The following is a 117,707-nucleotide window of genomic DNA, read 5'->3' on the forward strand; positions in this document are numbered from 1 at the left end:
AAACTAGAAACCTGTAAATTCAATTTCCAAGTATTCACAGCGTTCTCGATCGCTAGATGTTCTAAAGCCAAATTGCACCTTATCGAAACTAGAAACCTGTAAATTCAATTTCCAAGTATTCACAGCGTTCTCGATCGCTAGATGTTCTAAAGCCAAATTCCACCTTATCGAAATTAGAAACCTGTAAATTCAATTTCCAAGTATTCACAGCGTTCTCGATCGCTAGATTTTACTCCCGAATCTCCGTAGAGTAGACGTCTTACGGTGACGAACGTTGTTCTCGTGGCGAAAGGATTCGGACGGTCTCTCGAAGTGGCGCCAGGGAAAGGCTCGAAGGTGCTCGAGCTTCTTCAGGCCTGGAAGCGTCGTCCGGAGGTTTTCGATGGGGGCAAGAGGTAAAAGAAGAAGTTCCAGGGCAGAGGCACTGGCGCCGCATGCGGCAGCCTCAAAGGGATCCTCCGCACGCCCATCTGTCTCCGCCCCGCCCCTATTCCCGCGCACCATATACATCATGTACGACCACGATGTACCCAACTGACCAGCGGGACTCGGTTCGACATCGTGTCAGGCCACGTCACACATCACCACCATCCACTGTCCCCCAGAAGCGACCAACCACGTGCTGCCCCTTGCGATCGGGGGTACACGGGACCGTGACTTCGCCCGACCCTGCACCGAGGACCCCGATACCATCTGAACCTGGGTGTAAATGGGGTGCGTGGACTCTGTCCCGTGTAAACTAATGTGGTGACACTCGGTGGCTCAACAATGGTGGGTCGTGAGTTTTCATGGCTGGTTTTCTGCTGGTTTTGTAAATAGACACCGGGGCTAGGGGTAGTTTCATTAGACTGGCAGCATTTCAATTATTGTTATACACGCGTCTGCGGGATTAGGAAATTATAGTGATGTTAGAGCAGGTTAGTGCTTTTAGTTTTGTTTTCCTACAGTTCCAAATGATAATGTACAACAGTGGGGCTCCGATTTTGAATTTTTTTCATTTAAGACTTGGAATTGAAGTGTACAGTTTTGAGTCGATAAGATGGTTTGTAATGATCGAGAGGATCGAAGTTGAACTCGAAGAATCCAGGAAGAATGTAGTACCTATAGGTGTCGATAGGACTGTTTCCCCGGGAACGCTTGTCGACGTAATTAATCGACTTTTAAGTGGCCCATTAAGAGCGCACCACCTGCCGGCAGGAATCTAGCGGCCACGTGACAACGATTTTCGCACGATCATCGTACGACGATCAATCGGGTTCGGTCTCGCGCCGCTGTCGCCGGATACCGATATACCGGGCTTTACAGCTTACTTAGCAGCGTGGGGCAACGGTGTTTAGGCTCTTGACTAATGAACCTGCGGGGTTCGGCAGATTACCTGACTTTCATTTGAACTCCCGTGGAAAGGGTCAACCCGCAGAACTTGAGGATGATGGATGTCGTCGCTTCGACATCGCCTGACAGATGCATCTGCGAGAATGCTTGCGATGAAATGCAGAAATATTAAAACATATGAACAGCATACAGGCTGAATACTTATATAAAATATGGTAATGTTAATGTAATGCAGCAGATGTCAGTAACAACGTGTTCAACATTTCAGGATTATTCTTCTAGAGGATTATCCGCGTTAATGAGATCAGTGTTTACCTCCGTCGTATATATACACAGCCGTTTAAAGAAAGTCTCTTCCTTCCGTCCAGCGGGCTGATTGATTGGACAGTAACTAATGAGCCCCTGCTAATTGCTCGTGGTAATATTCGCCAGCAAAAACGAGCCAAAGCACACATAGCTGACCCGTGACTTCCCTAAGATCACAGGACTCCCCGCGCCGCTTCCTGGCCACGACCTTTCGCCCGACCTTCTTCATGCTTACCGCTAATTATTTCGGCTACCCTCTCATCGGCTCTGTGTCTGTCCCTTCTAACTGATTCTCCTTTGTTGTCGGGGGATTATCGTTCGATACGATTTATATCTCTCCACGAAGTTGTCACGGATTATTCCGAGTTTGCACTCGCCGCCCTTAATCCCGTGCTCTAAGATTGATCGGATTCAATCGGCTCGGTTGGAAATTTCTGTCGGTGTCCCGGCACATTGAAAATCAACTCGTGGTAATACAGTTGTTGGTGGATCGACGAGATCGGGCTCGACTTTCATTAGATCACCTATAAGTGCCGGGGCCCCCGGGGTTCCTCGCCGGAATATAAACGCCGACGAAATTGGACTCGCCCATCGACTCCTAGAAATCCCTTCTGGCACCAGACTAGACCGCGCAAGGGGCCAATTATGGTACTGAGCTGGGGGATACACTGATTCTGGTTAGGGTCCAACGGATCATCCACCCAACCCCCGAATTCCTCGCGGGGAATCATCACGTTTCTCTGTGAACTTACTTTTCCTCGCGTTTCTTCGATAAGAGCTATCAGACTATAAAGCAAAGGCAACACTCTCCTCGACACAAAATTAATCCACGCGAACACTAATGCCTCTCCTTTCTCTTTTAATTCATTCCGACAGCTACTTTCCTTTCCACCTGTTCGCTTTCTTCTTTCGTATCGATTCAGCCAAGTTATCCACATTTTTGACTCGCACCGCATTTAAATGAATACCAGTCTCTCCGGCACAATTAGCTTGGCCCTGCGAGTACCCATTATTTCACCCCGCCGCGACAGTGCCAATTACAAACGATCACCAAACGCCATTCACAACTCCCTTCGCCTAAAACTCGAACCGAATTCCACTGTCCAATCCAACAAAAGCCCCACCCGTGAGATAAGAATCATCGAGGCCAACCACATACCCTAAACCCTAGCGAACGGGTAGCACACGAAATCAGGCCGGAGAACGCCGAGAAATCGCGCGCGGTTTCTCGAGAAGCGGCGATGGCGTGACGGCCGAAGGCCGGGCCGGGCAGATGCATGGCAACGAGTTGACATCGAGCGCTGCGGGCTAGCGTGGCTAGCCGGCGAGCGAGCCAGCGAGCGAGCGAGCGAGCAGCGTTGTTGCTCCGCGTGGAACACGCACATATGCGAGTGTGCGCACCCCGGTGTGCGGTTCTCTGGAAAAAGGGAACGGCGAGGATGAAGAGGGACACAGAGAGAAAGAGAAAGAGAGAGAGAGAGAGAGAGAGAGAGAGAGAGAGGGAGAGAGGGAGAGGCTGAAACTAGAGGTTCGGTCGTGCGCGAGCGCGTGCACGCACGGCTTAGAGGCACGCACACGACCTGATTGTTGTTGCCCCCGTTGTATTGTTGTCCGTACAACCTGCATACGCGCGTGTGTTCGCGCGCTCGCGCGAAGAGTGTACCCTCCTCCACCACGACACATGGAATAGTAATGAAGGACAGAGAGATACGAGGCGGGTCTTCCTCGCGACGTAGGGAGCCGGCTCCGACGGACGGACGGACGGACGGACGGACGGTTCGGAGCGTCGTCACGCAAGAACGCGGCCAGCTGACGTTCTCTCTCGATATGCTATCCCTTCGCGTTCCTCTTCTTCTCCTCTACGCGGGCTTGACCGTCCCTCCTCGCTCCTAACCATCCCACCGACGCCCGCGGCCGAGCACGCTCGCTCGCTCTTTTCCGCCCTGCCATTGTCTTCCCGCTTTTGTGCGTGCCCAACGAACAACCCTCCGCCAGCCACCGGATCGCGTTATGCGCGTAGCGTTCGTCGCTTGGCAGTTTCGGATGCTGGGATTTCGGAGTGATCGTCGATTTTGTTGCTTCGCTGTTCGAATACACATTTCTGATCTTTTGGATGGAATGTGGGTACTTTGGAAAAACCAACGTTGATTCTAAGTAGAATCTTATGGTGGCTAGTAGTGTTGACAGTGTTAGAGCAAGTTGGAGCTAGGTGGTTCACTGAGTCCAGAGTTTCTGGTCCAACACCCTGCGAGCCGCCCCCGCGCGAGGCAGGTTTACGCCGGTTCGAAGAAAAGCAATTTTTCCAGGCTAATTTTGGATCGCCACTTCCTTTGCGGAAGACCCATTAGATTGAGAAAGGTGGTCTCCACTGTCACTCATCTACGTCGGGTCTCCCGTAAGATCGCCTCTGTAATTATACAGGACCGTTTCCTACTCTGTCTCCTACCCTTCCATTCTGGTACCTCTCGTCCTTTTTCACCCCTCCCCGCCTTCTTGTGGCCCGCTGCTCCCGTCGTATATATATATACACACATATATATATATATAGTTTTTTTTCCTCCTCCTTCTCTGGTCCGAATACGTGGAAAAGGAAAAGAGACTCGCTCTTAAGGTGGTCGCCCGTACGGTGAATGGAACGGCTGAAACAAAAGGATGCCGCGTTTCATCGGCTACGTCAAAAGTGACGATACCTGGGGTGGGGGGTGTGGGCGAAAGGACTCCACCGCGAAGGGTGTGGCGCTGCCTCTGCCGCCCGTGAGCGTCCCTTCAATGAGAGGTTACCGGTGCCGGCGGATGTTGCTCCTTTTCCTGATCGAGCTTCGCCTAATCCGGGGAAATGCCTCGAATCCTAGACAATTATCGATTTCAACCTGTCCCGATGATCTTTCGGATATTAACTTTTATAGAGGCAGAGTTGGATGAAAGCGAAAATCATTTGATTCGGGTATAAATGTCATTGTGGGGTTATAATATCGTTTAGAAGTTTGGGACGTGGGCTACTGTAAAGTAGAGCAACGTATATTTCACGGTAATATTGAATTGTGTTACATAATATTTATATTGTGATATTATTTCTTGTTTCTTGAATCCTGCAACTTTGGCTTAGATCATTGCTCTCAGATTTTAGTACTATATTCTTTATATTCTCGTATTCATGTATATTTTGGTCTTTCAACGTAAGGCAAGTGATCTAATGTTTATATTCGGGTGTCTTTAGGCATAGAAGTTTGAAATTGTATTTTTTACAAGAGAAATATTTACATTTTGTTGCGGAATATTAACTTTTGTAAACGAAGTCGAAGAAACTGAAATCGAGACATCTGATTTTTACATTAAAATTTCACTTGTAGCCTCGATAGAATGAATTTTGTACTATATTGTACGAAATTCTTTATTGCAATTGATTCTGTATAATTGCGCCTGCAGGTTGTAGTCTAATAATTATATTCCTTTCGACAGTTGGTTTTTTTAGGTACAGTAAGCTACCCTCGCGGTTTATCAACATAGACTTTATTGGTAATCAATTCCACCTGAATGTTTTAGTTCAGCCATGAGAAGCGACTATTGTAGAATAAACTGGAAACTATAAACGACCTCGAGTTATTATTTTATTAAAACTACTGAAAGAAGATTCCTCTGTACACCGAATTTGTTTTCATCCGAATTAATTATTCCCGCGTTCGTGTAAAATACATTTTTCATTATCTCCCGTGTACCAACACAGTGTATCCGTTAAATATTAATCCTGAAATCAAATATTAACCCGTTGGCGTGACGAAGACTTCAAAGTCGATCTAATAATCATGAGCCTACTGTTAATTTCTTCGCGGTTCAGGCGTAGCGTCAGCTTTGCCTGATCAATATTCAACGTCTGCGTCAGATTAGTTTCCTTCCTGTTTCACTGAACCCATTAACGATTCAATATTAAATAATTCAATACCTATATCTTACAAGAACACTCTTGCGCATGATAACAAAATAAAGCAATAATATATGCCAGATGTTTAACATCATAAATATTAATTCCTCCGTCGATGCACAAACTTCAACTCTCATTTTCGCAAGCACGGTCGCCCCTCATCCCCAAGAATTTCCCGCTCCGACCATTTTCCCTCCCCCTCCGCCGTTTACTCGGTCCTTCCTCTTCCTCCGTCGCGTTCGCAGAGATCTCTTTGTTCTGCCAACAGGCCGTCCTCTCCCGTTCCCAGCAGCCGCCCGCTATCCACCGCGACGGTGTTATAACACGCACTGGCAATTCCTGGGAATCGTTCCCGTCCATTTTATCGAAAGCCGATCAACGGCAGCGCGCGACACCGTTCTCTTCATTAAAAACCTGCCACCGATAAGAAGTATGTAATCGCGAACCGGTGCAGCCGCCCACCGGTCCATCTCGTTTTTCTCTCAGAGATTCACGCGGCGGCGTCGAATTAAACCCAAACTGTAATTCTAATTAGACCGGATGTTCCTGCGATCTGGAACACACCTGATCTATAATTTCATGCCCGCATACCGTTCGCGCGCCAGCATGTACCGGACAATCTCCGCGACGAGGTAAAGACGAAAAAATAAAAAGGGGCGAATGCAAAGAGGTATGTACGCATTGCCATTCGATCGCGCTTCACGGCCTGATCGATTTCACGAAGAATGTCGACGCGATTAATCTCGATACCTCCGGTATATCTGATGGCACGATCGCTGTCCTCCCACTTCAGGTTTACCGGCGTGATCGTCCATTGATCGATTCTCGATCCGCCAGCTGCGGTTCTGTAAAAACACCTCGATCCTCGAGGATACTTTAATTTATTAATTCATTAAAGGAATTTATCACGGTTCCTCGCGTTCCATTTGTTCTTGCAACGCTACCGTATTTAGTTATTATAGAGATAAGGTAATCGAAACGATGCGTGTACGTGTCCGAGGGTTTATTTGCAATAGCCGCGAAGTATCGAAAGTTTTTAATAGTCGCGCGTCGTAAATTCGAAGTCTAGCAATTTGCGCATTCATATGTAAATTTCGATCGTACGTTAGTTTGACGATAACTCTGAATCACTTCTCGTGGCCGAGCCATTCGAGAGTGTCGAATTGCTCCATTAATTTTGTTGAATGCATTATTATTAATATTATCGTTCCGTTCGCTCCACTCCGTGTCTTAGAGCGGAGGGTGGGTGGGACACGGTCCTAAATATAGGAAACGATTTCGGACGCCCGGGTAATACCTCCGCGTGGAACACGGTCAAACACATTGTTTGCGGGCAACGCCCACCCATACTGGCCCCGGCTTTTACTGCCTGGCAGTAAAGAACGAAAATTATGATCGGAGCTTGTCACTGCTCCGGGCGTCGAGGAGCTCTCTAAGATCAGCCTATCCCCTAAAGTCGCTCGTTTCCCCGCAATTCCGCGTCCACGGTCCCGAGACGTGCCATTAGTAATGTAAATGGAACCCGCGGAAAACGTTTCTAGTGAAAAGTCAATGTTTATACCTTGGTACACGGCCGGTTGGCTAACTTCAGCCCAACTGGACAATCGATCTGCAGTCCGTGGAAATTGGAGCACAGTCGGAGGATTTGCGAACTTGCCTACGAATTTTTTTATCTACTCACAACTTAACCGAGTAACTGGAATATTGTTAACACATTGCGCACCGGTAACGAGAGATCTCGTTTTTATATGAAGACACTTAGCTATGCAACTTCGCTAAATACCGCAGCATCGAAAGAAATATAAAATTTAATTCGAATTGATTATCTGTTTAGAATATATTACATTACAATATGACATCTGAGTTTTTCTATGTATATATAAGTTGACAGTGAAAATTGCCATCACAATTCAGTTTTCTGAAAATTAGCCGGTACGCGATTTGTTAATAACAGTTAGCAGTGAAACATTTTGATCATTCTATTGTTTAACATAAGAGAAGTATAATTTTTGGTTGAGGACGAAGATGAATTCTTCAATATTTTAAAGTAACTAATTATCTTTCGAGGTGAATATTAATCATTCTTCGAGGTAGAAAATATAAGAGGCATAATGGATTGGAAATATTATTAGTTGGAATATAGCTAGTAATAGTTAGAAGTGAAACATTTTGATCATTCTGTTATTTAACATAAGAGAAGTACAATTTTTTGGTTGGGGACGGAGATGAATTCTTCAATATTTTAAAGTAACTAATTATCTTTCGAGGTGAATATTAATCATTCTTCGAGGTGGAAAATATGACAGAGGCATAATGGATTAAAAGAGAAGTTTTCGGTGCAGAATTCGAGTAGAAGAGGTTACAGAAACTACGAAATCTAGACTGGAGAGAAAGTCCCCGTGGCGCGAGATGCGAGCGCAATTACACCCGGGCGATAAAAGTGTTACTTCGCGGTGTAATTTAGAAATATTTTTACGCCCGTTTCATTCGGCTAGGAAACGAGAACCGAGGAACGGAATTGCTACTTCGGCCGAGCAATTCGCCCGCGAGTTTCCACGTCGCTCCTGTTTATACTCTACTTTCCACCGGAGGGAACTACCGGTAAAGTTTTCCCCTTTCGATGAGAGGAATGTAAAATCGTGCTGTAAAAAGCCAGGCCCGTTGGGCGATCGTCGCGAGGAAGCGCAGAATATTTTCTACCCTTCAACCCTTCGACCCAGGAACGGGAAAGTATTATCGACAGAAATTATTCTGTCGTCACCGGACACAGGAAACTGAAGCGAACACAATACGACCGTTGACAATCCGTCGCGCCGGCAATAATTCTCAGGACGTTCATTTTCGCATTTCCTAAAGTTGTTATGAGTCAATAACTGTCACCTCGGGTAAGTAGAAAATGAGATTAACCATTCAAGCGCTATCACGCCTTTCAGATTCAATTACACCGTCGAACGTCGAAACCTTCGTTCAATATCCATTAAAACACCTTCACCTTTATCATTTTAATCGGCATCGTACGTATTCATTAATCTGCATCAATCGAACGCACAATCTCTCCACGGATATTAAATTTAATAACCTCTATCAAATATTAAATACCCTTGTTATTACACCGGAGGCATTAATACAAAATCAATAACATAGAATGTCGTTCGTGTTTCCACGGCAGCGCCACGATTAAAACGAACAAAGTTAATCATATCGCCACATTGACAAGTCCCACCAACGGTCGAACGATCAACGTACAATTAACCGGAGAGCGTTTAACCCATTTCTCATTCATTCCGAGATCACCGGTTGACCAGGTAAGCAACGAATTTCCCCATAGGTTCGCCAGCCCGAGTTACCGAAAACCCCAGGCTAGCCGGCGCGATCTCTTCATTCCCCATTCAACGTTGCCTCTCGCTATCCCCGTGAAAAACAAGGTAAAAGGCGTGCTGATGAGGTCTCCAATTATCCGTCGATTCTTACGAGCGGCAGACGAATGCCGCGCAGGGGCGGGGGATGAACCGGGGGAGGGGGATGGATCTTTTTAAAGTAGAAAGTTCCGTGGTGCGCGGGAGGACCTATCGGCTTTAGGAAAGTTCTCTGCGGTGGCTGTCGGTCGTAGGCAGCGGCAGAGAGCAGCAACGTCGACGCGGGTTCCTCTCGTCGCCTAATTGAATGGCATTTTATTTAGCACAGTTCCCCGCACTCTGGATAGCCGCCATTTACCTCAATTACGTAATTCACCGTACACAACCGACCGCGGCAGCTACCCACCATGGGCATTGCATGGTGATGGCCATACCGATGCCGATGGTGGCGGGTAGTCGGCGGCGGCGGCGGCGGCGGTGGCGGCTGCGGCGGTGCTGGTGGTGGTGGCGGCGGTGATGGTGGTGGTCAACTGATGACACGTGTTTGCGCTACCGCCGCCGTGCAATTAGCCCCCCAATGTAATTTCGCGCTGTAAGAGCGTGCCACGCTCTTTTGGCCTAGTGCCGTACCTGAGGGCGCTCCCGTACCCCCGTATTATCAAGAGGGAAGTGATTTTCTCCCGCGGAGACGTAGAAAAATTCGATTTTAAGTACCGCACCGGCGGCGATACGCCGGTTTATTTTTGCATCCGGTTTTATCCATCGGCGGATACCATTCCACTTTGCGGCACCGGACTGGTTGTCCTCGAGACTTTGACCCACTGATAAAAATCGGCCGCGAGCGCCATCGACGATGCCCGATCTGTCGAGAAATGGACACCTTCGTTTAGATCGGGGCCAGGTGTTTTTTCGTTCGTCCTTTCTATCGGAAAAATGGGAAAGTGGTTTGTGTTTGTGGATTTTTATGGCTCTCGTTACGATCCAGTTCGGAGTTTCGTGGGATTAATCATTCAGAGTGAAAGGAGACTAACGTTGTCGACGTAGGAAGTTTGCTTCGTACGATTTGAATGAAAAAGTGACGAGTTTAGAGTCTACTGAATGTTATTCGCGTAAGGAACACTTGAAGTTGAATGTCGAGTGGAAAATGTAATGACGATTTAACGCTCGAACGAATGGTAAAGGAAGTAAGAGGATCGAAGCCGGGTTTCGATCGATTGGAGCAAAGTTAGCGGTGCAGAAGTGGACGTTGTTTATATGGAAACTAATTCCCCGTACGCTTCTATTGTCCGGCGTCGTGCAATTAATCTCACGTGGCCAGGCGACGGTATCGGGGATAAATATTCGCGTAATTGAAGTATCGAGTAGGTGTGCGCCGGCGGAACGTGATGCAATGTTAATGAACGGGGTATTATCTCGGTAACTAGTATCATTGGAGACGATACCCGTGGCCGAGCCGGTAATCGTGCTCGCCGACTGATTAGGCGTAATTATCATTCGGCCGAAGAAATGTCCTCGCGTTGGCCGGTCTCTGTCGCCAACCGTTCTGCTCCCGATTCTCTCCGTGATCCTCGCTCCCGCGTCTTTCTCTATCGCCCTCTATCTCTGCCTCGGAGGCAATCCGGGGCCTCGTTAATTAAAATCATCGTTTGTCAATTACTCGGTTGGGTAAATTTATGATCCGCCGGCTGGCTGAGCAAGGGTAAACAATGAATCCATGGAGCGGAGCGATGAAAAAATTGCCGTGGAAGACAAATAAAAAGGAAGAAGAAGTAGAGAAGAAGCAGAAGAAGAAGAAGAAAAAAAAGAGGTAACGTCAATTCTGGGAAGACGATTAGGAGCGATCAGATAAAGCGCGGTGGTAGCGGCGTCGGCGGCGGCCAGGAGCATGTCGTTTCTCAATCGTTCCGGCGACTTTCGACTTAATTAGACGTTTCTGTCGCTCTGATTTTGTCAGCTCTAATCTCGCCGCGTAAAGAGTGCCAATAATGCTCATCCGAGCTGCTGTCAAACGGTAGGTGGCACCGCGCGACGACAATGTTCGCCAGCTCGTTAAATACTTGACGACGACAAATATACCGGCCTGTTCGCGGTGTTTCTGTGATAATTTGATTTCAAGGCTGCAATATCGTGGCATTTTCCGCTGTGAAAATTTGTTCTTCGCCGTGGTATCACTGAATCTTCGTGTTTATAGATATAACGAGCGAATTATAAGATTATGGAAGCGATTCCTGCGTATCCTTGAAATTACCAAATCATTTTTATCGAATTAATTGAACACTTTCAAAGAACGGTGACTCACGGGGAATCAGCTAAGGTTAGAATATTTGCCGAACGAGATCTGATTCTTTTCCATAGCTTCGCCTGTCCACCGTGCCACACGCACAGATAGGATCAGCGAAAAGAGCTGTCGCGTTACGAAATTTCCTCGTCCCGCACATATTATTCCTTTTTTCGCCCTCGCCATGCTACCGGCTTCTATGGCCTCTCCAAGCGAAATTGGCCCGATAAAAAATTCTATTACCTATAATGCGACCTCCCGCGAGATTAGCATCTTTCAAAGAAAATTTGGGTCACAGCTCGCGTTACACCTATTCCCGGTATGCAATTTTCGATGTGCCTTTGAAACGGGCACTGGGTAGATTGAAGAGATCAGTGGGAAAGTTTGCGGGATCAAAGGCGTTTTATGGAATTTTTATGTGCTAGACTGTATTTCACGTATTTCTCGGAAAGAAGATTTCCATTAATAATGAAGAAAACAGGAGGATAAAGCTTTCTTACGTACTTCAAAGACTCGAGACGTATCGTTCGGGTTTTTTTGGAAGGCATTAAAATGTAGTTGAATACTTTCGTCACACCGTGTTTATAGTCTTGCGTGCCTTCAATATTCAGGTTTCATATTTTTTTTCGATTAATTTATGTGGTAATTATTTTAAGTGAGTCTATTGAATATTTTCTGCCAGGAAGAGTTATTCGAAGATTTATTCAAGGCTTCCATGAAAAATCATGTGAAATCCCTTTGGCGAAAAATTCCCTTCCGAAGAATGAATCCGGGGGGCATAGCCGCGACGTTGCGTGTATTTATACATGAGAACGGAAAAACGTGTCGTACGAGCTGCTCCACCTCCGTCTGCCAGCGGTCCACTCCTTTCGCGGTGGGTTAATGGGCGGAGCCAAGGACGTCGTCTGTTGTCAAACTGTCACGGCAACGTCCGAGTGTCTTTTATTAGTATGCACGTTCTTAATTCCTTATTTGTATGCAAGTGCATCGAATAAGTGGTGTTTTCTTTGAATCGTGGCCTACCAGAATAAAATCATAGCAAACCGCGGATACTTGCATTTCGGAGCTACCTCGCGCATTCCAGTACGATCTCTGTACAATTTCTGGTTTTCAACAAACGAAACCATATTTTCCAAACCAAAAAATCCTGCGAGGAGCTACTACCACCTTCAATTTCGAATCGAAGCCTGTCAAATTCTACCATTTCATATCGGATCGAAGAAAAAATGAATTCGATACGGACCAGAGCATCAACGATAAATTTCCCATGGAAAATGCACATGCAGAAAATCGCTGAAACCATCGCGACTCGTTCCGAAATCAAATGAAACCGTCGAAACGACTTCCCACAGCGGAATCCACTCGCGTTCCAGATGTCACCGAGTCCTCAACCCTCAATTCCCGTGGAATCGGCGGTCGATAGAGGAGAGCGGGCAGTTACGACGGTGGGCGAAACTGCGCTCCATGCATACAAGCAACCCGGAGCGTGGTCTCCGAGTATCTTCCCGAGCCTTATACCCCCGACGGAGTCTGTCGGGAGTAGTGGCGGCTAGGTGCGCGCACGACGAACGAAAAGGGACCGGCGGACAGGTAGAAGAGAACACCTCCGCGTACGACGTTTTGCCCCGAGGGCGTCGGGCTCTGGAAGGCGTGGCCAATTACGAGCCCCACCCACGCGGCCACCATAATGGCCTCCGCGTAGCCAACGGTTTCGCTTGACGTCATGGTCGCGTGGTGGGAGAGCGGCGGCAGGGCCAATCGGTTGGCGCGGTAACGGGCGCTCGGGGCGTGGCCGTGAGTGGCGCCACCGCGGCGACTTTCGGAAACCGTGCACCGGGCTCCGGGGAGAGGCTCCGGCTTCATTATGTATCATTATACCGGTCCGCGCCGCGCGGTGTGCACTGCAGTTACTGGGCCAGGCGCGCGTGTGTGCTTTTCTCTCTTCTTCGTCCGTGATCGTCGTCGTCGTCTCGTCCTTCCTCCTCTTCTTCTCCTCCTCCTTCTTCTTCTTCTTCTTCTCCTTCTTCTTCTTCTTCTTCTGCTTCTTCTTCTTCTTCTTCTTCTTCTTCTGCTGCTACTACAACAACTACAACAACTACTATACTACTACTACTACCTCTTCTCGTTCTTCTTCTTCCACCCTACGCTGAGCTGTATCGGCGTGCATCGTCGCGGCCGTTTTCGTCGGCAGCACGTCGCGCGACACGATGCCACACGGCGAATAATCATCCGCCGTGTTACCCGCGTGGAAAACGCATTTGCTGGCTGGCCGAGCGAGCGAGCGTGTATGTGTGCGCGCGCGCGCACGCCCCGGTGTCATCATCACGGCGACGTACAATTAAATCACGGCCGGAGCGGTTCGCGCGAGTGTACTACCTACCCGTCAAACGGAGAGCAGTGGGGTCGACAGATTACCGGTTCCCGTCGGAGAAGCTGGACCGACAACACCCGTGGTCGCATCCGGGACCCGCCGTTGAACCGCCGATGCGGTTTCCGGTTCACCGTGTCCGGGATTTATTTTCGGTCAGTGCCGCGCTCCTAATCGTTAGTGCCTGCCGGGATCGTCGTCGGTCAGACACGCGCGCGCGCTACGCGGTGCGCTCAACGGGCACGACGGACACGTTTTCCCGGGACCCAGTAGAGTGAACAACACGGAACCGTCGCGCGAGTGAAACGATCCAGTATGTGGTTGGACACTTCGCGGCCCGACGCGGAACGCTTCGCTGCGATCGGATCGATCGCGAGCTGACGCGCGCGACGCGGACGGCGACCAGGCGTCTGAATCTACTTTGTGCCTGACTCTCCGAGTGCTCCGTGGATCGAGGGATCCCGTCTGTGGTGAAGTGGTTACATAGTGACGATACTCTGACAGCCAAACTCGAACGAACTTCGTGGAATAGTGAAGCTACGCAAAGGTGGCCGTTTGCTCAGTGACAATCTCCAGTTTCTCCGTTTACACCGCCGTGTAACAGTGAAGTATACGGAACCCCGCTTAACCGGTGACAGTGGACAGAACGAACGCGAACTATCATCCGTGCGATCGATGCGTCTATCAGCCACCTAACCGATATCATCGTCCAACAGAGTCGACGTTCATTGGTGAAGCTTAGCAAGTCTTAGGCACCAAGATTCGTGCGCCGTACTGTGTTCGCGCGTCGGCGGCGGCGACGACGTCGTCGGCGAGTTTGTCCGCGAGAACCGTGGGCTGTGGCGGCGGCATCGACGTCGCGACTAAGGTGGAGCGTCCGGGCAGCACGACGACGCTCAACTTCACGGACCTGGGGAGCCCATTCGGGGCGGGCGACCCCTGTCCGTCTAGCACCCCGACCCCGAATAGCATGTCGGGAGGCGGCGGGCCATCCGGCGGCGGTGGTGGCGGCGGTGGCGGCGGAGCGACCGCGGCTGGTGCTGGCTCCGACATGGAGCAGCATCTTCATCACACCGGGCTCGGCTCGGTGACCCCTGGCCCGCCGGGCGGCAACGGCGGCGACAGCACCGCGTCCAGCACACCCGTCTCACAGAGCGGCAAATCCGCTTTCATCGAGCTGCAACACAACAATCTTTACAATCCGGCCAGCCTGCGTGGCGGCTACCCCGGCGGGCACAACGTGCCCGGTGCCCATCAGTTCTCGCACCAGGTCGGCGCGCTCGGACATCAAACCTCCGGCCCCGGCAGCGGGAACCAGCAACACGCTGACGCGGGATTCCCCAGTCCTAGGTCCGCGCTAGCCGGATATCCGTTCGCGCCCATGCACCAGCACAACGCCTACGGATATCACCTGGGATCGTACGCGCCCCAATGCCCCTCGCCGCCCAAGGACGGTGAGTACCCCAACTGTATGTATTCGCAGACATTTTTTATTACTACTACTTAGTGGATAGAGATTGGCTGCCGCGTTCACTGCTACGGACTGATCTGTGGACAGACGGTGGAACAGAATCGTGTGTCGGATCATTGGGAATCGTCTCTGTTTAACTTTGCTACGGAAGACGTCGGAAACGCTAGAGTCTGTGGCAGTTAACGCGTCGAGCCTGAGTTCGCTCGTGGAATCACCTGATCGGAGGCAGCTTTTCTTTGGGGAGTCAGTTTCGGAGTGTGTCGAGAGGATCGATGTTTGACGGTTCTCGAGGGGTATGGAGTACGGTTTGTGCTCTGGAGATTCATGCGCGAATGGATGCTGTGTTCGGGTGATTTCACGGGACACGGAGCCGTTCGAGAGCACACGGGATAGACCGCCGGATCGCGATGGGTTTCGTTCCGGGTACTTAGACGTGTCTTTTCGGAGGATGCTGGAGGGGTCTGCGGCTATTCAACGTGTGCTCTTCGGGTATAAGTTAGAGATAAGTGTGTAGAACGAGGATGCCATCGTGCCAGATGATAGGCAGGATGGAGTAGAGTGGGTTTATCGTGGATGCTTCGGAAACGGTGAAAACTAGAAGCTGCATAGTTGATGAAAATTGTCGAACAAAACCCACCACGCGTACAGCGCTAAACTTAAACCGAATGTCGAGAAATGTCAACTACACCGAAACGAGTAGCTAAACATCGTGCAGTGTACACAGAGCCAAGGTGGATCGGTTTCCAATTCGTTAGGATGTCCCGTCGGGAGCGATTGGTCACAGCGAGGCGCCAAATCGCGGTCGTAAACCAGTATGCTGATTCCGGCGCGGCGAGAAGTGTAGCGCTCTGACGAAAAAAGGAACGAAAACGGAAGAAGGGAATCTAGAGTAGCAGGTAGCGGTCGGTCGTCGGCCCGCCGCCGCGCGCGTCGTGCGGGCACAATAACGCCGGCCACCGGAATAAGATATACGACTAGGAAAGAGAATCCTCTTGGGACCCGAAAAAGTCCCGCAAAGCAGCCTAACGAACGAAACAAAAAGGCCCGCTGGGCTGAATGGGAATAGTCGCGGGACACCGTGCGGCGGAGAGCGGCGCTCCTGGATATTTCAGACCGCCGCTGCGGAATACGCAACTGTTCTTTCCTCCCGCCGGGGCCTCCTCCTCTTTTTCTGCCGCTCTGTCGCCCATCTGGAATCGCATTAGCGCGGACTCGATCGCGATTTTTCTGCGGTGCGTGAAATCGCCAGTCAGCTAATTGCGTTTCTCGTTAACCGGACACTTCTGTTTTGCGCTGGCCGCTTCCTGGTCGGCAATGAAGATCATCGAAGTTCCGTGGGAGGATCGCGGCCGTTCGATTAGAATATCGCTTGATTCCTGATTACAATTCTCATTCTTCTTACTCGTTTTTGCCACATTTCGAGAATGGCCGGTGTGTCTTTCGTTGCTCTTCTTGCCATGTTTCCTGGCCAACGGGTGACTTCGTTAATAAGAAATGGGGAATTTGTTGTCTGCTCGCTTGTCGTACTAGGTTGAACGTTATAGTCCGTTGTCGCGCGAGAGGAAGAAAGAAGTTTGAAAGAAAGCTGCTAAGATAATTGACAGCCAGCTGGATTTGTATTGGTTTTTGTCGGCTAAGCTGTGTTGGATATAGATCTCTTTTTTCTGTTCTTCGAAGGTGATTAAAGGAATGTGATTTTTTAGGGCGGATGAATCGGTTTGTTTTTAATTTGTTTTCCATTCTTCGGAGCAGATTTCTTGCGTCAGATTTTCAGAGGGTGATTTTGATTATTAAGTGGAAAGCGATTGGAAAAGTTCGATAATTTTATCGCGGAGGCACGGATGATAGATCTGGGTAGACTCCGACCGCCATTTTGCATAGCACGATACGTCAATTCGTCTTCGCTCGTTTCAAGCCGTGCCTACACGTGGCTTGTGATGAAAAAATTACCGAGTTTACGGGCTAAACGAATTACTACGCATCTGCGCCTAAGTTTTAGCTCCGCATTAACTTGTTAAGTGAAGAATATGAGTCAGCTCGTCCTTTGCCAACGTCGGCGTTCCTTCTAGCTCACTTCTCGACTTTGATTGTGTTATAATATTGTAACGCCGATGTAAATTGCATATTCAGCGCAGCGTAAGATACTTTAATTCCCATCTGTTCGCCTCTAAGATGCATTTATTTACTACAAAATCGTTCTCCATTGTTCCCTAAAACGAACAGCACATAAATAAACGTATTAATAATAATCGTGTGAATCCAGTGGATAAAAATATTCCTCGAACAGGAAGGAACCGATTGATTCTAAACGCGAAAGAGAAGAAAATAATTCTACAATGAAACTCTCGACTGCACGCGCAGAATTAGCGAGTCCATTTGACTGCAAACTTTCCAAACCAAAATACAAAGTGAGGTCCAACCGTGCAATTACGCGGCTCGCGAAAATTTCTAATAACAGTGGATACACAACTGCCCCGTCGACGGCCGAAGGAAGAAATTAAAGCGACGCGCGGGGCGACGCATTGAACTTAAAACGTAGCGTTGCGTCGGGGAATGCCGGGGAAGAAATTCAGCGCGGAAGGGTTGAAACAGTAATTGGAAGAGTTCCATCGTACCGGCGATTACGTCCATCGTCAAGCTTTTTGTCCCCCGCGCGACTAACGAATTCAAAACTGTCGACGGAAGAATCCTCGCGGGAAACCTTCGGAGAACATAATAAGATTCGTCCTTGGTTCAGCCGGCGACAGTCCGGAACCCTTCACCAACCCCTAGCCGCGCACGTAAATTAATAATAACCGGTGTTCTTCTCCCTTTCCACCTGCTCCCCGTGTCCGGCGGCGTTCCTTACATTATGAAAAGCACGATGACGCTGCGAGCCACCCCCTCGCGCGTTTGAAACCGCAAGCGCATCGGTTATAGGTAATCTCGAGGCTTGTCGAAAATTGCTAGGAAGCGAATAATTCCCGGATGAGCCGGGAACGAAGAGAAATAGGAGAAAAGAAAAGGGTTCATCCCCTAGATACTCTCCGAATGGTTTCCTGTCGCCGCGAATCATCGAACGGTCGCTCGCCGCTCGCCGCTCGCCGCTCGCCGCGCGCGTGTGTGCCCGGCAATTTCCATCTATTTTATTTTCTGTTTAATTTTTCATTTCGCTCTTCTTATTCCACCCGTCCGCTGTTTCCAGCGGGGCACGCTGCTCGATGCGGATTGTTCGAAAAGTTACGAATACGCGCGAGCATCGGGGGTATAATACGAGTGATTGTGCCTAGCACGCGCGCCCGCTACGTGGAAGGGTTGCGATCATAATGATCGTGCTTTTTTCTTCCTCCCCGGTGCGTTCGAGGAAAGAGGCCGCGCGCGCTGGCAGATTATAGGTCATTTTCTCTCGTTAGGATAACAATTTCTTCGTGCTCGGTTTTCATAAACCATTAGACGGGCTCCGCGACGCGCAAGAACGTCCCCGCGGGAACCGGATTAGTTAGAAAATTTCGCTCGAGGGGATCCCGGGTGAAACGGCGACATTGTGTCGTAACAACCGAACCGATTCTGTCTTCTGCCCGTGCGAAATGCGATTAAGTCCGTCAATCGCCGGGTGATGCGACGCGCTGTCGACGCTCGTTCGTGATTCGCCGCGTTTTTAGGTCAAGCGGACTTTGTCGCGCGATTTCGTGATGTTTTGGACGGGGGAACTTTATTTCTCGAGTGTTCATTGATTAATGGGAACGTTGGCATCGTGCGAAGGTGTTGCATACGAGTAATACGAATTTTGATGTAGCTCATTGAAATTAGGCAATTTTCGAACGAGAAAACCAGTGATCCTAGAACGTTACAGGGGATAATGCGAGATTATCAATTTTAACCGGTACACGACTACGTTTTAATTATTGCTTTCTTCGTACGCGTGTCCGACAGAGAAAATATTTATTTGTTCAATCTTCACGGGTTCAGGAATATTGGATAGGATCTACTGATGCACACTTTGAAGTCGGCGTCGATACAACTGTGTTTAAACGCGCGAGAACACACGGAAGTGATAGCGGACACGAGATTCGTCGGAACTAATTCAAGTTTATCTCGCCTCGATCGTGGTACCGTCAATAATTAATTCTTACACGGAGACTGGTTTGTTCGCGCGACACGTCGCGAGAGGCCGACAAACGCGAGACACGTCCACGGCTGTCCCGTGCATAACGTTCGCCGTTCCTCGGTGACGGCGTACACACTGATCGCCGCGATTGGATTAATTAAATAATAAATATCGTTTTGGAATCACGATCGGGCTAATTACCAAGGAGCACGCTATTGTTTGTGCATCCTCCGCGCGGGCATCGGCACCCGACGCCCGTTCGTTCGTGACTTTGCAGGTCTCGCGACGCGCATGAAGGACGATCTTCTCGAAACGGCACAATTTAAGGCTACTTACTTTACGAAGTTCGCCAAGAAACGTCCAAAACGTAATCAAGGGAAGAAACTTCAACCTACGATTATCCCGTTGAGAAATTAATTCAAATGTCCATTAAGTTTCGCAAGAAGCATCAACTGGAATACCGATATCTTCAACGAATAGCCATTTAAAATCTGCAGCTGCAATCGAATTACAGTTATCCGCAACAAAGATGGCCAATGTTAATAATGAGCACCAGATGCTATCTCCTCATTGAATTATCAGAAGATTGAAACAGAGTATCAGAGTAGATTGCAAGAGTATCAAGGAGGACGCGCCGGATCTCTCGTCGGACGTGCAGCGATGTTGCAACGGTGCACCAGTCGCATGAAGTATCCGCTATCAACTCCCAATCTCCATCGTTCGGACAAATGAACCAGCCATTAACATCGCCGAGCCGAATCCTCGTTACCCCGGTCGACGGTCCAGCCTTCCGCGGGGACTCATCCGGCAAAGCTCGGACCAGAATCCAATTAGCGGGGCTACCTTGTACTTCTACCGAGTTCTACATTAGTCACCGACCTGCCAGCTAACCAGCGGCCAAATTAATCCGGAACGGCTCAAAGACAATGCCGGTCCTCCGGGCAGCCCGGCCGGGGTGATGGATTAGGTATTAAACGGTTGTTTTCACAAGGATTAGGAACACCGACCTGGGACCGCCGGGGAACCTCGACGGGAGGCTGGACCGAGGGATGATGGCGGCGACGATGATGGACTCCTTCAGCCGGCTACGAGGATTTACACGGAAGTCGTGTTTTCTCCGGCGCAGATACATCCGCAGATACCGTGCTCCGCTGCCACTCAACCGGATCCTGGGAATTCGTCCGTCCCCCGGCTGACAATGAGAAAAGTAGGGTTCGAACAGCCGTCACGCGAACTGCGCTGCGTTACGATTGCTACCGATCATCGGCGATAAACCGTTCGGCTAGTTGTTCGTTTTTATTTTGAGATCACGCTTCATTGGGACGTGTTGCAGGGGTTGCATCGTCGAAGTTTGATACGTTGACTTTCAACATTGAGATTGATTCTCGGCAATAATCGCGAATCGAATGTAATTTAGACGATCGTTGAATCCCATGCGTGAAGGTTCGACGATTCTCAAGTGACATTCGAGGTTCTCGAAGGCGAAGTATATCTGCGACAGAAAATAATGAGTCTTCTAAAAAGCAAACCTCTCGTCCTTCATTCGGACGTAGTCGGGGAACAAAGAGTTTCCTTTCGATCAAAGGACTATTAATTGCGAAGTTGCACATCATGGCGCGCGAGTTCCAGCGTCCGGAGATGTGGGTCGTGAAATTGCTACCTCTAGGCCCGATTATTCCCTGGAAGCAATTGAATCGATCCGGAACACGCGCGACCGGGAGGACAGACCGCGCTGCAGAAAAAGGAGCCGGGAACGCACCGTCTTTCGCAAATGACCCGTGTGAATTACAGTAAAGTAGTAGTTTCACGCGGCGGAGCAGTTTTCAGCGGCCGCTTTGCATACTGTTGCTGCGCTAACGACTATAACCTTTCGCGGCGCTCGGCCGCCTCTAGAAAAATGTATCGTGAAACGCGCGGCGTCGGCTTCCAACGGTGATTTTTTCCCCTCTCGGTCAGGTTTTATGCACCACTGTCGCCCGCCGTCGTTGCATCAGAGGCCATGATTAGCCGGCTCGAGTCTTCGTGATCGATGCGAGTCGTAAATACATTGTGATCCGTGATAAGACGGCAATTCGCGTCGATCCTACGCGACATGATTCGCCGTAGTCCGCTTCTGATTCGCTGTTTTGTAACTATGTTTCATAATTCGCGGTCTCCGATGCCTATACGCGAGTTCCCTCTTGCGATCACCTTCCCGCGATCAACGAGAAGCGCCCGACTCGCGTCCCGTTCTCGTATGCGACTCGTTCAAAGCGCAATTTCCTCTTTATGCAATACTCGGAATTATAGAGGAGCCCATCCACCATGCTTTTTCGAACTGCGCCCAATGGTATTACGGTTTTCGAACGACGATAAACAAACAGCGACGCGCTTGGACGTTTATCACGTCCGGCTGACAGGAAACATGGTCGCGCGACAAAACGCAGGAACAATGTCTGCCTAATCGCCGAAGCTAATGTATTCGATGATACCGTTCCCTGCGAACAGCTGAAATCGTTGCATTCAATGTAAACGTACCTATCGCGCGTAGAACGGACTAGTTTGCTGCCCCAGTCCCATAGAAATTCTCAATATTTCACTATTCCCGTGAAATCTTCTACATCTTTTCATTCTCGACACTTTACTCCTTTCTTCGCATCTCTGTTCGAAGTATCTTCAACTTCGGTCCTCTCGAAATTCGAGAAAACTCCTGCTATTCCACATTCGGACGGATGTCTTCTCTATTCCAACACCCTCGCGCGAAATATTCGCTATCAGCTTTCGACGAATCTTAAACGACATCGTCTCGGAAGCATGCAATTCGAATTTCCACGTCTTAAATGAAAATTCTCCGTGCGCGATCGATCTTTGGAACTCGTTGACCCACGGGTCACAGCCGTCCACGCCCCCGGGGCACTGGTGACACGAGTAGCAATAAATCATGAGAATCATACCGTGTATGCGCGTATGCATGTCCGGTCAGCTCACCATAAATTACGTTAATTAATAGTCACGCTTATTATCACACAGGGAAAGGTACCGCGGTGGCGGAGGCAGTCCGGTGTTACGTTACGCGGATAATTCTGAGTTTCGTCGTCGACATCTCACTCGTCTCGTGCCTCGGTCGGCCCTCCCCCGCGGCCCGGTTTGTCGCGGCTGCCAACCCCCATGTCGATTTATGGTGGATTTTCTCGCGTTTCCTTGAAAATAACAACTCGGCCGACCGACGGATAAAATGACAAGGCAGCCTGTTTGGATTTCTAAATGACTGTGTTACGTTCAAGGATTCACACCGCGGCGCATTACGCTACATTGTAATTAGGGTATAAACATAATGGCGCGATCGTAACCGACGATAGCGTCGCCGGCTGGCACGATGGCATCCATTTAGTCGGCTAAGTAATTATTTTAACATTAATTTATAACAATTCCTTCTTCTTTTTGTACGTTGTTAATTAATTACACCGTGGTTAACGCTTCGATATTGTTCGCCCCGATGGCTATCGCGAGGCTGCAGGCGGATTAACGGTCGTTTAGCGTCGGACGTTGCTACCGAAACTTTTCTTACCGTAATTTCATACTTTATCGTCTGTAGAATTCACCGGTCTCGTCGGTTTCTGCACTTTCCACGGAGTTCTCCTTTATCGTTCCGTTCCACTGCGAAGACGGCCAGGTTTCAGTTGAATTTCTCTTTAGTTCGTACGCCACCGGTGACGAGGACTCTGAAAGTTGATGTTAGGGTGGTGCATGTTCGCAGACCTCTCGCCGTTGGGCGACAAGAGCGGCAGCCTCGTCGACGAGCTCGGCGGCGGCGGCGGCGGCTCCTTGAGGAACGGCAAAGGCAAGAAGATGAGGAAACCGCGGACGATCTACAGCAGCCTGCAGTTGCAACAGCTCAACAGGCGGTTCCAGAGGACGCAGTACCTCGCGCTACCAGAGAGAGCGGAGCTAGCGGCGAGCCTTGGACTGACGCAGACGCAGGTAAGTTCTTTTTTATCCGCGCGACCGGGAATATTTTACTTCTTACGGTACGTCCATCGACGGATCGGACAGACGTGATCCAGCAAATCTGACGTACGGATACATTTGACACTATATTTTCATCTGGACACAATGCAACACACCGTGAACATCTTCGAGAACCATCAACGGAGAGCTGTCCGTCCGCGGATCACTTAAGAGCGACGCGGTTTACATAGATATTCTTCGCAGAGTTAATTCTCAATTAAAATGCAGTAAAAATCTCAACACTGTAGCATTCCAAAGAAAGCGCGAGTGGTACGCTCAACGTCTACCTTGAAAATGTACGTGATACAATCATCTGTACTGAAGCGACTTTATTGGACTTCAGAATCCTTCGTAGTTCCCTTGTATAACTGACAAATAGACGATTATCACCCTCTGTAGTAAATTTCATTCGCTCTTACTATAGCATAAGTTTAACCTGACTCCCTTACAAATACACGATACAGCTGTTCAGATTTTCAAGAGCAAAATTAAAGATTATAAAATGGTCTCCTAGGTGCGACCAAGATTGACCGTTTCCACTAGAAATATTCCTAAGTTGTTCGTCGAAAGTTCACAATGTCTCGCCCTCACCCCTTGGCGACCGCGAGTGATATCCTGTTGCGCGTTCTAGCCCGGCGTAACAGGAGCCTCGACGGACAGCATCTGTCAGTATTATCGGCACAAATGACTTTACTAAATCACCGATCCGCCACGCCCTGGACATCGGGGATAGGGTTGCGGCAGTGTCCAGTGCGCCACGATAGGGAGAAACGCGGCTAACGAGACGATCATAAATATTCCCCGGTATCGGAGGTTTTTCAGCTTTCCGCGTGGACAGCGGGAGACTTTCCGCTAATTATCCGGAGCTGGTTTCCAATTAACGATTTATTAGGACGAGCGCTCGGTCGCGCGCGCGCGCGAGCGAACGAGCGCGGACGGGGAACCGTGGTCAAAAGCTAATTGGGGCTGGCCTTCTCAGGGCCATGAATTTCTCGCGGATAGTCCCACGGTTTCCAATTAACGATTTATTAGACTGTAATCGTGGCTGGAAGCTAATTGGGACGAGCCTCTCGCGGGTCGTCCCGTGTGTTGCCGATTTATCGGGAGACCTGGGAGCCGAATTACCAATTAGAATAATTCCCTCGACTATTCGCGCTCGCGAATATGTTTGCTTAACGCATCTGAACGCTCGTTTGTTCGTGGATTCGTGAAACCAATGGATTTCACTGCGAACGAATCTTTATAGGATCGAATGATTTTCTAAATCGAATTAGTGTGATAATAATATATTCGCAATTATCGAGGAAATTGACAAATTTCGAAATTGTACTTCAATTGTGTACTGTAGGGAATCACCGAAGTCTCTCGAGATTATTAAATATTACTTGAACAAGATCAGTCTTTGTAGCGATAGGAAGACCCACGAATTGAATCCACGAAGATAACGCGCGGATTTATCAGTGGTAACCCAGATACCCGTTTGAAAGCGGACATCAGGAGACATAATACGTCGTTATTTTGCAAACAACCTGACGCGCTGCCGCGATTACTCATCAGGCTGCGTCGCGCTCGATTCCCTCCATTAGGGGAGAGAGGGGGCCAACTCCCGCGGTGCTCAGGCTAATGAAATTATCCGGTCCGGGACCCCCTGCGACGACATCAACGAGCTACGACAGCCAGTTATCCCGTGATTACGCGATACGCAGTTGCGTATCACGGCGCGCGTACCTATGAGAAAACCTTTAGCCTTTTGACGTGTTCGGGATAGGGGTCGCGCGCGACTAAATCAATCTTCTGCATTCTTTCGTTCGTTCTTCCTCGCCGTTTCGCTACGTTTTTATCGGCGGATGAATCAGAGTTAATGGCGGAACACTTGACAGTCCCCCTCGATTTTATTACTTTGTCACTACACAGCGGGGAAAGATAATTAACAATTACGAGGCATTCTTCTGCATTCGAGATGCATTTCCAACGGTATCGAAAAACCAACAGAGAAATTCTTTTCGCTGGAAACTCATCGAACCAAAGGAAACTCTACGCGGTTACTACTTTATTATTCCCATGAAATCGAGAGAACCAGAAACATAGACTCCGAAATAGATTCTCAAATCCGACGTCTATCCCCCGTGATAGCTATCAGGGGGTAGTTCCTGTAGGAAGTCGAGAAATCAACTTCCCAAGCTGGTTTTTGCGGTTCGCCGGGATCTGGTAGCACGACTGGTCGCGGCAGTAAAGCTCGCGGCCAGCGTCGCGTCTCAGCAGGGTGCAGCGTGCATAATCTGTAATCGGCCAATCAAGGCGTCCGAGCAAGCGCCTGTGCCTGCACTGTTGGCCCAGCTACCGTCGCATCGGGTTTCTTGTCATCGCCAGGCAACATGGCGCCCCGAGCCTTCACTCTCTTCCATCTTCCCTCGGTCTCCTCCTTCTCCTCTTCTTCCCGTTCCTCCGTCATCTCTCCTCTCTCTCGCCCTCTGCCTCTCGCGCGATGCAGTTTCCCTCCCTCCTCGTTCAACTTCGCCGGTGAAAACGGCGAAGAAGATGGAAGCGAAGCGGAAAGAAAGGGACAAGCTCGCTCGCGCGCGATGAGAAGCTAGAAAGAGCGAGCGAAACGCTCGGGGAATAGAAGCCAGAAAGAGGGAGAAAGCGCAGAAGGGAACGGTAGAGAGGTAGAGGATCGAGGGAAGTGAGGCCACGCATCTCTTTTTCTTCAGGGCTTCAATTTGAGGACGTGGTAGCTTATAGCGTTCGTGCCGCCGCTGTACGCGAACAAGGGAACAGAGAGAGAGAGAGACAGAGAAAGAGAGAGAGAGAGAGAGAGAGAGTGAGAGAGAAAGCCGAGCGACGGGAGGTAGGACGGCCAGGGAGGATCGGGGGGAGGCAAGAAAGACAGGGCGTACTTGTACACGCGAGCCCCGCACACCGTTCCGGCACTCGCACGTACACGTATAGGGGATAGTCGACGTAGACGCGGGCCCCGGCATAGGTGTACCAGCTACACCGGGCTCTCCGTCTGCGTTCCTGCCACGTAGGTACCTTGGGCGTGGTGGTTCCTTTTTCTTCGTCTTCGCCCGACCGATCTCTCCTCATTGGCCCCGGGAATGCCAACGCGTCGAAACGAGATTCGAAAGTCGCGCAGGAGGGAAGCTGCACACGCGAAGTGAATCCGAAATCCGAGACCCGCGAACTCGCGAGCCTGAACCACGCGGATACCAACGGGGGTAACAGGCGAGGGATCCGGGTGGATGCCTGCGAGTTCCCCAATATTTAGGTACCTCCACGATTTTCCACGTGATACGTCGGTGAACGGGATTTTGCGACTAGGTTGTTCATATCGATCTTGAGTTTGAACCGTGGCATTTTGAATTTATGAATTTGGCGGAAGGAGAGTTTGATATTTCGAAATTTGCGATGGAGAACTTTGAGCTTTTGAATTTTGAGGTTTAGCGGAGGGAGAATTGAATTTTGGAAGTAGGAAAGCATGGAAGTTTGAGAAATTGTAGAAGAAATATCTGGTAGCGACTTTATAGGTATCCAAAGATATTAAGAATCAGTCGATTCGATTCTATCCCGAGACGTGGGTCCCGGAAATTTCAGGAACCGGCACACCCCTAGATCCCAGGCTTGTCGGAAGAAAGCCCGAGACTGGATCCCGGTTTATTTATTATTGAAACAGCAGCGGGAAGAAAGCACCGCCAACCTGTCCCCCGCTGGTTGAACGATCGAACCGGGAACCCCACCCCGTCCCTCTCCACTTGTGCACCATCGATCAGTTCTCGCTCGTACGGCCCGGGAATAAGATAATACTGTCACTCAAAGGGCAACGTGTAACGCGATCGATCCGACCGAGCGACGCCTTTCTCTCTCCCTCCCTCTCTCTCTCTCTCTCTCTCTCTCTCTCTCTTCTCTCTCTCCGTTTCTCCGGAACCTATCGTTTCATCCGCATTCTGCGATGCCCGCGAATCGACTCGAAGAATTTCAAGCCGGGCCCTGTCCCGAGTTTTGCGGGTTCCGCCGATCGATCGGGCAACCCCCTTCGCGACGCGTCCGCGTGCCTGGTTCGAGGGTTGCTCTATTGTTCCTTGCCGCTCGCGGTTCGTTTAACTTCGAACGAAGTGCACTTTTGATGCCATTGTGCGTCGCACGACTCCGATTCTCGTGCTCGGGACTCCATGGAATGCGGATGGCTTTTACTCCTCGCCAGTTTTCCGCTCACGGTTTAGTGGCACTCGAAGGATTAATTGTTTGGCAATTTATTTAGCGAGGTAAATAGCCGATTAACTTGAATAAGATTAAGGGAACGTTTTCGTTTACGATCGAGTCTTTGATTGGCTCCTTTGAAACTGAAAACGGTTGGAGCGCGTTGCACGGAGGATCCAGAGCCGCGAGCTCGATCCAAGATGGCGTAGCTACCCGAGAAACGTGATCCCAGCTAGTTTGCCTTTTTCTTTGACGCTGACGCCGATTCCGAGAATCACCAGTTAGCTCGGTTTCCTCCCCGGACTGCGAAATAACGCGTTCTAAGCGGTTCCCCGTCGCGATTTTCGTTTTTCACCGTTCCCGGTAAGGTCTTCCACGTTCACGCGTGAGAGTACCACGGCGTACAGCAGCGCGTGCACGGCCCGTTTTAACACGCACTCATGCATGGATGATAGTTATCTGCGCGTTAATCTGAGGCCGGCGTTTTCGCGATGACGACGCTCAGCTTTTCCGTGGATCGGGACACGATCCATCGCGTGCCTCATCGGCGAGACCTTGATCGCGATTCCTGCGTGATACCAGCTACTTATTAGTCGCGTTCCGCAGCACCGGCGAAGATGTTTCGATAAAAACGTAGAAAAGTATTTCCCGAAGACAATGCTTTTTTCTCGTCCCTCCTTCCGCCGCGCCGGGTCGTGCCCCGCCGTTACTCGCCGTGGGTTTTGACGTCAACGGAGACCTCGATGGAACGTCAAGGCTCCGACATCGAGACCTCGAAAGTTTGACCTTTCATCCTGGCTGAAAGCTGGCAAAACTCTGTTTGACTTACGTGTTATCGCTTTATCATCCACCGAAATAACTACATCATTGTAGCCGATAGTAGTGGTCTCTACGTACACTTTAATAATCGTAGTATTAACAGTATTATAATTCATTAAATTACTACAATTGATCGAGAGTACTCTAACACTCGGCTAAGCAATAAGGAGCATTCCTCGAAGCATACATTTAAACGCTAACCTCTCCGATTGTAACTTGTAATTGAAATCCATTAATTTTTCACGCGCACGGAGAACCTGCGCTGAATTCTTGCACATTAAACCGTGACGCGACATGTAACCAGTGGAAAAGAGTTGGCAAAAAATGTTCTCGCTCGGACACACTGTTTCCCGTTTCCCCGGCAACGCTACGTAACACCGGATCACTTGCGAAACTGCGTGATGGCAGACGTCGAACAACCATGCGTACCTGGTCCCCACCCCCCGCCCCTGTATCTGCACCTTTCCCTCGCCTTCCGCTCATTTATCCGCGTCCATTTATCTGCCTATCACTAGCGTCTCTCGGCGCGCATGCCGCCGCTGCTACCTCGGAGTCCTGCACCGGATAGCCGAGCGGTTTCTCACTGTAGCAACAATGACTCCTTTAATTAATGATTCGTTGTACCCACCCGGCCGGGAATGTATCATCCTTCCAGCCGATTGTTTATTCGCGAGCGTTATTTCGCGTTTCCCGAAGCGGGAAAGGTACACAGGCGTTCGCGAGGGTGTGAATTTCTGGTTCGACCGACGCTTTGTCCGCGCGGACACCACCCTGTTGATCTTATCGGATCGGAGCCGGAGTCTAGTGGTGGTAGTTTTGTAGGTTAGATGCATTAGATACTGGGCCCGGTCATGGAACAATGGCTCGAATATAATTGATGATTCCGGCGGACCGTGTATGAATCATTTGGTGAACGCTGCTCGTGGTTGGGCTAGGCGAGCGACGCGTGAAAGTGGTGTGCCTAGGGAATGTCATTCGCATTGTTCCGACTGCTAGCTTTGTCTCTCCGTACTGGCGACTCGATCATGGCGACGAGCACTTAACGAATTGCTTGCCAACAGCGAGTCGTTTCTGCTTTGTTCGAACGCGATTTCGGCGGTGCTTCGATCGTTCAGCGTTTCCTCGGTAAACTCGGGCAACCGCGGAATTCCCGAAGGAAAAGTTGTAAGATAATTACCGAAACTAACAGGACATCAACTACAAATCGACAGAAAATGCTGAGTCCTCTCTCAGCACCGCGCTTCATTCTTCATAGGCCACATGCTCTCCATATTCAATTCTATCCTTATTGCTCCAAGATCGTAATTCTCAAGTGAATCAATCATCACAATCTTGTCAAAGTCCTTTCCACAATGAAAATCACGTAACTAAGTCTATTCCACTGCACCAGATTGATAAAGCACCGATCGTTAGCAGTCCTGGCAACAGGATCTCGAGCACAGAGTCCACAGGGACGTTCCATCATCCAGAAAGCGTCCAAATGACGTTCGATAATCCCAGTCTAGACGTTTCGCATCAAAGCAGTATCGAAGTGTACTCGATACGGAACATCGTTCCGCGATACCGCCCGAGTAGACCGATTAGCTGAGTTCTTTTCCCGGTTCTCTCCACCCTGCGCCTCCCTTTGATCGTGCTGGTTTTGCTGTTCGTTAGCCGGCAGGTCCCGAGCCAACTAACCGGCGTCGAGGTAGCTTATCACTGTGTTATCTCATCAGCGCGTCGCGTGGTTCTTGCGTGTCAAGATAGGGATGTGTCCAACCGGCGAGCAGTTCGAGTCTTGTCTCCCCGCGGATCCCAGAACGATTCGTGTAATACTCTCAGCGCGTTTATCGATACGGGCAATAAAACTAATAGAAGTTCGAGCGACTCGTCTACTATCGGCTCATATCTGTCCACCGGATACAAATGGGAAAGTTTCGAGGCACGCGAGCCACGCCACGGCTTATTATTCCGTGGACGTTCGTGCGCGCCCACGCGGCCGCGTCCTTGCGTATTTTCGTACGCGATCGCGATCCTCGTAAATCCTGCACGATATTATTTAATTCAATTTTTCTGTGACGGAATTCTGCCTCGTTAGAACTGTCTAAAATGGGACAGGAGGGTTATTTTTAGGTTGCGTTAGGTCGATCACTGGCTAATCTTGTGTTGTTCTTAGTAGGGGGTGAATAACGTTTCAGAGGCTGAGTGTCTTTCGAATTACTAGAAATATTAGAACACGGTCGAATTTTGATTGTCCGAGAAACTGTGAGCATTGAAAAGTTTCTGAAATTGTATTTGCGAATACTTCGCGATCTTCATAAGCAAGATCGTATCGAAACGTCTGAGCGAGGATCAAGTTCAATTGAAACTTCACCGTAACAAGTTTACTGGGTTATCTTGAATCACTTAGCAGCATCGCGGAGAGCCTCCGCATCTCGTTAGGAGGCTTTAATGCAGGACATCCGATGACGCGAAGATAAAACTTTCCCTCAGATTCGACGAGAGTTGTCGTGCACGATGCAACGCGCCGGAGGATTGATGTTTCCGTTGTCTAATGGCCTGCGTTGTCGCTATAATCATACGTCTTCGGGTTCAATGTGTACTTTCCTTCACCTAGATACAGCGTCGCCTGTACTCGATCAACGTTCGACATGAATATTTTGTTAGAACACACGAGTCTATATTTTCAGCGAACCGTTTCTTCGCCAGCCTTGACATGGTAACACCTGGACGCCGAAATAGTATCGTTTCCATTCGAAATGCATTCGTCGCATTAACGAAAATACAGGATTCGCGAAACTCATCGATTAAACCGGACACTGGCGAGCGTCCCCTGATAATTTATAGAGCTCGACGGAAATTATTTCGACTCGTTTCGCGTGCAGCCTCGATCCACGGGTCTCGCCGCGTATTATCAGTCACTTTCGTTCGACGTCCTCGTTAATATTTGACGCGTTCGCTTCGCCATTTTTTTGCGATCACCGCGGAAACCTATTTAGCTGTTCGCCGATAAAAACGTGAATCCAGTAATACTAGTTTTTCACCGCGCTACGAAACTTGCATCGAGTACAGTGTTTCGCCTGCCATTTCACGCGTGTCATACACGCTCGACGTAATTATGTCGCGTACGCCGCCTAGGCCGCCGGGTTCCCCGGCGATGAAAAATACTCGGGCAATTAATAGTGTGCAATGAATCGAAGAATGAAACCTCCTGGAAAACACCGTCGATTCCTATTTCGCGGTGGACTCGCGGTATCCTTGAAATAATTGGTCAGTTTTTACCCCGTCACCCGCTGTTTTACAGAACCATCGGACTTTTATCAATCATTCTCCTTGTCCGACTCTGTGTACGGACCGCCGTCGGCGGTTTTTTCGTATCAGCCGAGAGCAAATTGCATACAATTATTTAAATCAGTCCCCGATAGGGATCGCGTCCGACTCGAAGGAGTATTCGATCGTCGATGTTATGGATTTCGCGGTTACACCTGCCTTCTCGTGGATCTAGGCGCTCGTTGCTTTGTAATTGAACGCGATACGGTATACGATCTGTATCCCCTAATAGACTGGAGGACACGTAATTATCGATTTCGTCCTCTGTACCGAAAACAGTTGCACTCGAACCCTTTACCATCCGAGAATCTCTCCCTTCATCGTTCCAAAAGCACCAACGCAATTAAACTCAAAGTAAAATTGAATCTTCAAACCGTCCGCGCGTAAAACGACAGACTGAAAACTGAAATTGCACCTTGAAACTTCCCCGAGCATCGGCGCAGATGAAGGTATCCTCGTTAAAAGAAAAGAAAGGTAGCAAAGGCATCATATTTACTCGAATCCTCTCGAAAAAGCGGAACGTCATAATAGACTCGGAATTATTTCTGTCCCCCGTAATGCGGCGGCGGGATACAATTATTCCAATTTCATCGGGACACGTACGAATCAGACCGAGGCGTGTCTCACCTCTCGTTACACCGTTTCCGAGAACAGATCCTCGGGGTTGTTCGGCAGCCTCGTGAATATCGTGCAAAAAGGAGCCTCCGCTGGACGCGGATCGACTCGGAGAAATCATGGAGTACACGCCACGTGAGAACCAATAAAAAAAAGCCCCCTCGCGCGCCCTTGTCCCCTCCCCCCCCCCCCCCTCTCTTTTACGTCCACCTCCTCGTCCTCCCGACGCTGGTTCCCCACCCACCCCGTCCATAAATGTTCCACAGTGGCCCGACGTGGCGCCCCCTTATCCCAGCCCGACACGGTGGCGGTGTTTTCGCGTCGTTCTGCCGCGAGGAATCGCGGGCTGCGGCCGCGGTGTGCGTTTCTGCAAACATCGAACTCGTCTGCTGGTAATTATTGGTATTTGAGGCACTGTGGGAGGTCCCGCGAGGCACGCCACGGCTCTTTCGATGCACGTACATGCACGAGCCGCTGCGTGAAAATAATTATCGGCCTTCTCCGCTTCTTCAAGAGCCCGGCGAACGCGGAGCCGAGCGAAAGAGAGACCGAGGCGCGAGGGGGATGGCCGGACGGTGGGGGTAGACATCCTTCGATAAAGGAGAGACAAGCTGCTCGCACCTCTTTCTTTCTCTCTCTCTCTCTCTCTTTCTCTTTTTCTCTGGCTCACACTCTTCCCCCCGGTACACTTTTTTTCCTCCATTTTCCTTTCTCCCGTTTGGAAAACCGAGCGCGTCCCGTTCTTTTTTCTCCCCGCGAGCGCGCGTCGCGCTTTGAATGCATTGTAAGACGTTTTTTGCAATTAGAGAATTCACGTCGGAGCTTTTTCCAGGTGTGTCGGTTAATTTACAGGCGACGGAGGATTAAGGTCGGCGAAAAAGTTAGTTAGACTGGGAATTAATTCGTTTTTAGAGCGAACGATAATGCGCGTTTCCGTTTAATTGACGGGGGCTGAACTGATCGATAGGCTTCTTCGGGAAATTAGCGGACGTAACGCGGTATCCGTGATTTTCTTGCGAGCGGAACACCGATGTTCGCTCGTTTACGTTTGAACGCGTCGATCGGCGATCGACGGCCAATTACGATAATAATGACGATAGTTTATGATCCCGTGTGTCGAGATAAGGCGCGGGGATCGCTCGCGAAGAAAGTAGCTGCCGCGAGTTGCAACTCAGAGACGAATTTCCCGGAAATGAGAGAAACATCCAGGAAAAAGGAGAAGGCAGGAGAGCAGACTTTTGAAATGCTCTAGATCACAGCTGATGATTAATTGCCAGGAAAAAGACTCTGTCTTCGGAGAAGAGAAAGGTATAGATGCTTCTTCTGCGCTTCCACGTCGATCTCTCCGATCTACAACTCGCTACAAGGTCCAAATTACGGATAAACACCGATTAATATCCCGCGCAATCAGCCAAATGAATTAGGTTCAAGGAAGTTGGCCCACTATCGCGTCCACCGACAATTAGACCGTAGACTTTTATTGAAATTCAAGTTCGTAGAAACGACCGTTTACCGAGAGACTCTCCTTTGCGAAGAACTGCTGTCGACGCAATAGAATCTTGGGAACTTTGCAAAACATTCTAGAAGCAACTACTCGACAAGAAACTTAGTTCCCTCGCGAAGGACTCCAGCGACCGTAATAGAATCTCGGGAACGTTAGAAAATACCCGGGCACTGTTTACCTCGTTTACTCGTACACGCTGACCGGTGCAAAGTCGGCGATTTATTTCCGGAGAGCTCGAAGGCGAAACGAGATCGAATCACGCGAAAATCGGCGCGGAACCGGGAACAACCGATTCCGCCGGGTTCAAAGTAAGAATCCGGCCGCGGCGGGCGCAGCAAACGGAGTCCCTCGGGTAGAGAACCACGGCGGAGTCGAGAAGAATTCGCGCAAAACAGGCTCGAGGGGTTTCGACCGGCAGAAGCGCGCCCTCTCCGTTCCTCCCTCGTGCGAGGAATCCCTGCGCCGAGCCGGGAACGAAAGCCTCTCCTCCCGTTCCCCGCCTTCTTCGAAGATCTTTCAGGAAGATCACCGGCGGCGCAATGCGTTTCGTTTGTGGCGCGCGCGCGGGCGCTCGCTCGCGCTTGCACCTGACCAACTTTATGGCAACGGGCACGGTATCGCAAGCCGAGGATGATCCGCGTTTGCCATATAGTTCGGACAGCCGCGGAGAGGAAGACGGAGTGAAAGGCAGAAAGAAAGAGGGCTAAAGAAGGGACTGCTGGTAAGTTGGAGCACACACAGCGTACGCGATGCCAACGGCAGCGATGGTGTTGGTGGACGCTCGAGAAAGCAAAGGATAGCTACACCGCGTGGTAGGAATGGGTCAGCTATAGCGAGGTTAGGCTACATACACGCGCTCAGCCGTACACACACATACACACACACACACATACATTATTTCAATGTTGGCAGTAATGCCTGTTATTAAGCGATGATAATGATTGGTATTATCGCGGGTTGGGAGCAGGACTGGTAGCAGCGGATATAAATCATCCTTACTTCCTTCTTGCTGGCAGTGGCCTGGGCTCCGCGAGAGCTCACCTCCATGCCAAGAAGCTGTAAATAACCCGGCGAGTTGCAGCGGCGTTGCTTGCCGCCAGGAGGTAAAGGAAAGGCTTCCTCCGTCGAGTGCGGCGTGTGTTGGTGAATCGGTCTTAGATAGGTCGTAGTTAGACCAGCGCTCTCTTCCTACCGTGCTACCCTGCTTCGGACTTTCCCTGGCCTAGGCGCCGTGCCAGGAGACTTCCGCTCGATTCCCGGCCGTATTACGCATCTCGTTAGCACTACGGCCGGCGTTAGCCACACGCAATCCGCCAACGCCGCGCGGCGGCTCCTATCGTCGCGACGATCCTGGTCAACCGGCTCGATTCTCGATCCTCGAGCCGGCTACCATCCACGGGGATGAATCACGATTCCCACGGTTGCGCGGTCTAGGTGCTTGGTACAGGTAACTTACGGTTCCTCTTTCCTTTCCCTCTCGCCGAACCTCTTCTCTCGTTCCTCCGGCTCGCTCCTCCGCCGCAGTTCCTCGTCTTCTCTCGCTCCGCTAGGCCATAAATCATCGTTCGGCGCCGACGATCGAATTCAACGATACCCACGTCCTCCCTCGGTTCCTAGAACGACGCGCAACGTCCCGGCGTTCCGCTTCGGAGTTTCATCAACCGCTAGGCCCCGCTCGCGCGCGTGTCTACGGTTTGCTCGTTCCCGGCGAAGCGTCGACCTACGCGTGTGCGTGAAGAGATACCGGGACTCCGGCTCGTCTAGCCTCGGTTTCGGCTGCATCGCGCGAGCCCGACGGAGTCCCGTGCACGTACCTAACGGTAAGAGGTCGAAGGGGTGCAGGGGGCCAGCAGCGTCCAGTCACGCCCACGCGTATCTCGATCTAATAAATCCAACATTTCGCCGGTAAATCCGAGCCCTATCCCGTTGGCAGTCGCGCAACGGCGGGAGGAAGCCTGGATCCGAGGAATTCGGGGAACAGGGAACACCCAGGATCGCGTCCTCGGAAAACGAGGCGCCCTTCGTGAACTTTCGCGAAACTAGACGATCACGGATCTTTCGTCTCGACCCGGTGAATCGAAAGATTCCCGGGATTTATTCGCGTCGCTCGAACATTCCTGCTTCCGGGGAGATTCAGACGCTGAAGCTATACGCCGCGTCTCGCTCCACGGACAACTGCATAACGATTTTCCGGACGTAAATTCGAATCGCGCTCGTAAACCGAGAGAGAGAGAGAGAGAGGAATTACGACAATAGATTGTTTAATTAGATTAAACAAAGCTCAGGTGTGAAGGGGTCGATACTTGCAGCGGAGGGTAAGGATTCATTCGGGACGCTAAGGATTCATCAGAAGAGTTAAGTGGCGTGAAGAGGTGTCAGCTCGAAGATAAGTTCCTCTCTGGGTCTTAATTGAAGAACAAGGCAGGCTTGAAGTTGAATATTTATGCTCGCATGTTTTACGTTTCCAGGGTCAGCGCGTTGGAATTGAAATAAAAGCGCAGATATCGCCTATTGTGCGAGTATCGCGGCCAGAGATCACCCGCTAATTCCATATTGCTACTCGCGCTCGCTAATTTTCTAAGTGTATTGAAAAGAGCCTACAACTGGACCTCGCTTCAACCCCCAATAACGACTTTTCAATTCCCGGGACACGGGTATCATTTGAACGGGGAAACCCGAGTTTCGCCTACGGAGTTCAGTAGGTTGCCATTTCCTAAATGGCCGTTCATTTGCCGCGGTTCCACGCACGAACCGAAGAGACATCGCCGGAAGAAAGCGCGAGAGGGGCCGGATCTCGTGACGCGAAAACTATAATTTAACCGAGATTTCTTTCTCCCCGAAGCTCCGCGACCTACGCTGCCCGAACCTCGGCCGCGTCTCGGCTACCTCCTCGGACTCTCCCGCCGAACGGATTCCGCGAAACCGGACGGCACCGCGGCGAGCAACGGAGGTGGGGAACTCTCGCGAGGACTCGCGCGTTTTGCGAGCCGGTAACGAGGCGTCCCAGTTCGAAAACTCTCGCGATTCGCACGCGAGCCTGCCGGTTCGGAGATATCAGCGTTCCGCCGGTTCTCGGAAAAGCGTAAAATGGTAAGAAACGACCTGGAGGGAATCTCGACCACGGCGGGGGAGGGGAGCACCGATCCGGTGGGAATATCCTGGTGAAGCGCCGACGCTCGAATTATGAAGAAACTCCGTCTCCCGGGGGTAACCGGCGATAACCTCTGTCTTCTTGCGCATGCATTGTTGAGAATGTGACCATTATCGAAGCCTTGTAATTGCTGTCTTTAGTATCCTTGAAAGTCTCCTACTTAAGAATTCCAACAGAGACGGGGGAGACCGTTTAATGGGTATCGGAAGTTTGTAACCTGTGCGCCTTGGGGTTCAACAATTTTCTACGGAAAACCTAATGATTCGAGGATGATTCGACCTCATTTACAAAGTCAGACCAAAGAATGTGAAAGGAACACCGAGAAAGCTGTCGCTCGGCAACCCTCTAACGGCGTTCTATCGTATCGCAGCTTCTTCCCTGGACTTTCAACGAAGTAGAACGCTTCGTAATCTACAAACAGACTGCAAAAAACAACGATATTAATCAGCAACCGAAAATAATCACTCGGTCTCGCATTCCAGTCCGAAGAACGCCTAACAGTGAAAGGGAAAGAACAGTATAGCGACTCCGGTGGTGCCCGAAAGTGACAACGGAGTCGCGTAGAGGCTCGTCCCCGGGGTTACCGAACTCCGGGTGAGCCCGGGCAAAAACCCGGGAATTTGCAAAAATGAACAATTATAGGAATCCAGAGTAGTCGTCCTGGGTGCTCCTTCCCGTCCTCCGGCGTCCCTCTCTCTTCCCGTAGCGCCCCGCTCCCTCGTTTGGGCCCCGGTCCCGCGGCAACCACCGCCGGCGAGTGGAGGGAGGACGTATGCGCGGGTCGTTTGAAGTGGCACCGTCCCCGCGCTTTTGCTTTCTCGGTTTCTTACCGCGAGTCGCCCTCTTCGTCTTCTTCTTCTTCTTCTTCTCCTCTTATTCCCGTCTCTCTGCCTCGCGCTCACCGGCGACAGCCTTACACAGCTCCCCGGTCAGCCCTTTCGGTATTCGTTTGTTTCATGGCGGCTCCCTTCGTGTCTCCCGTCCTTCTTCCTTCTCTCCCTGTGCCGTTCCCTTGCCTCTCGGATCGACTCGGTTGATCCCCGGGGCATCTCTCCCGGTTCCACGCAGCCCTTCCACGCCGCTATTGCTTCGGGACCCTATGTACCGCATAGTTGCGGCATTGCTCCGGGCCCCGGGCCTCGTTTTACAACCTTGTCCCGGCTTCGTGGGGAGGTGCGGACCTCCGTAGGTGCTCACCTACTTCACGACAATAGGGAGACGGCGAAAGGCATCCCTCTTCGATCGGTCTAGCCGGCGATGGGCCAATCCTCCGCGAGGACCGTTCGTTGTCGAGGATTCCTCGAGAGAGGCAGTTTTGATTACTCGAGACGAATCACGCTGTACGTAGCGATACCACTTGTAATACATAGGCACGATCGACGGGTTGTAGAAGGCTTGCTGATCCAACGGAACTTGTGCAAACAAAGTACGCCGGATACTTACTTATTCTTCGACTGTTGGGCTTCTACTTGATTATTTGTTGTGTTACGCGCACGGGAAGTTTCGAATTGCGGAAAGTTCAAGGCGATGTTGCTATTGTCAGCGAACCGGTGGCAGTAGTAGGTAGAACTAGCTAGAACTTGTCGACGAATCGGACATTTCGTGGACCAAGGAATTATTCTCAATTCTTAGATACCCTGTTACGATCAATTACAGGGATCATCGTTTCAATTCAAGCATGACTGGTCGTATCAAAATACCTGTCCACTCTGTCAGGATCGTTTCAAGCCGATAACCCTCGATCTCCGAGGCAGGGTGGACATGCGTCGTCGTCGGCGCGCTTCACCGCGCTTCCTCCGAAAAACAGAATGCGACGCGCCGGCTAATAGCGCACGCGACCCTTAATGAAGGCGTCCGGTTTTAATGGGGTGGATTTTTTTCGCGAGAAGTAATCGGAATCGCAGCTGCCCCGTCGAATTGGTCTTGCGAGAGCGGGCAGGTGCGGGTATTGCGTAATCCCGGGTTACGTGACGTTTTATTCCTCGCTGTGAGAATTTCCGTGAGGCGAGGCACGACCTTGATTGACAAGCTATATCGATACAATTTATCAGCCTAGGCACGCCGTTTTCTTTCGTCGCCGCGCCGCTGAAGAAATAAATTAAGTCGAAATACCGGAGGAACCCGCGGCGCAGACCTCGAACGAGTGTCCGGCGCGCGTGTCTCGCCGGGCAATTTATTCGGTTTCCATTCGGCGTGTACGTCGCCGATTCCCGATAGACGGTCCCCGGGTCTCTCCGTTCCGGAAGAGATGACGTTAATTGAACGAAAAAGAAAAAAAAAGCGGAGCAAAGGAAATGGGTCTCGGTACTCGCGGGCGCGCAGGGGAGAAGAAAAGGGAACACGAAGGGAAAGACCTGCATCTGCGGAACGAGCGATCGGATCGCGTCGCGCGGACGTCTTCATTCCCTTTTTCTCCTCGGTTTTTCTGCTGTTCCTGGGGAGAGAGACCGGCAACGCGCAAGTTGTTAAGCTCACTGGCTGTACGGTGCATTTCATTACGGTCACGCAGTTTAACTCGCGGTTGCGTCTCTTCTTATTTTATTTAATCGTAAGGGGTCGTCGCCTTTTGTGGATCTGCTGGCAAGGTTTTAAGGGTGAAACGTTGCTTCGAACTGTGCGTCGATTGCTATGGATAAGCGTCGAAAGGACTGAGAGATAATCCATGCGTGTATGCTTGTGACACGTCGAATACGATAATGAGTTCGAAACAATAGGGGTCGGTTCGAGTCGAAGTAGCTGTAAACGATCGGTTCATTGATTAGAGGATTACACGCGTTTGAATAATCTTATGTAGCAATAATGTAGGTGACGAGATGAAGATATACACTGTCGGATACCTGGTTAGCTAATAACAGACGAATAATTAATGAGTAGCTTAGGGGTAATACTTATGGAAATATTTGAACCAGAGGATCTCTGGGAAACGAATGATTACCAGAGATTTTTTTGGGCAAATCAAAGGGTTCACGTGCACGTAAGGCAAAGAAGGGGACGTGGATCGAACGATCGATGCCGATTGAGTCGTTCCCCGGGGTGCAGCCGATGCCGCTCCGTTCCTTTTTATTCTTCCGCAGCTTTGTGTGCAGAAACGGATTGACGAACGATGTGTCAGCGGTGACAACTGGCGCATGCGCAGCCTGAATACAAAATGAAGCGGTCGTTCGGTTGCCCGTTCGGCTACCACAGCGGCCGACCGAGCCCCACGTGTGCCTTTGCTCGGCTCGATCCGCGATCTGTTCGATTTTTACAATGTAGCGAATGAATAATCGATGCCCGGCCGGGGTGACGCTTGAATGCGCCGCCCGATGCATTTGTCATCTCCTTCGGAATCTAAACGTCCCCCGAGCTACGGCTACTGAATCCTCAACTAATTCCCCGGGAAAAAAGGTATCGATCCGATTACGATTATTAACACCGTCGCATTAAAACGTTCATTAACGACAAAAAAAAAAGCTATCGAGGCAATCCATTAATCCGGCGACACATAAAGTCTTCGTAGAATGTTGCCATTTTATGGGCATTTTATTCATGAGCCGCGTGATTGAATACAATGAACGGAAATTTCTATTTGTTTTCAATTTTATGACCGAGTGATCTTTAACGAACCTAACTGCGTCGATCGAGCAGCTTAACGACGATAAATTCCTCCATTTCCTATCGAGAAACCGAGTTACTACCTCCGAGGACTTAAACATTCAGAAAGATCAACGCTTCGGAACCCAAGACCTTCTCTCCGAGAAAAACTTCTTCCCCCCAGGAGTTCGCGCGTTTCAGGCTCTTAATCAAACCTAGCAATTCCAACAACACGGAACATCGTACAAAACATCTCCGAGAAAATTCCCGCCGCGTCTTCTTCTGCTTCGAAGGATACCCGACGAACGCGATGTCACTCGGAGTCGTCTGTAATTACCCCTTGTCCGGGGCTATCTTCGAAAGTAATATTCCCCGGGACGTGGGGTTATTATAGCTGGAAAGTCCAGAAAAAAAGAGTGATTTTAATGCGCCGTCAGGAATCGTGGATCGGCCCGATGGTATCGCGAGCAGCTGCCGTTCGCCGTTCCCGGAGGACTGCGGCGGAACGGCCGCGTGGCCGAACCGCGCCGCCGCGGTTTTTTCTTGCGATACCCCGGCCGACGCTTCTCCTAGCCCTCATTTGCTGTTTCATGAAAGACGTAACGCCGTTGATGCTCGCCTCTCTACTATCTCTCTAAGTAAGAAGGTAGAGGTCGGAGTGGATCGCCTTGGAGCCGGGAGAAGCGCCCCGCCCACCGTCTCGTCTTCGCTCCGAGGGCCCTTTCGCGTTTCGTGCTCTTCCTCCAAAACCGTAGGGACCCCGGCGCACACCGAGGCTCGCGTTAAGCCGGCCTCACACGCGGAAAAAAATCAGCCCGCCGGATCTACTCGCGCCAGGGCCTGATGAAGATGTTTCGACATTGAGGAATTCACCGAGAAAATTAATCTCTATTAATCTTCTCCTGGAAAGCGGCCTCTGGGAGACTACTTGGAAGTAGGCCGCTGTTAGGACTCTCGAGCCTGTAATATTTCGCGCGGCAGGAAGTTATGTAACGCACGAGGATCCTTCGGAACGTTCCTGTTCGAGGCACCGTGTTTTTTGCGAGTATTCGGGTATTGGCTTTCGAGTACCTGGGAATAGGTTTTATCGAATATTCCGCGTGCGGTGTATTTGTTATCCGAAGGTTTATCAGATGTCGAGGATAATGGATTAGTTTCTGACGGAACACGCTTGGGATTCTTATAATTTCTAATATAAGTTTCTAACGTAAGGCACGTGTTGGCTGAGTTAATACGTTTGTTCGGAATTATCGGTAGTCGGAAAATTTCATCGCTAACTCTGTAAATTTATAATAGACCGAAACGTATCGCGTGTAAGTCAGGCTTAAGGGTTCACAGGCTTACACCCCCGTGTATCATACGACTCGCGTTCGGGAGAGCGTAAAGCACACCACGATCCGTTGCGCGATCCATTCAAAGCGGAATCCCGGCGGAGCCTATCAGATGCCCTTTGTCGATCGATCCTCTTTGTAAATCGGCCCGCTATCGTGTTACCCCTCGAGAGGCGCGCACAACCGGGGCCCACGACGCTCGAACACGTAGGTCTAATTTATACTTACGCGAGTCTCGGCGGTCTAAATATAGCGCATTACCGTTCGCCGTCGTTTCCTTCGCTTCATCTAATTCAATCATCGAGAGCCGCCTTGGCTACAAAGTTGCAAGTCGACCGAGGATACACAGGATTTATATCGGGGCGCACGCGAATTCAATTAGACCACGGCGAATGCCGCGCGCGATCGAAACGGCCGTGTCGTTAATAATAATAAGCGGCAACAAAGTCACCGCGGGACGAAAGAAAGAAACGTGAGTTATCACAACGCACCGTTTACAACCGCCGAGATCGCTGGATCGGTTTCACGGATCGTTAATTTAGTCGTTGCAACACTGGTCACTGGTAATGGTCGCGTGCGAAAAAACGGTTAACCGGCAGCGTTTAATTCCGAATAATTTTCCGGTGTCGTTCCCTTGGTCTAAAAACGACGAAAATCAAGACGGAGAAAGCAGTTCTGAAACGCTTCCATTGTGTCCGGTCCCCGTATACTTCAGATAGAGAGCAGAACCAGTGCTCCTGTCCCGCGTGTCGATCTTCATTGGATAGCGCGAGGAAAATCGAGCCGTTGATAGCAGGATAATAGCGTTCTCAACGTCACGGGAACAATCACTTGAACTTCATCGAACGACGGACGCTATAGTCGGGCCACTTCCGTGACAGAAACGTCGAAAAAAAGCTACTTCGTCGGGCTCGCTACGTGTCTTTTGCCGGTGGCTATACCGTCCGCCGCCGTGGAACACACGACGATGTCAACGATGGAGGATGACGTCGACGGTTCTAGTCCCGATTACGTGGGTCAATCAAGAGTTTGCCGGTCGCGACGAGTGTACAGCGGCGCGAACCTATCCGGCAGTTTAAATCGCAAACTTTTCCTCGGCCGGACGGCCGGCCGTTCGCTCGGCTGATCGATAACGGACGCGGCCGCCGATTAGAACTTTTCTTTCATTTACAAACCCTTCGTCCGCTCGCCACGGCGCGGCGCGGCGCGGGGCGGCCGTTGCGAAACGAGGGCCCAGATTCTTTGTTATTATTAACTCATACCCGTACTAGGTCGATACACCCACCCGCTGCAGAATTAAACGGCCTCGCCGATACCGGCAGCGAACTTACACGCGAGTGACATCAATCCCGCGGCCTGCGCCGTCGAACATTCCTGAGGGGTCGCCGCTGTACCGGGGAACTCGGTTTTCAACCCTTAATCGGGGAGGTGGAATCGCTACGCGAGTATCTTTAAACGATTGTAGCTTCCGGAATACTCGCTTTTTAATATTAGTGTCCATAGGCTCTCCGCTCTCTGGGGGAAGCGGAGACGAAGCTTAGAGTATCATCTTCTCTGGTTTTTATGGTGCTTAGCGTGTCTACCGATTTTAATCGCGTTTATAGTTCTACTTAGTGAAACGGCGGAAAGTAGTGCTCGCTAAACGAAGGGTGAGCTATCGTCGATCGTTAGCGTGTATAGAGTAGCGGTGATTATTATTAGCAAATCGGTCCGTGCGTCTTGCCGTCGAGTAAAAATCAAAATTTCAACGGCCGCAAGAAAGAGTTGACGTACTTCTGGAACTACTTCATCAATGAAAGGTTAAGCCCGACGTAGCGTAGGTATTCTTGTCCCTTATAGGAAATTGATTCGCGGCGACATTTCGCTAGCACCAGCGCGTAAAAAGCCTTTTCGCAGTTCGCAACGAGTTACGCTTCGGTCTCCCTTCGGCTGACGCTGCACTTCGCCTATCGATTTCTTTTTAACTCTACACCTCTACGGTACCAATCAGCGAAGAACGGCATAACATTTATAAAGGGTTAGTGTATCATCGTCGGAATTAAGTCTGTCGGAATGCAGTCGAAGGATTCGCATGGGGACGTATCGATCCGCTGCTGTCTATAAGATGAGTAAACAGTTCGCTTCGGGTTCCGTTTCGCGATAGGCAGAGTTCGGGATCGGAGAAATTTCGGGTTGCCGATTTTTCTGGAAGCTGTGCGCCACGGCTGTTAAGCTGGCATGGCGAGTGCTCGGCGCAACAGCTAAACTCGAGGCTAGGAGGCAGCAGAGAGAGCCAGAGAAACATTCACAAAGGCAGGATGCCGCTGCAGCACGGTATGCCGACCACGAACCTACGAACCCCGGCGACCTAGCTTTCATATCTGGCCTCACCTGCATAATTCACATCGAGTCCTTACGGATATACGTTAAGAAGCTAGATATTAAAGGGAACTAATCATTTCTGGCCCACGAACAATGGAGCGCTTCTACCTACGTGCGAGTTACAACCTAACGTGCGCTATTCATAATAAATATTTCGATTTTTACGGAATCGCGGAACAAACAGTTTATTTAAACACAGTTCCCAGGTGTGAAATGACTATGAACAGATCCTACAGGAGGCTCAATACAAGGTGGTCCTTGGATGATAGATTTCACTCCTACTAAACTATTCATTCCTCAAATTACACTGGAACGAGCGACGATCTTCTAAATAACTTCCACGTGCAATTTCCCGAGCGTACAACCCAAATGCAAACATTGTCTAATAGAATCGTAAATAAGTTTACGATAATCAGCCTATACCGTCCATGGATGTTGCACAAGCATCCGAACGATTACAAGAACTAGCCCGGATCGAAAGATCAAAGTGCCCGTAGTCCATAGTCCCCGTGCTACATCGAAATAGGCTGTTTCATCGGGGATATATTCCTTCATCCTCTAAACATAGGAAACACAAAGAGACCATCAATCTCTCACGGTATAGCTGAAAGTTAGGCGAGCGTTCCCGTTCGAACGAGCAAAAGTTCCGATCAAACTACGAAGAAGTCGCCAAGAAGATTGAGTCCGAAGACTCGGCCGTGTCCATAAGTGCGCCTACTTACCGCCTAACATCGGGGATACGTGTTCTAGGTGCGCGCTGACAAAACCGTGGCCATCGGCTCGTGAGAAACGGCCTATCACCGGTCTCACGAAACGCCGGCCGTTTCTTTCTTCCGTTTGATAAAGAAGAATTTGCTCTTCTTGACCGTGGTTCGCCGCCGCCGTTATCCCCCAAGGCAATTTCGCTGTTTTGTCAAGGCGGACACGACAGGTTGTACGCGGGGCCCCTCGAGGAATCCTTCCTTCCTCTCGCAGCGGCTTCTCCCTTCTCTCTTCCCTCTCTCTCTCTCTCTCTCTCTCTCTTTCTCGCTCTATCTTTCTCTCTTTCTCTGTCTGTTGTCTTCCACCGTTCTCTTGGTTGCCACTCTTCACCTCTATCTTTTCTATCGTTCTCTCTTCGAGTCACGGGATTAGCCTAGCGGAACCGTAGAAACATACGGCGGCTGTGGGAAATAATGACAGGGGCCCCGCGTCGGTGGCCGTGCTCGCTCATTCGGCCGTTCGTCGACGCTCGACAGCACCGACAAGCAGATCCGGAAGCGGCCACGAAAATTTTTCATCACGGAATCAACCTTCCCGCTCCGGCGTGCACGTTCGATCGCCGAAAACCGACTTCCTGCTAAGGGACGCCGAAGGATAGAACTCGCCGGAGGATCAGGCGACCTGAACCGTGAAGGGGTCCCGAAAAACGGCCACGCGGTTTCTGGGAAACGGGGGCTAATGGGACCGGAAGGGGCGCCACGCCACTTTCGGCAGAGTTATGGGTTCCCCGAACGTTGCAGAAGCTCACCGTCAACGTGTTTTTGTGCCGGAAAGCAAATAAGCTAATTAGATATTTGTTGTAGAAAGTTGGGATTCGTTTTGGCTATTTCGGAGGACGAGAGGGGTTGCGCGTTTCGACTTTATCTTGGAGAATTCGTGTCTGATCCCATTCGCTGCCAGATTTACACGTTTCCGATGATCCCAATCTCGGTATCGACCGTAACCGAAGCTATACTTTGCGAAGTAGATCTATTCCTGCGAAGTGGAATTTCGGAAGGGACGTCTCGAAGAGGTTCGGAGCGCCGCAGTTGCAAGGTGCAGCGAAAGGAAAGTCAAATAAAGGGAAGACTCGCCGAAAAGGGGGTGGTTCCGCCCTTCTAGCGTTCGCCGATTCGCGTTCAGCGGTATTAGATTACCGGGCCGCCATAAATATTCATAGGTGGCTCGGATCCAAGGTGTAGGTGAGCCACGGCAGAAGGTGAAGTTAGAATATCTTCCGTGGCGAGGGAGACGGGGAACGCGGAGGAAAAAGAGAGAATTCGGATGGATGAATAAGATAAGCGTATAAGGACGAACGCGCGATGGCTGGGGAGGTGGTCGGCGGGGCAGGAGGAGAGGACGCGAAGACGAAGAGAGGAGAACAATGAGAGAAAGGGAGAACGCGGCAGACGGCGGAGGCGGGGAGGAAATGAGAGACAAAAAGAGAGAACGAGCGAGCAATATTAACGGGAAGTTTAATCGTCGGCTGGTCCGGGCTGTCAGCTCGGACGCACGCCGGGTCAGTCGGGCCCCTGAGGTCAATTAGTGCTGTTCAACACTCTCCTCTCGTTCTGACCCCCAAAAACAAAAGCAACTTCGTTGCGGCTCGTTTGGTTCGGCCGTCTTATTAAAAAATGTCTCGGGTTTCGAGTACTTGTTCGCCATTTAAAAACCTTCTGCCACAAGTGAACGGCGTTTCGACAGTGTCTGCTTTCTGCTGGGACAATTCGATCGATGGTCTATGATAGAAAATGTAAATACTCTTTAGTGTCCTGCTGGTGTCAGATTAAATGATTTGTTAGCTTTTCACGATCTTAACCTCTGACACCTCTAAGAATCTTTTTCAACGATTATTCCCTTAAATCAAACTATTGGTTCAATAAGCCCTCTGAACTGAATTTCACCGTTACTCGTTCGCTTTCTTTCGTTCGGATAAAAATGCCGGAACGCGGCTGGGACTGGGAAAAATATAGTCAGGCACCCGGTGAGCTTTTCTTTTTCAATTACTAGCCGATCTCGCTAAACGATCCTCCAGCGGATTGAAAGCTGAAAGGCAAAGGCAATCTTGATGCAGCCTGATGGAAAACCGAACGCGAGACGCGCGGCAATTACGTCCGAGGCTGAACTATCGCGTTAATTGCGTTCACGCCTCACGAGCATCTTTTCCCTGGGTTTCTTGTTCCTTCGATACGGCACACCCTCGCGGGTTGGACCCAGATCGCGACAGGCTGCTGCTTTGCGCGTCCTTTTCCACAGGCTATTAAATTGGCCTATGAACATTCGCGGAGCGTTCGAAACGAATGAAAAGAACCGGTGGAAAAGCTTTCAGAGAAGCTACAGGACGAACGAAAGATGCCAGTTACGTCTACCTGATTAAGGAAAAGAAAGAAACGAGGAGCGAGAGAGACAGCCCATTAGCCGAGAGTCAATGAGTTCAGCTAGCGTCGAGAGAGATGGATTTTTTTCTCCAGATACCTTTCTCGGTCTTCCGGTTACAAACGAGGGATCACCGGGAGGTTCGAGTCGATCGTGTTGCTCGCGGTGGATCGACTGCCAAACCGGGGGAATAATGGGAAATCTCGCGGGTGAAAAAGGAAAGGTGGGAGTGGTGGCTAACCCAATTACACCTGGAAAGTGGCCTCGGCCTGGCTTGTTTCGTCTGCTCGAGGCTCAGAGCGTTTGGACCTCGTTCCTAGCTTCTGGAACATGAAAATGTAATATAACATTTCTCCGATTGTTCCTTGGTCCAGCAGAGTGTCGATTTTCAATAATTCTTAAGCTCCTCCGGCAGCATCTAGCAGATCTAGCCTACTTCTAATATTCGAAGCAATCGACACTAAAATCTAGAATACTTAAACATCTTAGTTCCAATAGCCCCGAGCAGTTCTAAACTTCAACTTCCAGCTCTATGCAGCAATCATCCCATTGAGAATATTCAAATAACAGACGGTGAATTTCAATGACGGTTGCCTCTACGCGAAGATTAGCAGCCAAGGGACACGGCGAAAGGATAGTTGGGCGGTCCTCGCGTCACCCAAACGCGCTGGCCAGGAAACGCGCCTCTCCCCTTGGCCTCCATGGCAAATCGATGGATCGCGGCGCATCTTTCCGCGGCAAGAAAAGCCTCTCCCGCGCGAAACGTACGCGTAACTGGCACTCGCTGGCTGGTGTTGCATGCGTGTGCACGTAACCACTGCAACCGCACACATGTTGCGGCACCTTCGTGGCCTTCGGGCGTCATTCACTCGCCGCCGCGCGGCCCATGCCGCCGGTTGCCATCCACTTTCATTATACGTATGCGAGACCGCGCGCGGGCGCACGCCTTTAATTACATTTTTGCTACGCAACTGGCCAGAAAGATAGACGGGGAGAAACGGGTAAAGGGCACAAGAAACACCGGGGATCTCGGGAATCGTCGGAACGAGAGGGTTCAGCGGAAGGGTAATCGCGTTACCATGAGAAAAATCGGTTGAATCGGGTTCATTTATCATCGGCGGCGTGGACAGGACGATTCAGAGATCTTTCCCGAGCGAGTAACGATCGGACGCGAAATTTAAGATTAAGCGAGCGCGCAACGGTGAACGGTTTAAACCGGCGCGATCGCCGCGTATCGAGGATCGAAGAAGAGATCCGAGTAGCAGAAGGCCGGTTATCTACGAGCAACGTGATGCAAACAGATTTCCCGGGACACTCATACAGTACTTAACGCATTCCCCGTCATTAATAATCGTTCGCATGGAGATCCGTTGTGTTAAACGGTCGTTAAGCCCGGCTAGAAGCCTTTAAAGAAACCGTCGAATTAATTCATGTAATTTACAATCCTAGCGTGCCACTGGCACGCAACTCTACTCCCTGCGACGACGCTCGGAAGAGTTATAATCATTAAGGATTTCGCATTTTTGCCACCGTTACGCTCTTGCGTACTGCTATCCTCCGTATATCGTCGCATTACGCCGTCGAACCGCCGGAGATCCTGTAACGCGATTACCGGCCGTATCGGAAGCGAGCTCTGCCAGAAATCGCGGGAGTTTACGATACCGGTGTAATCGTTGATTGAGGAAATTACGTATGCTCAACGCGGAGAAATGCGCGCTCGAAAACCATGCAATTACCGTCGCGTTTGTCTCTGGACAGCTGGGATTCCGAGTCGATACGTCGGGAAGAATCGATCCTAATTCTATATCTGTCGTCAACACTGTGTATCGATTTATCGGTTAATTCGATGTTACGTACTTCCAGGAATGCCAAAGCGTGAAAAAAAGTGGCTGAAAACATCGTATATCAAACGAGTTTAGCACTTGGAATGAAAATATCTTCGACGCAACACGACAAGTGGCAAGAAACCGCGCGATCCGTTTCCTTTGGAAGTTTTCCGGATAGCGGGACGCGCGGAAACGGTCGTGGGCAACTATCGAACTCTAATCAACCGGTTAAAGAATCACAACCAGCCTCCATAAATAATTAATAAACCCGCCGGTCCGGGTTCCGCGTCCCGTCGCCGCGTGTCGCGATCGCTTTTCCCCGCGCGGCGTGTGTGTGCCCACACGTAACTCGATTTTACGGGGATTCAAGGCCAAGCCCGGTGCACCAAGGTGCTGCTCCCATCACTGTGGGTACCCAGAGAGATCTCGGGTCGAACCGCGAGCGATTGTAGCTGGTGCTCCATTGATTGCTGTTTACATGCGGCCGTAAACAAGCCATTATGTAATCCCCCGTGAGTACACTCTCATACATAATTTACAAGCGCGCCACTGTCCTCGCTCTCTCCATCGTTCTCCGCAGCGTTTCGAGGATGAGCACAATGTGGCGTGCGCCGTTCGCCTCGACGATCGTTTGTCTTACCCCCTCGCGGACGACGGCATCGACGGTTTTACGGGTTCCGCGGGTGTCGCCCTGCGATCCTCTCGATCGCGTGACTCGGCATTTTTCTGTTTTCAGCGGTTATTCGCGGCACGGGAAAGCTGGCATCCGCTTCATGCTTTCTACGATTCCGCTGGCTCATTATAACTACGCGTAGTACTGCCGAACGGTCGCCTCGGCAAATTACACTCTCCCCGGTCGCCGGTTGAAAAACTGGTCCTCGGAACGATCATACGATAAACGTCTAATGTCATGGATTTGTAAGTGCGATAATGATCCGATCGTTGATCTTTGGTTCGCGCGGTGCTCGCCGGTAAGATCGATCGTAAGAGTTTCGGGGAATGGATGACGCTAATTTCGCGGAGCGAAGTAGACACCTATAATCATTTTAGCTACCGTCAGGTGAACGAGGCCACGGCCGTTGATTAACGGGATTAAGCGGCGGTTAATTAATCAAATGTCTTCATTACGCGGAACTGGTTTCACGAAAACCATGAACTTAGAGTAGCGGCCGCTGAAAGAGCCTAATCCCGGGGAAGCTATGCGGATAGGGGATGCGTCCGGCGTATGATAGGATGATGCCGCTCACGGCGAGAGAAATATGGTTCGCGGCCGTGGAGGCACGCGGTTGCGAGCGGCACCGTTTGACCGGCGATCTGTTTCAGTGAAAAGTAGCGGAGGGGCCTGACTCGCGCGGTCCCGAGGTGCTGCCCACCTGACGTCACACACCTGTCTTCTCTCTTTCTCCGTTTCTCGCCGGCCGCTTGGTCCTGAGAACTTAGCCAGCTCTCGGGACCCATTACAAGGCAGCCGTAGGTTTTCTCCCGTCGCCTTGGCGATTTCATGCCGCGAGATTCGCGCCTCGTACGGGTCGCGGCGCCTCCTTTCGTCCCACTTTTTACCCCTTTCGTCGATCAATCAGAGTCACCGGGCGAACTTTCGAACTACGTGCCGGTTTTTTTCTGTCGGACGCGAGGTTGGCGATGCGCCGTCCACGATTTGTTGATCATTTTCCAACGAAGAATTCTTATTAAACGGCGATTCTTGAAGCTGCCGATGAACGAACAGTGTCTCGTAGCCGATCGAAAGTTAGACGATAGACGATCGAAAAGAGGATGTCATCGTAACTCGTTACACAAGTCAGCGAATTGTAAAATTAGAACATTACGAGGAATATTAGAAATCGAAAATATAGATTCTCTTAATAGGCGTACGAAGACGGGTGGTGATTAGTTCTTAACCAATACCAACAGCCTCTTCGAAACGTCAACTCATTAGCCGCCTGCTACACAATGGTCTGTAATTACTATTCCACATGACTTCTCCCAACATCGATGTATCTCCGCTGTGTAACAAGTCCTCCGGTTCCTTCCTCTTCATTCTTTCGAGCCTACCGACTGCAGCCTTGAGACGTCACCCGAGCCAGGATTCTCTGACGAGTAACCTCCAAAATTAGAAACTCTCTTATCTCCGTGAAACCTTCGCATTAGAACGACGTCTTCGCTGTACAGAACCTTCGTTCGTCAAACTTTTACTACACGCCTGAAAGACCGTAGGGTTAAAAACGCTCCGCGTCGAAGGAGAGCCCTCCTCGCCAGGAATTTTCTCCAAGTTCACCGTTCCGCGAAGTCCGCGTTCCCGGAGCGTTCGGCCAGCGAAAAAAGCCAAACGTCTGCGGCGTTTCCACGTCCCTTCCCCGAGGCCGTTCCGAGCGGCGCGTGATGACGACATCGGCATTTCGAGCAAACGACAGAAACGAAGGCAACAATAACGTGGAACGAGAGGTGGCGTGGGTTACGTAAGTCCTTCGTCGCTGCGGATGCGACGCGTCAGGGGCTCCCTCGAGCGTGGCAGTCCATCTTGCCTCCGCGCTCCGAGCTGCCATCGAGACACCGAGTTTCCACCTTGACGATGACAGAAAACGCGACCGCTAGAATTTTCCTCTTACCTCGAAAAAGATCCGTCTCCTTCGCCGATCTTCGTCTTCGCGAGTTCACCGGCGACCCGAATCGCTTCGGCTTCACCCTTAAAGCGATTCGCTGTTCTTTTTCCCCTGTTCCCCGGCGTCGGGCAAGGGGGAGGAGGGCGCCCACGGTCGCGAAGTCTTTCCAGTTACGTGAAAAATGCGGCTTTACGATGCTGCCATGGTATTCGAGCGATCCATCGGCCGCTCGCCGCGGCCGTAGTCATTACGCGCACCTATAGAACTCCTCGCTCTTCCCTTCTCTCTTTCTCTCGGTTCGCCTCTCCTTCGCTACAGCCTCTTCGCTGTTACTCCACCGTTCGTTCTCTTGATCCATGGATCCGGAGGCGAGCGCACACGCGCATCGGCATCTGGCCGCACAATCGTCGCACCGTTTCCACGTTCTACGACGTTCGTTCGGCGTTCCTTCGATGGTCGGAGGTAACCCGTCGACGCGACGCTCGGGAATATAGTCATTTACGCTGACGCACGAAACCGCAGTGTTCTCGCGATCCTATCGATCGGGGGAATTGAAAGATCGGCAGACAATGGGCCGAGCAGCGCCAAGTTTTTGGTTCGACTCGGTCCATCTTTGTTCCCTTCGTTCGTGGGATAATTGGATGAGAACCTTGCGTGCGCGTCTGGCATAGAATATTAATTGAACATATTTGATAACGATAGTGTTCGGTGCTTAAACACCAGAGGAAGCTTTGAAGCATTTTCTGCACTCGAAGTATCTAGTTTGATTCTTCGTACCGAGTACCGTAATACTTAAATAAAAATTGATTACCAGCGCAACAGTGAAACACAACGGAATATTCCACTGTGTCACGAATCGTTGTGCCAGAGATATGCGGAAAATGGCAATCGATAATGCGTCAGCCCAGAATTCAAAGCGCGGGACAATGGAGGGCCGATGGAGGATTTCTGGTTGAAAAGTCTCCCCTCCGGCGTGGCGGTTTTTCGAGTGACCCCGCGGCCCAAATAGAATTGCGAGGCTGGTTACTTTATAAATGGCCGGAACTGGCGTTTTATAGGCGAAATATTTTATCGCGGTGAACGGTGCTCGGCGCAATTCCAAGCAATTATGCCGGGCGGCGCTTCCATTTGATCACGGCGCGTATTAAACGCACCGCGCGTAAACGGGAGCCGCTGCGACAAAAGGGGGAGAAAAGGGGCGAAAGGGAAGAGAAACGGGTAATAGCGATCACCGGCTTGGAGGGAGACGGAGAACGCTCTCGCGGAACCACCTGTAGCTGCTCCGGCTACTCTGGTACCCTTTCACGGTTGTTCCCCAGGAAACGCGACGTCGTTTATAATAAATGTGCCGTTTCGCGCGGTGCAACATTCTACGACGTTCGCGGATGGACGAGGTGAAAACAACCGATCGGAATTGCTTGCTAATGGAGAAATATAAATGTCGATCGGCAGGTGGACCGATCATTGATTCATTGCCTCCTTATCGAAACTAAGATTCATCGTCTGCCACCTGTGCAACGTTCCTCGATCATTTTTCGTCGCGATAAATAACCGTTGTTAAAAATATAAATTCGTAAAGCCATGTGCGTTGGACTGTAAAGTATTCGGTTATCGATTCTATGAAACAAAATTCCTTATCGATCGGTTAATGGAACGTTCAAAACACAATGGAGTAAATTTAGTAAAGAGAATGGAACAGTGCTGAAAAACAGTGCAATGCAAAGTTTGATGGAAGAATGAGAGTATAATAAGGTTGTTCAACGCACTTGTTAACTCCCCAGGCAAATGTTTCGAGGAGGGTGAAATTAATTATCTTCCGAGGTAATAATAATCGTTCTTATCCTCTCGGTACAAGACACTTTCCATCTCGAACTGTCGTCCGGGTATGATCGAAATGATAATGCTCGAACATTAACCGAACGAGGGCTGGGCAATTTAAACAGGTGCGATGAGCAAGCGTTGCCATTAGCATACACCCTGGAACATAGAAAATTCAACCACGCGGTTACCCGTATGGCCATTTAAAGAGAGCAGAAATTCCCTTGAAAATAGTTCATGACAAATTATCGCATCTTATTCCTCGATTAAAATATTCCGTAACCAAACATTCTGTTCACATTCCTGAGCCTCGAGTCGTGGATCAATGCATCGTAAAGATAAAATCGCGATCGACAGCCTAAAGGAGAAGATCGCGTCGTTTTTCAGCGGAGCGCAAGAAGCTCGTATCATAATAATTGTGATTGAGGAACGCGCAGCAATGCGGCAGCATTGTGTGCGGTATGAATTCCGCGGCGGCGCGACGCCGGGAACGCTCAGAATTCATCGTATGATAGAAAGCAAGAAGAAAAACGCGCGCTGAGCCCGTTTCAGGGGAAGATATAGAATACTAGGCGATCGGCGCTGGGGCGACACGTGACGCACAGCGTCAATGACTCGTCGCCGGTAGTTTCTGGCTGCGGCGGCGGCGAAAAATAATTCCACTGGCAGCGTTAATGCCGTCGTGAATTTTTCATTTCGTCGCGGCTCGCCTACATGAATGTGTTTTTCCACCGCAAAAAGAATCCGCGGCAAAAAGCTGGCTGGCGAGCGTATCGCCGCCGGCGTGATTCGCCGCGGGAAAAAAACGTGGACGCGTAACGATCATCTGCAACGACGTTGCACTGGTAGATCCTCTCATCGTTCGACGTCTCTACATGCTGGCGCTTAAGATTATAATTGTTGAATTTCTAAACTCGAAAGTTCGACAACTCGAAGATTCGTTCTCCATTCGCTGTAACTGACTTTGCTTTTGTATATAGGGAGAAGTTTTACGATCGCGAATTCAAACAAGAAATCATGAGTGAGCCGATTCGGTCCCCCTGCGACTCTTACTGATAAAATCCATCTGTCTACTGGAATTCCTGCTCGAATGGGACATAAAGAAAGGGGTCGTTCCCTCGGACAATGACGACGAAAAACCAACCACCAGTTCTTCGCGTTAATAAACGAATCGTAAGATTTCTGCGAAACGATGGGTACGCGAGGATCGTGTCGTTTCTTCTCCGTGTGTTCGCAGTGTGACGGCTCGTTGCGTATTTCTGTCTCTGTGTGCGCGGATACGCGCGCCGCGAGCTCCTCCGAGAAGGGATTACGTAAGAGGATCCCCACTTCTGCGATATCTATCCTTCTGTCCTCTGTCTCGTCTTTTCCATAGAGCCGAGTGTTCCTCCATCGCGAAGCGTGATGACGATGCCCACGACGATACGCAGTTGATTGCGTAACGAACGCGAAACGGCAGCGCCACGGTGCATCCGACGACCCTTCGCGACCGGAAGTCCTCCGAGTCCAGGACGAGCCTTTCTCATACGAGAAATGAATCCACTCGCATCGATATCTTGTCCGTTCAATCGGTGTGCTTCGAAAAGATGGAAAGAAAATATCTGTTCTCGATTAATCTTCTCGACGAATGATCACGCGAGTGTCAGAGGAAAATTGGAGTAGGAAAATGCGTTTAAATAATTATACAGGTATTCTTGTTTGCTTTATATAATAGCCCGCTATAAAGAGCAACTTCTAAGGAAACGGTGGTCGCTCCATTCAACGAATGCTCCGATAATTGCATGCATGAATCATCATCCCGCGGCGTTCTTTCAGCCGATGGGTACAATTGTTTCCATCGTGCTGGAGACCAGTCCTTCCGCGCGTCGTCGCAATCTATTTATCCGCCGGCGGCGTCCCGGGATTTTCATTTAAACCCGTCCGATCCCATAAAAATCGGCGAACGGTATGAAACTCGCAACCAAATTCCATTCGCCGAGACCGAGAGATTTACAATGCGGACGAGATCGGGGTGATTCTCGATTAGCGGGGCGAGTCTTTACGAGCAACACGCGATTCTATTACGGTATCGAAAGAAGAAGAGAAAGAAACGCCGTTCGGCCGGGTATATTAGGTCGCGTTATACGCTAGACAAAAAAGGTCTCCACGAGATCGGTGGAAAAGAAAAAGGAGGACGAAAAAGCGCGCCGAAGAGAGAAAAGGGTGATAGGTGTAGGGGAAGGAACCGGTGCCCCGGCAGCATCCGAGGAGGAAACGGCGATCGATTAATCGTCGCGATAGCCAACGGTTTAATTAGCCGGTGAACGCGATTTATGCCGGCCTGTCGCGGCCAGATACGAAATTTCCGTTTTATCCGAGCGACCGCGCCGAGCCTAGAAACGATCCTTCTCCTAGGTTCCCCTTCCACGAAATCATCCAGGAAGAGGATGTTGCCTCGTCCCTGCTCTCTATCGTAATCCCCTACCCCTCCCTCGCATTCCTTCGATTTGCATAATTTCGTTTATCTGGCACCGTTCCTACGACCAACTAGCCGGCTCCCCTCTCTCTCTCTCTCACTCGCTTCGCCTTTCATTAAAAGAGAAATCGGTTCACGGATAGCGACGTTATAATCGACTTTCCACTCGAATCCGCGCGATTATTATTGAAACCCCCCCTCCCGACGATAACTAACAACACGGAGCCTGTGTTTATCGTTCCGCGTTAATTGCATGCGACTCTAATCAGCGTGAAATTAAACGTGCATCGCCGCTAGGAATAGAGGGGGACGTGCCGGAAACGGCTACTGTTTAGCACACTTTTGGCCCCGACGTAGGCGAATGACTTTTTCTCGTTGTTTCCTATCATTCTCTCTCGTACTTGTGCAACGCACCGATGATACGGCAGAATGATGCAAAGTTACGAGAACGATAAAAAGTCGTCCAAGCCTTAACACCTTTGCACTCGGCAATAGTTTCCATATTTCCTTGTAACAGCTTCATTATTGTACGTGCATTTTAATCAATCGAATTTGATTGCACTTCTTTGAATGTATTTTAAAATGTATGTTTACGTTCGCAACGTTCCACGCTGTGATATCTATGGAAACGATCGGTCGAAATGCAGTCGTAACGCGTCGATTGAACCTGTCGCCGGTTTCTTGAAATCGATCGATAGATCGGTAGGAAGAGGAAGAGTATTCAGCGGATCGACTGACAGGACCGCGTGATCGACGATCTAATCGTGTCCCCGGCGACATGTGCACGGATTTGTCGCCTGGCGCATTAAATCAAGCTCTAATTAACATCATGACCGGTATAAAATAATTCAATTCGTTTCGCAGACGTGGCGTATGAATAATTGAACGTTGCAACTGAGTTGCACCGGATCGGCGAGCGCAAAAAAGAAGGACGATCACGGACAACCGGAGAAAAAAGACGGAATGCTGGTCATTAATTATAATACAGTGATTAATCGGGATCGGCGACGATTGCGCCATACGAGCGGCGCGTGTATCGCTTTGGTTCGCCGCGGATGCGTTCTCTCGCATTCATTTCCAGATACGCGGAATCGCCTCCGTGCATCGCGTTCCCTTGACTGTACACGCGCACACGCTCACGCACGCGCATTTCATTCTGCCGGTCGCCGCTGATAAACGTCCGATCGAGCAGGTTACTCTTCCGCGACTTTTACCCGCTCGAAAAGTTCTTGCACGTGTTTGCGCACGTCAACCCGACCTTTCGTCGCGCGCTCGACGGGTCTCGTCGAGTGTCCTCGGCGATGCAATTTTCGTAAGAATTTCCACTCGCCGTCAATTTTCTTGTTGGTGCTCGGCGGAAATTTCTAATCCAATTGAGAGTCGGTTAGGAAACGCTTTCGAGAAGCCCTTTTTGCGTCTTCACTCGGACGATCGCCGGCGCTGTTCGGGTCCGGCTTCGGTGACATTAACGAGGGTGGGCCGTATTTTTACCGGCGCAGTCGTTAAACTGGCCAGAGTACCAGAATGTCATAGGTTAATTAAATGTTAATACCGCCGTTCAAACCCACGGGTATTTACACGGTTATTGATCGATGCACGCTACTCTCGCGGATTTTATTAGGTTTAGAAAGAAACGTGTGAATATTCATGGTTGTTTTTACTTTAATTATGTGTCGAATGCACGCATGGAACCGACGCGCGGCGCATTTATCGCGAACGCGATTCGCAGGAGGTAAAACGAAAAATAATTCCCCGGTTAATGAAACCTTGAGTAACCGGTCGTTATTCGTGTCGTCCGCGTTAACAATATTACACATTTTACGTAAATAAATTCAAATGCGAATCATTACGGTGCAATCTCAATTCCTCGTGGCTAATTTTTATCACACATTTTATCGCTTATTATCGCGGAACACATACGAGCCGTCCCATCCATACGATTTCCATAAAACTAAACGGCGACGTCACCGGCAGGGCCGTACCGCGATACGCATTCAACCAAATCCACCCCCACCTGTTCCCCGATCAAAACGCACTCGTTAAAACGTCCCAAGAAAATCCGCGCCAATAAAATCCCATACACCCATAAAAGCAAGATTGCGCAAGAGTGGCCAGTATCGATCCCCCCCAAAAATCTCAATCTATAAATTCAGGGAACCCGATTGAACCGCGAACACCAAGGAATCCGCGCCAATAAAATCTGCACTTATGTAACGGTTAGCGCAAAGATTACACAATTGATGGAAAAAAATTCGAGTAAGGTATTTCCTTATAACTCACTCCACTCAGAAGAACGCGAAAAACAGAGTTTTTTCCTAAACCGCCTCAGTCCGCGTCGATGTACGCGCGAGCGTGTGTGTAAGGTACGAAACGCGGGTACCACGGCTATGCCGGACGTCGAAAAAATCGGGCATTACGCGCGTGGAAGGCGAGCAGAGATCCGAGATAAGGGTGGCAAGAGGTGAAACGCATAAATAACGACGCCGGGGCAACCGCGATATCGATCGTTTTCGACGGGAAACCGATTGGGTACAACACGGCTCGATTGAGCAGCGCTGATCTGCGGCCAATCCGCGAGCAACGCTCGATCCGGCCGTTATAAATCAGAATACGGGCCGGCGCGGTGCGGTGGCGCGCGTCTGTGTCGGTGTCTTTTTCCAGAATGCGGCGATTTCTGCGTTTCTGTCGCTGCCGCCGCCGCCGCAGCCGCCGCAGCAGCCGCAGCCGCCGCCGCGATGCTGCCTCGGGAGGTCGCGCATAAATATTCAGCCTCGACAAGCCCGGTACACATGTATACGCGGGCAGATCGTGCGCCGCGCGGCGCGGGAGAAGATCGGCGCGGCGGTGGCCGGCTCTCTTACCTCTTGGCCACTTCTGCGCTTCTATGCCGCCGTGCCACGTGTGCGGATGCACTTGTATGCACCTTAGGCTCTCCGACACGGTCGATACCGGCCGTTACGCCGACGTACCTCCGCGGTCCCGCTTTTCCGTTCGAGTGTTTCCACCGATCGAACCGGTCGCCGATCTGTTTTTCTTATTCGATCGCAGTGACGAGTGCTCGGCGTTTCTTAATTACGATGGATAACGAAGATTACGCGCGGATCCGAGTGCGCTTGAGTCTTACTTCGCTCGGAGTTGACTTTGTTGATTGGATCATTCGGTAATTCCGTTTGTTTTGCGGCGTTAATTTCCTTTTGGTTTGACTTACTTTCGAATGTTGGAATAATTGAGACAAAGATCAGATGTGAAAGGTGCTCGTTTGATCGGTCGAGAGATCAGCATTTCGATGAAGATTCGGCGGCAGCGATTCGAAAGAGCGAAGAGATGGAATCTTTCAACTGCACCCGCATTGTGTAGTTGATACCATTGTAAATTCGAGTTCTATCGAGTTACTCGAAAGTACTTCACGCGAACAGATCGGTATCCCGGGATTATTGTAGCCGGGTGACTTTACGACGAGATAGGATTGAAAGTGACAATTCATTTCTTGTATATGTATATTCATTAGACATGATTTATGGGTTCGACGGAAAAACTGGCAAATAATGCATTTTACTGCGCGCAAGATCGATGATATTGTTTATCCGTTTAACCGACTCGCCGGTGCGCTATGAAATATAAAATGTCTGCATCGGAAACCGCGATGCACGAGCAGTTTTTCAAGAATCCGCGCGTTACGTAACCGCCGGTAGGCGAGCCGCTACTTTGGCACATACTAGATCACCGGAGCACGACGTTCTGATTTATATCCATGAATCGATTCGATCGGCGGTGCTCAATCGGCCGGAGTCGTGTTCTAATCAGCGATATACAGAACCATATTAGATCCGTATCGGCGCCGTGCAATTTACACGTTTCCCGCGACCGTTCTCCCTCTTTCTTATTTCCCCACCTCGCTAATACACCGGCGATTCGTGTCCTTTATGTAATTTGTACCGTCTAATGATCACCGCGCCGCTCCGAGCGTTGTCAATACACCGGCAGGCGTTCGCCGACTCTTCTAAATCCGTTTTCCCGTTATCTTCCCTTTTCCTGAACGCGACGGCGGAAACCGTGAACGTGACGGAAGCACACATTCCGTTTATAGATCGCTTATAAATTCTAATGCTCGTGATTGAAACCGACACGAAATTGCCGGGGATAAGGGTTCGAGAGGTCGGAGCTTATAGCCACGGTATCATTCGTTTCACGAATTTAGAGGGCAAATCACGCGATCGGCAACGGGAATCCTGGTGCCGGACTACAGGAGAAATCTTCGCATGTTTTAAGTTCGATGCGAGTGCTATATTCACGAGGCATCTGGAAATGCGTGGAAAATAAGTAATCTACTTTGTAAAAACGTTTGCTCGTGCTATTTTGAATATTCATACTGAAAAGAAAAACGTTGAAAGATTACAGAGAAATAATTGCAAGAATTTGAAAAAGTATTGATAAAAAAAGGGAAGCAAAATACGAAGTGTAACTCCGCTTTATCCGATGATCGGGTCTCGCGTAAACAGTTCCACCGGCGAACTTATTCGATAAACAAAGAACAAAACAGCCGAGCGAGAGAGTTCTCAGATAGTGGGGTATTCGGTTAATGGGAGTTCCACTCGGCAAGAAACACTCGAACAGAAGAGAGAGAGAAAAAAAAAAGAAGTTACGTATTCTCGTAGCCCGATGGAAAAGGAGGCACTTCGTATGCAACCGCCTAATAATATACCTTTTACTTTCCACGGCGGTGCGTATGACCGGTATCAGCGGCGTTCCAGAAACCAGAATAAGAGCATCGCGAGAAATTATCGGCTAACCGTACCACTCTGACGTAATTATCGCTTCTGAAGCCGCGTTAATCGCGGGACGTGCTCGGAAAGACCGTGTCGGGGAAGGTTTTTCCGCGATGGTTTACGACTGGCCAACAGGAGAATTAAATCTGCGGATCCGGCGTCGGGAAAGACGCACTCCGACGGCAATATCGCTTTAAGCGTAGTAAGATTAAGAGGATTGCTATTCAAAATATATGAAAATCATGATATTTCTTTTGCACCTGGCCACTTGTAGGAAAATAAGGTATTCGTTTGTTCTCGTGTCTTCGAAATTGTAGTTCAAGAGAATTATCGTTCATTTAGGGGTTCATCCTTCATAATGAATACTGGAAATATAAATTTGTAATATTATTATTAACCTCGATTCAATGCCAAAGTTTTCGAACGTGTCGCAACACACGTGGAAAGATTTCGTGGTTCACTGGAACGCGCAGTCGCGCCCGCAGATAAATTTCTCGGCTCAAGGCTTAGTCCTTTTAGGGTGAACCGCGCGAAGAAAGAATTTATAGTAATACGCGTACCGAGCGCAACTCGTAGGCGGTGCTCGAAGGCTTTCGCCACTGTGCGAGGAGCAAACGGGTCCAAAGTGGCTTTCACCAACGGAAGAGGATCACAATGGCCGATCGGTTCCCGCGCGATTTCCTCGTAATCGCGAGGATTATCACTGGAAAATGTCGCGCAACGTAGCTGACGGATCTCGATCATCCGGCACGGTCGCTCGTAATTACTCGATCGACCTTAAACACGACGAAAAAAAAAAACAGCAAACAGACAGAAGTTCCGTCTTTCGAAAGAGTTTTGCATCTGATAACTAGCATCGGTACGAAAGATTGAACATCGCTAAACGGAGGACTCGGCACGCAAGGTGATCTATTTTTATTTTTTTCCATGAGTTCCCGACAAACTGGAGGAGCAGGGTATGCCTATAGTGACGGAGGTGTTATCGATTCGGAGCTCGATGACGTTATATCGAGCGCGTTACGTTGTTGTGATATAGACGAGCTGCCGCGAGGATAGTTCGGAGACTTCGGTGAACAGAACGCATTAGAAACTGGTGAAGAATTTATGACAGACCTTTGCGGTCTCGATGCGTTCTTCAAGAATTAATCATTACGCTGCTATTCTTGGTTCGCGAGTCGGCTGCCGGATTGAAAGACATGTCGGGCACCCGCGTAATTTTTGTTTAGCGAAACCGAGATGCGTTCGATTAATTCGTAGTAGCAATGAAATCTCGTTAATCGGTTCCTCGACTCTCAACGTTCATTACAAGAAACAACGCTGATCCGGGGAGCTCGCTTCGATGACCCTTAGCAGTTGAAAGGAAACGAACAGATATCGTGCCGACCAATGCAAGGAACGTTCGATACTCGATTGTCTCGATTAATCTCGATGTCTATTTAATATAGAACCGAAGCCAAAAAGGAGAACTTCGCGAGAAAGAATAGGGAATGGCAAAGAAGCGAAACGAGCGACTCGGCGAACAATAATCCGGGGAGAAACGGCGCCGGCGATTCCGGTGCGGACCGCTCCTCGGTTGAGATTGAGTTATAAAACGTTGTAGCAGCGTATCGGCCGCGTGTTTAGCAGGAAATAAAGGCGTGCAAATTGCCCCGCGACTCGTTTCGCGTGAACGTGAAACACGGCTCGCTTTGGGACGGCCAGGAAGGTAACGGAGCCGAGTATTATGGAGATCCGACGTATCACGGGCAGCAGTTTAACGAGCAGTTAACGGGTGCCCGGTTAATTACGCGCTGCCAATAATGTAACGAGTTACGTTTCAGATTAACGACTCAATAAGGTCGACGAGACGTCCGACAGTTATCGAACACCTAACTCAGCCCGATAGGCCCCCGCCGCCGCCGGGAATTCTTGGGTTTCCGCTAACAATCGAACCCGATTCCTGTTTAATCCGTAATCGGCAGATACCGATGACAGCTGGCTTCCTGCCGCCGCCAGGACGCTTGCGTAACGTCGACAATGGTATTGGTAACGGAAGCGCGAAGGGACAGATACGTGCTCAACCTCGCGTCCATACCTTCCGCACACAGACGCGGCCGTTGATTGCCAGCCTGAAAGTGAAACAGGATCTCTCGCGAGAATATCTTGTAACCGTTTGTTGCTAAATAAAACCCGCATAAATTGACATATTAATGGGCGTAGCGACTTTATTCGAGAAACAAGTGCTATTCAATACTCGGCCGATATAAATCGAGGGGACTTTTACTGTCCCGGAGAATGAAGCCTCTCTTTGAATGAACGCCAGGGGATCTATAGTACAAATTGATTCGACGGTTCTTTACTACTTTCTCCGGAGGATACGAAGTTTCACTGAGGATGCGAGCGGACGGTTTCGCGCTATACGAGATGGGAATGTTCCTGTGATACGAAAAATCGGTTAATAGTTTCTCTCGAATTTTTACGCGTGAAGTTTGCGGAATTCTTTTCTGTATATCGTGATTACGAATATATGCGTGGATATGGTTGGATAACGGTGGTTATGGGAAGCGTTTTGGAAATGTTCGTTACGAATGACGAGAGGAGAATAAAGGAACGCGTTCGTGTGGCTACGCGAGACAGTCTGGCTCGTTCTTTTTCTCGGGAGGAAGAGAAATGGTGTATTTTCGAGAGGGGGTGCGGACAGGGATCGATTTTCGTCACCTAATAACGACGGTTTTTGCACATTTGCACCCTAATAGAAAATTAGTATCGTCTTACTGAGGCAGTTTTTGGAAGCGGCGAGCCCGCAGGACTGCGCCTAAACACGAAAAGCGGATAGCAGTATATAACCTCTATAGGTATATGGGATGTGCTGAGGTACGCCCACGATGGTCCTGCCAGTGTTTCTCAATACACGGGCACGCCGCGTCCCTTCCTTCCATTTAAACAAATATAAACTGCCCTCCGCAAAATGATCATCCCACAACTTCTCGCGTGTCTCATCCCTTAAAAACGAAGGAACCGTACAGTCGTTAAATTCTTCAAACTTTACATTCCATCTAAATGAAAAAATTTCAGGTTTCACTCAACAGAAATACCTTTTAAATCGTGCATTTAAAATGTACATGTCTACCTTCGAAAGCAATTGTCAACGACAGGCAGTCATTTTGTGAAGAGTTGCAGAAACGAAAGTCAGGTCTAGAAATAGAATTTTACTGTGACCATTTTCCACGCGCGACAGAGAAAGGAAAAGCTGTCGTTTCATTTCCATCAGCCGGACACCGGGTAGAGAAAGGATGCAACAATTAATTGAAATATCGTTTGACCGGTCTCATCGTCGAATCCAAGCGGAGAGCGTTAAGTACCACTGTCCGGTGGATTTCCAAGGTAGAGGGGAGGGGAGCCTTGATGCACAGCCTGATTTTTGGCAAGGAGGAACCTCCTCCTTCGTCATCGGTACGAGTTTTAATGCGTTTTACGGCCCCGGCTAAAAACCCATTAAGAACCCGTCGGCGGATGGGAGGACAAATGCCCCCTTCTCCAAGGACGTGCTGAAAATTATTTCCTCTCCCCTTTTTGCAACAATGAAAGTCCGCCGTTTTCTAACAGTCCGTTCGCCGGCGAGCGAGCGGCGCTCGTTGCACGTTGCTCCGTTGCTCGTGTTTCTACGCGGACGCACAGGTGACGCGGCGTAGTCGCGTTAATCGCCGAGGAATGAATTCCTGTCAAGGGATTTGACGGGACACGGCCGTCGTCGGAGCGACACGGTGAAATTAACGAGGATTACGGTACACCGCGGAGTCCGCCGGGAACGTCCATTTATCGAAGACGAAAGTAGATCGACGACGCAACGATTATTCGGCAACAGTTGGCGACCAGCAACTGGCTGTGCCGGCTGGTGCCCGCACTTTTCGTCCTTCTTGAAACATCATGGAAATGGTTGCGTGCCCGGCAACCTTCGGCCACGCACGACACGGGACCCTCGGCTTCGTCGTGCACCAGAAAATACGGATATTTATGGCGGCGATAATATGAATATCGAATATCGAGGCGGTAGAACGTCTATCCGTTAACTTCGATGAATAATTTATAGTTTTTCGATATTCGAACCGGTAGAAATAAACGAACCGATTAACGGTGGTACTGAAAATTCTTTTATCGGTGGTACGCGCGTTTCGAATACGGAACGTCTCAATGTACTCGAGTAACGAGGATCACCGAATTGATTGAATTTTCTCCCGCGGCCGTCCTTCAATCATCGTTAAGTCTCACTGCACCGAGTCCCCGGTTTGATCGTGAGAATGAGATTGTTTCGATCGGTCGAAATTGATTTCATTGAAATGCAAACGGCGTGGCCGCCTCTCGCAGCGATGCGACGCTATTAAACAGAAAATTTTTCTCCCCGCTGACACGTACTCGCGTCGATCCAGATACGTGGGTAGCTGTGCACGACGCCGCGCGTAGGAAGTGCGTGTTACCCACGCAAACGGCACGTATAATATGCTGTTGCGTTGCTCTGGAAGATAGATTCGCGACCCATCTACCTCGAGACACCGAAAACACAAAGATGCTCGTAACACGTGCCACTTTTATCCGTCGGCTTCGAAAAATCAACAGAAACGGTAAAACGCCACTCCGATCGTAATTACACCGTTCCGAGCAATGTTATCGTCCCGCCGAGCATGTTTTTTCGACGTTCAAGTTACACAAACCGTTCTTTATGCTTCCCCCATTCCGGCGCGGTCGTTAGTAAATCGATTAGCATTGGCCACGATAAGAACAGGAGGAATCATGCGGCCGATAAATGGCCTGGAAACCGCGCGATCCAACGGTCCCGTCCTATAATTACACGATACGGAAATATGCTTTTCCAAATGGGAGCCGCACGATTAACATGACAATAATCCACGGGAATAGGAGAGCGATTAATCGAGTTCGAGTCGATCCATGACGCCCCATCTGGCAATCTCAGACGCAACAAATTAATAAGTGGTGCTGCGATTGAGTCGCTCGCTGAACATATGCAAATTACCGCGATTATGCATATTAACTCTGCACTTGCCACAGAAGATGCAATCAATCTTCCAACGAGGAACGTTTCCGTGTCATCGTGGAATCAATCATCCCGGGGGAGGAAAAATCCGGTCATCGCTGAGAACGCTCCGCTCTTTCCGACTGCTCGATCTATCCCCTCCGTTCCTTTAGATTTCAACCGATTGATCAATCTCACACTATCGTTTCTCAAAAACGCTAACAATTAATCTCTCTAATTTCAAACTTCAAAATATTCAATCGTCCAGTTCCCACACACATTAATTTCCCAATCCTCTCACTGTCATCGTCCAGACGATTTCAAGGATTGCCCGAAAATTCCCTGAGACTTATAAAACTCAAACGAATATCTTATTCCTAACTACCCTCGTCACTTCCCTCCAACAGCCGAGACTCGTCTCTTCGCAAAAATCCTCCGAGCATCGAGGAGTTTCTCATCGATTCCCCTCGATAATCCCGCTTCGCGCGTAAGCAAAGTGTCTGGCGACGATCCGGTCACTTTTTGCCGGCGGAAAAATGAACGAGACGCCGCCACCGTCCAGCCGGTAGTGTGTCGGATGCTGTCGTCGTTCATTACGCGCAAATCCGCGCTTTCTGGTGGCCAGGCCGGCGCGGCACAACGGCTGGCCGCGTGTGCCCGCGCGGGCGCGCGCGTACCACAGCCGGGCGATTTCTCTACACGCGCGCGTACCCCGTCGTCCGTGTACCGTAAACAAGTTTTATCCATCCGCCGGGGTAAAATAAATAAATGGCGCTCGTGATGCAGTCCGGGGCCCGGTTGCCTTCCTCTCGAGCGGCGCATACCGGGTGTTCACATCCGTGAAAACAGGCTTCGTAAATATGCACGTTTTATGCATCAATACCGTGCGCTCGCCCATTGCTCCTTCTCCCGTGCCGGCCCCTCCGGATCGCGCTCTCTCTCTCCTTCCCGTCTTCGCGGAGGGGTTGCGGGAAACGTGGATGCGTGGCCGGGGTGGGAAGGGATTGGGCAAACGGGTCATGTTTAATTCACGAAGGCGCACACGAGGCCGACCCGAGGAATCGATGAATCCTAGACGCTAGTTTCTCGAAATAATTGCGCGAAAAACGGGAACGCTGGTCCCGCCGCCGCCGCCGCCGCCGCGGTTTACTTTTATTTTACGACACCGGCGACAAGCGTTCCGTCCGGATCTAACGGTCGTAACAGGTGCTCCGCGCCGGTGGAAGTGATTTTCGATGGGGCTGAGTAGCGCTCGGATCGTTATCTATGGTTTAACGTCGGCTAGTCGAGCTAGTTCACGGTTGCTGGATTATGGAAATCAGGATTGTATTCGATGAAACGTGGATAACCGATGTTACGTGTCTCCGATTAGACGGAATTTAGTATTTAACTAATTCTAAGGGATTTTGGAATTGATATCGGTCAACTGTGAACTTCCCTGGTGGGTTATGCTTTACGAGGATCTGTGGAAATGTGCGAGATGGAGTTTTAATAGGGTTTGATTCCGTCTCGCCTGGAGTTTATTATGGTTATTCGAGTAACACTTTCATTATCGCAACATCTATTCTTGTCCCCTTCCCTGGGGTTTTTTCCAAGCATCCGTGTGCCCAGGCCACCTCCGATAACTATTCATAAGCGAAATTACGGTGGATGACGTTATATCAGTTTCGTGGTAACCGTGTTTCTGTCAAAGTGTCGACAAGCCACTTAAAACGGTCTCTCTCCCGGAGCAGGCTCGCGCGAAACGCGAGACTAAACTAGATATTAATGCGGAGTCGTTGCACGTCGAGGGGGAGTGGACCATTATGAATTACTCGGCCATGTATATGTATGAGTAACACCTATGCATATTCATAAAATAATCTCTTGACCCCGCGAGATCGGAGGCAGATTGCCGGCCGTGGCGGCGTGCGAAGAGGAATCGCGCGAGTAAAACCGGGACCACGATCCGAATCTTTGGATCTTCGACTTTTCAACCGCGGAATCTGTTTCTGAAACGCATCTGAACGATTTCAAATTGATTTTAATTTCGAACAAAAGCGGTGGACGTTGAATCGACCTACGGTGTAACTCGGTACCGACGGTCTACTCGAAAAGTATACGAAAAATTTCGAAGAGAACGAACGATTTCCATTGATATCGATTATCCCGCGTATTATTATAATCTATTTTTTCTATAAGAGGAGGATAAATGTCGAAATTCGTGTGACGCGAACCGTTAACGCGAACAAAGTGGGCCACGACTCGTGAGAATTGACCAACGAGGCAGGCAAAGGACAAAATCGGCTCGGCTAACTCGAACGGGTTGAAACGAGACTTTTTCCCGTTCTTACCCGGCACAAATCGCTTTTCTTAACTCAATTACAATGCCGGTGGCTTTAATGACGCCCGTAATTGCAGCGGCAATGTCAAAGTTAATTAAAGTTGTCGGATCGCTATCGCGCTTCCATGCCGAGTCCGTTCGACGCCGTTCTTAAGCGGGCTGACTTCGCGCGAACTTCGCTAGGACCGCGCGAAAAATAGAAGAAAGCTCTCCGGTGATGCGAGTGGCACCGTGCACCCTCGCCGATTCCCTTTTCGGCGGACAACCTAAGGGGATGGGGAAAAATCGATGCCAATGGCCCGAGTAAGAAGGAATTCCACTAAAAGAACAATAAAACAATATCAAAATACAAAAATTTAAGAGCCGAAAGAAAAATTCCAATGATTACCAAACTCAAGTTGCTTCTACTGCTAGAAACAATATCAAATTTCAACGAATTATCACCATCGACAATGAACAAGCATTAGAGCTACACATTTAAAAAAAATCTCTCGCAAACCGAAGCTCCAGTGTCAACAAACAGTGTCGAAAAAACACGATGCAGAAGCGACTCGGTAAATGACCCAGGTGAAACTTTTATCGGGCCATCCGACAGCCAGAGGACACTGGTCACCGGCCAATTGTCTTTTTACTGAATCAGGCGGCAACGACCTTGCAGTTATATCGGTGCAATCGCGAATCGTCGCGCCGGTCGCATGGAAAACGCAGCTGATCCCGGCGGATTCCGTTGCTCGTTTGCAACGGCCGGTATCAATGAACGCGAATCGCGCGCGGCCGAAGGTGTGCGAAAGCCTGAATCCGCGCTCGCGCGCGCGCGCGCGAAACGAGCGACGGTCGGCACGATTTTAATCGACAGGTCGTAACGAGGCGGCCTCATTAGCCGGCTGCCCCTTACGACTTTGATAATTGCCAGCGCGCAGCCGACCGCGCGGAATACGTCTCGTCTGATCGACCGCATCTCTCGCCGAACGCGGAAAAGAGCCCTCGCCGCGCGCACGTTTGCCACGTCCGCGGCCCGAGCTTTCCAGGCCCGACTATTTTCCTGTTCTGTACTGCGAACGTTCGCACGCGGCGCGCGGCGTGTTACAGCGAGAGCCAATTAATTGAACGGCGAAAACACGATTAGCGGGTTTAATCGGGACGGGATCGAGCGGCGGATCGATGCAAACTGGGGATTAGCCTGCACACTTTTCGGTGAATTTTACTTATTGCCCCGAGCCGCGGCCGGAGCCTAATGGCCAGTGAATCTAGGCCTCATCCTAATCTTTATGTTTATACGCATTTAAATGCATTTAATCCGTGTACTCATGCGGGAAGCGTGCATATACGTGCGAGCATGCGATACAGCAATAATACGCCGCTCTCCCTGGAAAAACCGATTCCTCGAATGAACAAGTCGATCAGGTACAAGTTAATCAAGTAGGATCAACATCCGAGGACTCTCTACGAACGTCGAGACGTTATGGAAAGCTCTTCGTGGTATCCTTAAAACGAAGCTAGCCTACAAACGAATCTCGAGAACATGGGTTCGAATTCCTGCTTCGTTCGAGGGAACCATTACGCATCGATCGTAACCGTTTTCCGCGAGTTATCCCCATAACGCGCGCACTAAAAATATAAGCAAAACACCATCGAAAGATCCACTTTCTCCCGTCACTTGCTACGGCAAGCCGGAATCTCCGCGCTCTATCAGTCCTCCGAATCGGGTGTACTTTCTTCGGCGGTCGTCCGACGATAATTGCCCGTTGCCGGGCAGAAAAAGCGCGTTAGTGCCAAAGTGCCATCATCCTGGAACAAGAGGGGAAGTGCGAAAAGAAGGAGAGCGGCGGCAACAGGAAGGAGGAAGGAGAGCACCGGGTCCACGGTGTTTTTACGCTCGAACCGGCAGGTACGGAGGAAGGGTTGGAAAGCCGCGATTTTACGTTCCTAGGACACGGCGCTCGTTTCCAGCTGGCCGTTGCATGGAAATCCAGGGCCCGCTTTTACAGCCCGCTGCCGGTCGCTAAGTTACGGGGGAAGGTTTATGGGTTTCTCTCCGACGCGGCGCGCGGAGACCGACACCGCCCATTCCGCTGTTCCAGCCGCGATAGGGCGTTCGTCGGAGAAGACACCTGATCGCCGTTAGAAGAGGCCTGCGAGCGGGCGCAGGATCGTGAAAAGTGGCCTGGAAACGAGCGACTCGTGCATCCGCCGCGGCGCGGCGGCGCGCACGCTGGAATTAACGAGCCACGGACGTGCTCCGCACGCCCGGGAATTATATCTTCGGGGTGCGTTTTTTACCCCCCGGCTACTTAACCGCCGCGCCGACGGACCGAGCCAGAGATCCGCGCTGAATCCCGGAGACCATAGGGAACAGTCCTCGCCGTTCAACCCCGTTGGTGGCCGCCATTTTTTCCCCCGGCGAACGACACCGACGGTTGATGGCGATTTTTTTCGTGCTTCCGATGACGGAGCTTACGGGTTTTATGGGTTCTAATGGTTCACCGTGCGGAGGATAATAAAGGGAAGCCGCGGTAGATACACGTGATTGATACAGTTGAATAATGTTTTAATAATAACCGTTGACCGAACGAACGCGGTGATGTTTGATTAATTGCGCTGAATACTTTCGCTGATGCATATTTAACTTTATTAGCGTTCCGCTGGGAACGTAATTTCACTTGAATATTGTTGCAAAAAGAGCTCTGATATTTCCTTTCCGCTGCGTTCATTTTTCCGATGATGAAATTTGACTTCTCGAAGCCGAGGAATTCGCGGATTCTATTAGCGGCGAATAAATTGCACGAGCGGTATAATGAATTCAATAAAAACCCGACGTGTGTCGGAGACACGGGCATCGGTATGGGCCGGAGCAACGTGTGCTCCAAACCGTGAAGGTTTCGACCCATCGATGCCTCCTGGAACACCATACAGCTCCAGTCATCGCGTTCTCCTTTTTCCAGCCTGATCGTTCCATGCTCCGATTGGCCGGAACACGATACCTCCGTGTCACGGTGAAATTAAGCGTGCTTTTAACGCAGCCCCGCATTTGAGGAACCCCCTCGACCAGCTCTCGCCCTACCGGCAATCGATCCTCGTCCAATACCGTCGGAGCGAACCAGTCCTCGATGACGTTCAAGTATGGCGTACCGTTCCGACTTCCTCCATCGTTTTCGCTGGCGATCTCTTTCGTTTTTTTGGTGACTAACACCAAAAGGAGCTCGCGATTAACTCGATCCTCGTTAGATTTCGATTCTTTTGAAATCGAATTTATCTTTAGGAATAATCTAATCCTCTCGCAGCGATTAAATAACTTATCTACCGTTGTTATCTATTATTTCCATTACAGAAATCTATGTTCTACACATTTCCAAATCAAACGATCGATTAACATTCCTCGATCAACGAGCGATACAAGGGAAATACGTCGATTTCGTTGATCCTTACGAATATTTCACATTTCGACGATCGTTCAATCAACTACCTACTTCTCCACGAGAACTCGGGGAACTTCGAAAATAGAAGCTAGTCGGTTTTCCTAGGAACCGTACGACACTCGGCATACGCCGAGCGAGCCCAACCAGCCCTAACTCGGTGTCCAAACAAAGCGGCGATAAATAACGCAAAAGCAAACGCGGGATCACGCGCGATCACGGTCACAGCTCGCCGATCCAATTACGAGAGACAATAAATTCTATCCATCGGGCGCGCGGCGAGGAACGGATACGCACGCTCACACGGTCCCGGGAGCGCAGACGAATGGCCGGGGTGGCAGAACGAATTTAATGCCACGTCGTCGGACACGCTGGCCGGTCTCCCCCGGCCGCCAGGCGAACCGAGAGAGCATCGTTGAACGGTTTCGAAGGTAGGCAGGACCTACCCTTCCGGGCACGACAGACGACCAACGGAACGGACCTACGGGGCATTGATGCGTACGAAAAAGCGCGCGCATGTCCGCTGCCGCGCCGCAAACCGCCGCCGCCGCCGACGCCGACGCGTCGGCCAAGCGGCGGGGGCATTAGGGAAATATTCAAATGGACCTGCGAGGCCCATTGTTATTCTACCGTGAAAACGGCCGACGTTGTTACCTTTTATTAGTGTAATTTGTCCTATTAACCACCGTTTCCCAGCCACCACCTTGTAACGGCTTTCCGCGGCGCGGAATCAGATGCTCGTGTCTTATTTAATTGCTTCCTGGCCGACGGGGATTTCGATGGAAAATAGGCTGGATGTCGTTCGACGGGGACAGCGGGACTCGTTACCATTCCCGGATCAGTATTCCGGCGAATAAAGAGAGACCGACCGGCGAGTATAGGGGGCCCACGCCTCGATGAAAGTTCGCCACGGTGAGTGACTCACCGATCGAGATTAATGAACGTGCGCCTTATAGGCGCCGGGAAAACGACGCTTCTTAAGGTCGTTGTGCATTGTCTCGAGCGAAAATCGCGGCTTTCATGGAGGCTTTAATGGCCGCGCGCTGGATCTCGCGGGAAGCCTTCGACGAGCAGCCTTCGATCGGGGAATTTTCGTCGCGGCTCGCTGGAAAGTGGTTGAATTGCGGGGGATCGTGGGATCGGCGTTTCGATGATTGCGTGTTCGAACGCGAGTCGAGATAATCCCCGACGGTTGTGTCATTTCGAAAGGAAATGTAATTTATGGAATTTTTAATCTACCGAGATAACGAAACATTAGCTTTATATAATCTCGAGATATTCTAATTCCGATGGTTCAAGCTTTTTAAACGGCGGAGATAAAACTTCCATATTTTATAATTTTACACATAGGTTCGGTGTCTTTCGTACGCCGAGCCTTGAGTTTTGTGAAAATATTCATGAACGCTTGCACGTTTACGACGAACCGCCGATGAAATTACCATCTCGCACGGTGAATAGAATTTTTCCAGCGACCGCAACCCTTCGGCTTCCGTCCCACGCGTCGATCCCAGCGAAAAAGCTCCGGAGAAAGGGAAAGGCTCGCGTCCTAAACTCGCGGCGGCAAAGGCGGGTGCACGTAAATACACATACACGGCGCATCATAGTTAGCCACGGTGATCGTACGCCGCGATACGATCTCCTGCCTCCTTCCTCCACCTCCTCCTCCTCCTCCACCTCCTCCTTCTCCTCGTCCTCCTCCGCCACCTCTTCTTCCTTCTTCTCCTTCGTCCTCGTCTCCTTGTTGCGCCTCCACGGCTAGGGGATTGCGTAACCTCACCTTGCCGCTAAACGTGAAACAATGCTCTCGCGTGAGACAGCGCGAGGTGGCGGAGATACGCGATCTTCCCGGTGCCTAACTCCTGAAGCGGAGTACCGAATAGGGACCGTACCGGTGCTTGGCGATCTTTTCACGAGAGACACTAATGATTCACGGCGACTGGAACCTAGGCGACGGACTATCCACGGTGCGACGCTCATCCCGCGACGCGACATTTCCAGCTAACCGATCCGTGACAAACGAAGCGAACGATGCTTGCAATTTGTCGTACCTTGTTTGCACTCGATCGTATTAATGGCTAAAAATTCCCTTCGTTATCGTCGTATTCTGAAGCTGGTATTCGAGGAGATTGAAATTCGAAGATTGACCAAGTTCAACAGAGATTGCACTCGTTGCGTTATCTTTCGTGTAGCGACGTTCGTGTCTTTGCGTTAACACGAGTTACGCTTTAGGAAGGAAGTTTCAAGGTGTTCCTCGAAGTTCAAGTTTGATAGGAGCATTCGTTAAATTATTCCGATGTTGATATGTTCAAGGAAGGTACTGTGAATTACTCGAGCAACAGCTTAGTCACGAACACGTTGCAACAGCTGCGTCACAGGTATTCGTGCGACAGAGGGAAAAATTCGGATTAGAAATCGAACGTGTTTCGTCAGCAACGTCCACGAAGAGGGCGATATTTCATTTTCCTCGGTGCCCCCCTCGGTCTGCCTCCATCTCTCATTTGCCCCATTGTTTTCATCGTGTAGGCTCAATAGAATCAGCAAACAATTTATTACGCCTACACCCGGGGCGCATCTATACCCTTATCAACGATCTCTCGTTGCTCCTTGCAAACGATTGCTGCTCCTTCATGTCGAGCCTCCGACGAGCGTGCCAGCCGACGCTGACTTCGGGCAACAACAGTGTGTCCTGCACTCGCGTGAGCCCTCCGCGAGTGCGTGCGTGCGTAAAGCATCGCGCGTGTAGGTGCAGTTCGCTCTCTCGTGGCTCTGCCCGTTATGTGAACGGTGCAAAAAGTACAGAAGGCGGAAGAGAGAGAAAGAGAGAGAGACGGAAGCGAAAAAATACGAGTCGTGCTCGCGGTTGTCGGCAAATAAAATTAGCTCCGCGATTTTTAGCCAGAAAACCGTCCTCGTTTCCTAGCTATCGTACTCGTTAGGCTCAACCGTTTCTAACCGAGGAATAAAAAATGCTGCAAAGGTTCGCATACAGTCGACTATCAAAAGCATCCGCCGCTGGGACTTTCCTAATCAATGAATGTCTCAACCGCGGAACCTAGATTCTACGGAGAACTGTAAGAAAACGATGTCGAGATAACGTAATAGTAGATTACAGAATAATCCATTCCCCAGAAAAGTATGTACAACCTCTGAAACCCATAATTTTACCTTCTCCGCCAAAAATCAACATTGCGCAGCTACCGAAGTTTGTGCAACCACTCGAATGTAGAACATTCTACTCCAAAGTTGGTCGAAACCCAGGTGTATTCTGAAGCCGCTTTTCCCGAAATTAGATCGCGGTCAGCCGGTATAATCCAGCGATCCATCTTCTTCCTGTTTCGAGCCCGATGACAAAGTGAACAGCCCTAAATCTCGAGCAGCGGTAAACTTCGGAGACGGCGAAACGGTACGGCCGCGGCGGGCGGCGGGCGGCGGTGTACATCGTGCATGCATGCACGGCTACATAAGTGTTCATGCACACGGCAGCAGATTTCTGGGGCGATAAAATCCTGCGAGCGAGGAAGTCATGTCCCGTAACTATCTGGATGTACGGTCTCGCGGTTTTCGTGTGCGCACCCACTCGAAGGACTTCTGCCGAAGACAGAAGAGAGGAAGACGGCTCGGCGCGGCGCGACGCGGCGCAGCGAGCCGAGCGGCCGCGAAGTTATGGCGATGCTCGCGGAGAGGACGACATTTTCCACGAGAACGAGCCGCGGCTTGCTAACCTGGCCGAGTAAAAGCGTAAAATTACCGGCGAAAATTACCCTCTCCGTCCTCTCCCCTCTCGAACCCCCTCCCACGGTCTCTTTCTCTCGCCCATTTCTATCCTCCCTTCTTCAATATCCCGCTGAAACCGCTCGAAAATTGCATGTACCCGCTATACGCAGGAGAGTACTTCGGATAATGTGGAAACGTCTTGCGGATCCTGCACTCTGTCTCGCTGCTACTGAAATCCGAGGCTGAAGAACTTGACGCGAGGGATTTCCTGAAATTTTCGGTTGATCGATTGGAGTAGAATCTTTAGTAGTTATCGGATGAATTGATTTTCTATTCGTTCCGTGTACGAGTGGAATTACTAATATTCGTTATGGCGTAAAAGTTGGATAGTTCGAAGAGGTGATGTTCGTTTCTAGCAGCAACGCGAGACGAAACCCTATAACAATATGTATCCCGCGCAGGAGAGCGGCCGTCGCGGAATCATTAAAGCCCCGAGATTAAAATCATCCTGTTGCAAAACGCTTCGCGCCGCGGAATCCCTGAAATGAAAACACTAAAAACGGCGATACAAATAATTTCATAGGCGACTGCTCTCGAATGCGATGCTCGACGGAACACGGCCGTTTTTCCAGAGGCCGTGTGGACGGTTCCCGAGGTACCGCAACATCTCCCGGCGTTCCCCGCCGGTAAAAACTTTATATCGCCGTACAAGAGACGGCACCGCTGAAAGCCGCGGCCTCCCCGTGCATCCTGCGAGCGATGGAAAGTGCATGCGCGCGTTGCACGCGCATAATTTACCGTTCCGTCCGTCCATCCGTCCGTCCGCAGAAATCCGCGGCATGAAACTGGGAATAGGCCGGTGATAAATTTTCGTTTAACGAGCTCCGTCGGATTTTTCTCTGGTTGCCGCGCCGCGGGAGCATCGATCAGATATCATCAAAATTCATAAGGCTCGGGGAACCGTCTCGGGGGGCTGCCGATGATCGCGGCGCGCCCGATAAGAATCGGGCCCCGAGTCGCTCGCGTTTCTGCCAGGAATCCCGGCCGAAGAAAACGAACCACTGGTATTTAATTCACGGCGATCTTATCTCGCGACACTCCAAAGATCACCGCTCCTCGCGCTGTCCGAAAAGGAGAGACAGAAACGGAGAGAGCGAGAGAGCGAGAGAGAGAGGAGATCGTCCTCGAATCGGGTTACTGTACCGGGCATCCCGCGATCAAACGGAAATTTTCAAACGATCCGATCTCTGGAGACGCAGTATGTTAATGAACGACCGGGGATTTCCCGGGTCCGCGCCGCGGATACCGGTGATCCTTCTAGCCGGCGATAAGCCTTTTATCTTCTCGTTCTTCCTCTGCGTCACACTCCGAGCGCGGAATAATTCATCCGCGCGAGCGGCCTATCGACGCGCTCGGCTACCGTATCCTCCGCACTCGAGTCAGCTTCTCGTCGTTCCGCCGCGAGATTCATATGACGATGTCAAGCCGTCTCTTCGTTTATTTACTACTGTAAACACGCGTCGCGAAGTCCAGTTTTTGCTGTACGCCGCCTATGCACGAGCACGGATGAATACATTAAGGCGCGGCGCGGTCGTATCGCCTCGGACCAATACGCCGGAACCGTTTTCCCGTGACTTTTAACGGAGATTTATCGGTAATCTAATTCCTGTTCGTGGGAACAAGTTCGTCGGATCGTTTAGTCGCTTTCCGTAACGCTTGTACACGCTAATAGGATCTTCCGAGCAACTAATAACAAGAGAAAGTAGCAGCGTCCCGATCTAACCATCTCCAATCCCGGAGCGACACGTTCCAAGATATTTTGCCCGGTTTTTTCGCGAAATTTCTCTATCGATCTCCCACCTTTCCGCGAACCGTTCTACCGAGAATCATTCAACTTCAAGAGCCGGCATTAGCAAGGCAAACTTCAGCCAGTCCAGTCGTGTATACCTGGAACATCACGTCCGATCGCGCATCGATCCAAGGAGCCGGGCTCGAGGCGTCCGACATAGGCGAAGAAAACATCCTAGGCATTTCAATTTCTCTGGTCGCGCGCGCACCACCGGCACGTAACGAGCGTGTTCCTGATAAAAGAAAACCGAGCCAGGCCGGCTCGTTTATCAGCCCGCCGGTGTGTGCCCCGATATCTCAATCGGCTTTCTTTTTCTCCGGGCCACACGATGTATCCGTTGTCGTTGGACGTGTTCGCTAGTTGCCACTTTGCTCCCGCTCGCTCGTTCATCGAGCCACGATCTCGAAAGCGGGGTAGCTCGGGGCCAGCCGATACGCATATGGATGGGGCTAGGTCATTCGCCACCATAGGCCGAGCACTGTACATGGCGGCACCGTGCTCCCAGGTTCCCGATTTCCGTAAAAGTCTTGAAAGAACGCTCTCGCAGCCCATCGGAGCGCGAACCGTGCACGCTTCAAATGGCGTTTACTGTTTCCACGAACGAGAAAATGAAGAGGGGCCACCGCGCAACGACCGACCGGTCGACCTATCACCGACCGGCCGCGCGCCCGCCCCGGCGCGCCGGTTACGATCGCTCGTTTACATCTTAATCCGCGGCTGCCCCATCGGAAAGCGGCGAGAAAGCTCGCGCGACGCGGGGACACCCGGACAACCTGCGAACACCACCGCCAGGTGCGATCCGAGCCGCGAAACGATCGCTCGACCGGGACTCGGGGCTGTTGCCTTTCTCGATCGTATCGGCCTCTCCCGTATTTCTAGCCGTTTAGGGGACCGATACCGCGGAGAGGGTTATTTAAATGTGCAGATCGAGATATATCGTCTGGCGTCTTGCGTTCCTTGCTTCTATGTCGGTGTATCGTCTTCTAGGGCCAACATCTTTATGACCGGGGCAAACTGGCGAAAGCTATTCTTTCGTAAGCTTTCGTTTAGCGAATCGTTAGAGGATTAGGGTGCCTCGGATGGCTTGCGAACTTTTAAGAACATAGATAAACGCTCGATTGCTGGATGGATGTATCGGAATGATAAAAGAAGAAGCTATCGTACAGAATGAAATTCTCAATCAAATTATAATTCAATCCATCCAACTTCGATCGAAGGGTCGTAAAAACTCTGCGTCTAAAAAGTCTCGAATCTAGAGACAGTCTGCATACAGAACGACGAAGAGTCTACAGAACAAAGAGGATGCACGCGTTTTCGTCGGAGGAACAGGTGGATCCGCGTACGACGGAGCTCCGGCGAGGCTAATTTTTCTATGTACGACTGCAATTTAAACGTAGTCAGAACGCGAATGTAAACGTGACCGTGGCTTAGTGGGACGCTGACCACGGCGTAGGAACGACCCAGGGGACGAGGATCTACACCTCGATGAGCACAGCACGACATTCTCCTTGCCCCTTGCCTCCCGGTTCCCGGTGGTCTCTCGTTTTCTTCCTCCGCGGCCGCTACCAAGAAGAAGGTCCCTTCTCTTTCTCTCTCTGTCTCTGTTCCTCTCCTTCTCCGCCCTCCCCTCTCACGGTCCCCTCCGTCTCGTCCCTCTCTCTCTCTCTCGCCGGGTCTTTCTCTCTCTTGTCCTGTCTCCGCTCATCGTCCTCGAGCGCGTCCACCACGATTGTCCGGTAAACCATGGTGCGAACCGCTCACCGTGACGAAGGTATCCACCTACAAACGAGGACTTATTTCGAGAGCAGCTCGTGGAAACTCGCGAATACGGACATGGGAATCAGCGGCGGGCCAGTTCGACTCGGTTCCCCGTCGATTATGACAATGACGTACGGCCGAAACGTTGGAACCTCCCATCAGCGAATGCTGTCTCGCTCCGGGCCCCCCTTTATTCCTGGCTGTTCCTTTTCTTTCGGTAATGATCGAATTAAAGTATGGACTACATATGGTTTTCGGGATCGGCGTGCTGGCCATCATGAATTTTAAAGGAACTCGTGTTTATGAATACATTACGCTTCGACTACCTGGCTGGCCACGCGAATCGGGACCTGCGGGGTTAAAGTCCTCCACCGAATAGAATGGAATCCGTCGGATCTGTCGGCCAGTTTTTCTAATCCTCGATATTCTAATTAATTTACGAGCGGGAGGAAACGACGGGCGCAGGTGCCAAAGAGACGAAGAGAATCTGAACTTCGATTTGAAAGAAACTTCGTTCGGCGAGACGCGATTAATCTTAACTCGACAGTCTTTTAGCGATCAATCTCATTAGAAGACGGTTATCGGTGCCAAACCTTGAGTTACCATCGACGCAACGCTGCGAACTCGTACGCCCGAGAGATACGATTGGAAACAGGTTTATGGATTTCTTAAAGTTATCGAGATGTAGCCTGCGAGTTATAAATTCGCAAGGATTCAGCCACGTAACGTAAGTACCGTAATTTCTGGATACGCTTCTAGCCGATGCGCGGCGGCGTGCGTTCGATGGCGAAGTTTCGAGCGACAGCGCGGAGCAGGTGAAAGTCTCGGAAACACGGTATAATCGGGATCTCATTTGGTGAAACGGCAGCCCTGACGCCGGATATTATTCTTTTACCACGATCTAACGAGGTTCAGCGAGCAAGGAGGTACCCGCCGAAGGAGGATGGCGCGAAGCGATGCGAGGCATGCTGGAAGTCAGGATCAGTTCCTATGCATACGATTGCACGCGGATGAATAGGGCCTTTGTGTCTTGCGAACGACAGGCGGTACGATATACAATAACGGTTCCCTAAGATTTCTCACGTAACGCAGGATCTGCTTCCACCCGAGAGATGCGGTTCAACGTTTGCTCCGATCTGCATCTGCATTTTATCGGGGGGCTGCGTAAACGGGTAACGGGACCCGGTTCGACTTCGCATCCTTTCGAACTTCGGAAGCCTTCGTTTCGAATAATGGAACTCGACTGTAGCCAAGTGGAACTATTCTATTAACCCTTTGCACTCGGAAGTTTCTCACTAGAAATGTTTAACATTTTTTGACGAGGCGAAGACGGTATTCCTTGAAACCAACTCGAAGGGAAATTGCAAGTATATTGAGGAACAAACCTATTTTATTCCAATATTTCACGTATCAAGGCATTATACGAAGTTCAACGTATAGTTTTTACATTTTATAGCTTTACCGCGTCGAATCAAATGGTGACTGAGAGTCGCCTTCCGAGTGCAAAGGGTTACATAGAATAGAAGAGTTGGATACTTTATTCCTTTTACTTGAATTAGGAATACTTACAAATTTATTAGAACTTAGACTATCGTTCGCAATCCAATGTTAGTAGATTACCCTCCTATATTAGACTACATCAGACTCAACCCTTGATAAGTAACGATATTATAGAAGAAGCAATTTCTTCAGTGATCGTTCCTCTACGCTAGATACACTTAAGCCACCTCTTTCGAGTGGTTTTATAAAAATTCCTGTCGAGGCGCCGAGTATCGATGAACTGCGCGTATCCAGCACGATAGCTGCTGGAAAGAGGAACGGAAAAAAAGGAGAGAAGGCCGGTAGAGAATGCAGCGGTACGCGATGATGTAACAGCGTTATGAATATGTACAAAATAACAAATGGTCCCGGGACAAAGGAACGGTGACAGGGTACGCGTGTGTACCGTTTTGCCGCGCTCGTATTCCGCCTGTCACCGTTCTGTCAGCTACGTGATCGTGTTGTAAAACAGTGTTTCGATTTCAACCATTTTTTGCCCGCTGTGATGGAGCTCACCGAGCCACGGATCCGCGGGGGACGAGTAATAATGCCCCGCGATAATCGCGGTTTCCGATTAAGATTCCGTCGACCGACAAACAAACGGCGGGCACGTGCTCTATTGTGATCGCATGGGAGCAACTAAATGCTTCTCGCGATCCTGATTAAACAAAAATAAAAAGATTCAGAATCAACGCGCCACCGACGATCGGTATCTTCCTCATGAATGCTCTGCCTAAATATAGAGCTCATTCTCTCGTCGGTCCATCCCGGGAACCTCGAGCTTCGGTCGAGTTAAACGTTTCGCATAGTTCTATCTCGAGTCAGAGTTCAATCTTTGTTTCCAACGTTTCCTGTTACGCAGGCGTGTGCACTAATTTAATAGCGTCGATCTGCATACGCTACAATTAAGTTACAAATAACTCTCTTACAATATGCGATGTAATTTCATTTGCAAAACATCAGCGCAATTATCCACGTTCTGCGCTCGATTATCAGCTTCACGTTAAATCGAACCGACCGCTAATCAACCGATGCATCAATTAACACAGCTCAGCATTGGAAAACCCGATTCCTCGAGCAGTGTTACCACTGTCTCTCCAACGTTCCCCACAGTATTTCGTGGACTCGCCGAGCACCCGTAAGAAAAGTATGCGCATAGCTCGTTTCGTAGACGAAACGAAGAAGGGAGAAGGCAGAAGCGCAGCGATGAATAACAAAGCGCGATGGGGCCGTTGCACCACTGGGGAATTTCGTTGTTGTTAAGGTGGCACTGCGCATCACCGATGCCAGGCAGGAAGTGGGAATCGCCGAAGCAGCGAGGGGGCTGGTGCGGGGGAGCGACAGGGTTGACGAAGGAGGGGGAGAACCGACGTTGCATTGTGGGAGTGAGCGGGCGAGCGAAATAAAAAAAAAGAGGCATTATAGCATTATGCGAACGAACGGGGCCCTAGTGACGCATTTACACGGCTGTTATTATCCCCCCCGCCCTCGGCTGGTAGGAAATGTAGGTACCTACGATACCTGCTCGCTCGACTGTGTTCGGAAAATGCGACATATGTTCACGTGGATCTTTGAATACGCCTGCAAACTCGATTCGACATTGCTTCTTTCAGTTCAAATGATTCTCCGGTGAACAGTGTCGGAAGATTGTGACAGAGGGTAGGAATGTCGGTAAAATACTCCTTGAAGCGAAATATTTCACAGAAATAACCTAGGGATAGTCTTTCGCATTTGCACTTGCTACAACCTACAATCATGAATTCGTTTAATATTGCATTGTAGCAAAAAACCTAAGGCAATTCTAATCTACCGTTCTTCTACTTCGTGCATAGAGTTGACAGAACCCGGCTCCCTTGGATACACCCCCAGTTACAGCTGACGCGCACAATCACCCCCAAATGACACTATCATCCAACAAACCACACAACGAGTCGCACGATCTAATCGTGAAATCCTCACGGATAAATCGCGCAAGGATTGCCGAGAGGTCCTCTAATCCTCGGCTACAAAGGTCAATTAAAACAGCCTCGTTTCATCCCCCACGGATCCTCGGCGGTCCTCGGTCCGCAGAATTCAGATCGTTCCGCGTGGGAGTTTCCTCTCCGGCGGCGATCGATGCCCGGGGTCCGGTGCGCGTCGCTGATTGCTGCCCGTTGAAAAACCCTTCAGCGATTTGTACGGGCGGCCGTCGCCGTCCGGTACCGATGACGGATTAGTTTGTTACGGCTTTCGGCATACGGGAGAGGGCGCAGGTAGGCCGTACCGATACGCGTGATTATTTATTGTGCGGACAGATTGGATCATTCAGAACACGCCGACGGGGGTCCCACCGTCGCGGCGTCGCCTGTGCGAGCCTGTGCAACTCGCTCGCGCGAGCCGCGGGAATATAACTCGATCCAGCCAGCGATACTGCCCCAACAGGCGATATAACCTCCAATTTTGTGTCAGCGACGATCTGCACGCGCGCCGGCTGCCTGACTGGCCCACACGCTGTTGGCGCAGGGGAGGACACGATTGGCAAAATAATTCGCGGCTGTATTTCCGAGCATAATTCCGTGCCCGCGTTGCGCAACCGGTGAAATGCGGGGTTGGGGGATTAAGAATCGTGTCTGATAGGTCTGACGGTGGTACTCTAGGGGGCGACTCGGTGATCATTCGATAATAGGGTGAGATATTTGTAGGGTGTTTCGAGTGGATCGAAAGCGATAGGCTGGTTTCTACGAGGGATTCCAAGTAGATTTTCTGTTTGGCGTTGGCGAATCTTGAGGAACAACGGAATCGATGCGCTTTTCTATTTTCATTTGGATACGCGAGTAGAGAATGCAAGAAGGTGTTTTGTTTTCCTTATATTATGGATTTATTCCCTCGTTTCTTGTTTTGAAGAGATCGTGGTAATTTTCGAAACGCGGTTAGGCGATAGTGCGCAGAGTGGTTAGCCGATGCATTTTATTCGAAAACTAATTATAAGAATACAATTATTTCGAGCACCGGTCAAACAGAGCGCGATAATAACGCGAAACGGTATCGTTCTTAAAGCTTATCAGTGCTGATGATGATACCCCTCGCTATATTCGTCGCGCATTTCGAGTATTTGAAACAGCTCGCTAATGGAGTAGATAACTTACGTGCCAAGTGTGTCGAAAAGTATTACCTGCCATAATTAGTGTCTATGTTTATTGGCATCGTGAAAAACATATAGACAAGACATTATTCTCCGCACACGATAAAATAAGAGAATGTACGTCACTGAAAGCAACACCACAGCAGAAATTCGTTCGTTCACTATCACCGTAATAGTTTCGTTTCTTTCGTTACTTAGGCCGATCGAATGTTTTCAATTTATCATTTCCGCGGAGTATATTCGCAGCTGCGAAGATGCACAGTTCTCCCGAGAAACTTCTCCGTTTTCGCGTCCGCGTTATCGGACGTTTCGAAACCTTCCCAAACTTTTATCGTTCATGCCTCGAGCTGTTGTAACTAGGTTGTAACTACAGTTAACAGAGCCGCGGTAAGCCGGCGCGAGGTGCTATCGGCTGGTATTATCAAGTCAAGGACTACATTTTTGCGAGCGCCAATTACGGTATCCATGGCTGGCATACATCATTCGATAAAACCGGCAACGAATATCGGTCAGCTAAACCTACGAACTGACTGGAACTGCTCGAACTGATCTTCTTACCACACTGAAATCTATGTAGACACAAAGAACACAGTGGAAAGAGGCCTCGTATAATCAGACAAACTATTTCAGAAAATCCTGTGATCCTACGATACGTTCAAGCATCAAACAACACTCCCTCAAATCCATAAAGCGATAGAGAATTTCAAAGTGAAAACAGATCTCCAATGATCAGACACTATCTCGCTGAAACCATAATTCTAAATAAAACCTCAATCTTACGATACGATCAGCTTCCTGTAATAACCAATCGTTCACCTAGGAATTCATCAATGTATCTACATACTAATTGACAGTGAATCAGGAATGCCTATAGTCAGACAACCATCCATCGATAGTAACTTCCGAAAGAACGAATGAATCGAACCCTGCCAGGATCGCGCGAAAACTCTAACGATCCCCGACGATCGAAACAATCTGCTCGAAAAATCAAGCAGTCAAAAACGAAATCCTTATTCTCCCCACGAACCGACGTTCAGCTCGCCCGAGCCGAGGATCGTCGGAGGCAGCTGGCCCACGGAGCGCCGATTCGGTGGGAGCGTTTTCATTTAGACGTAGATTATTCCTAGATGCCTCTCATAAATATTAAACAGGCCGCGCGTTCTCGCGAGCTCGCTTGCTCGCGCGCGCGCGAGCTGGCGGCCGGCCGCTCTCGGATTCACGCAGGCGAAACGGCGTGCTTTTTACTCCTGAAACCTTGTCCGGGCTGCTGTGCCCCCTTTCCCGGTGTTCCTTCACGCCCCTTCACCCTCCGGCGGCGATCTGTCGCTCATTGAGTATGCATCGTCGATATCGACAGCGGGGGCTGTTACGAGCTGTGCCCAGGCTCGCCGGGAGCGACGTCGGAAGCCGTCGCCTGGTTCCCGGCGAACGTCAAAGGGACGGTGGAAGGAGGCAGAGGAAGGGCTACCATCGTCCCTTCGCGGCCCCTGCCTCTTTTCCTTTTGTTTTTCCAACGGGTGTCGCGAAAAGGGCTGTGCGCGACCACCGGCTGGCAAGCGCGCGATTTTTGCGCTCGCACGGGGACGCCCGACGGCCATTCGACCTGGCCTGCGTTAAGCCGCGTGCACGACGACGCTGGAGGGACAGAGATAACAGCGGCTTGCCACTGCCGTTCCCGTGGCCGTCGGCGTTGCGCTTCGTCCGTACACATCTTCCTCTTCGTATTCTTCTTCGGGTCGTTCTTCTTGTTCTTCTTCTTCTTCTTCTTCTTCTTCTTCTTCTTCTTCTTCTCTTTCTTCTCCTTCTTCTTCTTCTTCTTCTGCTGCTGCTGCTGCGTTGGCTGCTCGTTCCTCCAGCTTCGTATACTTATGTATTCCGTCGCGAGGCGGTGCGGACTCGTCACGCGCATTTGCATACATTTCGAGCCGCGGACCGTCCGTTTTTTGCCAGGATTCTTGCCGGTTGCCGCATGCTGCCGCGGATGTGTCCCTTCGTGCGGCTAGAGTGATTGCGATAATCGACGACGCGGAGGACAGACTTTCGTGTCATTGTGATCTGGTAATACGGGATCGAGGAATGCTAATTATTCATCGGGTATTCCGATGGTTCGAGAGAGATACGTAGCAATAGTGAATACAAATGTATTCGTCGTTCCGTTTGGTACCGAAGCGCCCAATGTGGAAGTCTCCGAGCGTATATTCGGCATCAACGATTTTAATCGAGCACGTTTAATACCGACTCTAGTATTAATTACGACACTGCTGTTCCCGAAGAATCTGCACCTGCACTCGGGACAAGGGGACCCGTCCGAAAAAACCGAGCCGCGTCCGCGCGGACAAAAGCTCCCCGCCGCGAGTTTCGCTGGCTGGTAGCCCCCGTGTCACGGCGGCTGTAAATATCAATAAACAAAGCGGTGGCGCTTCGGGGCCGGCGAAATAAACTACGGCGAAGATGAGGTTTTAGCGCTGGGCCCTTTGTCGGGCGCCATCTACCCGGCGCAACTCGCGGCCGCGAGTTTTTCGCCGAGCAATTAGAAAGAGATTTATTTGCGCCGGCACGCCGGGCGCACGCTCGCCAATAAGAGCTGCTGCCCCCTCGGAGAGAAGGGAAGCGGGTCCTCTCTCCTCGTCCCTCCTCTTTCGGCGTCTCCCTTTCTCACGGTGTTCCGCGGCGGCAACATATTTTTCGGCCGGTACCGTACGTACGCGGCCATTTTATACACAGCGCAGCGTTACACGGGCATTCCGCTCTCTATCCTGACGCGAGGCGTGTTCGTGTGCGTGTATGCACGCGAGCCGCGAGCTTCAGCGGGCCGATTCGGCTTACGAAACGTGAAACAATGTGGAGCCAGCGAGCGGCCGCGTTTCTTTCCCCGAGACGAACTCCGCGCCGCGGTTTTAATGAACTCGTTTTGATGTTGCGATGTCCTCTCCGTTCTGCCCTCGCTTCTTGCGCCGGATGCTTTTTTCCGGCTTTTATTTTTCGATTCGAGATGCTCCTTCTGCGTTCCGTCTTCGTTGGTCTAGCTTCACCGAGCTCTATCCCCCTTTCCACCGTCCCGCCCACCGGACCGACTTAGTTAATTAAAGTAACCGTACGCTTTTTGATTGACGCCCGAGGCGTAAAAAGCCGTGGACGCGCGAACGCGTCACCCAGGGGCTCGACGGTGATTACGCAACGCCGGAACCGAGCCGGGCTGACGAGGAGGACCTGTTCGTCCTCCTGCCAGCCGTCACACGTGGGTTTTGATGCGCCACTTGGAATGATGTCTATCGGAATTAAGTGTCCGGCCGCGGGGCTGGGTCATTGATTAATTAATAGCACTGCTTTCCAGAAAAAAATCCCCGTGGAATGAAGTCTCGGTTATCAAGGTGGTTCACGAGGAAATGAGCTGTAGCGGATTCCTCGGAAAGGAGAGTTCGAAACCTGATTACCAGGCGGCGAAGTTCTCTGCACGACTGTCGAACAAGACAATTGCATAAACACTAGCTTTTGATGATAGCAGGGTCGAGAGTCTTGTTCCTTTATCAGAGGTTGATGCGCATTATGCGAGCGTTATCGCCGCGCGGCAGCGTTTGAAAACGTACACGATATACAATGCGGAGTAGTGTATCAGGGAAATGTAGGTCTGGGAATACATTTCGAACACAAATGTCGCTTTCTTTCACCGGCGCTCTGCTCGGGGTTATCGAAGTCAATTGGTCATTGCTACTTAATTCTACTGTCTCGGGGAAACCATTAGACATTTTGGTCTTGGTAAAAGTATATTAACATCCATCACTAGGACATATTCCAAAATCGACATCTACAAATTACCGAATTATCAGAGTCTCAAAAATCTCAACAAAGATAGATCAGCTAAAGAGTGCATTAAATGTTTGCTACCCCCAGATCGTTGAACTACAACAGTCTAAATTCCCAGAAAAGTTAAGATCAGCTGAACGATCAAATAAAACTTCGGAATTCCAAGTGAATCCACCGGAATAGATTCTTAAGCTACCACAGCCTTCGAATTTCCAGTGAAAGCACTCGAGCTGCCCTTGTCCGATCTCCCAGATATCCCAGCTGCCAGAGTCCGCGAATTCCCAGCGATTAGCCGAAAGATGGAAAAAAAAGATTCGCTCGCACTTCCCTTAGAAAGTCAACGAGCCGAACCGCGATCTTCCTCTTCCTGAAACCGGAGGAAGGGTTAACCGTGCACGTTTCAGCTCGCGCAAAACACGAGCGTTCCTCATCCGACGGTTTCTCCTGGCAAGCGCTCGCCTCTATGAGGCAAGGTTACGTAAGATTGAGCAGCACGTCACGTGCACATAGCGTACGTATAGATCGCGAGGACACAAAAAAATACCGCATGTGCAATCCTAACAGCGGCACACGCGCATTAGTATCCGCTGCAGGCCATGCCCGGCGTTCTATGCGGCGTGTAGGCAGGGACAGGCAAAAGAAACGACAATTACGAAACTAGCAGTGTTCCTTCTGTTTTTCTCATTTTTTCCTGCCCTTTTTTTCTGCATCCCCGGTTCCGTTGCTTTTCCTTTGCAACTAGGTAACAAAGTTACCGAGCCTTGGTGGCAGGGTTGCATTACGGAGCGTTAGGGGTTCCTACTTCCTTCTATTTGCTTAGCTAACGACACCACTTTCTTTCTTCCATTATAACGTAAACACCACACTCGAGACTATGAGACACGCTTGTTTAACTTCTGGTTGCAACTTTGGTAGGCGCAACTTTTGATAGAGTCCACTGATCGTACACCATAACGGTTAGCTGGACATCGCGAGGATTGTTCTAATCACGCAACATAGTCACCTTTTTGAAAAAAGATTTAGCGTCTCCGCGGATGAGACCATTGGCGAGGTAAAACATATATGCCAAAGAGGCAAGCGTGTATCATTACGTGTGGTACACGCAGAAAATGTCTATCGGGGCCTGTAATTATCGGATGTTTGACGGAAGGAAGGACAGCGACGCGGAGACAGTGAAAATTGCCGGCTTCCCACGTCTCTCGAACCACGTTAAACAGTACATCAACCCGAGCGACGGTCTCTCTTCTCTCTTTCTTTTTATCAATCCGTTTTTTCCCCCCTCTTTCTTTCTGCCTCTTTCTCTTTCTCGGCCGTCCCCTCCCTCCCCCCCTCGCCATCGGCGTGTTCGTTTCGTGCGCGCAATAGCTACCGACAACTCGCGAAACGAGTTCCAGCTGACCCGTTCTTTCGATTTTTGTTGCAGGTGAAAATCTGGTTCCAGAACAGAAGAAGTAAGTACAAGAAGATGATGAAGGCGGCGCAGCAGAGCGGAGGCGGCGGCGGAGGACAACACGGTAGCCTTCTAGCCGGTGGAACCGCTCTACCCGGAGGACCATCCCCTCAACCGGGCCAACCCGGAAGTCTCATGCAAGGAGGTACAGAAATTCTCTAATATGTCTGAAAATATTAATCACTTGCAACAATGTACGCAACTTGATAGCGATAACTCGATAACTAGAAGCATACTTTGATAGAGCGGCATTAGAATTGCTCATTATGCCCAGGGAACGTTATATTTCATTCTTTCTTAATATTTCTTTCGATATGCAGATGTAGAGATACGTTGATAAGTTAATCATTAGCGACATAGTAACCGGCATGTATAATATTTCGTTGTAATTATAATGTTCCATAAGGTTCCTTGATATCTTTCGAAATGATCGTCCGCGGCACGTTATACTAGAGCGATTGACATTCTTAAAGCGGGAGGTTAATTACCGGCAGAGCCGCGTATCACTCATTTATGCATTTATGCACTTTTCGTGGGAAACGGAATTATAATCGATTTTCTTGCACATAAATCAATGAGGTTAAATTCGGAATTCGCATAACTCACGGCGATCTAATCACTGTTTATCATAACTTCACCTTCGATTCCTCGGTCGTTTAATCATTGAACACCGCTGCGCGAACTTTGTACTAATTTTTTTTCGGCGCCGGGACGACCGTGATACACCGCGCGTATCCGTTATTATCATAGGAAAAAACAAAGTCGAATCCTCCGTTGTGAAAAAGTTGAAATCGTTGAATCTTCAACTGATTATTAATTACGGTTGTTTTGCTGAAATGTAAGCGCTTCGATTGGTATTATAAACATCGATATGTATTATAAATTTAAATGAAGTTGCCCGTATAAGAAGTTAACCTGATTCACATTTACTTCTCAATTTACTTCGTTTAACGGCGGTCGTCTAATAATTTTATTCATCGGTAGAATCGATCAATGATTAGTCAGATTCGCGAGCGACCGCGAGCGTAACCGTTAATTTTTGTCATGAACGTTTTCATTCAACCCAATGCTCGTAATGACCAATAAAATTGAACATACGATTCATGACACTCGGGTGTTTAGAAATCACGGCGCGTAATGAAAGTCCCCGAGTGTTTATCCGATTGTGCTGCAGGCGGTGCGCAGCACAGGAGCGAAGCATTAACTTAACTCGATCTTAATAATAATAAGAAGTTTCCGCTCGCGACACCGGCTACCAGAAAACGCGCGCGACGGCTACGGCCGGGTTTACAAGCTTATAATTATCCCGTATCGGGCGGGGATCGATGGGAAGTCGGACACGCTTCCGATACGCCTTAAATCGCGCTGAAAATATTAAACGAGTACCGATGCAGTGTTCCGATTTCGGACCGGTCGAAATTTCACGGTGATAGCATAAAGATACGTGTCAATTCGAGATTGAAACTATCGCGAGTCAATCTCCGGAGCTTTTCTCGCGAGTAAATAATGCGTTGAAAGCGGCGACGACTTTAACGAGGCACAGTCTGCCCCAGAGTGATATTCATCTGCGAGAAATGATTTCCAGAGCAATTTGCGATTGTTTACTGTCGTGTAGACCCTTAGCTTCGTGGACAACGATTGAACAACACTTAATTACCGAAGCTGTTAATTTAACTTCTGGTTAATCTTAATCGCTGTTCGTTTTTGATGAGACAAATAGTTCAAACGATGCTTAAAGGTGTCCAATAAGATCGTTTAAGAGGAACTCGCTTAGCAAACGCTGCGATAGAACGAATGTACGAAAATCTAGCGCCTTCTAGAGCTACGGATCGAATCGGAAGATGTAAATCAATTAAGAAGATCGATTCGTAACGCCATCGGCGCAGAACCGTTCGACAACCTTGCCGATCCACATCTCCGCGATACGACTGGTTGCGTCGGTGCGTGTAACGAGTCATCGACGCGTGGCGGGCACCGCAGAGCTTTCCCGTCGCGGCTGCCAATGAAATATATTCGAACCGGGAACCGGAATACCCGAGAGAAACACGAAAACTCATTTATGCTTCATTGATGAAATAGAGACTGGATTAAGTACGCTTTAACAACCGTTTTCACTTTTTCTCGGGCGTCGCGCGAAACGTTGCTTCTGATAGCAGAATTATGTATCCTGGGTAATAAAATTCAAAGGTTCATCAAATTTGAATATATGAATATAAATAGAAATTTGTGAGACTGGAAAGCCGATCCGACAGTCTGAAATAGATACTGCATAATTTAGTCCAGGCGGATTTATTTTTCTACAATGATATCACTATGAGTTTAATCATCGTAAACATATCAACCCCTTGCCCTTACTCAATAACGATCATCGAGGATCAGGTTTACTGTTGAGAGTGGATCTTCGTCTGTGACGCTCACGATAAATATCCTTTCGTCTACGTATCAAATATTCTGTACTTTTGTCTGATATCAGTACGCATTGTAGGCCTAGTAATATACTATTGAAAGCACCAAAAATGTTGAGCTACAAGAAGCTAAGTTGTCCCATCATCGACCGATGCGAGGACAGTCAAAAGAATAAACGATTCATCACGATTGCACACGTTTTTTCTTACTGTACTATAAATATTCTGTGCTTTTTTCTAATATCAGTAGGCATTGTAGGCCTAGTAATATACTATCGAAAGCACCAAAAATATTAAGCTACAAGAAACTAAGTTGTCCCATCATCGACCAATCCGAGGACAGTCAAAGGAATAAAAAATTCATCACGATTGTACACGTTTTTGTTCTTACTGTACTATAAATATTCTGTACTTTTATGTGATATCAGTACGCATTGTAGGCCTAGTAATATACTATCGAAAGCACCAAAAATGTTGAGCTACAAGAAGCTAAGTTGTCCCATCATCGACCGATGCGAGGACAGTCAAAGGAATAAACGATTCATCACGATTGCACACGTTTTTGTTCCAGGAGGCGGAAGTTCGGTGTCGGGAAGTCCGACGACGGGCTACCTCGGCGGCATGGGCGGTGGTGCAGGGGGTCACACCCCCGGCAGTTCGAGCCCAGGAAGCGAGATGTCGCCCCAGCACAACGAGAGCCCGCCCGCACCCTCCTGGCCGGGCGAGATGAAGCACCATCCGCATCCGCACGCGCCACCACACACCCACCACCATCCCCACACGCCTGGACACCATCCACCGCCACCCCCGCCGCCGCCGCATCACGCGGGTTACATGCCTCAGTACTCCTGGTACCAGGCGGATCCTAATCCCGGACTACTCACGTAAGTACAGCTGGACCACAGTTGCTCGAACAATGATTCGATGTTGATATCTCTATATCTCCGCTAGAAAAGATGCGCGTTTCCATCGGATTCTTGATGAAAGTCCCAAGGTGACACTGTACGATTAGACTTTAAACTAGAAACTTGAACCCTGAAATCTTCCACTTTAGACGATGTATACTTTGCAACTGAAAGCTTGTTGATTATACCCTTGAGACGTTGTACTTTGGATGTTGAGACTCGAAAGCGAAACCTCGAATTTCGGATTTTAAACGTTAGTCTTGAAAGGGGTTTAAGTCCGTGGGTGTTCTATTGGTTCAGTTGAACCTTCAAGTCTTAGAAGCTGGACGATTATCGAGAATTAAGAGCAACGGTAATTAATCGTTAGCCAAGTATCGGCTCAGATTTCGAAACGTTGTATCCTTCGCAACGGAGTACCGAGAAGTTGCTTGCTAATCTGTGGTGCCTCTCTGCTGTTTTCCAGGGTGTGGCCGGCGGTTTAACGAAGACGTCCCCCGAGCTGTGTTCAGGAGGAACCGCTTGTTCGTATAGCCGCGAACGTGACAGCGCCCCCACCCCAAAGTGTGAATACGAATAGCACCTGTCTCGATGGGATTCGCGTTCGATGTTAATATTGTTTCCGTTCCGTTTCCACGGGAGAGCCGCGTCCGGTGTCTGTTCCCGTCCGCCGACAGTGGACAGGATTGATCGCGGCGTCGCGTCGCGTCGCGTCGCGTCGCGTCGTGACACACAACGTCCGCTAGGGAACTCATCATAGTAATTTAGCCCGCGAAAGCGCGCGTCCCGAATCTAACGAATGACCGTCGCCGTGACGCGAGTTTCACGGTCGACCATCGAAGAGACTCGCGAAACGCTTTAGTGAACCCGAAAAAAAAAATGAACACGATGCCCTATGGTGTTCCCGAGTGACCGCAGGAATCTCTGCCGATGATCGTGCGTGTTTGTGAGACACACGGAAGATTCATCCACGGAAGAAAACATTTCTACTTCGAAAGGAGTAACAGTCGAAGGACAGAGAACCGGGAGGATCGAGAAAGTAACCACTGGACGAGACTACGGGAAAAATGTCTTATCGAAGACAGTCCGAAGAAGACTCGTCGAGTTCTTCGAACGTCGTTGAATCATCACCGAAGATCGAGACGTACAGCCGGGAGACCGCTGACGGATCGATCGATCTGACTGCACCGGCGATTATCTGTAGAATATCGGTGATCGGGATTACACGCTCGTCGGATATCTCCTCGTTAAATGTCAAGACGCCGGGCCCGATCTCTCTCGAAACCAGCGGCGAACAATTATCTGCGCTCGGACAATGGATACTTTTCGCCACCTCTCGGTGCGCATTTCGCGGCGAGCCCAACACCGAGAACCCGCCGCGTTCCACGTTGATCTCCTACCGGTAAATGTCAATCGTCGATGACGTTAGATCGGTCGATCCCTTTTGCGACAGTTGGCCAACCGTCCGCTGACCCACTTCGTGCTGGATCGAACCCGCGACGGTGCTGGAGAACGGAAAGGGTAACGGAAAAGGGGTCGAGAGGGACGGATAGGGGAGGAGTGAGCAAGAGAGAGAGAGAGAGAGAGAGAGAGAGAGAGGGGGGAGAGAGAATGCGTTGCATAAACTCGTTGAGCAGTCGTTCCTCAAGGCGGTTGGAAGTAATGAAACCCTAATGACATTTTCGTGAGTCAAACGATCTCGGCAATCACGGTGTAATCACTGGTCCCTCCTTTCCGGATGAAGCAACCCGCCGGGGACCTCCTCCGAAAAGGAGCGAAGACCGGACCGCGGTTTCGTAGAATCCGACCGGCGGCGGAGAAAGAATCGAAAAGGAAAAAAGGAACGAGAACGAAGGAAAAAAAGAAATATCGCTGCCTCTCGGACCACGCGTGTCGACAGTACGCCGCGCGGTCATTAAATTCATGAGAGGGCCGAATGTCGGGCAGAACGGGGGTAATTTTTGAGTTCTACTCGTTCCGTGAACGATCATCACCGAAATTAACCCTGAGAGCGCGAGAGGAATCGGTTGATTCGGATTTTATTCCGCGCCTCGCTATCGGAGCCGAAGTTTTTTGGGAACGTTCGGTGGGTTGGGTCGCCGCGGTTACGTTCGCCGGTGTGGGGAACAATGAGCGGCTTTTAAATAGTTACAAAAGGTGGATAAAATGTATTCAGTGACTCGTAGATTTTTGTTCGCTCGAGGCTATTGTTTCCGTAGATTACGTGCACCGCGTCTTTCATCGGGCTCGCATTAGATGCGCCGCTTTGTGAGAATCGTGTTTACCAGTTGTTGGATAACTTTTGAGTATCATTAGCTCGCCTGGAATTTTTGGGTACGCCGTTAACGTTGCTAGCGCGGAAATTCTACTTGAATCGCAAACTATAAATTACAAAGTACAAATTTCAAATTTCAAACTTGGAATCTCCAATCTGAAGTGTTAGATTGTGAAACTGTTTCAGCTGTAATTGGGCTCGTTTCGTCACAGAGTTATCATTTCGCGAGTTTCTGGTAGCGAACGCGTGACAGTCAGATTCAGCACGAAGGAATTTCTTTCCCCGACCGTCCCGATCGTACTCTCCGCCGTTCGCAGCACCTGGGACGATCCAGAAAACGTTCCGCGTTGTACGTTGTTTTTACTGTTTTCCGTCGGCCATGCTGGCCAACCTTTGCCATCTTGCATCTCGCGAGCAATAGCTAGCTTTCAAAGAGACGGAGCCACGAAACCGCAAAAAAAGACGGTTGTGGTTTGCGACCACGGGAAACTGGGAGGGCCGGCGAGCCCCACCGCTGACCCAAATCCTCTGGCGTGTCGGTGCAACAATGGTCGTCTCATGAGAACGCGGTCTCGCACGGTCCCTTTACTTCCTGATTCTGCCTTCTTTTTCGCCTCTCGAGACGCGGCCTGTCCGACCAAGCAACAAGGATTCGCGACACTGACAAACGTTACATCGACACCATTTACATTCTCCCTTAGACCTCTCGAAACTTTCAAATTTCGAAACCCATCGCGGAAGCAAAAGTTCCAATAGCCCCGTAGTTGAAGCGATCTCGCGAATTCTTGTGTTTGCTCGACGATCGATACGAAGAGATTAACGTTCAGTAAACATTCCCTACAAGATAGTTTTCAATGAATAAATTCTACATATTTCGAACGATTGAAAATAGGTTCCAAACGCAACTAATTCACTGCAGAACATAGAGTTCCAACATTCGATTTCCCGAAGCCTATCGACTGATCATCGACGGATAAAATATATGGAGCGTTAAGATGTTCGTATGAAATCGTCGAGCTAGCATCTCATCCAGAGACGGCAGCAACAGTACAAAGACACGGTACCGCAGAGTCGCGTCTATACAGGCGAGATAGCTCCTGGCAGGAGGAACCATCGAGCGTGCGACAGCTGGAGACGAAAATAGATGTCGTTCGCACGGTGTCAATCAAAATTCCTCGCGGCATCGTCCCGTGGCCGGCAATCGGGACGCGGTGTCCGCCGGTGCTAGCGAAGGGGGGAACCGCGTCTCAGCCGGACGACGACGACAATGATTCCTCCGTGTATACTAATAAGTGCCGTTAGATTCGACCGCAGAGCTACGAGGCGCGGAACATGCCTCGTGGAAAAACGCGAACAGAGAGGAAAAGAGAAAACGAGAGGAAGAAGAAAAGAAAGAGAGAGAGAGAGAGAGAGAGAGAGAGAGACAGGTTCTTGCGTTTAGATTCGGTGCAATAAAGAGGCGTGTGCGTGTGTAATTTAAGACGAAGCTCCCTCAGTTCCTAAATTGCGCGTGGAGAGCGAGTAAATTGCGAGAACGGCGTGAAACGAATGGAAGCTGGACGGTGATTGTGTGCATGTGCGTGTGTGTGTATGTGTATGTTTGAGGGCGCGCGTGCGGTTTCTGCTCGCGCGGAGGAACACCGGGCACCGTTACCATTTTCCGACGTTCGTATCGTGTACTCCCGCGGATCGATGGTAACGCGAAGAGAAAAAAAAAGACAGAAATGGTACGGTGATGGATTAGAGACCGGCAGACCGTTCGTTTTTCTTTTTCCTTATTTTCTGTTTTTTTTTCTTTTCGGTTGACGACGCGCGTCAACGGGAATCGAACCAATACGCGCGGACACGGCGTCGCGGTTCAGCTTCGTCACGCTTTCGTCGAACGTCGAGGGGATAGCGGGAGTCGCGGACGTTTGCCGTAAAACTTCACGCGAGTTTGTAGAGTCGACGACGCACACACACACAGGTACCTACACGTACACGCATGTACGTGGTCGAGTGAACGTACATGGACACACACACCTGAAACGAACACACACAGGGAAAACATTCACACGAAACGATATTCGGAAGTATACGAAAATATTGAGGAATATTTGCGGACATGCTTAATTAAAGGTACACGAACCACAGGATGAAACAGATTCACAGACGACGCGAGACGAGTATACACACACACACCTACACGTGCAAAGAGTGACACAGATGATTATAAGAGAAAAAATTGAAAAAAATTCACACAGAGTCCGTAGAATTTAATAGCGTTACTAGCCCCGGCGCAACCAAACGGGGATCGATCGGAAATACCGTGGACAGTACGGATCGATCCTCGATTCCGTGTAAATATTGCACCGGGGCCCCTGCCCCCTGCCCTCCTCTCTGAAACCCCCTTTTTAGATCGTAAGTCGTAAATGAAACAAATCTGTGTAAAATACGATATTGTGATAAGAGTGTAAAGTAAAATGATAGAAAGAGAGAAAGAGAACGAGTGCGAGGGAGAGCGAGCGAGAGAGAGAGAGAGAGAGAGAGAGAGAGAGAGAGAAAGAAAGAAGCCAGAAATCGTCTATATACATATAGGTTAACAACACGGCAGACCCCAATTTATCAATTTTATCGAGTACCCTTGTACGAATATAGATATTATGGACTAAGATACCTTAATTATGATTACTATTGTATAAAATATGAATAATAACTAATTAATTCAATTTAAACGAAGCGCACAGATCTCATTCATCCCGCCCTCTAATCTGTTTTACAACTTTTCAGGTGATCGCCGGCATAACTCTTTCGCGAAAGACAACTTTCTCCTCCCGATCCCTTCGGAGGTGAGCTTGATTTAATCCAATTATGAATATTTTATGGTTATTCGCGTTACTTGGTCGCATTAATGAACTATAAATTTGCGAAACGATCGAGCGATCGGGAATTTGAGGATTAATTTCGAGGTACGCCGGACGCGTTATTCTTTTATCGATGGAAATTTTCGCCGGCAGTCGAGCGTACGCTCCGCCGCGAAACACGAAAGTTACGAACTAAAAAAACACCGGACTGGATGAATTCGCCTCGCTTTGATACCGGTCCCCGCCATCACGGCTGCGAAGGTGCAATAAAACGCGTGTCGTTGACATGTTCCACGAAGCGCCATGTTTTCGAGCGAGCCGGTCAATTATTCAATCATTTCAGAGGAACGGCCGCCGAACGGACTCGCAGTGTCCTGATGGTAGGTTCCAGTTCCTTTTTATCCTTTTCTCTTTGTTCACCGGCAGCGGACACCACCTGCCGTTCTAGAGCCGGCGTACGCATGCTCTACTTTTATGGATAACTGTACTCCTATCTCGCTTAAAGCGAACCCACCGACTATCCCACGTCTTGCTGGGTGTCTACCTGGTGTCTTGGAAAAGCCGCGACTGCGGAAACTTCCTGGAAAACTTGCGGCCGCGATCCAACCGCCTAGCGATTCAAAGAAATCCCCACCATAGAAATACCCTTTTCACGCAACTTCGTCCACTTATTTTTTTCAGATTCATTCAAATCCAAGCGGAAGATCATCCCGTCGCAAATCTACCCGATAACGATTACCTCTACGAGATTAGAATAATGCATGAGAATAACCGCGAAACCACTTTGGAGAGTCAACCGCCATAATATATTAGGTATTCCATCTGCTATAAGCAGCTACCGCAATCTTTAAATGTCACCGGAAAATAAGGAAAATATTGACAGAATGATCGTTCTTATGTCCATCAGACTGCAATATTAAAAGAAATGAGCAGCGTCTGTCAACAGGAAATCGTTCCCCCGTCACTGTAACTATCAATTGAAGCGAGCGCTATAGACAACGCTGAAACGGATCATCCTCCGATATCAGTGAAAATCAACTCGACGAGAAGGATCGCCGGTTCGTTGTCGTCGAACCTTGCCCCGAATGGGACTATCCGACTAATTCCGACGTCGATCGCCGTCGCGGCCGTTGATTGGCTCCGCATTAGAGGATCCACTTGGTCCGTAATAACCGTGACAGTAGTTAATAAGGCGATTATCTATCGGGGCCCGATTAAACCGTTCGTTTATCCGGATATTGATTTTTCGCGGGGAACAAAGGCCGGTCTCGTTCCCGACAAAAGGCGGCCATGTTGATCGGCGCTGGTCCGACGAGCGTTCGCTACGCGCGACTACGCTTGCTCGTCCGTGCGGGACCATCGGGGCTGAAAAAGGTGTACCGATGCACCGATGAATGCGGCGTGCGCGCCTCGCCGCGGTTTCCAAACGTAAACTTATACTCGTCGTAAAAGCGAAATAATAAAAAAAAAAAAGGGAAGAAGAAGGAGGAGGAGGAGGAGGAGGTGGAGAAGAATGGGTGGGGGGCAGGGGGGAGGGAGACCACCGTGGCACGACAATGCAGCGGCATGAAGTCCCACAAGACGCACGGGAAACCTCCTTGCAACGGGGGACAAAAACTTATAATGGACACAATGGTCGAATGGATCTCGGCTGGAAGGCGCCGGCATTCATTCCCCCCCGCCTTAGAAAAGATTACGTCGAGTGGGATGCTCGCTGCTTTTCCCTTTTCCCCGGACCGCGCACTTCGTTGCATCGACGAGCGTTTGGGAATTCTGTTGCTTAGAACTTAGTTTCGTTGGGATTTCGGGAATCTCGAAATGTAGCAAGTTGGGAACCCGGGAATTTAGGAGCACCAAGCTACTGGCTGTGTTCAGTAAAGTCTCGTAAGACCTTTGGTAGCCTCTCTTGAATTACAATGTAGCTCCCGCATAGCGAAGGCGTTACTTCTTATTTCAATTCCGATAAATTAGTAAGATAAAATTGATATAAACATCCACAGGTTAATTATAATTAAATTGCGGATGTGGTGCTTGTTTCGACGGAGAAAATGCCGTGTTAAGTGTACCCAGCTAATGTGTTACATTAAATTACGCCGCGGTAATATTAATCTGCGAGGCTACTTTGTTACAACACACGAGCCACCCTTTTTTCTTTCTACATGGAAAACATTCAGCCATAAATGGAATGTAAATGTATCGTTGTTTACGAACGATTCCCTTCCAATTAGTGCACGGGGTAGATCCGAATGAGCCAGCAAAATCAGGTCTAGCGAGTCCACCGGTGCGTCACATGTATGCCACATTATCGCATTATGCAAAGGACGTACAACAGCTTTCTTATCTGCCATTTCGATCTACGCCGACTATCAACCACTGTGCTTTCCACAAAATAACAAAGCGTAATTGAGGTATCAATCGTGCAATAAACGAGCCACAATTAAAAACGAACCGCCACCTTGCAGTCGGTGCACCGTCGCGGACGGAGGGTACAAGAAAAAAAGGCGATTAATTACCGGTTTTATCTGTCATCGAACTTCATTACGCCGGTGAAAAAAGAATGGTACGTTCGTCGATCGTTAACGACCGCTTCCGTCTAATAAAATCCGTGTCAGATCGTGTTCCAGACAAATCTGAGGGCCTCGTATAAAGCCTCGTTTAATTCAACTTCCCTCAACATCCCCTATTCTATTAGTCAGACCTCCCCTCCTCTCTCCTTCTACCGTTCTTTCCCTCTTCAGAGCTCCTCAGACCGACTCCCACCTCGCTCTATCTCGTTCTCGCTCTCTCGCTCTCCGCGCCTTTCGCCTCGCCTCTTTAATTGCGTTCCCGAAGATGAGATCCGAATCTACGCGGTGAACAAACAGGAGGCGAGCAGAAAATTAAACTATTAAAGTGCTCGAGAAACTTAAGTATCGCGCGCCACGATCATCTTCTAAGCGGAGGCCCACGGAACCGCCGCGCCGCGTCGAGGAGAAGAACGCGCGGACTTCGTGTAGTTTCCCGTTTATCGGGGCCGGTGATCGTGCCGCGACTCGGCCGCACAGGGTTGCTCGACTCTAACCAATTACCATTTAACCCACATCGGTCCTGCGCCACGGCCTCAAACCGAATTTCACGGTGGGACACTTTCCGCGACCCTACACAGCGCAGACGCGCGGAGATTCGAACGCATTCGCTGGCAACGTTCGGTTTCGGTGAATATTTTTCGAGTCAATCTTTCTTTTTATCAAACGAAAAACAGTATTCGATGAACAGACGTTAAATAGTCCAAGTTCGCGTTAAGAATGATCAAAGTAGATCGCATGATTATTTCTTAGATGTTTAAACGACGGAATATTTTAGTATATCGCGTTGTTCAACGGTGCAATTCTAGAAGAGAACTTCTCGAGTGTAGACATTTCCCGAAAGAGATTGAAAGTAGAATGATTGTAGATGGTAATGGCACGAAAGAGAAATACGGGCACCTCAGCCGACGTATTCATGAATTCATAGACGAGGACGCTGAGTAGAACAGGAAAGGGAATTAGTATCGTGCAGGGGTCAGGAAAAGCCGAGGCTCGGCCTCGTAAGACGTCGGACGATATCGAATAAACAAACGAACGAGTGGGAGGCAGAGGAAGTGGCGGATATTAAGGTCTTCGTGACGGAACTTGCCTCGTATTATAGCGAGCTAAGTGAGGAGGTCTCCTCGTCTGGTCGAACTAATTCTATTACTCCGTCCCTTCCTTCCACCACCATGGAGATCTTCTAGAGGACTCATCGTTAGACGGGCCTCTAACTCTTTCTGTCGCTAGATTGTCTTTGGGACGACACAGTTCCGTGACGCGCGGTGACAAGTGGATGATAAATGTGTCCTTCGTTTCAATCGTCGCCCTGGAAGCATCCGAAGGGACTGGAAATCGAGCCGCGAGTCGACTTTACAATTTCACTATCTAGGATTTCACCCGCGGAAAATGACACCGTAATACGCAAGCGCGAAAGGTCACTGATTAGGGAGGAGCTTAGACTCCATATCGCTACGCGTATCGAGTTATTGGTTGTCACAACTATTAGCAGGATACAAACTTATTCGATACTTATCTCTTGGTAATTTATTCATTGCTCGAAACTCTAAAAGTACTGCGACAATAGAGTACTCGAATATCCCAGAAACATTGCGACTGCTGTGACAAGTGTCACTTTCACGTGCAGCGTAGGCAACGATCTAACTGACAGAACTCTAGCATTGTCGAGCAACTACAGACCGGAGACCAACTTCCAACAGCTTCAACTTTTCCAATAACTATCATTTTCACCGTCGAGGGATAGTATCCCCGAGATATGCGGTCTCGAACGGTGAGAGCACTCGGACTTTTCACCGAGTGGACACGTAGCATAACGAATCCTTTCGCCCGGCACGAGTTCGACGATCCTGGCTCGCGGCTAGAGAGAGACGGAGCGAGATGCGCGGAGCGGGGAAAGGAGGATGCGATGGCGGGCAGAAAAAGAGGAAAAGTTAGGGGAGGAAAGTTAGGTGGAAGAAGGAAGAGGTGGTCAGGTTGGGGTGCCAATTTGCGATTCCACGCAGCAAGAAGGGCGTGGCGGTCTCGCGCGCATGGGGTGGCTCGCTCGTTTGCGCGACATTGTCGGGCAACCCTAACCTTCTGGCCGCCCCTGCCATCTTTCTCTCAACGACCCTCGCGCGTTAATCCCGTAATTCTCTTATGTGGATGAAAACCAATGAATTCGTCCTTGAAGACCGGGAGAAAACGACGTTTAGGGTCGGTTGCTGGTTGCTTTTGCAATTGTAGGTATTAAAGTGAACCTGATTGGCCGGCGAACAAGGAGAAGAGAACGGAGAACGGCTTGATCGGATATTATGAGTCTCCGGAGGTGAAAATATTCATGCTGAACAGCCGAAAATCTCGAGAATAATCATTGCTACATCGATATCCAAGGAAAATCGAGAAATAAATTTAGATGATCATTTGTATGCAATCAATCTGTGCCAGGTTTGCCTCGTGTACTGGAAAAGAACTTTAAAAACTTGTTCAATAAATTGATTGCGAACATCGAGGAACGTATAAGCTAAATTTATACCTTGAATAATACTTGTGACACAATAGCAGCGTCTTGAAAATACAGAAGCTCTTGTGGCTTGGTCGAAAACAAGGCTTTCATGCCCAAGCCATAGAGTAATATATTTTTTTACGACTCACCCCTGCGGGCGTGCTCGCCAATATCGAAACACCCTGTATAATGGCTTAAATGTCGAATTGTCGCGACGCCTTCTGGACATCCAGCTGGCGGACTCGCACAGCACAGAGGCACAAAGGTCGAAAGGAAACGAACGTAGAACTCCGCCCAGCGGATCGTTTGTCTCACAAGGGTTGGAGCCACGTGGCGGAAAGACGCACACGACCTGGATGAATTAAACAGCCAGTCAGGAGCCGACTTGACTCGATCCAGCGAAATCCGCTGCAACGTTCCTTACGCTATATTTTTTTTCGTTCCCGGCCTGTCGTCGAGGAAAGTTTCATTGAAACGGTCGAATCTTGCTCTCCATCGGTCGAGGATTCAATCTAGGAATAATCAGATCGGTATCGATCATTAACGAAATCTGATCAATGCGCGTTACACTTTCACGGAGAGAAGTTTAACGAAAACTCCTGGTTAGCGGGGACGTTGAAACATCGAACCGCTTAATTGAGGTTCGGCGCAAAATCAAAAGTGTAATGAATATTTCCAGCGATCAAGGACAGCCGTGTTGCAAAAAGCGCGCGCATAAAATACAGAGGGGAAAAAATGGTTATTACGAACATTATCCGCAAGAGAATCGCCTCCGCGTCGCAAAGAAACAAACGGATAAAATAAGAATGATAGACGAATCGGCATAACACGGCGAGTATATCGGATAAATTGGTTTTTATTGGTCCCCACTGTTCACGGCGACGAGTTATGTGCATGGTGATCATTAAGGTGATTAAGAAATCACGTGCCATTAACGCTCATTAAGGAGCCTGGGCTAATCCCGTCGTATCAAGTCCCGGTCTCCTTATTTCCTGCAAGTACACCTTCTTCGTAGAACTTTTTTCATTTTTCCCGTCCTCGTAAACCGCTCGCGCCATAAAATCGCCCTCTTCTTTAATCATTCGTTTCAGCAAAAATCCGTCGTCCAATGTTAACCTCACGATGGCGCTCGTGGATCACTCGCGGCCATGTTGTTACACGGGAACGCGGGATCCTCGCAGGAACTCTCTTCAACTTCGTCGAACTTAATAGCCGTTTTATCGTAAACTGAAAGCCAGCGTTATCTAAATGATATTCACGTCTGCTCTATCATTAACTCTTCATTATTACCTCTAGCTTTTTCAATAAACGACGCTTTCCGTGAACCAACCTTCGACACTACTCTCGAACACGTGATGAATTCTCGTATGAAAAAAAACTGCAATCTTACAATATCGCTGAAGAGATCTAGAGCGGCGGCTAGGTTTCCAATTTTTCCAGGGTTCAAGGATCATCCGCAAAGGAGCGTAGAAACGCGGCCGGGAAAAAGTCAAGTGCACCGGGCCGATCGGTCGACGTCTTCCTTTATTTCCGACATTAAGAAGGGTTAAGGGGATTAGGACGGGGGACACGGGTTCCAGAGGACGCGAGTCCTCTTTACGGCGACGGTGGCCCCGTGAAAGGGAAGGACTCCGGCGGCGGTGCCTACCTGTCAGGTAAAGCCGCGCAAAAATAAACAGATTTAGTGGAAGGTCCATCCGGGCAGCACGGTAGTCGTAAAGCCGGCAGAATTTAAAGCCCATTGGACAGCGGGCGCGCGTCCGACCCTCTGACCCACTCGGTACCTCTCCCTTTCTCTGTCCCTCCACCTTGTTCCCTCTCCTTTCTTCCTTCGAGTGGGGTCAGGGCTCAGGAAAGGGCTGGTGACACTAATCTGACGTTAACGGGCCCGCGGTAATCTTAGATGTTATCTCGCTCGCCGTGACGGGCCCCGGAACGAGGACGAAATTGAGGCCTCGATAACGACGGGAACTCTTGGCCGACGCGCCGGACAATTTGACCGAGGGAACCGATCAATTGAATAAATCGAATTGCACAGATTAGTACCGGCTGATTCTACTCGACGCGTCTGTCTGTCTGTCCTCCGTTCGTGTTCTTGGAGAACGACGTCGCACCAAGTCTGTTCGTTTCGTTGATGCTTATAGTCGAGCAGGATTAACGTTTCATGGGCATTATTCGTAACCGGTCGTTCCACAAAGGCTGGCCTTTGACATTTTTTGCGAGGGGAAGTTTTCAAGGTGCGATTAGCACTTTTAAGGAGACTCGCCATGGACTTGATTTGTTGGGGAATTTTTTATTGCCCTGTTCTTTTACGTTGATACGTGGATAGCGGCTTGGGGGATGGAAAGTTGATCTTATTCTGTGCATGCGATATCGGCGATAATAGATGCGATATGAAGAATACTCGTATTGCGTTTCTCAGGAACCGGCCAATGAAGAAATTGAAAAGAAAGATAGTTGTAATGATATAATTTAATACGAACGTAGAAAGGCTATCGTTTAATACCGAGGGGTTGGAGCACCAACCACCCTTGTCTTCGATATTCTATACCCACGCAAAAGACAAGGGAGCATCTCGCCGAGTTTCTAGCCGCGGTAAGCCTGAACGATCAAAAATCGCATGTTAATGTAGAGAAAACGGGACGGGGAAAGTGAAGGCGCCATTATACATTAAATAAATGATTAGAAATGTTAGCGGGCTCGATTGTTCTTTTTTATGCGAATAATGAATCAAAAGCAAAAGAAATCGAACGTCCGAGTTTCCTGGCGAAATGATTATTCACGAGAAATTCGAAACGTCATCGACGGAATCATTTTACGCGGGGAACGTCAGAATCGGAAGGGAGAAATAAAATCTCTTTCGAAACTGGCCAATTACCGTACAATCTTGGAAAGAATAACTATTAAAAAGTCTCCTAGGAAATCAAACTTGTATCTTTCGCATTAGCGGTTTACTTTTCCAATTTGAATAAATTGCTACCGTCGATACTTCTAATCCCTGCGATACTCCAGGCGAACGATTTTTATCACGACCGTTGCCAGAAGTGAATTCCCTTAACAGTTCACGGAACGGAAATCCACCCCCTCCAAGAGCCAAGGGAATCTCCTTGAGCGATTCGCGCGTCGCCAGCTGGACGGTTCGCGGGTCCCAACGGTCCTTCCACAACGCGCGCGTGTATGTGTCCGTATGCGAAAAACGCCTCGAGGCCAGTGCCGGCATCGGCGAGTTCACGCCCCCGGTGTCTCGGACACAATCGCGATCGAGCCGAGGGTAAAAAAGTGAAAGAGGCCGGAGAAAAAAGCTCGCGATGAAAAAGCGGACCGGTGTTGCACCGCGCGGGGGTACTTCACAATGTGGGAGGAATCGGTGCTCGCCCCCCCGTAAGTTTTTTTTTTTCACCCTGCCGTACATTCCTCCCCGTCTCGCGCTCCCCCACCCTTTCTCTCTGTCTTTTCTCTCCCTTCGGCGCAACCCCCGGCAGTAAGTCGGCCGCGTGTACCGGGTGCTTCCGGTGTAACCGGATATCGCCGCTCGCATTGACATTAATTTATAAAATACCCCGGCTGACACCCCCCGCTCAACCCCCACGCCGGCACGCCTAACAAACTTCCTCGAGGAATGTTCCCGACATGTTCATTGTCGAGGGAATGTCTAAAAATACTTCTATGCGTTTGGGTGTAGATTAAGATATTTTTTTGATACTATTTTTGCGTCGGATGACGATATAGTAGATTTAATCGAGATATTTTATACTGTGAATGTAGGGGTCCACGTGTTACATCTTTCGCTGGGAGATGCTGATAGGAATTGGTAATAATTCCACAGGAAACAGTATGACACGGGTACAATTTGGTCAACCGAGACCGGGACCACACGCACGCGTAAGTCATGTGACCGGACAGGGAGGTCTATGAAGCCCCTTCCTGCTACGTCACGCTGTGTTATTGGCTGCGGTTAATGGTGGCTGGTATTACATGAAAAACGTGCTAATTCGTGTACTATTTCACCTCCCTTTTCTCTCAGATGACTCAATTGTATAACACCTCTTTTCTAACGTCAGTTTCAATTACCCCGCCAAGAGCGAGTCGTAGCTTATCGGAGTTATTCGATTAAAATATCTTTTCGAAGTTTCCTCGGAATGCGCAGGATATTCCGGGCGATACGATAGAAACGATTAATAAGAAAACTAGTAGAAAAAGGCACGTTTCCCTAGCGTTGCGTTTCAGGTACTACCTTCAGGTGGTTCGGCCAGTGTTGCGAGCTCCATGCACGAGAAACCCGTTATTTACGAGGCTGAAAGCCCGATAAGAGGAGCGGCGAGTGCGCTATGTACACACAGATGGGTATCTCCTCGATGAGTTTAACGTTCGAATAAAGTAAGATGAAAAATTAAGGGGGCGTTGAACGGGGGATCCCTCGTGCCGCCCCGATAACGAAACAGTCGGAGGCGCAACGACGTCGGGATCACCGTTTCAACCTATCATCGCCTCCGATTTCAGGGCTCGGGTGGCACGCGTCAACCCCTGTTGCGCGGCGCCCTTCGACCTTTGTCTGGCGCATGCACCGCGCGTTTTATTTTACAACCGGGCCCGCTATAGCTGTTATTTTCGAATTTGCCGGGCAGAGGGAACGCCTGGGACGCGACTTAAGACTCATTAGCTCGGCTGCGACAAAGGAATTTGCGGGCACGCGGCTGCGAGGCCGACGGGGTCGAGGGTTGGACTCGGTTACGAGATTGGTGGAACTTTGATGTGTCTAGTATAATATAATATAACGTATCATGCGTTATTTTTAATGAGATAACTCTTTAAGATGTATAATATCGCGCATGCCGAGCAGTAAATCATACTTGAACGTTTATAATATGAATAAGGAAAAGTATAGTTCGAATATTGTTAATATAAACGGACCGGAGAATCGAACTGCAATTCTTTGAAAAAGGAATTACAGGTAGAACTTACAAGAAGAATAATTAAGCGCTTTGAAACAGTAGTGCGTATTGTATAGTCCGAACCTTGAAACTCGAGGAAGAAGGTATCATCACCTGCCCGTCTATAGTCTCTTTTTTGGGGGGATATCGAAGAAACAAATTAATTTTTCATCTGTGAGCCAAGATAATCGTTAACTCGATACCCCAATTATTTAGAGTCCAAATAGGCCTGACGTCGATTATAGATCGAGCTGTTTATCCATGGAGGGCGAAGCTTCTGCGAGCGTCATTAAGAGCGGATATTCATTAAGTACATGTCGCCGCAATGAATTTCGGCTGGAAAGGGTTAATTACTGCAAAACAGTGCGTGAACCTCTTTCCCCGATAAAGGTGGGTCCTGAACGGTGGTGGAAGACAAACGGACGCACACAGGCGAGTGCAGTAGCACGCGACTCGAATGTAATTGACGCGTGGTTCCGTTTGCAGAGAGGCTACCCGATGCGGAGGTTCGCTAGCAAGGACGCCGGCCCGTTCATTCCATAATACGCTTAATGAGGGCCCGTTAATTACGCTAATGAATCCCAGAATCCCATCGGCTTATACCTGACCAACGGAGTCGCGCCTGCTGCAACGGCCAAACCCGCTCTCCCGTCCTTTAAGCGGCTATTACGTTTCCCTTCGTTCTTCTCCGCTCGAAAAACGAACCGAAAGTCACCGCCGAGATGCTTCAATTATTCTTTCCAACCCTTCTTATCGGCAGGTGAGCCATGAAATTCGAAGTAAAGTCCATCTCGTTGTTCCTATTTTCGAATTCAATCCGAAATGGTGCGTCTCAACAATAATACGCATAGAAAGATCTTAACATTCCAGAAATTTCAGTTATTCTCACTGTCTCGTGTCCCTTTTTTCTTCAAAAGCTTTTCCGTTAGGTACACTGATGAATAATCGGGTATATTTTCAAATTAATTTGAATCTTTATGAATAAAAAGTACTAAATTCTTCGTTCCTGTACTCAATATTTAATATCGATAAGTATTGTCGCTTGAAACTCCGAAGCACGAGGGAAATTTCGGTAATTTCGTAGGGAACGCGTGAAGGGGCGAGCATATCACGGATTCATAGGAAAAACTACAGTTTAATATCTTAATAAAAATAAGGGGGAAAAAGCGGCAGTTGTTTTCTCCGAGACTACAGTACGTTACCACCGTTAACGAGATGTGTCCGAGATAATTAGACGATGCGGAGTAATAACGCGGCGAATCTCGTTCCCTCTTCTTCGTTATTGACAATCGCGGCGTTCAGGCTCGTGGGGGATAGTTATCAGTTACCTGGGATTCCGGGGAATCACCTTCGTGACCGCGCACTTAAACGCTCGGGCATTTAGTGTTATAGCGATCGCTGTTATTAAAAGCGACGCTTTAGGAGGATATGGCTGTTGCTTCCTGCGGTTACGAACCGATCGGCGCGGTGCGCCGGCCATTCGAATCCCAGACGAAGAACGTTTCGGATTTGTTTGATTTTCTTCTTGCCGGGCCGGTGCGCGCACTCATGGCTTTATTACGGTTAAGATCGTTTTGTACCTTTAAATTGGAATTCTGGTTCATTAATCTGCTACTCGACCATTGAAAAACGTTTACTGCCGGAGGAATTAAAGTATTGTTTGCTCTCGGCCGAGGAGATAGCGGATGGAACCAATGGATTCATTGATCCCCGATCGGTCACGTGATCCGACCGGGTATGCGGGCTGCGACCTCAGCATCCTACAACCAAACCTGTACACCTGTTTCCCCATTTAAACGGAATTTCCTCTACTCGGGCGGTTTGTTTATCCGCGCCTTTGTAGTTCCCTGATTTTTTCCGTTTAATTGCGTCGTAACGCCGAACATCCCGGGGACTAATTAGTTTCTGCAAGGTCAAGCAATTAATTCACTCGAACAGCCTTATTTACTACCGACACTTCTTTCGTTGGATAATATGATTTATATCCGAGATCTGTGCACCCCGTGCGGTTGTTCGACGTCTCGCACGATTAACTACCACGTACGTTCTCCTTATAAGTCCGCCATATTCATCTCGATTTGATTTATTTCGAGGAATTACCGAACTCGAGACGCGTTCCGTGTAACGTTTCCGAAGACAGCCGCAGCCCCGTGGCATTCCAATGAGCCGTGCATCCATTCTGCTCGCGGAATGGACGGGAAGAGGATGATACACGCAGAGAGGGCCCCGCGCACTGTCTATCGTGCAGCAACGACAATGGCCGAGAGGCAGATCGCGTGGCCGGCACGAAATGCCGGGCTGCAGCCTTGCGAGACCTCGCGAGTTTCTCCGCCAACGTGGGATAAAGCTTCGGAGTCAAAGAAATCGAGCAAACGGATGCGCCACGAGGAACACGCTAAACGTTCCTCCTCTCGAGTCTCCTCTTCGTTATTTATACGAGAAAGTATCCGACTTTTCCTCCTATCTCCGTTCTATAGCAGGCTGTCATAGATAACTCGTTAGATAACACCAGCTCCCTCAAGAATTCCTCACGGAACGAGCCATTCCGCAACTTCGCCGACCTTCATAGAGCTAACGTGACTCCCAGCGATGTCTAGTTATCCCCTAAAATGATTAATCACCTCGAAGAAACGAGATTCGCGGAGGTTGAAAGAATATAACGGAATGTAAATGTGAAGATCATTGGAAGGCTCTGAGCAATAGCTTCCACCTTTGCTGGAAGTTTCTCGATGAGCAACGCTTCGATAAGACACGATCGAAACGAACGAAGAACACTAATCTCGTCCATCGAACGAATGTCTCGCGAAATTCTCGATGCTCGCACGTGTCCGGCGCGTAAAGAGAACTCGATCGGCGTTAAGTAACAGCGCGTCCTTGCCGCGCAGTGGGTTTCGCGGGAAAATATCTGTGCGTTCCCGGGAAAACCGTCTCTGTGATTTCATCTTCGTTACGCAACCGTCGTGAGGAACATTCCTTCCTTTTCATCCTCCGTCCCTCCCGCCCTCGATCGTTCTTTCTCTGTCTTTTCGCTGGTCGGAAGCGTGTACCAGCGTTTGTGTGCTAATGCGATTACCCGTGGGGCACCATTATAATTGATTCCTTACTGTATCGGGCAGGGACTAAAAGGACAAACCCGGCTGACAATGATGGATTAGAATTCCAGAACTAATGAAGTAATTACTACGATTCCGCGAGAGCTTCCCGGAGATATAAATTATCGGTGATTGATACTTTCGACGTGTTTACGGGCGATATTCCCCTCGACACCCTTCCTCCCGCGTCGTCGTCGTCGTCGTCGTCGTCGTCATTGCGCGCGAAACGTACGGGCATATCGCGAAACGTCTGGTAAAATATTGCACGCGGAGGAATGTGAGAATCGGAAAGTGCAAGCGAAGAACCCGCGGAGCGAAGATTTAAGAAGACAGATTGCTAACTATGAGAATTCAAGAATCATCGATCGAACGGATAAGAAATTGCGGAGCTACTGGAACGCGCGGGGAAAATGTAAAATTGAGTAGGAACGTCGAGTTAACTCGTCGCGCCGAGTTAACAGGTTAATGGAGAAGCGAGCCGTGGGATCGTTACTATTCGATCACCCAGTATTATCGCGTGGTGTGACCATCAGTTGCGTGGGTTTGCGTCTTTACAGGCCGCTTCCGACCTTCGTAACAATTAGCCGCAATTAAAGTCGTCGCGGCAAAGGCCGAACGCCGGTTGTCTTAATTTCTGAATGAACTTCCTGACAGCGAGTTTGGATCAATACACTCGAACCCGATCGGTGAACCGTGCACCGCACGGAGTTCCCTCTGTACGTGTGCGCGTCAGTGTATCGCCACCCCGCTCGGAATCGTTAGGGGATTGACAGGCTTGGATTGCTTTATCGAGTGGGACTGTGGGTACTTGAAAAATTCAATGCACGAACTGGCTTGACGATTCCTCGCTGTACACAGGACTAAACATCGCAGGGAGGAACAGTTTGAAACGTTGACATATTCCAGGCAAACACAGGATGCTACCATTTCTCTAATAAACGTTAGATTATCGTTTTACTGAACCGCCATATTAACTCCTCTTCGTTAGCCCCTTGCCGTACAATGACGAGTGAGACTCGCGATGAAGATTTCTAAATTAATTTAACAAGAATCAATGTTGTTCATTGCCCACCGATCAAAGCAAACAACTATTTTGCTATTATCAATGTATTATCTTCAAATGAAATTTCCACCTCAAGTAGAATGGAAAATTTTGTTGTATTTCTTACAAATTGTCGATAGTAAAATATTACACTAGCTTAGTAACGAAAGTAAATAGTACGCCAAGGGGTTAATAACACTATTTCATAAAACACTAGCTTCTTTCCTCGATCTTCAAAAAAATTATAATTCTATTTTAATCCCTACAACCCTTGCATATTCTTCAACATTGATCTAAAATAGATATTCGAAAAAGTTGCATAGCAAATTGTACAGACGTTCTCTCCGTTCACACGATGCAGCTGCGCATCCGTAGAATTTTATCCCGCGTCTACGAGTTGTTGTCTGTTCGATGGGACACCGTAAGAACTCGGCGACATCACGCCCCGTGCACCCCGCGGTGCGAACTTTCCGGCATCCCCTCTCCGTCGCGACGGGGTTCCCGTGCGGCACACTCTTTCCCGTGCAATGGATATGCACGGGGTAATCCCTATCCATCGGGAGCCGGTAAACATCGGCCATTGAGCCGAGGCATCCGCCCTCGGCAAATCCCCGGGCACGTTTAACACGATCATTTCGAAAATCGGATTTAGCCCTATTGTCCCCCCTTAAGGGGATGACACCGATCTTACCCCCGACGGGTAAGCTACTTTCGTTTTGCGATGCATACCGCAACACGCCGCGACAGGACCCCATGGGACATTCCTGCGGATCCGGAACATATGGTTAGACGTGTTCCGATGGACCCTGGGGTTTGTGAATCGCGATTATGAGAGAATGAAGCGAATGACGTACGAATACTGGGTATTCTGTAATCTAGTTCACTGTAGAATTGAAGTTGCACTTAGAATAGGAATAACATTGCGTCTTCAGCTTTTGTTGCTAAAAGTGATCACTGGTAATCTCATATTATAGTTGAAGGATTTATCGTTGCTTTATCCTTCTATATAGATGTCTTGATTTGTTTGTTGATCAACTTATTCGACCGTACATACCAAAATGATGGGCATAGATTCCAGTTTGGGAGCCTGTTTCACAACAGATGTCCAGGGTACGTTGTGCACTTCCCTTTCTCTAGTTCCAGCCATCGGGAAGAATTTCACGATTAGCAGAATGTGCATTATGGGCGAGCGGTCCACGCGAAAATGGAAAAGGCCAATTCGTGGTATTCTTCGGGCTCGCTGCCCCGCGAACGACAAGGACTATCTAGCGCACGATCCAATGGACCGTGAACACTGTGACATGGACCAAGTGGATTTTCGGGCAGCAGCAGCGCGTTCCTTACAAAAGCCCACAAAAAGACCGCAAAAAGGCTGCGACGATCCGCCGTGAGAAGGGTAAGGGGATGAAACGAAGTGGCCTCTACGGGTTGATTTGGAATCGTTGATCGGGAACATCTCTTTTGACAGATCCGAAGAGAGGTGAACATGACGAATACGTACGTGAATCATTTTATATCCTCTGTTACTATGTTATACGGCTGTACTTCTTATGCTTATTATTTTATTTATATACTAAATAAAATAATAGTGATAAATTCAATGTCTCTTTTCCAGGAATCTAAAAATCTTTGGCGCTTGAATAATATTTCCCTAGTTTCTAGTAATCTCCATCGATATTAAATCAGAACAATGTATGCATTAACCCTTTGCGACTGTCGACATTTTGGCGAGATGAAATGTTCATATTTGGAAGACAAAGCCGCAAACGAGTTAATCACTCGAACATCTAGAAATCTGCACAGTTTCTTTTTTTTCTATCGATTAAGGGATTGATAAGTCATTTAGTTTCGTCTGTCGAAGGTTTGGTACATTCCTAAGAACCTTCGTCAAAGGGTTGAATTTCATTCGCAAATAAAACATTCATCCGCATTTATGAAACAGTTGAACGCGGCAATTAAGAAGAGGCGCGCACAACAGTGAACAGACACTAGGAACGGTTTCAGAGTCTCACGGGTTCCATTCACAGTGTCGCAGAAAAAGGGAGAGGTAGCTACGAGATTAGCGGGGGTTCGGACTTAGCCCACCCCGTGGATGGATAGGGGGGTTTCAGCATTAGCGATTATACGCACCGCGGCGTCCATACATCGGGTGTCTCCGCGTGGAACTAAACAGACAAAATGGCCACGCTCCGGCTCACCCTCGGTTCCGTTTTCCTTTTACGAGAGGCACGTCGGCCGTCTCTGTTCTGCCTTCCTACCGTTCCCCCGGCCTCTCCGTTTTACCACGAAGGTATTACCATGACAGGGAAGAGGCAAGTCACGAGATTTTCGAAAGTGGCTCCTTGCCTCTTTGGCATCTCGCTGCGCGAACCGATCTTCCTCGATCTCTTTGGAAAGCGCGGTGATACTCGGCACGCTGTCCGCTCCATTATTCGCGCCATCTTCCACGCTTTCCCTCGAATTTGGAATTTTGATATTTTCCCGAGACTCGCAGCGGTCTTATAACGAAATCACCGATTAAGCCTCGAATGAAATTATATCGCGTGCTCCAATCTGTTCGGGATGGAGTTGAATTACATTTAATTGTTTCGGAATCTTCTGTATTTTTTTCTTAAGAGCGGGAATTATAGAATAATTGCGTCGAGGAAATTTAGAAACGTAATTGAGTTCTTATTCTATGAATTTCTCTGAAATCGTATAGTTTGTAAAGTGGAATCTTTATATAGAAATTCTATTTAGATATCAGCGTTTGTGCGGTAGCCGTCTACGGCGAGTTCTGAAATAGTTGGAACGAGTAAGATGGCGGGTATCGAGACCATTTCGATGACAAAGCGAACGTGGTTCGACAGCCGAAAGTCGGTCCAGCCTTTCCGTCTTCCGAGCCGAAAAGACCTGAAGGCGAAGTCCCTCGGTCGATCCGTTTAGCCATCAGAGGAGTAGTAGGTACTCGTCTCTGGTCGCCGTCGGCCTCTGATTGTCCTTTATTGGGTTAAATTGAACTTCCTTCTCGTGATACGCGGCTCGCATCAACTCACTCGCTCTGAGTAGTTGCTTAGCTCTTAAACATCTGTGTAGGTACGGGGTGTTCTTCAAGTACCTCGATTTATCTTCGATCTACCATCACGTCGCATCGAAAGACAAAATTAAAAATTACCCGATCCAAATTCGATCGTATCACCGTCAACTCCGATCAACTGAATCGAAATATAATATCAGTCGCCTCCTTTTTCCTCTACTCTTCGTGAAACCTTATCAATATTTTCATAAGTATTACATAAAATTAGACAATTCTGCAGTGGTTAAAAGTGTCTAAACGTATCGTGTAAGAAAAATGTAAAACATTCTATAAAATTGATTATGAATATGTGTATCGCAAATTAATGTTGAAAGGTACTTTGCATTGCACGTGATTTACGAACACCCCGTAGATCGCCATGCGGCCGAGTCATGCGAGCTTAAGAGTTAAGAGTTTGGGTTTGCGCTGCGCAACAATTCGCGAGGGGGCGAACCGCGACTCAGGAATTCAGAGCGGGTAAATACGGTGGGCGTCTTATTCTTACGTGCGGTGAACGCGAATCCCGCGACCTGTGAACCACGCTTAATATCGCGCGATCGCGTCAAAGGCGTCGCTTCGCGAGGCTTGCCTATCCTCGGGCAGGTTTAACGACGTTAACAATGTCGGCACTTCAGTAGAAACTGGCCCGGCTGAACGTTCTTGTTCCGGTGAACACGATTACCACGAATGATCCGAATTCCTCCATTAGAAACATCGATCCTTCTGCGTTTCACTTTTCTAACAGTAACGTATCGTATGAACTTGCGTGGCCAGTGTATTTTATTATACTATCGTGGACAATACTCATTAAACATTGCGGTTATTTGTCTAATAAACTTACTTCTTCCGAAGCATCGTTTCTGTTAATCGCAAAGGCACATTTTAACATTCATTTCTCAATGGTGCTGACTTCTGTGTCTTGCAATACCACTTGGTTAAATGAATTCATGTAAATAGTAAATTAAATGTCGTTTGATGCAGTCATTTAAATTGAAATTTGAATATTCACTTCACGTCTCGTTTAAGTTGAGGATACTGATTACATCGGAAGAACCAGCTGTTTCGAACGAAACCTTCTCAGTGTGCAAGGAAATATGTAACGCATCACGGTATCCAAATGCCCATCCGATGGTTGAGAATCCCTGCTTGAGGGAATCGTACTGATAAGAATGAATTATGCAGATGAATGTTGCGGCGATGTCGCCGATGTATCAAACCGCCTCAACTAGCTCATTCTCCTTCGTTATCTATTCGTTGACGAGCCCGACGTGCGCGACGTGATCGTGGACCAGAAATCCGGACTGTTCCCATGTTCCACTTATAGCATTTGGTCCAATCGCACGCGTCTGACTTTAGACGATGTCTGATAGCCCCAGAATCAACACCCATCCCGATCCTGCTGACGCAAACATCCCTATCAAACCGGACGACTATCCACGAATAGAAATCGCGAATCTACACCATCAATGAAACGCTTCGCACTGCCCACAGTTAGATGAATAATGAAATCGTGCAGTGGACGAAGCTAGCATTGAACATTCTCCTCGATTATTCGATGATAAGAAGGAACATTGGAAAGGAAGATGATGATTCACAAGTTAAATCAAACTTACTATCAATCTTTCATGAAATAGTGAACATCCTTCGAAGATTCTTTGGAGATACCTTCTAGAAACTAAAATTAAAGTATAACCGCAAGAGTTACAGGTACAAAAGTGATACACAATTTCAATAAACCGAAACAAAATTTCCTAAAACTACGGAAACAATCCCATCAACGTCCCTCGCGCGTTAAGCAGCCTCATACAGCACCTGCCGCTGTCGCTAACCCTAATTCCCAGCTCCAGTCACTCGCCAATCATACCCTCGCGTCCATTGATCTATTATTTATCGTCAAACATCTCTACCAACAATTTCCCTCGAGGCAAATCCTCGGACGCGAGCCTCCATCATCCTGACGCCTATCAAACATACCAAAAGTGCCAGGCACTCCGTCCACGCGGAACACGGTGACTCGATTCGAATTCCGACAGCTCCGGTAATGATCTTCAAACAAGGGACGCGTCAATTTCGTCGGCTAAACAGGTGGCGGAAAAGTAACGAAGAGTCATTGCCGCGGAGCGATTCGTTGAAGGTGACGATGGATCATTAGTCGGTTGACTCGGTTTAAGCAACGATGGCTAATTACCGCGTGAGTTCACTCGTATCCGGCCAACGTTTCTTGCACCGAACGACGTAACTATTAAGCTTTCCGCGTATATTTGATCAAAATTCTGGTTACTCGTTAGTAATGTATATTATATTTACTTACTTCCTATTCACTAATTCGCTCAGGTTTGAGAAACAAGGGATCGTTTCCTCCTTATAAGACTCAAATTACGAATTGAGCCTATGAATCGAGGAATTCTCGTTATTTGCTCGACTACGCGTTAATAATCCGAAAGATGTAGGTGGCAGGAGAGATCACCATCGTCGATACGTTTGATTGCGGCGTCGGCGTCACAAAAGTATTCCGAACCGCGGAACAGAGGCCGGGGAAGGGCGAAGCGGCGGCGAGGAAGGCGGGTGACTTAATGATGCCGCATCCGGGAGTCGCCAGGACATTGTACCGCGCAAAAAAGGATCTTATAACGCGTTCACAGCTGGACCCGCATTCTACGTTCCCCGCGCCACGAATGGGAGACCCCGATCCATTAACGACCCGACGCAAACATTAATAATCCGCAGCTTCGCCTCGATCGCCGCGCGGACGCGAGCTGCAAGGTGGCAGCCTTGGCCAGGTGACGTAACAGTGGACGATCTTTCGTCTACCGAGCTTCCTGGAGGCGAGCGTTTGTCTTCTCTTACCTGCTACCGTTCCAGTGGATCTAGATTCCATTCACGAGTCCTTTGTGGCATCTAGAATTCATAGAAAATCTCCCTCTCGATCGCTTTGGCAGCTTGGAATAAATATTTCTCCGCAAGAATCCTGAGATTCTTGTCTCTGTCTATTCCATCAACATCCTACAATAATGAATTTCTAATTTAATTGACCAAGAATCGCTTATACGAGAGATATTCCCTCTAAACTGTTATTTTAATATCTTTTCAAACGACTCCCCTCCTACCTCGCCGTACAATTTTCCACGCAGGAACCTAATGGAAGAGGTTCACAGCGAAAAACCGTATCGATATGAAAAATGACTTGGCTACGAGCGTTACATAATAGAAATATCCTGTAATAATCCAAGAAAACAGCACGCAGCACATGGGAATCGTTCCCCGCGTCGTCCTCGATCGTCGAAATCGATGATCCGCAGTGGCCTGGGCAGGCGGGTGTACGGTTCGATTTCAAAAAAGCATCGGCCTCCCGCGGCGAGCATTCTCGCTGATCCATTCATCCAGCCGCGAGTTACGTTGTCTTCCGGCGCGCGTTGAAAGAGGAGGACGACGGCCGGCGAAGAAGAAACAGAGGCGGAGGAGAATAGAGCGTACAATCACGATGAGCAGCGGCCCTGAGGTGCGAGCCGCGAGTGGAAAGGCTCCCGGGCTGCCAACCTAATAAAGCAATTTGTCACGGTTGTCGTCCGAATGCCAGCCATACATTAA

At 49.5% G+C, this 117,707-nt stretch overlaps 1 protein-coding gene across 5 annotated transcripts; it reads left to right on the top strand.

The window, feature by feature from the left end:
• The first annotated feature begins 13,069 nt into the window (after positions 1-13,069).
• Positions 13,070-96,815, top strand: Dll (homeotic protein distal-less). 5 transcript variants are annotated; one of them, XM_076373213.1, is made up of 5 exons: positions 13,070-15,028; positions 22,836-23,077; positions 88,499-88,670; positions 91,502-91,814; positions 92,299-96,815. In XM_076373213.1, exons 1-5 carry the CDS (start codon positions 14,530-14,532, stop codon positions 92,315-92,317), a joined length of 1,245 nt encoding a protein of 414 aa, XP_076229328.1. In that variant the 5' UTR covers positions 13,070-14,529; the 3' UTR covers positions 92,318-96,815. The 5 variants fall into 5 exon arrangements, with proteins under 5 accessions (XP_076229328.1, XP_076229337.1, XP_076229330.1 ...); XM_076373222.1 differs by having other exon boundaries at positions 22,854-23,077; XM_076373215.1 differs by having other exon boundaries at positions 13,070-15,013.
• Positions 96,816-117,707: the final 20,892 nt, after the last annotated feature.

Source organism: Nomia melanderi, chromosome 1, assembly GCF_051020985.1.
Source record: "Nomia melanderi isolate GNS246 chromosome 1, iyNomMela1, whole genome shotgun sequence".
Classification (NCBI taxonomy): Eukaryota; Metazoa; Arthropoda; class Insecta; order Hymenoptera; family Halictidae; genus Nomia; species Nomia melanderi.

Coding starts and splice junctions, on each gene's coding strand:
- Dll (XM_076373213.1), top strand. CDS start 14,530: ATGTCGGGAGGCGGCGGGCCATCCGGCGGCGGTGGTGGCGGCGGTGGC. Junction 15,029..22,835: donor GGACGGTGAGTACCCCAACT/GTATGTATTCGC, acceptor AGTTGATGTTAG/GGTGGTGCATGTTCGCAGAC. Junction 23,078..88,498: donor TTGGACTGACGCAGACGCAG/GTAAGTTCTTTT, acceptor TTTTTGTTGCAG/GTGAAAATCTGGTTCCAGAA.